General features: G+C 49.9%; 1 protein-coding gene across 4 annotated transcripts; it reads right to left on the bottom strand.

The window, feature by feature from the left end:
• Positions 1-1954: 1954 nt before the first annotated feature.
• Positions 1955-73733, bottom strand: JAKMIP1 (janus kinase and microtubule interacting protein 1; the record flags this gene model as incomplete). 4 transcript variants are annotated; one of them, XM_079717258.1, is made up of 20 exons in its annotated part: positions 1955-2005; positions 4645-4710; positions 14832-15035; positions 17861-17950; positions 19354-19422; positions 25533-25598; positions 26108-26161; positions 26909-27010; positions 29615-29713; positions 31550-31612; positions 34668-34751; positions 36129-36257; positions 37436-37564; positions 49397-49456; positions 51328-51468; positions 52400-52546; positions 55607-55726; positions 56750-56959; positions 65394-65888; positions 73605-73733. In XM_079717258.1, the coding sequence occupies 20 exons, from the start codon at positions 73731-73733 to the stop codon at positions 1955-1957; spliced, it is 2508 nt and encodes an 835-aa protein (XP_079573384.1). The 4 variants fall into 4 exon arrangements, with proteins under 4 accessions (XP_079573384.1, XP_079573385.1, XP_079573386.1 ...); XM_079717259.1 differs by having other exon boundaries at positions 17873-17950; XM_079717260.1 differs by lacking the exons at positions 1955-2005; positions 4645-4710; positions 14832-15035; ... (3 more) ...; positions 26108-26161; positions 26909-27010 and having other exon boundaries at positions 29540-29713; positions 49397-49453.
• Positions 73734-121896: the final 48163 nt, after the last annotated feature.

Raw genomic sequence — 121896 nt, 5'->3', positions numbered from 1 at the left:
AATTACCACCCAGATGTGAGACAGCCCGAGAGTGGTCTAGGCGGGGACACTGTCCACCTCTCAATCCTTGTTCTACAATGGCCCAGGTGCAGTCAAGCTCTGGGACTTTCACCCTCAAGAGTGATGGAGGCTGTGCCTTCCCCCTTGTAAATCCGAGGTCCTGGGGTCCACCATCCACAGTGGGCGAGGCTCCAGTCTTCTCTCTCTGGCCAACAGCTGCTGAATTCAGCTGCACACAGATCTGGAGGGTTTTGTTGACTGGGGCTTGACTTTGGGTTCAGATCACAGGGACATTTGCAAGTCACTCTGGCTGATAGACTCCAGGATGCACACGGCACAGTTCATGGAGACATATGTACACAGTCAGTGTCTAGCCGGGCATACACACCACAGCTAGGGGAGGCATGCTGTGCAGGGACAAGGATGCAGTCTGTCCCCAGACAGTGCAGCGGCTCTCCAATCAATCCATTTCTAGTAATTGCACTTAGTTTCCTGGTATTCAGGCCTCTGCCCCTCGGGCTCTTGAAGGTGCCACAGTGGGGACTTGGATGTGGCCCTGAGCTTGACAAATTCCCCATCATCCTTGCAGAGCTCCTACAGCTCGGCCCAGCCAGGACCCAGCCATAGATCCTAAATGCCTCCCGTTCAAGCTGTCGTGTAGTATCTGTGAATTCTGGTATCAGTTTCTGGGCTTGGAATAGCTTGTTTTGCTGTTGAATTTTTGTTTGAGTGGGGTTGGGTTTGCCATAGGACTCAGTTTATTCCATAAGCTCTTTTTCTATCCTGGAAAATTAAAAAATAATTTGACATGACATAAGAACAAAGGGTGAGAATGGCTGGGGAAGCCCCTGGCTTATCTGCCCTCACCTGTTCCCATCACTGTCCTGAACTCTCCAGCTGAGCCCACTGAGGGACCTTCCCCAACAATCCAGGGAGTGAGGAAATAGGGTTCAGATGGCCTATCTACCAGTACCCACCCCCAACCCACTATGGCAACCCCCACTCCCAGTCTGATCAGACCTGGGATCATTCCTTTATTTGCTGCACAAGCACGGAATGAGCATCAACCATGTGCCAAGCGCTGTCCTAGGACCAGGGCACAGAGGATCCAAGGAAGAGCCCTGTGTGCAGGGATTGGGCTCAGGGTACCCACAAGGACATCAGGCAGGGACAAGTGTCAGAGCTCAGCCTGGGGGTCCAGGCGGCTAGTAGGCTGTGGGCATCCTCAGAATTCACAGGGCCCTCACCTGGGCTGGATTCAGCAGCAGAATTCTAGACTCTAGGGGCCCTGGCAGACCCCAGTCCATGGTGTGCACTCAGAACAGGGAGAATAGGGGAGGCCTGGGTGCCAAAGAAGGAACTCAGGATGAGACACGCAGGGTCCAATGATCAGAGAAGGACCAGCTGCCGGGGTGGCATCAAAACCAGGCCTGGGGTCCAGGGCAGGTGGTGGGGGAGAGGCAAGGAGCTTGGGCTCTTTACCCAGACTTCCTGAGCATTTTGTATGCAGGTCATGGACTTGCCCATCAGCCTCCTACTCCTGCAGACCCCTGATCCCAGAAGCCCACCCTGGTCTGGACCCTACGGTGAAGTTACTGTCCCACAGGCAATAGAGAGCACCCAAAACCGAAGCCAAAATAGAAAGAACCTTTGGGAAAAGCCACAACCGCCTTCTCAAGATAAAATACGACAGGGGGACAACCAGGTCCCCATTGTCCAATCTTATTCACAGAGAGCTCCCTGATCTTCCCCTCAGGGGTGGAACTCGCCAGTGACCCCCGGATGCCCCGGGGCCAGTGAGCCTGACGAGGAGCAATCTACCACAAGGCCACCTTCCATGGCACCTAAAGGAATGTTACAGTCAGAGCTGGGAGGAAGTCTCCTTTTTAGAAAAATCATTTTTATCAGTGAAAATGAAAGGATACCAACCCGAGTTCTTGGCTCACTGAAGTCATCAAGGCCACAGAATGAATGCTAGTGAGAAAAACAAAAAAAGGAACAAAAACTATAAAATAAGACCAAAAGAAAATGAGGGGGAAAAAAAGAAAAGAAAAAAAGATGTAAGATATGTAGTATGGAACTCAATGACAGCATTTCACAAGAACTACACCACTGGGGTTGGGTTTGGAAAGAGAAACAGGAAGTCAGTGGGCTTTAGGAGCTGATTTCACCTGAGAAACCCATCCTGTGGGATGTGTCACCCAGGCTGGGTTGTCCCTACACAGTCCCCAAACATCTGGCTAATTTAGACAGGGGAGATGTGCACCATGGACCAGGGCTTTTTGGTGCAGAGGTGTGACTTTCTTGAAGAACCTGGCAGGACAGTATATATAGAGGAAGAACTCTCTAATAGTCATAGTTGATGGTCCCACCAAAGGCCAGGCATGACATGCGTACAAGGATCAAGGAAGATTCCACCCAGGTCACAGGTCATCCAGTCCGACCTGCAGACTGGCCCCTATACCATCCCTGCCAGGGCCCACTCTCCCAAGAGATTCCACTGTTTAAAATCTTTTGTGCCATTTGATTAGTTTCCTTTAAAAAGAAAAAAAAATGCAGAAAAAATTGGCTTTAAAAGAATGAAAAATTACACAGGTCAGTTTGAGAGTAGAGTTTTTTCCCTTAGTTTATTTATTACTTGCTATATTCAAAAGAAATTGCTGGTGATTAGGTGAAACATGTCTGAACATTAACCAGGGCTTTTGAAAATAATTCATTATTTTTTTTCCAAATCAAGGTAATAGCTCCCCTAAATTGTTATTGAAAAAATGAAAATCCAAACAGACAGCCACCAAACTTTAAACAAAATTTAGAATCATTGGAAGTTAGAGCTAGAAGGGGCATTTAGAATCACCTAGCTCTTCATATTCTACATGAGGAAACTGAGGCCCGGGGTAGGGGAGGTCCTTGCCAAGACCAGCCTGTGGAGTGTGGCAGGAACAGAGCTCCTGACCACTGACCATGGTGGCTGGAGTTATTTTTCTACCAGCCCAGGCCAATAGTGCCCACGGGGAAATCCTTGAAGTATCCTTGAGATCCCCTCAGCTCCTCAAAATAACCTTGGAAGCTGGGGAGGGGGGATGGCATGCAGCAGATGGGGACTCTAGGAATCTGCTTAAACCGAATTTCCATGGGATTTCCAGGGCGCCAACAGGAGAACTGGCCCAAATCCTCCAGCCATGGCCCTCTGCTGCCCCCTTGCTGGTTGTGCAGGCTGGGAGGCCCCAGGGCTCCAGGTGCAGATGGGAAGATGCCAGGAAGGTGAATTAACCTGTGTAATAGCTGACTCCCAGGAGAGAAAGCTGGTGTACCATCTGAGGAGCTGTTCTGTCTCTTCGGGCCATTGTATTTGATTCCCTCTAAACAGAGCGGGCTGTCAGCCCATTTGTAGATAGCCCTGAATCTGCTCTCTGGTGGCTTTCGGGACTTTGGCCTGACTCTGTGCATGGAATGAGACGGCTTCCTCTCTCCAAAGACCAGCCTCAGATACCTGAATCCCAGAAATGCCCTTTCTCCATCTGCTTCCCTGGGGTGATGGCACATCACCCTTCAAGCTTCCTGGGGCACATGGTCCCCAACGGACCACCCTGATGGGGTCAGAGCCCTTCACCTGTTCCCACATGGGAGCATACTGCTGCGATATAAAATGTGCAGTTGTAGGTTTTCTCTCTACTCATCTATAACTCATTCTGCAAACATCTGATGATGCCCTATTCTGTGGCAAGAACTCTCTTGGATAAAGAGATGAATAAAAGCTAGTGGATGGACAGGAAGTGGTAAGTGCCCTGACAAAGATGCCGCATGTGTGGACTCATTTGTCCATCTGGACCAACACCGTGTGGCAGGGGCACTGGTGTGACATCCCTGGAGACCCCCGGGTATCCCTTTCCAGCTCTGGGATCATGGACAAGTGTCTGAATCTTTCTCAGGCTCAGCGTTCTCACCCTTAAAATGGTGATAGCCATAGGAAGACAATGGGGCTGGGTGTCAGCCATACTTCCTGCTGGAGGGAGGAGACTTCTAAGAACACTCACTGGTTTTTGGCATATATGTCATTCAAGGTGAATGAGTCCAATGTCTGTGGCTGGTTTATGGCTCACAAAAGAAGGTGAGGTAGTGTCAGAGGGGTTCACCTGAAGGTCTTTTGTGGGAAAAAAAAAAAAAGACACCCTCCTCCTCGCTCACACAAAGTTGATCCCAGACTGTACTTTTCTTTTTTTTCTTTTCTTTTCTTTTTTTTTTTTTGCGGTACGCGGGCCTCTCACTGTTGTGGCCTCTCCCACTGTGGAGCACAGGCTCCGGACGTGCAGGCTCAGCGGCCATGGCTCACGGGTGCAACTGCTCCGCGGCATGTGGGATCTTCCTGGACCGGGGCATGAACCCGTGTCCCCTGCATCGGCAGGTGGACTCTCAACCACTGAGCCACCAGGGAAGCCCCCAGACTATGCTTTTCTTCCCTAGAAAAGTACTTGATGGGGCTACCTATTTCTTGGACTGCCAGTTTGGGGGACATGGGCAGAGAAGGGAGGGTTGGAGACAGAGGCCATTCCTTGGGTTTCATGAAACTGACAGGAGAAGAGAATATTCCATGTGAACGACTCATGGAGAGAAGCCCAGGGGGTGGTCTGAGCTCACACCACTCACCTTTTCCTCCAGCTCTTTCAGATGTCGCTTCTGGACCTCCAGTTTATCCTCCAATTCTCGGATTCTCTGCAACACATTAAGTTCTGTATCAGAAAAAGTAAAATTTCCAGGTTCAAACCTTACTCTTCGTTGTTTATCGTGGTGTGGCATATAAGCAGTGACACATACAAATACTAAGTGGGCAGCTTGACTAACTTTTATACGTGTGCAGGCCTGTCTCTCCACCCCCTGAATCAAGACTGAGGGCTTCTCCAGCACCCAGGAGGCTCCCTCAGGCCCCCATGTGACTCTATTCTGACCTCTGTCACTAAAAGTAGATTTTGCCTGTTCTTGAAATGCATGGTAATGGAATTACAGTGTGTACTCTTTTAAAAACATAAACATCAAGACTAGACCAAGACACGGAGGTGCCTTGGGCAGGTTAATAAAGATCATGGATTTGAAGTAGCACCAAATGACTTGTCCAAGATTTATTTAGCTGGAGCCTGGGAGCTGGTGCAGAGATGAGTGCCAGTGGTAGGCATGGCTGTAGCATCCACTCAGATTCTTAGAAGCCCACGTGGTGCTAGGTTTTAGGATGACAAACTGTCCGCATTTGCCTGGGACTTCCCTGGTTTTAGCACTGAAAGTCCAGAGTCCTGAGAAACTCATCAGTCCCGGGGAAACAGGGACAGCTGGTCACCTACCTGGCTCTGCTCCTGCCGAACGCCCCTAGGGGTGCACACCAAGCCTCGGTGGTTTATCAATCCGTTCCTCCGGTTCCACACAGCATCCCACCCAGGGGGTCTGGTAAGTACAACCTTTTCCAGTTTGTCACGTGTCCAGTAGCACTTCAACACCCCTTAAGGGCTGATACCCCCAGACAGCTGCTTAGCTGGCTACAGCCTTGCCCGTCCTGAATGTACATGGAGACCTCACTCCTCTGGAGAACGCTGTCGGGCTGAAGGGCGGCGACTCAGGTCAGCCCGAATTAAGCCTGTGGACCCATCATCAGCCCGGAGAAGCCTTCTGTCCAGATTCTCAAACTCGGGTCAGCATCACCTGGAGGCCCTGCGGATCCCAGGAGCCCTTCCCCAGAGTTTCTGACTCAGCGGTTCAGGGTGGGACCTGAGAAGCTGTATTCCCCACAGGTCCCCAGGTGATGCGGTTGCTGCTGGTCGGGGGGACCCCACTCTGAGAACCACCACTGTGGGCACATTCACCCACTCGGCAAATATGGCTCAATATGCCCAGGGCCTCGAGGAGTTTGTGGTCCCATCAGGTTCAGACAACGGTATTATGCAAATACATAGATGGTGCCCTGGATGAATACAGATGTCACGGAGAAAGTCGAGCAGGGGTAGGGAAGGAATGGGGTACTATTTCATATGGGTGCTCAGGGAAGATCACACTTGAGCAGAGGTGAGGTGGGTAAGGAGTTGAAGTGTGGGCTGGGGGGTCCAGAGGAAACACAAAACCCAGCCCACTGTGGTTTTCCAGACACCAAAGAGGGAAGGGAACTCCAGGCAGAAGGAATGGTGTGTGTGTGTGCAGGGAGCTGGGAGTGCAGGGTGGGCAGAGCTCAGAGGGTCTGGAATATCCCGATGAGGAGTTTGCAGATTTGGGGGTGTCATGGAGAACTCATGAAGGATTTCAAATAAGGAAATAATGAGATTTTGATTCTGGAAAGATCACACTGGCAGCAAAACAGAAGATGGATCGCACAGAAGAGAGATGAAAAATACTTCTGCTCTCAGATATGTGACCTTGGGCAAGTAGTTCAGCCTCTCTGGCCTTGGTTTCCTTATCTGTAAATTGGGGGTAATAGTGTTGCCCACATCTGAGGATTTAGCAAGTGAATCTGTGCAAAGTACTTATAGCAAAGTCGGCAGAGAGTACGTGCTCTATAAAGGACGAGAAACCCAGTATGTTTCTAATTCTCTTTCACCTGAGGGAGACTGTGACCGCCCTCCAGAGACCCCCTTGCAAGGTGGGCAGGCAGAGAGCATCTGAGAATGAGCACAGAACTTGGCTAGACCCTTGCTTGGATCCTGGGCCCCAAATATACCAGAGGGTGGACTTTGGAGAGTCATGTAATCAAATCATCTCTCTGTGTGGAATGCCTCTTCTGTAATAACTGCACAGTGACCCTGTAACCCTGGGGGTGAAATGGGGACCTGGAGGAAAGTGCCTTGTAAATCACAATGCCTCGTGGAGGGAGGACAATGCTTTACAGCTTTTGAAGGATTTGCAAAAATCTCCCAGGAGCAACTTCTGGGCTTTAAAAATCAGCCTGAGTCCATTTGTATCATTCTTTTTTAGATTCCAAATATAAGTGATATCATATGATATTTGTTTTTCTCTGACTTACTTAGTATGATAATCTCTAGGTCCGTCCTTGTTGCTGCAAATGGCATTATTTCATTCTTTTTTATGGCTGAGTAATATTCCATTGTATATATGTACCACATCTTCTTTATCCATTCATCAGTTGATGGACATTTAGGTTGCTTCCATGTCTTGGTTATTGTAAACAGTGCTTCTATGAACACTGGGGTGCATGTACCTTTTCAAAGTATGGTTTTCTCTGGATATATGCCCAGGAGTGGGATTGCTGGATCATATGGTGGCTCTATTTTTAGTTTTTCTGAGGAACCTCCATACTGTTCTCCACAGTGGCTGTAAAATTTACATTCCCACTAAAAGTGCAGGAGGGTTCCCTTTTCTCCACACCCTCTCCAGCATTTATTGTTTGTAGACTTTTTAATGATGGCCATTCTGACCAGTGTGAGGTGATACCTCATTGTAATTTTGATTTGCATTTCTCTAATAATTAGTGATGTTAGGCATCTTTTCGTGTGCTTTTTGACCTCTTTGGAGAAATATCTATCTAGATCTTCTGCCCATTTTTTGCACTTATTTACAAAACAGAAACAGACTCACAGACTTTGAAAACAGACTTACGGTTACCAAAAGGGAAAGATGGTTGGGGGAAGGGATAAATTAGGAGTTTGGGATTAACATATACACACTAATATATATAAAATAGATCATCAACAAGGATCTAGTGTATAGCACAGGGAACTCTACTCAATATTCTGTAATAACCTATATGGGAAAAGAATCTGAAAACAATGGATATATGTATATGTATAATTGAATCACTTTGCTGTACACCTGAAACTAATACAACATTGTAAATCAACTATGCCCCAATATAAAATTTTTAAAAAAGATTAAGTGAAAAAAATGTAAATAAATAATTTTATTTAAAAAAATCAGCCTGAGAAGCTGATTCTCATTCTAGTCTTTCCTGAATTTTTTTTTAATAACTGGGGTCAGTCTCTCATCCAGTCATGGGAGGCTGGAAGGGGCAGTGCTTAAGAGCTTTGTCATCTGATGACATGGGTTCACATCCCAGCTCCACCACTTCCTGGCTGTGTGACCCTGGGCAAGTTGCTTACCCTCTCTGAGAACTCACTCACCTCACCTGTGAAACTGCATCAATGGTTCCCACTCAGAGGGTTGGTGTGACCATCAGTGAACCAACATTTATGGAGCCCCTTCTATGCGCCATCACTGATCTGTCTCCCTGCACTGGAATATAAGCTTCACGAGAGCAAGTGCTGTATCCCCAGCACCTAGAACAGAGCCTGGTATGTAGATGTTAGAAAAATTGCAAATGAAAATGGTGTGACATGGAGCAGGAGAAGCTCGTGAGAGAGACAGCCAATGCATTTGTAGAGGTGAGCACAGGGCCCAGGGGGCTCAGGGTGTGAGGCTAAGCAACCTGGACTTCATCTTCTGGGCACGGGGGAGCCAGGGAGGGTCTTTGGGGAGGGGTGGTGCTATGCCGTGTTAGGAAGGCTTCTGCGGTGCAGTGGATGGATTGGCAGGGAGAGGGGCAGTGAGGGGTGAGGGTGGTACTGCAATTGCTTGTGGTCCCAGCAGATATCTGTGGTGCAGGCCAGCTGGTGCTGGGGAATAAAGCCTGGGGAGGGAGAGGACAAAGCAAGTTTATATGAGTGGATCGACTCCAATCTTCACTCTGGGAGAACATTTTGCAAATGTGCAGAATCAGTCTCTTGGGAAAGGTACCGTGGGCTGATTGATGTTTTTCCTGCACCCACTTTTCCCCTTACTTAATAGGGCTTGAAAACTGAAATGCCCGCTGGGGCCAGGCTGATGATGTCACGTCACTGCATCCCATGGGCCAAATGCAGGCAAAACGGACAGGGGCCATCCAGGGCAAACTGGGACACATTCTTCCCATCAACACAGGCAGCTGGTGCTCCAGGCCGGGTCAGATACAGCTGAGTGCCGCCAGAATGCCTGGCAGTGCTGTACTGTGCTGTGTTGTGTTGTGTGTGTGTTGTACTATGTTGTGTTGTGTGTGCTGTACTGTGTTGTGTTGTGTGTGTTGAGCTGTGTGTGCTGTGTTGTGTGTGCGGTGCTGTGTTCTGAAAGTTGTGTGTTGTGTTGTGTGTGCTGTGAGCTGTGTGTTATATGTATTGTGTTGTGCATTGTGTGTGCTGTGCCGTGTTGTGTTGCATATTCTGTGTTGTGTTGTGTGTGCTGTGTGTTATATGTATTGTATTGTGCATTGTGTGTGCCGTGCCGTGTTATGTTGCGTATGCTGTGTGCTTTGTGTTGTGTGTTATATGTATTGTGTTGTGCATTGTATGTGCTGTGCCGTGTTGTGTTGCGTATGCTGTGTTGTGTTGTGTGTGCTGTGTGTTATATGTATTGTGTTGTGCCTTGTGTGTGCTGTGCCGTGTTGTGTTGTGTGTGCTGTGTTGTGTGTGCTGTGTGTTGTGTGTGCTGTGTGCTGTGTTGTGCCTCTGTGCTGTGCTTGCACTCAGCATTGCTCTGGGCGCTGGGACACGGCAGCTCCCCTGCCCTCAGAGCCTTGTGGGGAGACAGTCAGTCAGCAAAGACCAGGTAGTGAGAAGTGACAGGAAAAGTAAATCAGGGGAGCAGCTGGTTAAGCAAGGCCATGGGGCAGCCGCTCTCGGGTGACATTTGAGGAATGTGTCCCCGGCAGGGGGACAGCAGATGCAAGGCTGGATCTGGGCACAAGGGCTGGGGTGACACGGGGCCGGAGCGCACGCACCTGGGATCTTCTTCCAAGAATGAAGGGAAGACTTGGGGGGTTTCGGGCAGGGCCCATTCCTTCCCACCCTCAGGTGTCCATGTCGAGGTCCCCCCACCAGCAGGGCTCTCCCTGGCTCCCAGCAACCCCCCCCCACCGTCACGGCCACCCCCTACCCAGGGCCTGCCTCTGTGTTCACTATACCAGGTATGAGCTCTACAAGGCCAAGGGCATCTCACTCTCCCTCTTCCCAGTCCTGGAGCACAGCCTGGACCACATTTGCCTGATCAACATGTGCTGGGGACTCCAGCAGGGGTCTTGTTACTGGGAGTGACAGAACCTGCAGCGGAGGCCAGGCTGGGTGGGAAAGGCCCAGGGCAGCGGGTAGGAGCTGACACCTGTCCAGGGCTTAATTCATGGTGGGTTCTCTTCCAAATGCTTCACAGAAGTTCTCCACTGATCTCAACCCTTGAGATGTGTGCTGGCAGTGTCCCCATTCTGCAGATGAGGACACCCACCCGAGGCTCACAGAGCTGAAGTACCTTGTCTCAGGTTACACTGGGCGGGGCCAGGGGGATTTGAATCCAGACCTGTCTGACCCAAGACCCTGTGCTACTAATGCCACATCGTAGCTCTTCATTCGTAGCTTTAAAATGCTGTTTTTTATGTTCCTGGAGGGGAAAAAAAATCACTGTGATGCACGTTTGAAATTCTCAGGCTCCTAACGCCCTTCTCCCATTGGAAATGTGGCTTCTTCAAAATTATTTTTTTTTTAATGCCAGATTTCTGGAGACTCTATCAAATTCAGGACAAACACTTGCCAAAAACAAATAGTAAACCTCAGGGAATTAGTATGACGTGAACTCAGAACTGGCCCCTAGTGGAATGGCCACTGCTTCCTAAAGGCGGGTTGGCCTTAGTCAAGTTGTTTTGGCCCCTGGGCCTCTGTTTCCCATCAATTAAACTGGGTCGAACACTTAGATAGCCAAGAGTTTTTACAAGTCATGTGATACTCTACAAACTGGGGTTTTAACAATGCTCATTACAACTATTGTTTCTGGTTGACGGTCTCTTTTAAAAATCCTGTATGTGGTGGGAACTGCTTTGAAAACTACAGCTGATGAACAATGTAAACATTTTCTCCAGCATAATAAGCCTGTTCCCACCTCAGGGCCTTTGTACTTGCTGTTCTCTCTTCAAATAGCTGAATGGCTCACCTCTCGCATCATTTTAGCCTCAAGTCTCACCGTTTCTGATATCTACATGCATGTTGCTTGTTTCCCCTCAGTGAGATATGAAAAGACACCCCCCAGGAAAGCAGGGACTTTGCCCACTGCTCCATCTCCAGCGGCCAGACCTGTGCCCAGCACATGATTGGTGCCCAGTGATAAGCTGTTGAATGAAAGCTTGAGACAGGAGGGTCTCTCTGTCCCCAGCATCATGCTGTCATGGGGCTTGTTGTAAGGAAAGTCTCTCTACCGAGGCATCACCTGGATGAGCCAAATCCAGCCCATTCCTTTAAAGGAAACACCCAGTAAAACAGATGAACTCTGAACTCTGAGCATCTTTTGCGAAGGCACTGAGATGCTGGCTGGGGCTCCTGCTTCCTGCTGCTGTTACACATGTGATGCTGGGCTGGGAGAGCGGGGAGCAAGAATCTGTGAACGTCATGGCATCATCGGTTACATCTGTGCCACACTGGGAGAGTTTGGCCAAGCATTTCTGCTTACAGGGTGACACAGGACCCTTAAGACAAAGCCTGGAGCTAGAGCTGCTCCGAACCACCCACAAAGAACAGGAGGCCAGGAGGGCGTAGCCTTGTTGACAGTTCCGGAGCTGAGCCCAGAGAAGGGAGGAGGTGGAACCTTTCCCCTGGATTCTGTGGCATGATGTGATGGAGGAGGGGCTCACCTGAGCTGAGTCAGGGAAGAAGGCATGAGAACTCATTTCCTTACAAAGCCAAAAATGTAACGGGAACCCTGCTATGGACTGAATTGTGACCCCTCTAAATTCTTATGTTGAAGCCCTAATAAGGTCATAGGTGGGGCCCTAATCTGGTAGGATGGGTGGTCTTATAAGAAAAGGACAATCTCTCTCCCTCCCATCTTTGCCCCAATCTGCCCCCTGCGTCCCCCTTGCCATGTGGGGTCACAGAGAGAAGGTGGCCGTCTGTAAACCAGGAAGAGAGCCTTCACCAGCAACCCAATCAGCCAGGCCTTGATTTTGGACATCCAGCCTCTGTTGTTTAAGCCATGCAGTCTGTAGTATTTTGTTATGGCAGCCCAAGTAAACTAATACAGACACTTACACCCCTTTCTAACTCACAGCCATGTATCTCTCAGATTAACTAGCATCTAACAACTTAACTTGCACAGAAATCCCCTGGGAATCTTGTAGACACAGAATCCTATTCAGTAGGTCTGGGGTGGGCCCTGAGAGTCTGCATTTCTAAGAGCTCCCAGGAGATGCTCCATGGACCACACTTTGAGTAGCCAGGGTGGACAGAACAGAACGCGGCCTCGGGTGTCAACATCCACATTTGTAATTATATAAAGAGAGTCCTCCTTTTACTAGACACCTCCCAGGCACCAGGCACTCACTAACTGATTTGCATGTCCTACCTCATTAATGCCTCAGAGTGATATATCATCTGTCATTGGTATTGGCTGACAGATGCATATCAGTGTATATGAGAGTGAGGGCATTTTCAGTGGGAGGAAGGGTATCTACCATTTACCCTCAGCAGAATTCTCAACTGATTTGAAAATGTTCCAGAGATAAAGGAAAAGCAGCTCCCAGCCCTGGGTCAAGCTCTTAGTCAACTTTCCCCATGCTTAGGTACATGCAATTTACTAGGTAGGCCAAGAGAAATGTAAAAGGAAGTGATTGATCCCATATGATCTTACACAAACACTCCAAAACACTTGTATTTTAAATGATTTTCTTCTTTAAGGGAACCTGGTCCTCAATTGGCCACACAGCCAGCATGGCTTGCTTTCTGCTTTTTTTTTTTTTTAATCACCTGAGTCCCTTTTTCTCTTAGTATGTGGGACATGGTGCTTTTCAGGGAGTCAGGCCACATGTGGCATTGCTCTTTGTCTTTAGGGTGTGCTCACTGGCCCATCCATCATACGTTCTGGACTTAGACTATAACCAGCACCTTCGTGAGATCTGGATCCTCAGGTGGATAATGACTTTTTGGTTCAAATGCACAAATGCTCTGCTTTGAGCTGGATTTGCTGAACACGAAATCAACCCCTTCATTCACACTCAGTTGGCAAGTCCTGCAAATGACACCCAGTGCTGGGCATTAGCTAATCCAGCACCCAGCTCTTAGCCTGGCCTGGTCCTGGTCTTGGTCCTGCTACACCTGCTCACAGCCTACACTTGGCAATAATAACGCTGCCTACGTTTACTGAGAGCACTTTCCATGTAACAGTTCACTTAAACTTTACAGCATCCCAGTGAGGAGGCATTATTACCATCTCAGGAAAGTGAGACCCAGAGAGGTTAAGTCACTTGTCCAAAGCCACACAGCCAGTAAGTGGGAAAACAGGGTTCAAAGCCAGGCTGTCTTGCCCCAGGGTCTGTTTTTTCAACCACTGCTACTCCAGCTAACCACCCCTGCTCTGCTGCTGTCTGAAACACTGCTCCCCCAGTGGCCACCTGGCTTCTTCCTATTTACCTTCAAAACCTGGCTCAGCTGGGCCCTCCATCGGGACCTTCACAGCTTGCCCTGGGAAGGGACCTCCCCGCACCCCCGGCACTTTGTGTGTACCGACTGAAGAGCCCCAGTCACGCTAGATGCTCGGGATCTGTCCCGCTGGGGTGCGGCCACCTCAGGGGACTTTTCACTAGTGATGTGACCACAACAGAGATGGTTCAGTGACAGTGTCCTTGTCACACCGCCTCCATGCTTTTCCCTTCTCTCCCCTCCATCTCCATCCTCTCCTTCCTGGTGTCCCCAGCATTCCTAGCATGTGCCAGACATCATACCAGCTCAGGAGCTATGCCCATCAGAGCCAGGTCACTCAGGAGCTGGCGAGCAGATCACACTGGCACAGAGGGGTCAGTGCGGGAGCCCAGGTGGAGGGTCGCGGGGGATGCCCGAAGTCCTTTCACCCAAATCAAGTGTGGAATGAAGAGTTCGCCGTCATAATCTTCAGTTACCCTTTCCCCCTTCATCACGGCCCTTTCAGTCCTCAACCGAATGCAGTCGGCTGTGACCCCCACACCCCTTCCTCAAACCCACCAGGGATCTTTGCTTCTCAGTCCTAATGGGGGCTGCTGCTGCTTCGGACACAGCTCTCTACCTGCACCTTCTTCCAATTCTCTCTGTCTCTCTCCTTCTGTGACATCGACCCCCACTGGTTATCTAGATCTTTCCTCACAGACAGGATTCCTTATGAGCTGTGTGACCTTTAGGCACACGCGTTAACCTTCCTGAGCCTCAGTTTTCTCATCAGGAAAATGGACATAATCATCCCACCCGCAGGAGTGCCATGAGGTAAAGGATCTAAAATAGTGAGCGTCCAAGGAATGCCAGAGCTACTGCTGCGTCCTCATCTTTGTCCCCCTCACGAGTCCTGGGAAGCTGGTCTCCGTGCGTTCAGTAGCACATGACGTTCACACAGGACCCCAGATACATTTAGGAATACATTTAGGTTTTCAGAAGTAACAACTAATACAGCTTCCAGGTCCAGTCCTCCAAGTAGCCGTCATCACGAGATCAGCCCCAAAGCAAACCGTCCAGCCCGCGCCTCCTGGTTACAAGAACCTGAGTTTAAACAGAACACAAATGCTGGAGGAAGAGGGTACACCTTGCTTTGGTTTGTGTTACCATTTAGCTGGGGTGGGGACTGTGTTGTTTAGAAACAGTTGGCGGTATAGTGGGCCCGAGAGCCCTGCATCTCCCCATCACTGAGGTTTCACCTGTGGGCTATGAGGGCTTCCACGGGAAGACCTCCCTGCTTCACGGAAACTTGATTTCCTGCCAGCTCTCCATCGAATGTGCCCGTCAGAGGGGTCAGTGTGCCGACAGGGAACAGGAGGGGTGGAGAAGCGGGGATGGTGGCCAATGGTGGCCAGTGGCGCCCAGTTGGGCCCCTGCCCCTACCTGCTGGGCCTGCTGCAGCAGCTCCATGCGTTCCCGCAGGATCTGGCTGTCAAACTCCCGGCTCTGCCGCAGGATCTGCCTGCGCAGCTTCTCCACGGCGGCCTGCAGGTCCTCCCGCTGGCCCTCGCTCAGCGCCTCGCTGGCCCGCCGCCCCGGCTCCTGCTGCAGCGCGTCGTACAGCGTGGCCTCCAGCTCCTGGATTTTCTGAGCGGCCCAAATCACACAGACAGTGGGAGGTCACAGGTGGGTGGACGGGAACCCCTAGGACACTGCAGCCGAGCGAGGCCCAGCTAGGGGATCTTGGGCAGGGAGCGGAGGCATGCAGGGGCCGAGCAGAGCGACCAGCGGTCTCGGGGGTGGGCATGGGGGTGAGGGAGCCCCTTTCAGCCCTGTGCACACGGTTTTGAGAACACTTCTTAACTCTGTTCAATCAAGACACCCTACTTTGTACAGGAGGGGACTAGGGCAATAAGAAGAAATAGTCATAACCGCCCCTTAAGATGTGTGATTCAAAGAGAGGTTTGACTCAACTGGTCTTTATTTTTGTCTTTGGCTTCCAATTTACCGCCCCCAGCTTGGGAACAAATCTCGTCTTTTATCTCGAGTAGCGTGGAAAATGTGCCCCAAATTGCATGCACTTGGCATTCAGCTGCCTAGTTAGAAAAGCAATTTCAACCCCAAGCAAATGGGGACAGTGTCCTCATTGCTCTCTCCTCCCCCTGAAAAGCAAGACAGCCCTGGTTAGCAAAGCATATGAGAGATTAGTAGCCAGGGGAGGAGATCCTTGTGAAAGCTCAGAGTTTTCACCATGAGAGGAAGTTATTTCTTCTCAGCCTCACGGCGAGACACTTAAATACATTTACCTTAGGGGAATATCTAGGGACAAAAGAGAGAAGTATCTCCTTCTCTGCCATCCTAAACCCCCACCCACGTCCCTTGCTAGGAACAGCTCTTTCTCTTCCAAAGATGCTATAGACCAATCACCCGTTTTAATGGAAATTGCTATGAAGACGCAGGAGGAGGTTTGAAGCAGTGGGTCAACACGGGTGGCCCTCTGTGCCTGTGGCCACCTGCTCCTGCAGCCTCCCCGGCTTCAGCATGGCTGTGCTAACCCCCCTCCCCCAAGGGAATTCCAGGCCCATCAGACCAATCATAGCCAGCAGGCATCAAATTCCCCTCTCCTGACCCTAGTCGTCGCCCCTGGGAAACTAGAAGGTGGGAATCTGTCCACTGACACAGCCAAGGGATCCACATGGAGCCGGAGCTTGCCTGTGACTGCTGGCTGCCCCCTCCCCCTGCAGCAGCTGGGCTCCTAGGAGATCCACATGTGGCCAGCTTCCAGCCAGGACCCCACCACCCAGTTCTGGAAGCTCCACTGTGGCCCTGCACCATCTCACTCAGCTCAACGACAAAGGAACACAGGTGTGACTTTGGCACCTGCTGTTCTCCCTTCTGCCCGTGGCCGTGGCACTGCCACCCTCTGGAGATTTTTCTTCCCTGACTGTTCAGGTCAGCCGAGTGCTGATCACAGCCCCAATCTCATCATGTGCCTGAAAGCCCACTTGAGGCTTTGGAATATTCTTTGGGTAAGAATGTCGTTTCTACCCAGTGACTGGATCAGCACGCCCAGGGGCCTCCTCTGTGGAACCTGGACTCAGGGTCCCCCAGGGCCTTTCTGCACATGGCACTTAGAGAGCCAAAGGCGGACACCAAGTTTTCCAAAGTGCATTGGGAAACACCAGTCTTGCAAGATGTCCCGTGAAAGAGGGCCCCAAGAGCCACTGAATTTGGACATGGCTTGCTCTGTTCCTCTTGAAGTCTCAGCCCATCCTTTAGGACCCAAGAAGTCCTCAGAGTTTTCCAAACTTACTCTCCTGCAGCCTCCCCCTCCTTTTTGGGCCATAAGTTTCTATGTTATCTCCTGAAATCGTTATCCTCAGAACTTTCTGGGGAAGGCCAGGGAAGGACAGAGGTGGTGTACAGTGCAGCGGCAAAGGGCGCTTGCAAAAGGACGGAGAATGGACAGAATCAAGGAAAACCCAAAAAAGTGAAAAAGGGAAGAAAAGGATGAGTATGTTTTCATTTCTAAATTGCCCTTAACAGCACGTGCCCAGAAGTAAGGACTGAATGGGAAAATGCCACTTCTTGATGAGGCTCAAACTGTCCTGACCTTCTCCATCTGCTGCCCCCTGCCCTGGGGATTCAAGCCTCAGAGCCTGGACACAAAGGGGTAAGGGTCACAGTGAGGTGGACCAGCCTTCAAGTCCAGAATCTTCCACCTGTGCTAAGCCCAGCATCTTACTCTCTGTCTTCATGGAGACAGAGATTTTTAGTTATTGATTCTGCATTTCTTAGGTACAAACCCACTTTGTAAAATGATTTTAGCTACAAATGATCTGAGCAAAGGCTTGCTCCAGACTCTATATACTCACTGCTTCTTCCTGCAAGAGCGGTGTTGAACTCCAAGTGCGCTCTGCTGTGGGGACATCCTGGAAATGCCCCCTCAAAGCCATATGAACCTGAGCATGGTCCCACCTCATGTTCATCACCAGTAAGTCCAGAACCAGTTCTGTGACCCAGGCACAATGTTGCACAGGACCTCACAACAAGTAATTCTTGTTCTGATGATCACCCACCCTCCACTCATTGCTTTACTTTTGCTCCTTTGTGACTGTCTCTTTTTGCTATTTATGGGAACACTTTCTCTGGGCTTTAAGCATAAAGAAATATTAATAAGAAATATTAATAAGCAGAAAGTTTCTTTTCCTTCATCTCAAATGATTACTAGAATTGGAATAAGTAGGCCCAAAGAAACTATCAAGCTAACTAAATGGTTTTGAAAAATCATGACTGATTTGGAAAAAGTGACAATTTATCTGTATGGTCATTCGGGTTGAAACCCGTCGAAATGTGGAGACGGCATTGGTATCATGCCACGCAGCATTTCAAGGACCCCAAATGTGCCGTCAGCCCCAAAAGGAAGAGCAGCCTGTAATGCTGAATCTAAAGAATCAGAACATGCAACCCACTTCCGGTCCTACCAGGTAAGCCTGGTCGAGGGCTTGCTTCCTGTAGTCTAGCTCCTCCTCCAGGTAGCCCTTCTGCCTGCTGAATAGGTCCTGAAAAAGAGGAGGTGCCCAAGGTCAAGATCAGTGTGAGAACCCATCACCGGGCAGCTCTTCAGAGCCAACCTACTCACACTTGCTGGAGAGTGACGGTCCCACTGAGTTGGGCACCTGTCAGGTGCTTGGGTGAGAAGGGATGTCAGGTCTGCCCTGCTTGCTCCTGCGTGAATCCCCAGCAGGAGCCTCGCTGGCCCAAGAGCCTTGATCAAGCCTGTCCCAACTCCTCCCAGCTTCCTTCCTCTCAGGTGTCTGACCTGGTTCCCACGCCCCGGGCTACGGGAATCCTTCTCGATTCCTCTTGTCACATCCCGGTGGACCCTGGATGCGGCTGGTTCTCAGATGTGGCTCTTCCTCCCCACACCAGTGGCATCACCCACCTCCTGATTACTCTCACTGCTGTACGCACCCTCCCCACTCTCCGGTCGCTCAGTCCCTGAAAGCATGATCTCTCCGAAACCCGAATCTCTTTTTTATTACTGATTGGAGGGTTTCAGGTTTAGAGCTCAGCAGTTGCAGCCACTTGATTTTATAGAGGAGGAAACAGAGGGCCAGAGAGGACCAGTGCCTTGTCCTAGATGCCACAGTTCACTGGTGACAGAAGTGGGACTAGACACCCAGGCCTGGTGATTCAGCCCAGGGCTCTTCCCACCCAATACGCTGTTTCCAGGCCTTAGGCTCTTCCTTGCTCCTCCCCCTCTCATTTCTACTTAGAAAACTTGATTTGGTCTTTGAAGGCTCAAGAACCATCTCTTCTGGGAAGCCTTCTCTGACATCCCCAGGCTGGGTAAGATGAATCCCGCTGTACACTCACGGCACCTGGTGAAGAGCTGGCATCGCTGTTTATCAAGTACCGTGTGTGCCAAGCACTGCGTGAAAACAGGCCATGTGTCCATTATCTCTCATCCCTATGGCCCAGTGAGGCGGAGATAGGAAACCCCATTAGCAATGAGGAAGCAAAGTCCAGTGTGTCTCTCCCAAACTCATGGCCAAGAAGGGGCAAGTAAAGCCTGGAGCTCCATCCTGATGTCCCTGAGCCCCTGGTCCAGGTGCCTCCATACCACCAAAGTGCCTCCCCTAATGTCCCCACACGACACTGCCACTGCCAGCTCCCACGCATACATCCCCAAGGGCTTGCAGGCTAGTCAAGGCAGGGACCCCGCTATTCATTACTGAACCCCTAATCCTGGCATAGTGTCCAGGATAGCAGAGGCTCCAAAAATATGTATCAAGTGAATAACTGAGTGAATGGATGATACTTACACAGAACAGCCATGAGAGCAAAAGCAAAATTTAGAAATGCATGCAAATCAATACAAAACACATGCAAGGCCTTCCTGGGAAGTGAATTATCTGAGCTCTGTCAACCCCCCTCCCTCCTAGGGGGTTGCATCTTTTACCTTCTCTTTCTCCAAGTCTAGCATCTTCTGGGTCAGGGCCGCCTCCGTTCCCTCTATTTGCTTCAGCCACTGGAAAACAGCAGGGACAGAGGGCGCAGCTAGTGAGAACGAGAGCTCAGTGGGGGCCGTCCTCCAAGAGGAGGCTCCTGGCCCGGAGAGGGTCCCCATCATGTCCCAAGGTGGTCCTCGAAATGGAATTTCAATGTCCATCCTGATGTTTCAGCTTCGACAGATGTTAGCTCAGGGATCATGGGTACACACACGTGCGTACGTGCATGCAGGTAGGTGTGGGGTGTGAGCCCAGGCAAGCCTGTAAGTAGGGGAGGTTGCAGGTGCGCGTGGTGGATACATGTGGATGGCTGCGAGTGTGTGCCCTGGGATCCCCGCAGCCGGGCAGGCGAGCCTCCCTGGGTTCTACCCTGCCGAGTGCTCTGCTGGCGGCTTCACGCCTGGGACCTCGTCCGGCCCCCTCATGACCACCCCGTGGAGAAGGCAGCATCTCCCCATTTTGCAGGTGAAGACATGGCAGCTGAGTTAAGTCACTTGTCCAAGGTCACACAGGTGAGAAGTGGGGATTTCGAACCCAGCCTGCGGGACTGCACCCCTGCAGCCACTGGGGCATGTCTGAGCAGCCAGGGGCACCGCGGGATGCAGGAGTGAAAGGGGGTCTGGCCGTGCAGGGTGTGAGGGTCTGAGAGCACGGGTGGGGGCACCTGCCAGGGGCTGGTGATGGGGGTCCGTCTGCCTGTTCTCAGGTCTGGGAGGGGGTGAGCAGGAGGCAGGCAGCTGTTCCTCAGGTGTAGGTACGTGGGTGTCTCTTTACGAGGAGCCCACCTGAGAGACAGGGGGAGGTCCACACACCTGGCTAACACCCTGTGGGGATGTTTTAGGTTTTAGGGGTGTCTGGGGGTGTCAGTTTAACAACATGTGTAAACGTGTACATTCAACCTCCTCGTTGCTAAAGCCAACAGATGACTTCCCTGCCGTAGGCCTGCCTGCCGCCCACCTGTGGACGCGCCCCTTCCCGATGGCCCAGACCCTTAGTCCTCCTCCTCTGGCTGCGGCTGCCCGTTCTGGACTCTTGGCGCCCTCAAAGGCCCCACCCTTGGCTGTCCCCTCTCCTCAGCACTCCCCCCGGGGTTCCACCCTCCCCTATGCTCTCTCCCTCTCTGAAATGTCCCCCTCCAGCCCAGATCTGCCCCCCACACCCCGATGCCTCAAGCTCCCTGAGGAAGGGCTTCCCTCGAATGGGAAGAGCCCCAGCTCACCTTGACTGGGAAACTGGGAGCAGCCACGGCTCCTCCCCCTTCACTTCCCAAACGTTGGTTCTACCCCCGTCCCGTTTCAAAACCCCACCCACCACACTCCACCACCACCACCCAGCGCAGGCCCCCTCTCAGCCCCCAGGCTCACGTCGGACCCCAAATCCCCTTCCGCCCACCAGCCAGCGTGTTCTCTCCAAACACTTAGCATCTCTCATGGACCTTCCCTGCTCCCACTGAAAGCCTCCCCAAGGAGATCCCGACACTCCTGACAATGGCTGGGGGACCAGCCACGCCTTCCCTCACCTCAGGGCCTCTGCACATGCTGCTCTCTCTGCCTGGAACATCGCCACCTCTCCCACCCCCAGCTTCAGCCCCAGGCCTTTTTACCTACTCAGCCTCTGGACCTGAGTTAGCTGTCGCCTCCTCCAGGAAGCCTGCCCTGCTTCCTGAGTCTGTGGGGCCTGGTGCCCTCCATGGATCCCTTGTCACAGCACTCACCTGACAGATTGCTGTTTCCCTTTTCCCACGACATGGGATGTGTTCTGTTAAATTTCCTTACCCTGCACAGGGCCTGGAGTGAGGCAAGCACCTAACAGACGTTTGCTTAGGGAAGGAGGATGCAGGGGTCTGGAGGTCTGTGGGGTGTGTGCTGGCTCCATAGTGGGAACAAGCCTAGATAAAGCTCCGCCCACAGAGCCTCCCCGCTAAAGTCCATGTTAGCATGGCCCCCAAGAGCGACCCCAGAGCCAGCCGCAGAAGCAGGCACCCAATGCAGCATTGCTTCAGACGGTGCTGAGCCAGTGTGCAATGTCTTAGAAACAGGTAAGCATATTTTTGATAAGGAATGAAAAATATTTCTCTTTTTACTATCCTAATGCAAGCAGTCATAAAATGAATAAAATAAAATGGAAAAAAATCCAGTTTTGAATCACTACAAGCTGCTCTTAGGTTTTGTAGAACATAATGTCCAGTTTTTTCTTATTGTTAAAAAACAAAGGTTTGGGCTTCCCTGGTGGCGCAGTGGTTGAGAGTCCGCCTGCCGATGCAGGGGACACGGGTTCGTGCCCCGGTCCGGGAAGATCCCACATGCTACAGAGCAGCTAAGCCCGTGAGCCATGGCCGCTGAGCCTGCGCATCCGGAGCCTGTGCTCCACAACGGGAGAGGCCACAACAGTGAGAGGCCCGCGTACCGTAAAAAAAAAAAAAAAAAAAAAAAAAAAAAAAACCAAAGATTTGACAGGCATATTATGCACATAAAGAAAAAACCTGACAGGTCCTCTTCAGCCACTGGGAGAATAAAGTGAGAACAGAAAATGCTGGCCCTCGGCCTCCTGGCGTGTGAGGGCACGGATTTCTTATCGGAGTCCGGCCAGATGTCTATGGGGCCTTGCTCCGGGGTGAGAACCTGGGGAGTGGGGACGGGGTGCCTGCCTGCCCCCCAAACCCTCAGGGAGAAGTGAGTCAGCCCACAGGGCGCGGGAAGAGGACTCTCGTGGGAGGTGTGGCTGGTGCACCTCCGCCCCAACCGGCACTTTGCCCACAGGTGCAGGACCCTGATCTCAGAGCTGGGGAATGGGGGACCTCCCCCGTCTAACACTCAACCCTCCCTTCAGAAAAGGGTCCCAAGGCCTTGACGCTGGGCCAACTATTAGAAAGCTTGCCTGTGGCCTAAGCTGCATTTTCTCATCTGTTGTTACCAGTGAGAGCGTGGATTTTTAAAAACTTCCACCTTTCTGATTGATTTTGAACTCGATGGAGAAGAGGCATGACTTGTGATCACTTGTAAGTCCCCCTGACGCCCCATGTTCTCTGCTCAGCATGTGTGGTGTGTGTTTGGGTTGAGGCAGCTAGGCGACGTCCCCAATCTTGGACTCTGCTGACCAGAGGCGGGTCTGGAGGGCGCTGAGATGGGCCTGCATGTGTTTCTCTGAACCAGACAGAGCAGGGCTTCCCCAGGTGGTGATGGGAGGAGGGCAAGCGCCCAGGGCAAGATGCCATCTGCAGCAAGAATGCCAAGGGACATGCAAACTAGCTTGAGTCGCACTTCGCTTATAGGCTACGAAAGGAGCCTTGTGCTCCTAAATAGAAAATTGAAGTGGACCTCAGTACTGCCAGTCAGATACCAGTACTGAATGGCAATTTTTTAAATGAGGTGTAACTTGGTTGAGGGGGCTTGACTGAGGACGTCGCAGGGACCTCTGAGCCCCACTGCGAGATTTTCTTCAGCATCCATCAGCCCCGGGGTGACCAACTCGTCCCCGTTTGCCTGGAACTGTCCCCGTTTCGGCACTGAAAGTCCCATGCATCCTGGGGAAACCGGACAGTCGGACACCCTGGCTGTCCTGTAGGTGCTCCCAGGGGAGTCCCGTTGACCCACTTTTCTTCCGGGGGTGAACTCAGCACAAAGTTCTCTCCACGGGGGAGACACGGCACCTCCAAAACTCTGGGCCTTCAATCACAGACACGCGGCAGAGCTAGTGTCCCTGAGGATATGAGGCAACACCAGTCTAAGTCCAGTCCCCACAGACTGTCCCAAATGGGGAACTGGGCCCTTCTCACCTGGTCCAGAGTCGGGCCTCTAAAAGCCAGCGCCGGGCACCGCCTCGGACCTGCCACCACCCTTGTGGGATTTCGGGAGGAGCTGGCAGGCCAGGGCAGCTGGCACAGCTCTCTGCGTTTAGGGTGCAGAGCGTAGCGCCAGCCAGCCGGCTTGGCAGGGCTCTGTGGTCATTGGCAGACAGGCAGCAGCCGGCGGGGGCTGGTACAGGTGGGCATGGGGTGGGCAACAGGGTGAAAGCAGACAGCAGCCGCATGCCAGGCAGGCCCCGTGTCCTCTGTGTCCAGGGACCCGTGCTGCTAACCTTGCACAGTTGTTGAGAAGAAGAGGAGCCCTGAAAGCCTGAGCTGGGGCCAAGGCCGTGGGTCTGGAACCTGGTGTGGGGAGGAGAGTGTCGGGAAGGGCCCGGGGCGGGAGAACTTGGTAACTGGCAGAGGGCTGGGGATTCCCGCCAGTCTGCCCCCCTCCAGGAGGCTCTGGCGGTAGGAGAGAGGGAGAGCCCCCTCCCCAGGCCCACTGCCCCAGCCCCATCCCGAGTCCCTGGCAGTTCCTGCTCTTTGCTCACTGTCCACAACCATCGATCAAACACCTCTCAGTCCCCAGCCTTGCCCCAGGCGCTTGGCAGCGAGGCTTGGTCCCATGTAAACGTGCCGTGTCCTGGAGTCCTGACACTAACTCTGCAAGGCTCGCGGCTCAGAGGGATGAAGGCGCTGGCCTGCAGCAGCCCCTGCAGTTGGCGGGTTGGGGGGGCTAAGAGACAGCCCAGGAGGGGCCTCCGGGGGATAAGGAAGGAGGCCTGGGTCTGGCATCGCCACGTCTTCCGGGCGTGCTGGGCGCTGGGTGCTCGGAGACTCATTCTCAGTGAACGTTGGAGTGAACGAGGAATAAACTGAAAGTGTCTGCTGGGCTCTCTGTGTGACCCCCTGGAGGCTACACTGTTGCGTTTGGCTCTCCTGGTGAGAGGGATGTTTACTGAATGCACACTTACCATCACCTGTACCTGAGGGGCCACCAGCCAGCCAGGTATGAGTCATCCTCATCTCCCGGCCCACCTGAGGACACAGACTCAGCCAGGTGACAGTAGCAGTGATGTGGGCATCGCCACTTAACCACCTGTGTGACCTCAGCAAGGGTTTGCCATAAGTCTGTTACCAACGTCTAGTGCCCTGTACACGGGGAAGGATGGACAGGTGCTCAGGGAAGAAAAGTATATTTTAAATGCCCTTCCAAAGATTCTGGAAGGAATCCTGATGAAGATCATTAAGACTTCATCATTATAAAAGTAGCACTTTAAAGTTTAACTCATGTGCTTTAAAAGAAAAAGATCTATAGACCAGACTACATTAACAAGTTGGGTATGCCTAAAACAGCCTAAATTAACGGAAAAGGCAAACAAGGATGTATTTTTAATAAATATGGCAGTAAGTTATTATATTTAGTATGTAAAGCACATAGATAAGTCAGTAAGAAAAACCATAGTTATGACCAAATACGTATTAAATAAGTGAATAGATGAATGCATGATTGAATTAATGTATGAATGAATAAGTAACAAACAAGGGCAATGGAATGTAATTACGATTCACAAGAAAGAAGAAAATGGATAATAGACAAAAATCCATGATCACTAGCACTCAAATAAATGAAAATTAAAATAATGACATCATATAATTTCTGCCTATCCTATCAGCAGAGTTCTTAGTGGTGACATATGCCTTGTTGAACAAGAAACCGGCAGCGGTAACACTCAGGTAGAGGGGAATTGGTACCACTTTTCTGGAAACCATTTGACAGCATGAAAGCTCTTTAAAACTCTCTTACCCATCAGCCCAGTGATTCCACCTCTAGAATCTATCCTGTAGAAGTGTTTTAAAATGTAGATAGAAACTTATGGGTAAAGACGCTCATCGCTGCATGATGGTAAATAGAAAAAAAAGCAGAAATGCCCTCAATATCTTAACAGTGAAAGAATCACTACTGAGGGTGTGGCTATAGGTGGAATGATGCAGGGCCGTTCATTCTCATGGTGGAAGCTTACGAAGCAGGATTAAAAACTCAAGTATGATCCTGACCAAGGTTTTTAAAAGGGCGTGGGAAAAAACTGGAAGGAAATAGACCAACTGTCGCAGATGGTTTCCTTGAAGGGGGTTTTGATTTCCTTCCACGGTCTCTAAGTTTTCTACCATAAGCATGAGTGATTTTCAATCAGAAAACAAAAAGGCATGCACGTGCGCATGCAGACACAGACGGACCAGAACCATGCTTCCAGAACAAAGCGAGACGCCAATGTACAGTTTCTTGTATGGTGCCGGGAAGCTCAGACAAGGTGTATGGACAGAAATGCCGCCGGGCTCTACCTTTTCACACAGGGCAAGCACAGTTCCAGCCTGGATTATTGCAACCTGTTCTTCATTTCTCAAATTCTAAAACACAAAAATGGGCAAAGGCATTTTACACTGATCTCACAGCACGTGCAGACAGTCAGCCCTACACAACTCCGACAGTGGCCTCCCCGGGGTCAGCCCCACTCACTGACGGGACCAGATGTGACATATCTGAGGACTGGCCCTCATGTAGCGGCACTGAGCCTTTTAGAAATAGGGCCTCGCTCAAGCTAATCTTTTAAGAAGGCAAAAGTCTCACTTTCTGATTTCAGAAACCTCGAGGGATTCCGCTTTCTTTCTGGACATTCATTTTTAGGCTTTCTTTCCCCTCATCACTCACGGGCTATCAGGATGATCTAACTTCAGAACCCCACTTCTGATGGACGTGGACCCAGCCACCCACGCAGGAATGTGGCCATACAAAAGCCTTACATTGTACTTAGTAGATCTCTTAGGAAGAAATTAAAACGAAACGAAACAAAAGCCACACAGAGTACACCCGAATCAAAACAAGAACACGAAACCGGAAACCGATCGCTCATAGTTACCCCATTATCGCCAAGGATATCTAATTTCTTCATAAGTTCAGAAATATTCACATCCTGGAAAAGATGTCCAACGTTCATTTTGTGTGAGCTACAAAGACCATCCACACCAATCTCTAGGGCCTCAGCCCTCAGTCCTTGATAAGACACCTCTCCATTTCTTGTCTCTTAGAGCCTAAGGCCGGGCAGAGAGTTACTCTTAGCAGTTCCTTCAGGGAGGGAGGGTGGGCTGGTCACTGCTGCGTATTGGCTGAGTTTTACACCAGCACAAACACCGCTTTCCAGAAAGGTTCACGGAATCCTGTGGTCAGGACCCCTCTGTGCCCGCGGGCCTAGCGGGACTCCAGGGTCACGGCAAACGCTGAGCTGCTAGAACGACCACAGCTACTGTCTCTAGAATACTCAGCATGCTCTGGGCACTGCACTGAGCCCTTCATGTTCACTATCTAATTTAACTGTCACACCCACTTCACGGTGTGGGTGTTGCCACTCAGCTCTCCTAGATGAAGAGACTGAGGGTCAGAGAGGTTACAGGCCAGAGCTGGGAAGTGGCCAAGCTGGGGTTTGCCTTCAAGGCTGCATCCCAAGGCTCTGCTCTTTTTTAACATGAGTACAAGTCGGGTAACATTTGGTGACCCGCTGGAATAATGAACTCTGACTTTCAAAATATAGTGGAGGGATTGGGGTATCTTGTTAAAATCATTTCTACCCCTGGCACCGGCACACGATCCCCTTTCCAGCTGAGCCTAGCATTTGAGCAGGCTGTGGCCGTAGTAGAGCGGGGGCACCCCCCAGGCACGCTACCTTAACTCCTTCCTGGTGACAGAACAGCTGGAGGGCGCTGCTGTTGTTCTCGGGGAAGGTGCTGATTTGGAGGTTAAATGCTGGCGACCTCCGCTCTCTCTCCTGGGGAAAAGATTTGGTTTAAAAACAGAACTTTATTGGATTATTTACCACTTGCCATTTTCCCACGTTACTCAGCAAAAACCAACGAATTCCAGTTGGCAAAGGTGTTACTAGAAAGCACGCATTCAGGCTACAATCTTGATGGAGACTCTGTGTCCTGTCTGCACCACAGTGGATCTCCTGTGGACATGGGTTTACTTCTTAACCTCATCAGCTGGGAAGAAGTGGTTAGCAGTGTGTCATGAGTTAACCTGCTGACGTGCTGATGGAAGCTCAGGAAGTCACACTACCATCATTAAATACTCGGTAAGAACCAGCGCGTGAAATTTCAACAGAAATCATCGTTATCTCATTTCATCCTCACACAACCCCACGAGGCAGCCATGACTGCTTCCGTTTTGTGGACAAAGAGAAGGAGGCTGGGGAGGCAGAGACCCCCCGAGGTCCCACATGAGTGAGTGGCAGGGCCAGGACCCTGACCCTGGCTTCACATCTTTTTCAATATAATCTGCTGACTTTGTTCACAATTTGTTTTTGAACCGCACTAACACTCCGATGAGCATTCTACCTCTGCCTTAGATTAATAGTCAAAGCTCAACTACTCAGGAAGGAGAGCAAGCATCTTCCCAGAAGCAGTACATTAATCATGTGTAAAGTGACAAGTTTTTAAAAAGGACAGGAGAAGCCCAATTACTTACAGAAATAAAGTACAGCAGCAGAACAGTACTCTGGTCTCAAATGTGTTTTCTACATAGAGCTGCCTTTAAACCCTGAGCAACGGACAGGTCAGCCAGCAGAGAAGACCTTTCCCAAATGATACCTTGAAATCAACCTGCTTTTATTTTCTCAAAATTATGGTAAGTAAGCTTGCTTTGGACCATGCCTGCAGAACCTAGCTACAGAACCAATGGGCTTCTTTAGCCATTCAACTAAGAAATGTAGCCAAGATGAGCACCAGATGGCAGGTCTTAAGCAGATGCTCTAAAGGAGAGAGGAAGGGTGGGGCCATTAATTCAATTAATTCCACGAAGCCCCAATCTGCCTAACCTGGTTTGAGTCAGTTTAGATAGAAAACCTTATTTCTCTTATTAGACCAGAACAACACAATTCACAATGGTTCCGTGCTACAGATGCCTTTTCTACCTGTAATGCTTACTTAAATGGGGTCTCCACAGAAAAGGTGACAAAAGAAAGCTCATGTTTTATATGAACAAAAGTCAAAAGACTGGTTTCCAAGGGCTCCAAAGAATGGTGGAGACACTCAAAGAAAGTTCTAGTAAAGTGACCGATGCTTATGGAATTCTCATGAGAAAGACACATAGCAAAGAGCCATGAAAGGTTTTCTAACAGTGGCAGTAGTATTAACCATGACCTTTCCTAACTTCTACTTCTGCCGCATGAACGAAGGAAGGACTCAGTTCAGGTTCAAGCAAGAGCTGAGTCGCACGGCAACACTTGGTTCTGAGGCATTCAGGCCATGGTCCATGTCAGCACAACAAAGAACAAGATGGGAAGTTCCAGTGCAAGCAGAATTTTAACTGAGGCCGGGAGGAGAAAACAAAATCAGAGAAACACCAACATTGCCAAGGAGCTCGCTTTTACTGAGGGTTCTGGACATGCAAAGGCTTCAGTGGAGGGAGAGCAGAGCCGTGTCACCACAGATGCTTAGAGAAAACCAGTCACAAACTCAGGTGATGTCTCACAGGTCGATGATTTTTAAATGGAAACAAACAAAAAAGGAGTATGAAGTGGTAGCAAGGCAATACAGTAACACACCCGAGGCAAGGCTCCAGTTGGAAGCAATAATCCCATGAATATCCCTCACACTGGATCCAACTCCATGTATTTGGGAAGTCACTGAAGATTTGGGACACGATTTCTACCTGTGAACAACATTCAACCTCCCTTCACGCTAAAGAGTCGTTCTGAGTTGCCGTTTGAGTTACAAACAACAATTGTGTTAGTCCAATACTGCTTGCAATGTCTGTATTCACTGCATCAAGGAGTTGGAACGTTACAAGCTTTCTCAACCGCCTATGCAAATACCTCCTCCTTTTACCCTGTTTACTTACCTTGTGTTTACCTTGGCAAACAGAAAATGGGCCAAACTAGCAGTAAACACATTATAGAGTCAGCTGCGGGCCAGGTCAGACCCCGCTCTCTCAAAAGGTGAGATTCATGCATGCAAGGTCACTTAAAAAGGTGTGTTATTAATTGCAACAGTGCTTCTGTCCGGGTTTGCAGAATGCATACCAGGTGACTATGCATGCAAGAAGGAAGTAGTTATGGAAATGAAACACAAATAAAAAAGGCAAAATATTGCAAAAACAAATTATTTTATTAAGTGCAAAAACAAGCCGTAGGCAATAAATATATTAGCTCTGGTACATGTCCAAAGACTTCGGTGAGCATTCTCTCCAGAAGATATTAAGGCAGTGAAATTATTCTGAACATACAGATTTAAAAAAAAAAAGAAAAGAAAACAAGTGTCACACGTCCCCTTACACATGCTTGAAAACATCTGGGACTTTACATGAATTTCAGTTTGGGCTCAAAGAGAATGTCTGCTCCGTTTGAGAGTTTACAACAGATAGAGTCTCTTACTTCGAGTTCTAGCACTCTGAATTCTAACAGCTCATTCTGATCCTTTGCGTCTTGCATTTCATTCTTCAGCTGGTTCTCTTCCATTTCCAGCCTGTAAATCTAGAGCAGAAACACCTGTGGATTAACAGGTGGGAGAACCACTGTCTCTCACCAGGGGCCATGAGAATGTGTCCCCCGATCACAGGCCCCCTTGGTGTTGGCCTGAGGACACAGGGGCTGTCACCAGGGGGAGGGTGGGAAGGGGAGGCTTTCAGCGAGTGGGTGAGGCTGGTCTTTTCTGCTCCGGGAGCTGGGGATGGCACAGACGGAAGCCGCGCCTGCTGCGCCCCTGCGGCCCCGAGCCTGGCCCAGCATGGGGGCCAGATGTTTGCTGAATACACGAATGGTGGGGAAACTGAGGCATGGAGCAATTAAGTCCCTTCCCCAAGGTCAGTCGTGGGGGAAGCAAGAGTGATCCCCGAGCTTGTCTGAGTTCCTTCCAACCTAGCCCCCCAGTCAGCCCACCTAGAGTCCGGCCAGTTGCAGCAAGAAGGCACCCTGTACTCCCCAGAGGGCTCCTATGAGGAGCCCGAATGGTAGCAGATCTCCCCAAAGCACAGTCTGGGAAGGGGATGGCCTAGGTCCCAACCCCCCGGGGAGACCCTGGGCCAGCTATGTAGCTGTCGGTACCTTAGAGGCAAACAGCAGCCCCCCCGCTAGGCTGCCTGTGGTGAGACTAAGGCAATGCATGGAAACGAGGGCCCTGGTGGGTCACGGTCACCTTTCCTCCCTCCTGTCTCTACTGGGGTGGTACCGCCCCACCCCTGGGAGACATTTGGAAACAGTGTGAGAGCTTTCCGTGCCTCCCAGAATATAGAGAGCAGGACCAAGGATACAAAATCTCTCCCAACTCACGGGGCTGCCTCGCAGGACAATGACCAGTCCTGTCCCAATGCCCCAGTTGTTGTGGAGAGACACGGGACAATGAATGGCCACACAGCAGGCCAGTGCAGAGCTGGGACAGGGCCGCGGCCCCCCACCCAAGGGGGCAAGGCTGGGCTCATACAGTTGGGGCATTCTAGGATGCTTAGAAGCTACGGCCTAACCCAGGTCCAATTCCACTAGTACGGGAGGTGCAGAACAAGCAAAGCTATAGGGACAGAAAGTAGGTTGCCAGGGACTGCAGGGTGAGAGATGGGGAGAGACTACAAATGAGCATGAGGGATCTTTACAGGAGGCTGAAAATGTTCTAAAAATTGCATGGTGGCAGGACTTCCCTGGCAGTCCAGTGGTTAAGAATCCACACTTCCACTACAGGGGGCATGGATTTGATCCCTGGTTGGGGAACTAAGATCCTGCATGCCGTGAAGCACAGCCAAAAATTTTTTAAAAAGATAAAAATGGCATTGTGGGATGGTTGCATGACTCAGTAAATTTACTTAAAAAAAATCACTAATTGTTCACAAATAAGAAAAAAATAAAGCTAAAGTCTTGTCCCAAAGCTATAGATCTACTCGCCAAGCTGACTCCTTGAGAGAGCTCTGGCAAGTTCCTTGACCAGAAAGTTCCATGACCAGAGAGGGAAGGCCAGGCTCAGCTCTGCCAGCACCACGGCCTCCGGTCCATGAACTGGACTATGACCGCCGAGGGCCTGCTTGCCAACCAGTGCCTCAGGCCCCTGCACAGGGAGCAGGCAGGGGAGGAGGTCTGGAACCCAAGGCAATGGCAGAGGTGGCCTGGAAGCCCAGCATCAGAAGAATGGGCAGCCCCCATCATGTCTGCAGGGTGCTCTAAACCAGCTCTGTGGACCCCGCCCCAGAGGACAGAACCAGGACCAGAGACCGGGAGCCCCCAGGAGGGGTGTGGGTCAGACTCCCATGGCCAGAGCAGGCCTCTGAAGTCCATGGGGGCTCCCTGATCCCCTGCAGCAGGGGTCAGGGTGTTTGTGGCACATACCTTTTCCAGCAAGTCTTGGTTTGTTCTGATGAGCAGCTGCTTCTCTTCAACCCATTTGGAATCCTAAGGAAAAGTACTAAATATGTTCACACTCATTGAAGCAAACAGACAGTTAAATAACAAATAAAGTGGCAGTGGGAAAGGTCACTTCGTATGAAACTTTCTATGAAAACGTCAGAGAAAAGGACAGCAGTTAGAACGATCGCATCATCCCTCAAACCCTGAAAAAGAGAACCAGCGGGTCTGTGGCACATCCCCCCTCCACCTCTCACATTCCTTAAAGCACAGGGAGCGCGTCTGTATCACTGACAGAAAAGCACCTGCACGGCGACTGAGCCGGCCCCAACAGACCCTCCCCTGGCTTGTTCTTTGAGGCCCACGGGCCAGCGTCCAGGCCGCACCCCAAGGGTCTGCCCACACTCAACACACCTGGAGTCGTTACAGTAACACATTTCTGCTCATCCTAGACCCTCTGCCTGTGACGCCCTAACCAAGTCTCTTTGCCTGGACAAGCCCTGTCCAGGAAAGTTCTAGGAGCACAAGGCACTAAGTCTGTCTTTACACCAGCATCCTGAGTGCCTAGCATGGTGCTTGGCACCCAGCCGGTGCTCAATAAACGCCAGGGGATGGATGAAGGAGTACACGAGGGAACTTTCTTCCTCCCTTCCTTCTACCCAACATTATCACCCTGCGCCGTCCCTGGGTTGACACACGTGTAGGTCCCACGGGGCTGAGTCCCTGTGAGGACAGAGCCGGTTCCATTCATCTTTTTTCCTGTGGGAGGTTGTTGGCAACGTCCCTCCCATCTCTGTGCCTCTTTGCAACGTGACTCTGCAGCTCCTTCCATGGAGAGATGCATCTCTTCCTGCAACCTCGAGGGTGGGCGTGCCTGCAGCATGATTTGGTGACTGGGATATTAGTGAATGTGACGCAGGCAGAGGCGTGGCATGTACTTGTGCCTTGGGGCCTGTCTTTTCTTCCTGCCCCCAGACCACCAGGTAAAGGAGCCAGGGTAGCTTCCTTAAGGATGAGAGACCATAAGAATCTGGCCAACAGCTGGCACCAATGCAAAGACAGGACAGAGAGGCCACTTGGGGCCATCTATCTCCAATCGATCTACCAACAATGAAGCCTCTAGAATGACCCCAGGTGAGACCAGCAGCAGAACCACCAGCTGAGCCCAACCCAAACTGCTGACCCATAAAACTGTAGCCAAATAAAATTTTTGTTATTGTAAACAGCTAAGTTTTGGGGTGATTTGTTAGGCGGCGATAGCTAACTGATACATTATCCCACACACCAAGCACAGAGCCTGGTGCAGGGCAAGGGCTCTGGTAAGTGCTCACCAAATGAATGGCCATGTGCTCTTCATTTAGCAGCAACTGAGGGCAGAGTGGGCCCACAAACAGGGCCTAGCACCCTCAAGTAGGAGGTTAATTTATTCGTAGACTATGGACGGGTAAGTTACAACCTGTGAGCTCAGCCTGGAAGAGGGAAGCTGAGGTCAACGGCAGGTTAGGACAGGAGTCTGAAAACAGCTTCATCTCTCACCTGGACTCCACCCGGCTGCTGCTGCTGCTGAGTCTCCCTACCCCCCTTCCCCTATGTGGTAAGTACTATTATTAGCCCCATTTTAAAGATGAGGAACCTGAGGCACAAGAGACCACATAACTTGCCCAAGGCTGTGCAACAGGTCAGTGGTGGGGCTGGAATGTGGCGGGTTTGCTGCAGCTTGTGCCCTGCACTGCACTCCTGCCTCCGCGGAGGATTCTGGACCATGGTTACGTGACAAGCTCCCAAGGGCTGGCTGCTACCCTGTGCCCAGTCAGTCCTGCATAAATGCTGCTGTGGTGAACTGCTCTGTGCAGGCTTGAGTTCTGGTTACTAGCCAGCTGCCTCCGTTTGAATCAGTCACAACCTGAGCCCTCATCCCACTGACTGGACACCAGAGTTAGTTCTAAGCCATCTGCTCTGTAGCTCTTCCTGAGCCCCCGTTAACCCTCCTGGAGCCTCTTACAACCCCTTCCCTTACACCCACCTCCCCGCTCCCTGTGTCCCACCGTAGGGCCTCTAGTAGCCCGTGCCAGACCTCCTCAGGTCACCCCCTGCCCTGGGGTTGGGGCAGTGGTGCCACCACACACTCCACCTGCCCACACACTCCTTGGCACCCTCACAAGGGGCAGGAAATGTGCCTGCTTAGGCTGAGGCATTGAACAGCCTCTCCTGGCCCCTGTCGAGGAGGATGTGCTGTGGATAGGCCAGTACAAGATGGCGCTGCCTCCAGTGCTGGATCCCTGAGTGACCACATGGAGTGGAGACCCTCTGCCTACAGGAGGACACGCAGTGCGTCTAGCAGGACAGAAACCTCGTGGTAAGCCACTGAGAAAGAAGTCCCAGTTATCTCTTTCCACAGAGAGTTCTGACTTGGAGAGCATGGCCCACCCGTACTGACCCCTGGGTTCGTGTTGCTTTTAGATGCTACCCTCTGAGAGGCCGGACCTCCACCCAGAGCCCCTCAGGGTCCCCCCACCCAGGGGACGGGTCTGGGCCCAGGTTTTGCCTCTCTACGGTGTCCTGCTGTCCACATATGCAATGAATTCAAGTTCAGAGAATTCCGGCCTAACCAAATTCAGAGAAAGCGCAAACGGAGGTGACTCTAATCTGAGAAGCTCGGGGCCCAGATCTTTACGTGGCAGTCACAGCATGGAATCCCGAGGCCGCCTCTGCCTGCCATCACTCAGAGCTAGCTGCAGGTACCAGTTCTTTTCCACAACTGAATCCTCATAGGCAATGCCAGCTTTTCTTCCAGATTCAAGTCAGAAAAGATTTTGGTGACCACTTTACTTTTGGAATTGTCTCCTATTCTTGTGCATTTGACAAACAAACAAAGAAAAAGCCAAGTCAGGATCTCATAACGTGTCTGATTTGTAAAAACTCGGTGAAGAGGCACGTGAGCTGGGATATTCCTGCCTGGTCTCTGCTAGTGTTTTTTTTCTCTTGTCTCTGCAATGAACGATGCAGATCCAAAGAATATTCCCCTTGGCACCAAGGCCCCGGGGACACCACCAAGGGAAAAGAAATGTAAACAGTCACAGAGCACGTGACCGTTTCTGCTCACCTGTCCCCTCTCAACCAGTAACTTCTCCAGATCTTCGATTTTGGCCTGACACCTCAGCAGATCAGCTTGGAGCTGTTCCCGAGTCTGAAATGAAGAAGACCAGGAAGTGAGCACGTCACCCTGGATGGTAACGGAGAGTGGAAAGGACCAGGCTGCAGGATACAGTCCTAAGAAACGGGTCCTTTTTTAGGAGCACACGTGCAAACTGGTCTGCCTGGTTCCTCTGTCACCTACAGGTGTGACGTGTTTAAGAACTGCAAGGCCTTGAGAGGCCGTCAGTGCTACCCCCTCAGTTTAGAAATAAGTCTTCAGACTGGAGAAGGGGCCAGTTTCTTCACTCACGTCAGATCCCAGCCCAGCTGACCAAGTGCAGTGGCTGCATCACGAATGCCAGCAACACTTTCATGCTTGCTTAGCCCATCTCGTGGGCCTTTGCCACCTAGAACAAGGGCTGAATTCCAAAATACCCCAAGGACCAGGCAGGTACTATAAAGAAGGGAGCCAACTGGGTGTGGGGTAATAGGGAGTGGTGGGGACTGTGGCAAACCAGAGGCACATGTCCCATGTCAGGGGGACTGCCACTCAGCGGTTGCGGCCAAATGGGACTATGTGGAACGGGAAGCCCCATTCTGCCAGGTGTTCTGAGCCTTCGAGAGAAGCCAGGATTCGGGATTTCTATGTGAAATCTCCTGACTTTTAAATGCTGCAAGTAGATGAAATTTTTAATGAAAACCACAATTCAGCCCAAACCACTTCCAGCATATACCTCCTCCAATCTATCGGTTATAGGCGGAACGCTCTTGTAGCACTAGAAGCTTCCTTCCCCCAGCCTTGCTCGCCACCTCCCACCTCACGGGGCTGTTGTGGGAATGAAACGGGGACATGCTGGGGTGAAACGTTGGCCCCCGCGGGTGTGCTCCCTGGGAGTCCCCCTCACCTTCAGAAGGAAGGGCCAGCAGACCCTGGTCTGTGTGACTCCTGAAAGTGGGGTGATGGCCAGTGAGTGGATGGTACTACAAGGCAGAGCTCAGCCCAGCACGAAGGCTGGCGTGGCCCAGACCTGGGTGTCCAGCAGAGCGCCGTGTGGGCTGGGACACCCCGACCGTCTCTGCCTGGGCTCCTTACGACATTCTTGAGGGCTCCTCAGCCAGGAGAGAGGGAAGTCTGTTTAACAGTGAGCCTGATTTCATCACTGAGTCTTAAATTCTGAAACCATTCTTGCCAATGGACGGTGCATACAACACGTGTGAGACGGCAGCGTTTCTTCTGCGAGTTCCACTGTCCCACTGAGGATGGGCAGATAGTTCCCGTCCGGTTTGCTAAACACTGGAATGTTGCCATGGTGGGGGCTGTTAGGCGTCCCCATCCCCGCTCAGCACCCCTACGGAATCCCGATGCCAGAAAGGGCACGAGCCACCCGGCCTCTGCCCAGATGCTCGCCACCCCGCCTGCCGCACCTACCCGGGCCTCTCGCTCGGCGTCCAGCGTCCCCCCAACCTGCTCCTGAAGTAGGGCGTAGGCTCGCTGCAGGGCCTGGTACTCCCTGGTCAGCTGGCAGAACCTCAGGTCAGCCTCTTCTCGGGTTGTAGTCTTAACGTCATGGAAAAGAAAAGCACGAGGAAGTGCGTGACTTGACATGAACTGCGGTGCCAGGGTCAAGTCAGGCAAAGCGCATGCCCAGATCTCACGACTGCTGCCAACAGTTACATGATGACCCGGTCACTGCCAGGACCTAACTGCAACTCTGGAGCGAAGGGCTCGGGGAGAAGACGCCTTCTCTGCCGTCAGTGCCCTTCCCAGGAGCTCCCTGAACCCCGGGAATCACTCAGTCACGTGCAGGCGAGCAAGGGCGAGCCTGCCCTGATTGCACAGGTGAGCATCTACGTTGTCAAGGGTGCTTCTCCCACCCAGCACGAGGAGCCCTCCTCATTCTGGGAGTTTCTCCTAAGGAAACAACCACTCAAAGGACATCGCCGCAGTTGTGAGAAACTGGAATCCATGTAACACCTCTCATCAGGGCCTGTTAGGTTAGATGCACGTGCAGATCCATGAGGATCTGCTCGTGACAGAGGGTGATGTGCAACACAGTGTTTGCTGCCAAAAGATGCCTGTTACACACTCTTGGTGAAAAGAGCAAATTTAAAAGCATGTGTCTGACGTGATCATGTTTCATGGGGTTTCCTGAGTGAATTCCACCAGGTGGGGGAGGTGGGGGAGAGTGAAGCTGCTCTTCCCTCCTTTGTGGCTCCAGCTCACCAGAGCCACGGTCATGGACGCGGGTGTGCACAGATGGAGAGTCAGGAAAGCGTGAGGGCGCTGAGCCACGATGAGAGGCTCCAGGTGGCTTTCACTCTGCTCTTTACCCTTCTCAGTGCTGCTTGGATTCTCTCCTACAATGATACGCCATCTTCATATACGTGGGTGGTGTGTGTGCCCGTGTGCATGTGCACGCATGTGCATGTGTAAGCACAGGGGGACGAGGAACAGACCGCCACTCAGCAGTTGTAATGACAAAGGGTAAGCAACAATGCAGTGGCCACAGATCTCCTGTGTGAAAGCCGTGCTGGGGAAGGAAGGGGTCCCCACGTGCTGCCAGCACCCCCATCACCATTCTCGGAACCTGTGAAAGTGGGGACCACCTTTCCTGGACACTGGACTGTGATCACACAGGTCCTGCAGGGTTCATGGCTCACAGTGAGGGAGCAATGCCTGCAGCGGCCAGAGGCGGGAGGCGCCCTACAAGCATCCCCAGGGTGAGGTCCGCTTACGTCGTCCAAGTCCTCCTCGGGCGTGGCCGGAGCCCTGTCCGTCCTGTCTGTGTTGCAGGACGTCTCTGACAATGTTTCCGAGTCCACAGACTCTTCGTCAAATCCAAAAAATGTCTCCACAACATGTTTCTGTAAAAGGCAATTTGCAAGACATGAGGAGGGGACTCAGAATCACCTGGATCCTCCATCCCGTCTTCCCCGGGGCGGAGGGGGCTACGATGGGCATCTGGGCCAGCAGGGCATCCCAGGAGGTGGGTGGTAGGGTCTGTCTGTGATTGCTGGGGGAGAAAGGGGGTGCCAAAGGTGGTCAGAGGGTGGGGGGTTGCCGCAGAGCGTGCTGGCCCAACCCTGGCTCCAGGCTCACGAGCTGATGACCTTTTGCAAGTCAGCCCCTTGGCCCTGCTGAGCGCCAGCTACTTTCTCCATCGGACAGTCATGGAACCCCCCACCTCACCTGTGGGCACAAAGTGAGGTCACCAAGCACCATGCCCAGGGCAGTAAGAGTGAGCAGCATCCTTGCTGCACTGAGGAGGGGGAGCCACGTGAGACGTGGTGTTCTAGACCAGGCACAGGGGAAGGTGGTGAGGCAGAGTGTCCACGGGTGGACCCTGGGACTCCGGCTGGACAAGTGTGGGTCCCAGGTCCTCACCAGACGCTCCCCGTAAGGCAATTTTAGTTTAAATGTTTGTCATGGAAAACTTGGAACACTTACAAAATGAGAAGGAAGAGTGTAACAGACCCACATACGCCCAGTATTCAGATTCAGAGGCAATTTTAAATGCTCTGTGTGCTGGCCTCCTGGTTACCCTGCCCAGCACTTCTCCCACCCCAAATATCACAGGAGATGGGGCTTCATTCACTCATTCATTCATTCATTCAGCAAACACCTGACTGAGCGCCTTCTATGGGTCAGACACTAGGTTGGGCCTGGGGGCTACAACTAGACCAAAACCAGGCCTGGTCCCTACCACAAAGAGCTTCTGTCCCCTGGGGCTGCAGATGTCAACTCACAATCACCAGATCAACATCCCTTGTCCGAGAAACACTGGTGCTTTTTTTCCCCAAAATAGCCCCAGAGAAGGATTTTTATTTGTTTTTACAATCAATGAATGCTCTTGACCATGAAGAAAGAACTATAACTAAATCCAGAGCCAAGCCCAGGCTCCCACCTGAACCGGCTCCTACCAGATCCCCCTCCCCCGACCCCCTGCAACACACAGAGGGAGGGGTCAGGGCGCTCCCCACATACGCACAGACGCAGGGCGCCTCCCACTCTGTTGGAACTAATGCTTGCGTACAATCTCATGTGCCCAGATGTAAGAAAAATGTGGCTGGTACCACAATCAATAACATGATTAGGAAATAATTCAGAATCAGGAAGGGAGAAGAAGGGGGGCTCCTTTGTCATCTTGTACAGTTAGTGTCTCTCATGAGGCTTTGCTGGAGGCACCTGACCACCGCTGTCACCCATAATGGCTTTGCATTTGGCGTTCGTGTTTCTGCAATCTGCTTTCACCCTGTGCTCCTTTTTGTTTATTTAATACAGGAGGGGCAGGTACTGCCCCCTGAACTCCCAAATAATCTCAACAGCTCCATGGGTGGCTAGTGGACACCCCCAGACCAACAGTTCCCACAGTCTAACGTGCTTGTCACCAGCAGCTCCATACTTTTAGTTCCTCAGGCCAAAAACCTAGGTTCCCCCCCCGCCCCGCCCCCCATGTTCCACGTCTCTGGGAGAAATCCTGTTGGCTGCATCTTCAGCCCAGAATCCAATCCTCCAGGAGCCAGTGCCTCCCTCCTGGCTCAAGCCACCAATATCTCGCACTGAAATTTAAAAAACTGCCTCCTACTGTCCTTCCGGCTCCTGCCCTTGTCCCATAACCTGGTGGTCAGATGAACTATTTTGAAACAACAGTCTGGTCGTGTTGGTCCTTTGCTCAAAGCCCACTGGCTCTGCACCATACCTCAGTAAAAGTCAATCCACACTGCAGTCCACAGGCCCTGCAGGACCTGCCTCCTACTCTGCTCTGGCCTCATCCCCTTCACCACTGGGCTCCAGCCACACTGCCAAGCACACCCCTGCACCTTCCACATGCCTGCTACGGGGCCTTTGCACTGCCTAGATGCTCTTCGCCAGAATGCACAAGGCTCTCTCCCTCCCTTCCCTCAAGTCTTTGCACAAATGTAACATTAAAAAAGACCTCCCTGACCTCCCACCACATCAAAGTCCTAACCTATCCCCACCTCAACCTCTGTTCTCCTTCCTTTATTTTTCTCCATAGTGGTCATCACTACCTAACATAAGACATATTTTGCTTATATGTCTATTAGCTGTCTTTCTCCTCTAGAATATAAGTCCTATGAGGACAGGGATTTTGCTCCATGAGAGCAAGGATTTGGGCTCTTCTGTTCCCCACTGTAGCCCAGGACCTGACACACTCAAGAAATATTGGTTGTTCAATGAGTATTTGCAATGAACTCAATGCCCAACAAACCTGTTTACCCACAAATAGTGTCAGGTTTGCACGTGACCTCCCTTCCCTCATTCATACAGCCAGCATCAGCTGGGCCTCCACCTGACTGCGCACCCCAGGTGAGTCCACCAGGTAGGAATGTGAGGCCCTATTAGGCTCCTTTCTGAGTGGAGGTTGGAGGAGACAATCCTACACTCAAATCCCCCCTGCCCCTGGGTTGAGAAACCCCACCTGAGTTCAAGTGTCAATGATGTTCCAGATGTTCCATCTCCAGGGAGCTGTGGCTGTGACATCTGATGGCGGATGCATTTACAGCGCTCAGCTCCTCTGCGCACACGCAGTTCACCTGAGCCTCAGGCTCCTTATTTTTCTGGGCAGCCACTCAGCTGACCTCATTTCTTGTAAACACTGCTAATTGCTAGGCCTCTGGGGACAGGCCTGTCGTGCTGAGTGGCAGTGAGCGGTGATGCGGGGAGGGCCCCGCCTGGCACACCGATGGAGCCCCAGGAAACATCAAGCCTCACAGTCTCCGCACGACCAGGACACTATGCTGAATGGTGGTCACTCACTGCAGGTGTCATGGACCATTCTGGGAGGTGATGACTCAGTGTTCCATTACCTAGGAAAACCCGCTTTTTGAAAACTTGCAGGACTGCGAGTTAAGTACTCAATTACTGAGCGCTAATACAGTGTATTAACTACAGGCACCGCAGCCGCGCATTTAAAGCAGACCTGCCCAGACCCAAGTGGAGCCCCCTGAAGTATCATGTGGCCCCAGAGACCAAGAACTCTAGGAAGCATGCTGCAGTGAGGGAAGGAGGAAGCAGCTCTGAGGGTGGGGATCAAACACAAAAGGACATTCAAATTATACCCCTATAATCAGAAAGGAGACGAATCCACAAATACACAGCACATACAATTTCCAGGGCAGCAGTGAGCTGACTATGACCTGCCCCCCACCTTGTATAACTTATGGGTGAGGTTAGTTTGTTTCCTCTGAGGGTTAGTTTTTTTAAGTGACTGTATCATATGGGAAGTCAGAATGTACTATATATATTTATGCCTTTATTAATAAAAAAACAAGATAGAAAAAGACATTTGAACGTTTCAAGTGAAAATCTGGTGGCTGTCTTCTTGGAGACTAAGCAACCCTGCCTTCCACTGCATTTTCATATACGCAAAAGAACACACCAGCCTCCAAGGAATGAGAGGAAAATCACCTGCAAATACTGTTTCCTCAAATGCTCGGCTCATCATGGGCTTTTAAAAAAAGTCAAGCACGAAAGAAACCGTCGATTTTTTGGAGCCTCCATTGTTCAAAAATTCTCTGGGAATTTCTTAAGAAAAGACACTGCAGGAACATAAAATTTCCATCTTTGCCCATTCCAAGTGCATTTTCTATATAAAAGGGGCGCACTCCTCCAGACTTCTATTTTCTTTACCACCAAGGTCTTGCCTTGCTGACAACTTTTTACTAACTAATCCAAATGCTTGAAATGCAGTTTGGACAAAAAATGACAGAAAAATAAACATTTCCTCTCCATTTACATGCTGAATAGACGCTCATTCTTAGCAGATCACATGGGATGGAGAGGAAAAGGGGAGGCACCCCCCAAATAAACAACCCCTCAACTGACTTCAGCCTCCTCTCTCCTCAGCTGTGTCATTCCCAACAATCGTGGTCACAGGAAGGAGCTCCCCAATCACAGCCACTTACTTTCACATGGCCACAACCAATCCCCCAAAGCTGGCCACTTACCGTCATGCTTATAGGTCATCTCCTGGCAGCCAGAAAAGTACAGGCACACCAGGGCGCAGAGACAGAGGAAAAAGGAGAAGTATAGCACAAAGAGGATATACTCCATGGCGGAGAGGGGCTGCAGGACCCGCTAGCCGTGTGTGTCGAGGGAGCCGAAAGCCATGTCATTGCCATCAATTTCCAGGCCTCTCTCAAGTCCTAGGAGGAAGCACCGATTCTTCCCCAGAGCATTCTCCTTCCCTCGACCACACAAGCCCACTGTCTTCCTTCTCTGCAGCAGAGTTCTGAGAATGAAGATACTCTGGAAGATGCACCTTTATTAAAAGGGATGCCAGCTCTGGGGCAGATCCGTGGGCTGAGAGGAGTCGGTTTCCAGGAGCCGGGCCTGGGCGTGTCAGTCACAGAGGACGGCCTCCAGGCTGGCTTATTCTCTGGGGGCTTTCCTCCCAGACCCCAGGTTCCCTGAGCCGCCCTGCTGTCGGGGCCATTCCATGGGCCCGGGTCCCTGGATGATCGCAAGGGCCCCCGGGAACAGCGCTAGCAACCATGAAGCTGAGAGAGGCTTCTTCACGACCAGAGCCCAAAACGGGGAGGCTTGGGGAATTTCTCTATTGATCCCCGTCCACCCTGTACACGCCCCGGACTAGTTAAACTCATGGGTTCTCAGCAATTCTTCTGTAAGTATTTGTTTTTATCATTTATATGAACCAAAACAAACCATCATCCAACAGAAAAACTGCAACTAGAGAGGTCTTCAGTTTCCCACCCATGTGGCACCTACGAGGGCCTTGTGTTTCTTGCAGAAGCTTCTCTAAGCATAAGATCAAAAGAAAAAAAACCCTCCTAATGGAGGGTTTAAAAAAGGGCATATTTTACCATTAAAAAGTAAAACTTCTGGGCTTCCCTGGTGGCGCAGTGGTTGAGAGTCCACCTGCCGATGCAGGGGACACGGGTTCGTGTCCCGGTCTGGGAAGATCCCACATGCCGCGGAGCGGCTGGGCCTGTGAGCCATGGCCGCTGAGACTGCGCGTCCGGAGCCTGTGCTCCGCAACGGGAGAGGCCACAACAGTGAGAGGCCCGCGTGACGCAAAAAAAAAAAAAAAAAAAAAAGTAAAACTTCTGTAATTTGAAAGGTAGTAAAGCAACATTAAAAGGTAGTAAAGCAACATTAATTCATAAAAGAAAAAATATACACAGCCAAGTTCATATATATTTTAACTTCAATAATGTTTGATACTCTGCTCCTGTCAAAGTAGCCATGATATGAGCTATGTAACCATGTCATACTATGCAACTTAGTGCTAAGTCTTTAAGTCATCTTTCCAAATGAGCTGCCACCCAGGCAGAGTTGGGACTGGTTCAGGCATGGGCCTGTGACCAGGCTGAGCTAAGGAGCACCAGCTCTGGGACTTTTGTTGGAACCACTAAGGAGAGACACCCTCTGACCACAAAGGTTGCTAGACAGGTATAATGCCAGCCTGAAGCTGCTAAAGCTGTTTGGGCCACCACATGGGAGAGCCTGCTTGAGAAAGAGGCCAGCCCAGAGGAAAGTACATTTGAAAGATGGAGATAGACAGGTACCTGGCAATATCGTGCGAGCATCTGGATCCAACTGTGCCTGAAGCCAGTCTAAACTTCTCAGTTATATAAATTGTTTTCTTTGTTTAAATGACTTTGAGTTTTTGATGCTAGCAACAGAAAAAATCTTGGCTAATGGGGAAGAGGGAGATAATCCTAGAAATCAAGTCATCTGCAAACTGTCGAGTTCTGCAATAAGCCTAAAGACTGATTTCTCTCTGAGCTGTTCTACACCTGAACCCTCAAGAAAAATGAAAGACAACCTTTGCCTTGCAAGCAGATTCCTGGCTCTGTGGACACCATGACACATGTCCAGTGGGGCTGCCTCCTCGACCTAGTTAGACCCACCTTTGCTGGAAGCTCCTCAAGAGTGAAGGCACCCCTCTGCACCCATCACTTGACGCTGTGCTGTGCCCAAGGCAGATGCTCCACGGATGATGGAGCAATGGCGAGAGAGATGGGGGGATGGGAAGGGCTGAGAGCTGCACCACCTTGGCCTTCACCACCTAGCCCACTGAGGACACGAGCCACCACAGGCCTTGGGCAGGAGGCAAGCGGGACCAGGTCCCAGAAGAAATGGGGAACCAGTGGAGGGTTTCTAAGAAGAAGGTGGCAGGGTCAGACTTGTGCCGTAAAAAGATCGTTCTGAACAGCTCTCGGGGGAGGAAGATGCTGGAAGCAGGGGAGCAGCCAGGGAGCTGTGGCAATAACCCCAGGACAGCTGATGAGGGCCCAAAGGAAGATGGTGGAGACAGATGAGGAAGCAGAGGCCTAGAGGGGAGGGTCTGGAATCAGGGAGCTTTGCCTCAAGCCCCTCAGCACTGGGTCTGGGATCCCCTCCTAACACCAGGCAGGAGGCCAGGAGCTGCAGACCCGCCTTTCAGCTGGCTCCTCTCCGAAGACTGAGGCTCACCCCCACGCTCACTCCCAGTGTTGGGGTTCCCTGCCCTGCTAGAATACATTGCCTAGAACCACCATCACTTCCTGTCTGTTCCAAAGTCTTCGGGTATGGCCTGGATGTCCCCATGGGCGTTGCTATGCGGGATGAGGTGCCCTGGACAGTCTCTGCAGCCAGGTCAGGCCCCCAGCTCTGCTTTCTCTCCTCCTTCCATTGCCCAGCGACCTGCAATGCTGCCCCAGGTCGGGACGGTGCAGACTGCGTGTGCGGGTAGCTACTCAGCTGCCCTGCAACTTCAAAATCGTCCCCATGTTTTATCTCCAGGACCCAAATCTTTTCCCGAGTCCTTTACCAAACAGCCCCCAAAACCCAGCAGGCGGCACCTGGAGCAGCTCCTGGGGGCCTCATGTACTACTGATGTAGAGCTCCGCCACCTGCCTGACCAGGTTATGGAGGAGGGAACAAGCGACAGTGGTGCTGCCCAGCCTGGAAGGGACAAGCCTTTGTCCCGTCCAGGGAATGAAACACCCAGAGAAAGCCCTCGGCTGCACGTTGCCACGCAGGGAGCCTCACAGACCAGCAGGACTGAAAGGAAGAATAGCTCCCTTAGTCAATGTGATCGAGCCCCACTGTGTGGGCCGGGTGCTGTGCTGGGAGCTGCTTAGAACTGGAGGAATGAGGCAGGATCCAGCCCTCTCCACACTCAAAGGCTGATGACAGAGCCACGGGGAAGGGTTGTACAGGAACAAAGTCAAGTGGAAACAACCGGAAAGGGGAAAAAAGGTTCCTTTGGCTACTTAAAAATGGGAAATGTATTCCCATGATGGAAAGTGCCTGGCATCCAGCTAGGCTAAGGTATGGCACCCTGGCTTCTGTGCCAGAGCAGCTGCTGGCACCCTGTCCTTCCCTCCACAAGGCCGCAGGCTTGGCCTTGGAGGCACAAGGTCAAGTATGCATAGGCCCTAGGTGTCCTATCAGAATGGATGCAGGAGCCACTGACCAGGAGTGACCTATCAGAAGCTCCCCAGGCGTGAACTGTGTCCTGGTGACAGCAGGACCCTGGTCCATTTGGGAGAGGGGACCACAGGACAGATGCTTGAACCCAAGGAAGGGCCTATTCTCAGGTGGTGCTTTGATGTTTCCCAACCTCCCCTCAAAGGATGGCTGCTGTCTACGGGGCATCGAGATGTCACCTCACTGCTACCTGAGACTGTCTCTATCTAAAAGATGGTGACGTGAATTAGAGTGGGGGGAGGGGAGGGGCAGGGCCTGGGAACCTGAATCTAAGAGGCCCCCCAAAAGAAAGCTACTGATTTAAGATGAAGGGAGAAAGAGAAATGATAATTTATTGATCCCTGATGACACAACAGGCATGGAGCCAGAAGCTTCATTTAATTTCATGGGTGTGATGTTCATTGTAAGAACCAGGAAACCGAGGTTCCCAGAGTTCAAGGCCACACAGCTAGGAGCCGGTGTGACCCCCACGCTGTTCCAGGCTACGGTTTCTGAGCCTCATCCAAGATCCCAGCCCCACTTTCAAGGTGCGTGAGCAAACTGTACTAATTTTAGCCATTCTTCACGCGCCCAGCTCTCTCCTAAGACACAGCTCTCCGCTGCCAGGCCGCACGGGCTGACCCCCTACCACCCGCCACTCCATGGCGGGGCTCTGATTCCAGTTATGCCCTGATCAGACCTTCCGCAGAGCAAGTCCCCCTCCCTGGCCAGGGCCCGAGGAACCGCTCAGGGTCCTTCTCCTGCAACCTCCACCCGGGGCTGAACTAGCAGGGTCCCCGGGCAGGGACAGCCAACACCAGTCTTGTCCCCAGAAGCCCCATGAGACAGGTCAGCAGCCCTCGGGGACAGGATGGCCCCCTGGAAGATGAGGGCTGGCATCACTGCTCTGCCCTCAGTACTTCTGCAGCAACTGGGCTGTGGGTGTGGAATTAGAGGAGCCCCTTTGGGGGAACTGCAGAGTCCAGGGAGGCTTGCAACAGCCAGAGAGCAGGGATGGCTGTCAGACTTCCAGAAAAGTCTGGAAACTTCAATGCGTTCACCGTGACACTGTGTCATGCAAGGACCCGGACAAAGTGGTAAAGCGCGTGGATGCATAAGGGACGGAGAGCGATGGAGGCATTTAAGGGAAGAAAAGAAAGTACTGAATCCCTGCGGCCTGTGGAGAGGAGGAAGGGAAGTTGCCCAGCTTGAGAGGCAGCCCTGCGGAATTAAAAACCTAACCGGGTCCCCGATGGACCCAGATATACATCCCATCCAGCCCCGGACAAGCTGGAATTGAGTAGTAGCATAAGGGAAACAGCTGTACGCTGAACCTTGAGAAAAAGAAAGATGCTGGTGGGTCATAGTAAGTGGGAAAGACCCTGAATCAGGTCAGGAAATTTCCCACAGAAGTTCCCAAACTCCGCCTTCCAGTGGCATAAAACTATTGCAATTACAGTGACCAAACATCCCCATCCTGAGAAGATCCAGTGTCAGACAAATGTATCATTCCAGTAAAAGCAATTTGTTTATTGAGTCAACAACTATTTAGGGTCACCCACTCTGTGCCAGGCAGCGACCAGGACATGGTGAGCAGGACACAGATGCTGCCCTCCTTGCCTGCTGTACATGCAAGCCTAGCAAATCCCAGGCCCATTCTAGGCCTTTGTAAAGTTCCTTCCCATAGACACATTCAGAAACAGGAAAAGGGGAAACATAATCTCTTATTCCTGGCATTCTGATAAGGTTTGAAAAATATAGTTACGGCCCCAAAGTGGGTTTCCTGAAAACCTTTCTGGGGTATATGAGGCCACAGCACACCCAGTTCATGCAACAAACTGAACACCTTTAGATTGTTGCTTTTTAAACATATGTCCTGTGGTGAAAATGGCATTGGTGTACATTACTGGCAACTGTGCAAAATGATGCAACCCTTCTATAAAGCAGGGGTGGGGGGCTGGGGGCGAATGTTCTTGACTGAAGCCTTCACGCCCTCTGACTCACATTTCGGCTTCTGGGAATCTACCCACGGGAACGATCCAGACTATGGACACAGTTTTCTGGACAAAAAGAGTTCGCTGTGGCGACATTTACAGAAGCAGGAAGTCCAGGAAGACGGAAAGGGTGGCCACCCAATGAGATGTTCAACACTCAGGGAATCCAGCAGAACTGGCCCGTGAAGAGTGGTCTTCTAAGCATAGATACATTTATTGCAGCATTATTCACAACCGTGAGGGGCTGGAAGCAAACATGCCCGGCAGACACAGGCCAGTAAACAAATCTATAGCCCATCCACTCCATGGATTATGTAGCCATGAACATTCATATTTATGATGACAGCCTCATAACATGGATAAATGCTTTATAGTATAGTAGTAAGTAAAAACCCAGGGTGCAAAAGTGTATTCTATAATTACAGTTACATTATTTAAAAAAATGGAAGCAGAATGAGGATGGGGGGAGCGGAGATTGCATTAAAATGCCAACATTGATTGCACTGGGGAGGTACTGCTGTGATGGACCACTTGTCTCCCAGATAGTCTACAATGTGGTTATACTACTTTCATAATAAAAAATATATATTTAAAAATAACCAAGTTCTGCTGAACCACTTCCCTTTTCTGGGTTTCTAATGTCAGTGCATAGAGATTTGCACCTCGTTCAACTTCACTTGGTGGCATGAGCTTGGGCCTTGGAGCCCAAGACTTGAGTCTGAAGGTCAGCCTTGTCAATTAATTTACCTCTGACTCATTTCTAAATTTTATATCTATATACTTCCTGTAACTTTAAAATGAAAAAAAAGTAACACCAATCTCACAGGGTTGCTATGAAGATTAAATGAGATGGTATAAATAACCACTTATCCATGTGTCCAAATTTGGTCCACAGATATATTTTATTTGGCCCACAGAGTATACTATAAACAATTTGCACCAATATTTACAACCCTTAGATTTTACATAAAGGTGTTATGGGTTGAACTGAGTCCCCCCAAAAAGATATGTTAAAGTCCTAACCCCCCAGTATTTCAGAATGTGACTTCACTTGGAAATAAGGTCATTGCAATAGTATGAGGGCACACTGTAGTGGCGTGGACCCCTATGTGACTGGTGTCCTTATAAGAAGATAGCCACGTGATACAGAGACATACAGGGAAAATGGCACATGACAACAAAAGTAGAGATTGTGGTTATGCAGCTTTAAGACAAGGGAAGCCAAAGATTGCCAGTAAATCACCAGAAGCTAAGACAAGGCAAGGAAGGATTCCCCTACAGGTTTCAGAGGGAGCATGGCACTACTAACACCTTGATTTTAGACTTTTAGACTCCAAAACCTTGAGATAACACATTTCTATTGTTCTAAGCTACCCAGTTTGTGGTACTTTGTTACAAAAGCCCTAGGAAACTAATGCATAAGAAGTCCCACTTCTCTTGAATGACTGGAATATCTGATACCACCTGGTTCACTTTCTTATAGCAGCTGATATTCTGGGCCCAGTTTTCCACAGTCCCCACCACTCCCTATTGTCACCCTGGCACCAAAGCCATATGTCTGTGATCATTCAGTGAGACATCTGCACTGCTGTTATCTTTATAGGAGAGAAATATTTCTCTACAACCATATCTCTACCAAAAGATAAACCATGAGGGGCATCTGGTTCAATAAAAAGGAGAACAGGCCCACATCTTCATGGAAGTGAAAAATGTTTACGGGTATTAATGCAAACTAAGTCCTTTTTAAATACCAATTTGCTCTTTTACTTTCCACCTTGGTCCCTGTGGGCATCTGAGTTTTCCAAACCCAGCTCTGCTCTCCTCACTGGACATTTGGACACCATCTCTATAAAATGGGCAAAACCACATTCTCCAAAAAGAACACATTCTGTATCATTCCAAAAAAACCCAAAGCTCCTGATTTTTTAAAACAGGATATAGATGTTATAAACCAAGACTAAGTATCTTTTAAATCCTTCAAAAGGTCTAAGTATTTAAGTTTTTAATTTTGGGTGAGCATCCCCTGAGGCCTAAATACAGAATTCATCTGTAAATTTTCCATGAATAAATTACAGTAAGCAGCCCCACGTTGCTTTGAGAGGTAGTTATAACAGGTTTTTCACCATCGAATATGCAGAGATGTGAGTGTGTCTGCTTTTAGGGCTCCTCTATGGATTGCTCGCTTCTCCCCCTATGCCTGGACCATCCGCCCTGCAGACCCTGACATGGAGCCAAAGCAGGGCAGCTGCGCCATCGCACGCTCACCTTGGGTGGCTTCAGGCCCTTCCCACGATGTCTTCTGGAGCGCAAGAGCCGTTCTCTCTCCTAGAAGGAAACACAACTGTTGGGATTTTCAGCCAGCCTCACATCACATCCACCAACCCAGCTGACTTCAGAGGGCATAACTTACAATGCTGCTGTACCTACCTGTCTGCACCAGGCCTGGGTCAGTCCAGGTTCTGAGCACCCAAGGCATGGCTGCTTCTCAGAACTGACAGCTACAGAGCCATGTCATTAACTGGACTTGGAACATCCCAGAAAAAATGGCAAGATTTGCCAGTACTGTAAAACTCCAGCCTGTCTGTCTCTGGGCCTGTAAGCTATAAAACTTTAGGCAGTGTTGACTAGACATCAGCTGTCAGTGATCCCAGCAGAAAATAAAAAAGCTTGCAGCTTTGATCTCAGAGCTGGGGCCAAATCCCCATGGGGCCTCCTCCTGGTCAGGTGACACACCTCATTTCTCTGATTCTCAGGTTCTTGCTTTGCTATATGGGCTGGAACCTGCCCTTCAGAGACTGTGAGTACCTGTGGTTCTTGTCAGTAGAAATGGCACCCATCGAGTAGTAGCAGGAGTAGCAGATAAAACCAGTAAATTCTCTCCTTCCTAATCAAATGTTCCTATTCTCTTTGGCTGCCAGGAAACACAGAGACAAATCTGGTGCTTGACTACAGCCCATATGGTCCACCCATGTGTCCCTCCTGATCTTAACTGATGCTGCTATCTTCATTTTCTCTAGTCTTATCTGTTAATCTTCCTCTTTCAACTCTATCATTGTTTTGTTGAGTGTGTTTTTTTCATCTTATGTGGCATAAAGACTTTCGTTTAATGAAGCAAAGGTGAATGGAAGGGTAAATGATTAGATGATGGTTGGAATGAAGGTGGGATGGAGGGAAGAAGGGGAGGATGGGAAGATGGATGGAGGGATGGGAGGGAGGATGGATGGGTGAGTGGAAAGAAAGAAGGAAGGAGTAGAGATAGAGAGATAGGAAAGCAAAATGAATCGGACAATTACAGTCAAAGCCTTTTCTAGAATTTTGATCACTGGCTTTTCTACTTTTTGTTTGTTTGTTTGTTTTTTGCGGTACGCGGGCCTCTCACTGTTGTGGCCTCTCCCGTTGCAGAGCACAGGCTCCGGACGCGCAGGTTCAGCGGCCATGGCTCACAGGCCCAGCTGCTCCGTGGCCTGTGGGATCTTCCCAGACTGGGGCATGAACCCATGTCCCCTGCATCGGCAGGCGGACTCTCAACCACTGCGCCACCAGGGAAGCCCAGGCTTTTCTACTTTTTGAAGATCCACTAATGGAAGCATCACATACCCCCTTGGGCAAGCAGAACACACTTTGCTTCTAAGATGCAACTAAAGCTCACTATAGCTGCTCCCTTCCTGGTTCCTAAGCTCCTTCCACAAAGAGATGCAGAATTCTCTGGATGTAACACTCCACCTACGTAAGACATACAACCCCCTTAATGATCCCCCCCACAACACACACACAGTCTTAACAAGTCCTTCAAATTCTGCTCTGATCATAAGGTTCCAGTTTTTAAGTTCACAGTCTGCAACAACTAGGCTAAAAGAAAAGAAAATAGATTTCTTGGGGACAGATCATGCCCACTCTGTAAAGGCCAGAAGGCTCGTTTTTAAAAACTGATGCTGCTTCTCAATGGCAGCAAACTAGGGATAAGATTTGAGAAAAAGAGTAGCCATGAAAACCGCTCCCAGATACCAGTGATGTCGTATAAATGAAGTGGAGGCTGCTTTCTGGAAGAACAAAGCGGGAAGGTGCCCATCACCAGGAGGAGCTCTGTGAGATCCCACCCCGCCAGCAGCATCGCCCTGCAGCCCTGATGCCATTCCCGGGGCCTGGGTCTCATGGCGCCCCATGGAGGGCTGTCGCTCATGCTCATGCAGACATACCAGCGAGAGATCGTCGATGACATGCTGCTGCTCCAGCACCTGCAGCCGCAGGAACTCGATTTCCTGCTCGTCCCTTGTCAAACTGAGGTCATTCAAGGATGTGTGCCTCTTCAGGGACGCCTGTGCGGACAGCTTCTCTTTCTGCAGCCAAGGGAAGAGAGGGCACTGCAGGGCCACTCATCCACAACACTTGATAGGAACCCACCATACGCGTCAGGGCATGGAGCGTGGGCTTGGGGATATGGGATGGAAGAATGGAGGGAGGGATGAGAGCCCCCTGGTCGTCAAGCTGGAGGAGTGGACAGCTGCAGACCGGAGCCAGGCCCGAGGTGTGGCTGACCGTGCCCGATGCTGACAGGAAAGGCTGGGTGGGCACTGGGGCGGGGAGAGGTGGATATCTGCACCAAGCCTGGAAAGCTTGGTCACTGGGGAAAGAGAGCACGGAACACATGGTAACGACACACACTCACACCTGGACCTGCCAGGGCATGGGAGAAGGGTGTTCTGTCTCCTGGAGCCTCAGTCTTCTCAAGCTGTAAAATGGGCATGACTGACACTAGTTTAGACAATGAACTGCAGAGTATTCCTTAAACCATCAACTGCAAGACACCACCCTGACCACAAAGACCAATCATTCTTGTTGGAACAAATAAAAGGCCCAAATTCAAAGCACTTAGAGCAAAACTGTCATCATTCACATACTGAGCTTCCTCAGTGCACCAGGTTTTCTGTGAGAATGCTTTATGCCATCACTCTATCCTCTCCTTAAACCCACAGCACTGATATTTTCCTTCCCATTTCACAGATGAGGAAGCTGAGAGAATGAGGGCTGGGCCTAAGGACCCTGGGTGGAGACCCACTGCCTGACTGCCCCGGGCTCTCCGTCAGGCACAGACGCCCACGGTGCTGTGAACTGTGGAGAACAGAGGCAGGAGGGACGGGTGCAGACTGAGACCACTCGGCAGGCTTCCTGGGGGAGGCGGGTAGGAGGTGGCCCCAGAGAATGTGTACGGTGAGGGCCAGGAGCTGGAGGAGCCCGGGCAGAGACGAGGACTCCGAGACGATGACTTACCATCTCCACATTTTCCCGCGTGAGATTCTTTATCTTCTCCTCCATCCTCTGGATGCTCTGCAGCAAGTCCTCATTCTTCTTGTTCATTCGCTTGTTCTTCTCCACCAAGGGCTTCAGTTGGACCTCCGTCTCACGGGAGCGTTTCAGCTGTGGTCAGAAAGAGAGGGCAGCAGCTGTAAGACCCAACTTCAGAGGCCAGTGGAGATCCCCCCTGGCCTGGAGCTGCCACTGCTTGGGACCACATCTCCTGGGTGGTGCAAACACCACGAAGAGCCCACAGACACCTGGCTTCCAAATGCAGGCTCCCACCTGAGCCTCAGAGGGCCTCGGGCAGGGCAACAGGAGGGGGTGCAGCCCAACACGAGGCCCAGAGACCTCCCTCAGGTCGTCCCCTCCGGCAAGTGGCCTGAGCCTCTTCCACACTTCCTTTACCTCCGGGCAAAACCCCCAGAGGTCATGGGTCACATGCATAAAGGTCATTCCAGCTACCTAGCTCCTCCTGGCCACCATTCCTCCCCAGGTAGAGACCTAGCTGAAAGCTCAACACTTTTCAGACAATAGACAATCCCTTGGCCCTGCTCCATGCCAGCCTCAATGCTTAGGGCTCCATCCAGCCCTGGAGCCACGCCCTGAGTCCTCTGAGCACAGTCCCTATGACTGATGGGGTGTCCTTCCAGTCTCTCTCATCCCATCAGCAGCTGGGGAGCCCCTCTTGGGCCTGGGCCCTGTGCTGGGAGCTGGGTCAAAGGGATGACACGATGGGGTGACCGTCCAACAGACGGGAGAAGAGGACAAAGACGGTAACAGAGGTAAGAACACAGTGAGACAGGCGCCGGTGGACACGCCAGGCCGGGGAACCACGCATCCAGGGGTTCAGAACGGACAAGAAGACGGCGCGTCACCGAGTGCAGCGGGAGCACGGAGTCTGGGGGGATGGGCAGAGAAGGGGCGGGCATGGTGAGGTCTGATTTAGGGAGCTGAGAGCTCTGCCATTTGTTTCCACCTGCAGCCACACTCCTGCCGCACCCAGGGCTTTGAGGCAGGAGCACTCTGTGGTCAGGACTGCCTTCTAGAATGATCCATCACTCTGACTGCTGTGTGGAGGCCAGTCCAGCGAGACAGAGACATGAGAAATGACAGGGGAGGGGGAGGGGGAGCTGGGACTGGGAGGCTGCTCCAGTAGAGGCACCCACTCTTTTTCCTTCTGAGTACAGTGTCCTCCGTGACACACACACTAGCTGCATGACCATGGCCGAGTTTTCAGCCTCAGTTCCCTCTTCTATAAGATGGGAATAATGGTAGTATCTGCCTCAGAGACTTGTTATGAGAACTAAATGCATAGTGATAGTCTTCGCAGGGTTATTTTAATGGATGAAAATTATAAACAATTTAAAATATTTATCAATATCACGACAATCACAAGAACCACTGCATCTATCAAGTACTCGCCATGTGTCCAAAATGATGTTCGGCCCTTGCAGGTATCCCCTCTCATTTAGCCCTCACCACCACCCTAGGAGGGGGCCCATCCCCAACCCCATTTCACAGACAAAGAACCTGGCTACAAAGAGGTGGGGTGATGTACCACACAGAAAGTGCCAGAACCAGGAACCAAACACAAGGGACTGACTGCAGACCCCTGCTTTTGGTTACCAGGCTGTGAAAGTTAAGATAAAACACTGATGGTAGCCATTAAAGTATAACATGTACCTTGACTCATACATTGTACCTCTAGAAATCTATCCTTCAGAAATAAAGGTTCAAGTCGGTAAAGTAAGAAATGTATCTTCTGTGAGGCATTGTTTACAACAGCAAAGAAACGTGAAACAGCCTAAATCTTCACCAGTAGAGGAATGGTTGAATAAACCATGGTTTGTCTACACAACAGAGTATGATGCAGCTGTTACAAAGACAAAGGTGGATCTTCACGCATTGCTGGGGAGCACTGTAATTGATACAGCAAGTGAAAAAAGCAAGTTGCAGAACAATATTACATAGGGAAAATATCCCATTTGTAACCACAAAACAATAAAAAAAGGCTCTTCGTGGGTGTCAAAATATTTGCATAAGCATAAACATGTAAGAATCACCTCAAACTGTTAACAGAAGTTACCTCATGATTTTAAGATCCCAGTGCTGGCCAGCTTATTGATTCTTACTTTAAACACTTCAGAAGGTCTGAATTGTTTCAAGCAAGCTATTTTTTTTTCTAATCCACTTAGTAAACTACTTTGCCTCTCATGAGGGATTTTTTTTTAAGCTCATGAATATGTAAGTGAAAAGTGGAGACATAATATTAGATGTACAGTCTGATGAAAACTACATAAAAATATGCCTTTAAAAATAGTGGAAGGAAATGAATTTATTCTGATCCTGTTAAAATTATGAAGAGGTGACACTTATTAACGCTTTTCATCTCCCATGTTTTTCAAATATATTGATACACTTACTTTCATAATAAAATTTAGAATAAAGAGAAATACTACGAGACATTTCTCAAGACATTTGTACGTGTTGACTACCATTACATAAAAATTAGGTTAATTGCTTATCCAGCAAATTTAAACATATTCAAGAAATTGCTATTTTTACTAGAGATTTATTTTTTTTAACCAGAAGTTCACATTCGCTACTTTAAAAATTAGAAATATGTGAACTTTTATGCAAAAGAAAGTAAATAGATAAGCAAAAGATAAAAATTATCCATAATCACACCACCTAAAACAACTTCCAATATCCAGGATGATGACAATGTATTTTTGTTCTGTAGACTGCTTTTATCATTTAATTCATTGTGAACAAATTTCTATGGCAAATAAATGTGACCTATAACATCATTCTTAATGACTGCACGCAATTCATTGCATAAATGTTCCATAATTATTTTGATCAATACTTAGGTGGGGCTTGGTTTTGTTTTGGTTCGGTTTTGGTTGCTACTATAAACAACGCTGCAATGAGAACCCTCTCCATACCCCTCACTGAACTTCTTTGATTGTTAGCTCAGGATAAATTCCTACAGAATCAAGGGCACTAACAAGTTTCTTCAACAAGCGTGTGTTAGATTTTTAATCAGGAAGAAATTAGAAGGAAAGTAGAGAAAACCAGATGGCCCGTGCATTAACTTCCTGTTTAGGGCGTGGTTTGTGGCCCCGGGGCTGCTTTCCTGCATCCCAAGGCACCATCTGCCTCTTGGGGGCTGATTACCAGTTCATTCCTCTCGTCTGCCAAGAGGGTATTTCTGTCTTCCAGCTTCCGTATCACCGAATTCAGTTCAGCAATTTTTAGCTGAAATCGCCGCACATCTCGCTCGTCCATATGCTGATCCTAAAAAGGAAGCAAGATACAAATATACTTTGAAAAAGCTTAACTGAGTCAAAGCGCTCTGGGGACCCTTTGTGGAAAACCCTGAGGGCAAAGGTGAGCTCCACACTAGGAGGACCATGCACCATGCTGGGGCTCCCCCAAGTCAAGCAACATGTGGAAAGACTTCATCTCAAGGCGACAAGACCTCAAACCCTCCAGAGGCTCCCTGACATCTGAACGTGGTATCTGGGGACCTTCCCGTCCGAGCCCCTGCCCGCCAAGCATCTCTGACAAAGGCACAATCACAGAGTTCCAGGACGCTCCTCAAGGGCAGGCGCTGTGCCCACCTCACTCACCACTGAGACGCCAGCACCTCATGTGGTGTCTGCACACAGCACGCTCAACAGACACTTGAGTATTTAGTGAATGAATGAACGAGTGAATGAATGAATGAATGCAGCTTTGGCCTCCTCTGTGCCTGTTAAGTACCAAGCTGTGGCCCCAGGTGCCCTCTCTGCTGGCTGAGTTCTCCTCATAGGCAGGGCTCTGCCTTTAAGTCATGTCCTGTCCTGACTGGGTCCCTTTCTGAGCTCTCACTGTATATATACTCGGCACTCATGTTTTCATTTCTTCTTTTTTTTTTTTTTTGCAGTACGCGGGCTTCTCACTGTTGTGGCCTCTCCCGTTGTGGAGCACAGGCTCCGGACGCACAGGCTCAGTGGCCATGGCTCACGGGCCCAGCCGCTCCGCAGCATGTGGGATCTTCCCGGACCGGGGTACGAACCTGTGTCCCCTGCATCGGCAGGCGGACTCTCAACCACTGCGCCACCAGGGAAGCCCCATGTTTTCATTTCTTTTCAACTGAGCTCCACATTTGGGGAGGAAGGGGTAAGGGAGGGAAGGAAGGATGCACAGATGGATGGGAGGGAAGGGGGAGGCGTGGGGGAAAGGCAGGCAGGCAAGTTCGCCAGAAGAATGACCAGTAGGAGGAAGGACAGGTAGGTGGTCAGCTCTGAGGCCCCAGTGCTTGCATGAGTCCCTCACCTGGACACCCATGAGCTCGGCCATGTCCCCTATGCCAGGTGGGAGCTCTCTCTTTGGACTACCGTGGTACCGCTCAGCCTCTCTGACCTGAACCAACTGCTCATCCAAAGCCTCTTTCTGAAGAAGCAGCTTCTGGGTCTGCCCAGTCTGCACGCCGAGTTCCTTCTCCAAGGCCAGAATCACACGATCTTTTCCCTTGATCTCATCCATCTGGAAAGAGAAAGAATAAGCATTCAATTGCAGGGGCTCGTGACCAGGGAAAGCTCTCTCTTGCTGGCCTCAGGCCCAGGGAAAGGTTCAGCAGGTCCATGGACCTGGGGCAGCTGAACTCAGCAACACAGGACAGAGAGACACCGTAGTGCACAGCCCAGGCCCTGCTCCGCCGTCACCGCCCCCAGCACAGAGGAGCACAGAGCTGTGGGTTCGACGACCCTATATGGTCAACCAGACACTTACCCTCGAAACGGATCAGTGCTCGTGTCTCTCTCACCTTAATGAAATAAAGTCAAGTCCTGACCCGCCAGGGCCCTCCAGCAGCTCAGCTTCTTCACAGAGTTGGTCGTCCTCTCTCCCACTCCTGTCTGGCCACGTCCCCACCCCTCCAGTAAACGGCTCTTGCTAACGTCTCCAACGCTCTCCTGGCCCGCAAACTCGCTGAACAATTTTCCATCCTCTCTCTTTCTCACCCCGTCTGACACTGCCGCCCACTCCAGCTATGTGAACTGCTCCCACCCTCCCGCCCTCTGTGGGACTTCACTGTCTCCATCTTCTTCTCGCCCTGCCCTGGTCACCATCGAAATCTGTAGTTTCCAAGGCTTGGCTCTCTTCCCAGTCTGTATCCTCCCCTCAGCCAGCCGCATCCTCACCCAAGATGTTAACTCCCCGTGTGCAGCTGACACTCCAACCTCCTCCCTCTGCCCTGACGTCTCTCAGGGTCCCACAGTCAGAGAGCCGACTGGATGCTTCTGGGGCCCCCAAAGCACCTCAGCCTCCCCACATTCGAGCCTCAGTGTGAGCCCCAGCTCCCCCAGCCCAGCCTCGTCCCACATTCCCTAGAGGAAACCAAGCAGAAAGAAGCTTACTGAGGAGGGAGCTTCTGCCACGGGCCATACACATCGATTGTTTCTGGACACAAAGCCAACAGCTGGGAAACTGCCCCAGTAAGAGTGCTATACTGGGGTGCCCCTCCCCTAAATCCATGTCCTTCCTACAACCTGAGAATGTGACCTCATTTGGAAATAGGGTCTTTGCGGATATAAGTAGTTAAGATGAGGTCACAGTGGAGTTGGGTGGGCCCTAACGACTGGTGTCCTTATAAGAGGAGAGACACACAGGGAGAAGATGGAGGCAGAGACTGGAGTGATGCGGTCACAAGCCAAGGAACGCCTGGAGCCTCCAGAAGCCGGAAGAAGCAGGAAGGATCCTCCCCTATAGCCTTCAGAAAACATGGTCCTCCGACACCTTGATTTCAGACCTCTAGCTTCCAAAACTGTGAGTGAATAAATTTCTGTTGTTTAAGCCACCCAGTTCATGGTACTTTGTATCAGCAGCGCTAGGAAACTAATACAGGTGTTAAAAGAGAACATTTCCCAAGTACTAGTGTTTCATTAATTGACAAAAATCATAAGAGTTTCAGCTACAGGGATTACTATCATCATGGGATTTAGGAATAAATTCTATTTGAGATAAGGCACAATTAAAAAGTTCTGAAAAGAATACTAATGCTTTAGTAAGGATGGTTTCAACGAAATCTGGATGAAATCTATATGATGTGGCTTTATTTAACACATACCTGTGAGTGCCCGCCACGAGCGGGCCTGTATGTAAGGCAATGTAACGTGGATACTACCTTGATTACCCAACGTAAAGGTTAAAGCCAACTGATATAAAACAACTTGGCACAGAGGAGAAAGCACTGTGCGTGGAGTACAAAAGTATGAACTGGAGGCTAATCCCCCACTGGCAAGCTGTGTGACCTCTGGCAAGTCACTCAACCTCTCTAAGCTTCAGGCTCCTCACCTGTAAAATGGGGGTGTAGGAACATCCACCTGGAAGGGGAGCTGTGAGGGCTGCAGGGGACAGCAGAGACAGGCAGGCTGCTTAGGAGCAAGGCCACTGGGCCCAGACTGCCTGGTTCTAGCCCTGATGCCACCACTTATTGGCCCTGTCACCTTGGTTTAGTTACTTGATTTCTTCCTAAGCCTCAGTTTTCCATCTGTGAAATGGGGATAATAATAGGGATGTTTTGAGGATGAAATACATTAACACATAAAAACTGCCTGGCATGCAGTAGGCATAAAATAAACATTAGCTCTAATTATAATTGTTGCATGCACACAGTAGGTCTCAATAAATAGTAGTTCCTGTCTTTCCTAGACTTTTGTTTCCATTAGGTGTGCAAATATTGAGGAAATGAATGAATGAATACTGCAGTGGTTTGAATTGTGGTTCCTAAAAAGCCATGTCCACATCCTAACTTCAGATACCTGTGAATGGGACCTTGTTTGGGAAAACGGTCTTTGCAGGTGTAATTAAGGATCTTAAGATGAGGAAATCGTCCTGGATTAACTGGGTGGGTCCTAAATCCAATGACAAGTGTCTTCATAGGACCAAGAGAAGACGCAGACCGAAGAAGAAAGACATAGAGGGGGGGCCATTGCTGACTTAAAAAAAAAAAAGCACAATGTGAGAGTTGCGAGTTAAGTTTTATTGGGGGCAAAATAAGGACCGCAGCCCAGGAGACAGCGTTTCAGGCAACTCTGAGAAACTGCTCGGAGGAGGTGAGGGGAGGAGCCCGGATATAGAGGAGTTTTTGGGACCGAGCCAAAGTAGTAGGGAGCGTCAAAAAAGGATTGTTAATTAAAGAAAACCGGATATCTCAAGTTAAGGAATTTAGTGCGTTCCTATGTATGGGAAGAGGCAAGACTCTGGGCCCACTGAAATCATTCCTTTGATATGCACCTCAGCTATCCGGGCCCAGTATCCTGTGTTTTCACACCCTGAGTTTCCTTAGGGCTCACCGCTGCAGGGAGTGGCTGCAGTCTGAGGGCTGCTAGATGGCAGGTATTCTTCTCAGCCCTGAGTTTCCTCAGGGCTCACGGGCTCACGTTGAAGGGCTGCAGTCGTTGATGACTGTGACATCCTTTGTTTATTGGTATGGCAGGAAATATTCCATTTATAAATATTCCATTTATCACCATGTAAGAGGAAGGCAGAGATTGGAGTGGTGCAGCCACAAGCTCAGGAACTCTTGGAGCCCTCAGAAGCTGGAAGAGCAAGGAAGGGCCTTCCCCGAGAGCCTTCAGTGGGGCACGGCCCTGCTGACACCTTGATTTTGGACTTCTGGAGTCCAGAGCAGTGAGAGAGTAAACTTCCGCTGTTTTAAGCCACTGAGTTTGTGGCCATTTGTTAAGGCAGCCCCAGGAAACAAATACAAATGCCCTTCCCACTCATCACACTCTCAGAGGGTAACAAACTAAAGCTGATTGTAACCTGAAACTCTTCTGAATCGTATGCCTCGTATTCAGACACAGATCGCTACAGCAGAGAATGCTAGTTAGGAGCCCTGCCCTGAGGGCGGACAGAAGCTAGCTCAAATCCCCGCCCCTACCTGCTGTGTGACTCTGGGCAGACTGGGCCACACCTCTTAGCCTCAGCCTCGGTAATGTGGGGACACGGAGAACACCCCGTCCAACCGGGGGGAGACTTCAACCACGGGAAGAATTTAGCACAGAGCCTGGCATCTTACAAGCACACAATCAGTGTTAGCGGCCACCATTAATCTACTTTAGCTCCTGCGTAACAGAAGGCTATCTGATTTAAACAGCAGACCATGAAAAACTTATAAAATACAGTTTACAGAAGGCAGCAAATGGTAGCCCCAACCTCCAGACTGAGGTTTTCAAGCAAAGTCCCAGAGCTCTGGCAAGCTCTTTGAGTGGCCTTTCTTTAGAAGAAAAAAAGGATACTCCCCTTCCTTCTGTATCCCCAGCCACCTCCCTATGACAGTTTCCTGCAACTCCAGACAAGGGTGTGCCCGGTGCAGCTTCTCCTGCAGCAGCTGCAGAACGTGCCTGCTACTCCCCCTGGTGGCGGTCACCCGCAGCTCCCCGCTCTTCAGAGCCGGAGGTGGGAGCACCTCCCCGCTGCAGGGAAGAACACTTGATGCAGAAAACACTGTTGCCACTGCAGAGTTCAATCCAGAAGCAACGTGAACCACGTGAAAGTTCGTTCATTGAAACCACTTAAACATGCTTTCATTAATTCAACAAATACTGAATTGAGTGCCATCAGCAGGTGCTGGGAAACACTGATAAGCAAAACAGATCAGAGCCCCCGCCCTCAGAGCTTCCATTCCAGAGGGGAGGGTAGCTGAAAACAGAATAAAAAAGTCAACATTGAGTAGATCAGAGCATGATTAATGCTAGGAGAAAAAGATAAATCGAGGGGAATCAGTGGTGCCAGTTGGGGAGGTGTTACAAGTTAACAGGTAGGGCTCCAGTCCATCCCCCTCAGCATCCCAACTGCACACTCCTGGCTTTGCACTGGAGCCCAGAAGCGCTGCCTCCATCACCGAGTTACACTAGTTCCTCCCACAAGAAAGAAGAGCATCTTAAGCAAGACATCTCTGGAAATCCAAATTCTCAGCCTGGAAGAGCACCGATTCCCCATGTATCCTAGAAAATGAGCAGAGGGCTTACACCCCATCATGTGGGAAAGGTTCCCAGAAAACAGTCTCCACTAGTGGAGATGGCATCCAGGAATGGATGGACAATGTGGAATAGATTCTGGAGCCAACATTTTCTAGGTTGTCACACTTCCCCAGCTAGAGTCCTGAGGCTCCAGAGGTCAGGAGACCTGCCAGCTCACAGCTACACAGGCACTGTCACTACTTGTCGACTCTGGTCTGGCCCCCAGGCTGGGCTCTTAGTGACCTTGCCCCCTGCCCTGAGGACCTGAGGAAGTGTAAACCTCTGACAGTGAGCTTCTCAAGCTTCCCCACACCCCAACACCTCAGTGTGCTGGACGTTCCTGGGTTGCCTCCCGGCATCCGTTTCCCCTTCTCCCACACTCCCACTCTCACCATGTGGTTCAGGAGAGGGGTGAGGCTGAAATCACTCCAAGTTCCCAGGGCAGGCCCTGATTGGCTCACATCACCTGCATGGCTCTGCCGCCTAACAGTAACTGGTTCAGGGATGGGTACATGACCCATCAGATCCAACAGGCCCAAAGAGGGTGTTGTTAGGACCCTCCTGTTTCTCCTTAGGAGCTAAGAAAGAGCTTCTCTCACACCCCAGTGTTCATTGCAGCACTATTTACAATAGCTAGGACATGGAAGCAACCTAAATGTCCTTTGACGGAGGTATGGATAAAGAAAATGTGGTACATATATACAATGGAATATTACTCAGCCATTAAAAGGAATGAAATAATGCCATTTGCAGTGACATGGATGGATCTAGAGATTGTCATACTGAGTGAAGTAAGTCAGACAGAGAAAGACAAATATATGATATCACTTATATGTGGAATCTAAAAAAAATGGTACAAATGATCTTATTTACAAAACAGAAATAGAGTCACAGATGTAGAAAACAAACTTATGGTTACCAAGGGGGAAGGTGGGGAGGGATAAATTGGGAGGTTTGGATTGACATACACACACTACTACATATAAAATAGATAACTAATAACAACCTACTGTATAGCAGAGAACTCTACTCAATACTCTGTAATGACCTATATAGGAAAAGAATCTAAAAAAGAGTGGATATATGTATATGTATAACAGCTTCACTTTGCTGTAGAGCAGAAACTAACACAACATTGTAAATCAACTGGGCTGTTTCCTGTGAGGATGTGGGGTCTGGCACAGTGGTGGCATCTCACCAGCACACTGAGAGCTCAGAGCCTGAGAATGATACATCAGGGGACACAGCAGAGCCTGAGAAACCTGGGTCCGGGGAGACATCATTAGTGCCACTGGAGCTATACCTGAGTCTAGTCCTGCTACTTCAGTCATGAGAGCCGACAGACTCATGGTTTAAGCTAGTCTGAGGTGGAATTTCTGTCAGTTGCAACCATAAGATTCTAGCTGACATAGAGTTAGGAAAAGAACAACAGTCTGGATGATGGCTCTCACTTTTTACTTACATGCTAGTGTGAGCTCAGGACTACATTTGTACTTAGGAGACACTCTCTCTCAGTCTTCAAAAGACCCTCAAAGTAGACATTATTTACTCCATCTTACAGATAAGCTTGAGGCCCTGAGAGGTGAATGTGCCCACACACTAGTCAGAAGCAGATCTATGATTCAGACTCAGGTCAGCCCCTGCAAAGCCCTCACTATGCCCTCTCTCAGCCCCAGAGGCACAGAATCTAATCATTTCCCAGCAGTCACATCCATCAGGACACTCGTCTCAGTGAAAACCTCAGTTTAGCCAGCTCCCAACAAACCCACCAATTTGTGAATAATTCTGTTAGTTCCACTTCATTTGCAAAGTTTGGAGCATCAAAGAATGAAAAAGAAGCTGCTACCCCAAGATCCATTCTCGTCTCCTCCTTGGTACCTGTAGTTGGGTGAATGGTGTCCCCCTCAAATTTCATGTCTATTAGGAAAATCAGAATGTGATCCTATTAGAAATAGGGTCTTTACAGATCTAACTAAGATGAAATCATAACAGATTGGGGTGGGCCCTAGATCCAGTAACTGGTGTCCTTATAAGAAGATGACAAGACACAGTCACGTGGGGAAGAGAAGGCCATGTGGAGGCAGAGGCTGGAGTAATGCAGCTGCAAGCCGAGGAATACCAAGGATTCCCGGCAACCCCCCAAGCCTGGAAGAGGCAAACAAAAGATTCTTCCCTGGAGCCTTCAGAGGGGCACAGCCCTGCTGACACCTTGTTTTCAGACTTCTAGACTCCAGAACTGTGAGAGAATAAATTCCTGTTGTTTTAAGCCATGGAGTTTGTTATAGCAGCCCTAGGAAATGAACAGAGTGCCATACCAGGATTTATTAGGAGCTGCCATGCATTTCCCAGCTCCCCTTGCAGCTGGGTGAGGCTAAGCAAGTAACTTCCAGCCAAAGAGATGGAAGTGGAGGTATATAGAACCTCCAGAAAGAAAAGTGCTTTTAAATGAAGACCATACCCTCCTTCATCTGCCCTCCTATTGCCAACCTGGGATGCAGATGTGATGGCTGGCACTCCATAGCATGAGGGACCATGAGGACCATGGCCACATCCCGGAGCCCCATCTGAGGGGAGAGGTAAGAGGCCCTGTGGCCTACACTACTCTGTGGAGCACTTTACAGACTTTGTGTGTGAAAGAGAAATAACTTCCAGATTTTAAGCCCCTGTGTATTGGGGGGAGCCTTCTCAGACCTAATCCTAACTGGTCTAAAGAATGTGTCCAATAGCCCCACGTTGACCATAATTGCCTTTTCTTCTTGACTGTTTCTTAAGAGGCATGTTAAATGTGTAAGTGGAAGCCTGGAAGCCTTCCTACATTTCTAATCCAATCCAACTGACAAAGAAACAAAACGCAGGCCACTTTCTGAACACGTTGCCAAGAGGCCTGTCTGACGAGGGACATTTATCAAATGCGTGGAGAACTGGACATTTATTCTTTTCACTCTATTCTCCTAAGTGGTCCCCACACACTGAGACTACCTGAGCTGGGGATATTTCTGTTTGGCACTGAAATGGAAACAGACACCAAGTCCTTGGTTCGTTTTAAATTAAGCTCAGTCTGTCTCTTGTGCAAATACTTGTTTTTTCCCAATTTTATTTACCTTAAATATACATTTCCTGTAACAGAGGAACATATTTTACATGTCTCCTATTACACAAACTATAAGCTGTTGATAGATGCTTTAGTTAACTTAATTCTCATAATGTTGTAACAGATACATGATTATTCCTCCTTTCGTAGGTGAGGCACCAGAGGCTTAGAGACCGTAAGCAACTTGATTGGGCTCACACAGCTAACAAGTGAGGGAGTCTGGATTCACACCCAGAAGAGACTTTCTCCAAAGCCTTCTCTTCCTATTATGTGATAACACCACCCCTACACACACAAAGGGAAAAGGGGCTGGGGAATACTTCTAAGAACTTAGTATCGGTATGTGCTTAGATTTTCTATACATTAGACATTTAAAATCAGTGCATCTCTTCTGCCATTCTTGGTACTGGCTTGTTAAGCTGTGAACTGATGCTCTGTCACTGACTGGTGACCAGTCTAGGGATGGACAGCTGGACCAGGCCTCCAAAAAGGACACCTGGTCCTTCTGCCTCCAGTCCTTAAATTTCTTAGGTGTCTTCCACAGACAGGAGAGACCTGCCAAAGCTTCCATTCCACACCCAGGATGGCAGGGGCTTTGTTGGAACCCCAGGGCCTAGAACCATGCCTGGAGCACAGTGGGTCCCCAAAACTCAGCATTTACTGCTCCGTGAGGGAGGACTGGGGCACTTGCTTGTGGAGAGGACACGGCGCATGCATCACGGAAGGATGGGCTGCGTGTGTGCAGAAGGAGGGCTTGCATGTGTGCAGGGAGAACAAGGTGCTTGTGCGTAAGAGCAGGGTGCATGTGAGGAAGGTCAGGTACGCACTCGAGCCGGTGGGGTGGAGAGGGCGGCGCACTTACCAGCCGGCGGATGTCGCGCTCACACTCGCGCTTGATGCGGTGCACCTCGTCCTGGTGCGCCTGGTACGCAGCGCGCAGGTCGGCCGCCTTGGCCTTGTCGGCCTGCATGCAGTTGCTGAGCGCCTCCTCCGCCTGCTTGCGTGCCGCCTTGAGCTCCAGGATCTCTTGCTGCAGCCGCAGGCGCTCGCCGTCGAAGGCCCTGCGCGCCTCTTCGCGCGCCTCGGCCAGCAGCGCCGTCTTGACCTTGTCGGCCGCACCGTCGCGCAGCACGTTCAGCGTGGCCTGCAGCCGCTGCAGCTCGCTCTCCTTGATCTTGGCCGTGCGCGCTGCCTCCTGCTCGTGCTGGCGGATGAGCACCTCGCGCAGCGCCTGCAGCTCCTTGGTCTTCTCCTCGTGCAGCTTGGCCCTGAGCTCCGAGATGTAGGCCGTGTGTCGCCGCTGCTCCTGCTCGCGCTCCAGCTTGGCCTCCTGCAGCCGTTCGCGCAGCTTGCCCACCTGCAGCCATGGGGGGAGAGTCAGTCAGGGTCAGGGCTGGGGGAGCCGGCCAGGCCCGCCGCCACCTCCCCGTGTCCCTTCGTGTGCGACAGGCCCCTGAGACCCTCCCCCGGTCCCCGCACTCCAATTCCCCCTCCCGCCACCTCCATCAGTCCCACGCAGAGTCTCCCCTACTATTTTGTTGAGATGTTCCCAGCCGTGGAAAAACATCTGAGGGTGCTGGAGAGGAGAGTAAGGCTGTGACATCCCTTGCAATTTGGAGATTTACGAGGAAGGGCAATTTATCAGTCACAAAATAATGCCGCGCAGAAATCATCTGTCTCATCAGAGCAGAACAGATTGTAAACCAGAAACACATTTCCAGTGCCCATGCCCTGAACTCTGGAGTTAGAGGAGGCCGAGCAGGTGGACGTAGAGAGGAGCAGGGGTGGAGGTGCCCTCACTGCTGAGTGGCTCTCCTGCCCGAGCTGGGGGCTTCTGTGCCCCTCCCCCCCCATGAAGCTCTCACAGCGGCAGGAAGGAGGTAACTGCTTAGCCACAAGGCAGCCGAGCATCAGAGATGCGCCGCTGGTGACCTGCCTGGGGTGAGGGGCTGCCAAGGGGCAGAGCCAGGCTTCACCCCCAGGTGCCTGGCCCCAGGGCCAGTGCTCTGCAGGTGCCAGGCTGCTAACCCCACCAGAAGGTATTCGTCTATTCAGCAAACAAAACATTATTTGTAAAATACGCCAAGGGAGTGTCTTCTTCAAACACTCCAAAAGGCTTTATTCGATCTTTTTTTTTTTTTTTTTGCGGTACACGGGCCTCTTACTGTTGTGGCCTCTCCCGTTGCGGAGCACAGGCTCCAGACACGCAGGCTCAGTGCCCATGGCTCACGGGCCCAGCCGCTCCGCGGCATGTAGGATCTTCCTAGACCAGGGCACGAACCTGTGTCCCCTGCATCGGCAGGCGGACTCTCAACCACTGCGCCACCAGGGAAGCCCATCGATCTTTTTATTTCAAATATCACACAATTACACACATTCCACAGGAACCCATTCGTTTTCTACATTACAGCAATCTCCGAAGAACAGAAACAAATGTGTCTCTCACGGATGAATTGCTTCCAAGGTGGCAACATTTCCCCCAGACCACAGTCTATAGAACACCAACATGCTGAAATTAATTTTAGGTGAGGAGTCTTACGATGTCACTCGTGTTGATAAATCCTTACTCATAACAGCAGGGAAAGGAGCAAATAAACCTGGCCAGGCAAAGATACAAGATCAATGTCTCCTTACATCAAACACGCATAATGACAGAAATAAAACAAGGACTGGACCTGTCAGAGGGCTCATCTCACCCAAGAGCTAGAATTGGCCTCTTCCTAAGGGATTGAGTGCCAGGAAGCCAGAACTTTAAATATTTAACATGATCTCCCCAGGGAGGAACTAAATGCTTCTGGCATTCTCCTTCTAAGGAGGCAACACTCTTCTAACTTTCTGGGATGCTGACGGTGATTTGAAGTCAAAGGGATGGGATCTTGTCGGAATCCGAATCTACACTGACGAGTGCATTTCCCTCTGCAAATTACTTAACCTCGAGATGGTTAATGTTACGTGTCAACTGGGCAGGGCTGTGGTACCAGGTCATTCGGCCAAACACCAGTCTAGATGTTGCTGTGAAGGAATTTTTAAGGATGTGATTAACATTTAAATCAGTAGACCTGGAGTAAAGCAGATGACCCTCTATAATGTGGGTGGGCCTCACCAAGTCAGTTGAAGGCCTTCAGAGAAAAGACTGAGGTCCCCCAATGAGGAAGGAATTCTGCCTCATTACTGTGAGATCAATGCTCCCTCACATTTCCAGCCTATCTGCCCTGCAGATTTCAGATTTGTCAGACTCCATGACCATGTGAGACACCTTCTTGAAAAAAAACCAAATCCCTCTCCATCTCTCTCTTCTACTGGTTCTTTTTCTCTCTGAAGAACCCTGACTATACAAACCTCCCAGAGCTTCCTGATCCTTCCCTGTGAAACAAGGCCATCAACGGCTGCCCCTTAAAGACTGTTGGGAGGAGGAAAGCTGAAAGCGGATGAGCGGATAAAGGGAAGTTTGGTCCCAGGAAGTAAAGGAAGGAGGAATGTGGCCAGTGTGAGCAGAGGTGTGTGCAGGGCAGCCTGGGGGTGGCCGGGCCTGCCCCTGGGAGGGGCAGAGGGGGCCAGCTGAGATGGGCCAGGTGACACCCGTGTGTAAGGCAGGGAGGCTAACAGTGGATGGGCTGCGGGAGAAGGCCCTGCTGGGTCCCACCAGCTCTGCCTAGAAAAGCTGAGGGCCGAGCCCAGGCGCCATGACCCAGGTGTGGCACGGTGAGGCGGGGTGGCCCCCGGTGGGCACAGAGCACCCCCTCCTTACTCCATTGAGTGGAGCAGGTCTACGAAAGTCATGTGCCACTTGACTCGCCAGATGCCTCCAAGCTGTGCCCCGCCCCCAAGTCCAGAGGTGCAGCAGGAGAAAGGGGCCCTTACCAGCCTTGCCTCAGCATCTGGGCTCTAAATGTGGCAAGAGCAAAGTGACCAAGAAAGGGCAGGCATCTGGGTGGGAGGGGCTGGCCTGGAGAACTCGGAGCCGGCACCGCCAGCGCCCCAGTGGGCACAGTGAAGTCAGCCTCCACTCGGCTGCTTCCCCCACTCCTCAGCCCATCTGTCAGTGCTGGGTCTCCACTTCCAGGCCTAGACCACTTTTCCCTGTTCCCTGCGACCACCCTGGTCCAAGCCAGCGGCAGCAGCCCTCTGCCAGACTGTGGCAGTCACCTTCTCACCCATCGCCCCGCCTCTGCCCCCGCACACTCGCCCTTTAGTCCTTCCCAGTGGCCAGCCCAGGCCTCTGAACACACACGTTAGAAGGTTTCCCTCTACTGCCCTCTGAATCCACGGGGTGCAGGTTAACCATTCTGAAACCACTAGAGTGCTGAATAACTAAGTAAATGGGTGGTGGGGTCAGGCCCTCCCTGCTGGAGGGAGGACAGATGAGCCAGGTGGTAGTGGATTAGACCGGGGACATCAGTAAGAACTCATGTTTAACTTAATGTACATATAGATGTTACATTTAGAAATAGTTTAGATATGTATACATACACGGTTAGTATATACGCATACACTTCCTTGCTCTGTCAGCTAAGCCTAGAAGCAACGACATGCCAGCAGCGGTGAGCACACCCAGTGCCCAGATCCTGGTTTCTCATGCCATTCTCTAATAAGTGGGACCAGGGCTCCTTGGAGAAATGAGTGGCTCTAGGACTGGGGCAGGGAATATACAAGATGAACCTGGAGCACCTTACAGGACTGGAAAGTAAGGGTGTACCCAAGAATACATTAAAAAATAAATGCCACAATGATGGGGTGCAAAGGAACACAGGGGTCCACTGAAAGAGATCCCCGTGGCCAAAGCTAGAACAGTTTGAGCAATGAAATAAAGTAGTATTGGATTATAAGCCAAAGTGTAAAATAGTGTTCATAGTGATAGAAATGACTGAATTGATACATGTAAAAATATGAAAGAAAACAAAAAAAAACCCTCGAGGGCTCTGTGGCATCCAGCATACAAGCCCAAGTCCTCCCCGGCTCACAGGACTGACCCCAGCTGATGGCTCTTCGGTCCTCCTCCCTGACCACCCAGCTCAAGCCGCGTCCCTGGCTGCTGCACCTCAGACATGCAGGCACGTTCCTGCCTGCGGCCTTTCCCCAAGCCGGCCCTTCTGCCTGGAATGCTCCCAACCAGGCCTCTGTAGGACCTGCCCTCCCACCCCCTGCAGCACCCCTTTGCTGACCACCTCCCAAAAGAGCCACCCCCACTGCAGCCCCACGACTCTCCACCTGCTTCTGCTGCTTTACTTTCTTGGCACTTTTCACTATGGAATAATATACATGTTAATCTCCTGGCCTTCGTTCCCTACCTCCCCCATTAGATACTAGCGCCAGGAGAGGATCTCCAGGGCAACCCAGCTTCTGGGACAGAGCATGGCACACAGTAGGTGCTCAATAACTAGCCACGGACTGAGCAAAGGAAAGAATGAAAGGATGATGGGCCTGGCCGTTTTGTAAATAATGAATGACAGCGTGCACTCCCTGGGGCATGAGGGTGGCAGCGGTTCTGGGGCACTGGACTTTCCCCACATGGGTGCTGGCTCCTAGGCTAGCTGGTCCCTCTGCCTGGTCCCTGTGCCTTCACCTTCCCTCCATTCTCCAGAAGAGCCAGAAGGCTTCCCCGACTGGGTCAGGGCCTCCCCTGGGCTCCCAGAGCCCTGTATTATTCCCTCCATCACCACACAAATCACACCCAAATTCCAACTCTCCCGGCCTACCCACTGCAGCCGGCAGCCCCTGGAGGGCAAGATGAAGGCCAATTCACTTCTGTAGCTGGACTAGTCCCTGGCCCAGTGTAGATCCAGACCAGGGTGGGCTGCTCACTGCAAGAACGAATGAATCACCAGCTGGTGAGCGGTGGTGGGCAGCAGCCAGAATCTTCATGGCCTGGCTTGGGCCCATGTGCTGACCACTGCCCTCTCTGCCCCCACCCACTCCAGGCCATGGGCCTCAACAAGTCAGGGACTCTGCCCCAGGGGCCTTGGCACCCTGATTGGCGCTGAGGATGCTCCCAGGTGACGCCGGACACTTGGGACGGTGTGAGCCTTGCTCCCTTTTGTGCCAGCCAGCAAAATCCTTCAGAGCCAGCTCCAGACCACCTCTGCAAAGCTTTCTCGGGCCACCCTGACCATTGCATGGCTTCCTAAAATCTCTGGTACGACATGCCAAGTACTGTCATCTGGCCAGCTCCCTGAGTATCTGAGCACCCAGCCTGCCTGAGGGCGGGCTGTTTCTGAGTCACTTCCAAACGCCCAGCCCAGGCCCAGAGCACAGGCACGGGGCGGGGGGCTGGGGGCTCGATGAATGTGTGGATGAACCAACAGGTACGTTCCGCACATGCCCTCGCCCTGCGGTGTTCAATGGGGACTCCTCTGCTAAAGTAACAACTGTAGAGTAACACTGTAACTGCTAAAGTAACTGCTAAAGTAACACTGTAAATACAACGTCAGCAACAGTTATCATGAGATCATATAGAAACAGCAGTTAAACTCAATCACAAAGTTTATACTTATGTTTCTCATAGCAGCCAGTAAGCACAGTGCTGAGTTCTCTGAGAACAGAAACTCTCCCAGTGACGGCCTGGATAAGCCCCCCGGCAGGGCCACGGGGTGGCTGGACTGAGCAAACGGGCAGCCAGGGCACGTAGAGGCAGGAGGTGCCTGGGGAGGCACAGACTGGGTTTCTTGTAGGCCTGGCTTCCAACCCAGTGCCAACATCTGTGTGACCTGTGACTGTGCGGACCTGCTGTGATGGGCTGAACTGTGTCCTCCCAGATTCCTGAGTGGCCGTCCTAACCCCCAGACCCTCAGAATGTGACTGGACTGTATTTGGAGACAGTCTTAAAAGAGGTTACTAAGTTAAATGAGGTCATGGGGGTGGGTCCTGATTCAACACAACTGGTGCCCTGACAAGAAGAGATTAGGACACAGACGCACACAGAGAAGAGCATGTGAGGACACAAAGAGAGGGCGGCCGTCTACAAGCCAAGGAAAGAGGCCTCAGGAAAAACCAACCCTGCCCACACCTTGATCTCAGACTCCCAGCCTCCAAGACTGTGAGGACATAAATCTCTGTTGTTGAACCCCTACCCCGGTCTGTGGTACTTTGTTACGGCAGCCCAGCCACCTCTCCTCTCCAACCCTCAGTTTGCCCACCTATAAAGTGGGGAAAGCCACATCTGACCTCACAGGTTACTATGAGTGTCAGGAGGCCCTCTAAGGTACCTGGTGTGGCCTGTGTAGCAGACACATAAGTGTCTGCCAACCACTGAGTAACTACATGTGACAGGCAGTGCCCAGGCCCCGGATATGACTCTCTCATTCATTCCTTAAACAACCCAGGGAAGCAGACACATCAGATGTCCCCATTTAACAGATAGGGAAACTGAGGCATAAGGCAGCTACCTGGCTTGCCCCAAGGCCTCAAGGCAAGTTAGGTGGTGGAGGTGGGACGGAGACCTGGCCGAATGACATTGGCTGTGCGGCTTTCCCCATAACCACAGCTGCTGTTGCTGCTACTGCCTGGTTAGCCCCTCCAGGCCCAGCTGTGCAGCTGACAACCCAGGGGATCCTGGCAGGCAAATCCTTCCTGAGCTGGACAGGATGTGGACAGGCTGGCACCACCAGCAACTGTGCTGAAAGACCTTGGCTGCACTGGCCCTGGAACTCTGAGTGTCTGGGGATGGGAGGCAGCACATGTGTCCCCAAGCTCCAGGAGCCCGGTCTTCATCGCCCCAGGTTGGGGACTCTGCCTCTGCTCTCCATGTAGCTGTCTTGAGCTGGGGTCAGAGCCAAGGACCAAGCCCCAGCCCCCTCCCCACCCAGGAGCTGGACCCCGCTCAGCACTGCAGCTGTTGCCAGAGTCCCAGCTCTCAACCAGACACCTGCTGCCATTCCCCCAAGCAGTCCCTCCCCTCCCTCAGGTGCTATGGGCGGGGCCAGAGGGTACCTTCACGGCTTGGGGTATAAGGCCAGCCAGCCCCTCAGTCGGGCCCCCCAGGAGCAAGCCCAAACCCCATCCTCCTTCTCTTCTCACACGAATGGCGGCTCCACTCTGCTAGGAGAGCACCTCCACCCCACCTGCTTTTGCCCTCAAACCACCCAGGTCAGAACCACACCAACAAAGAGGACTGGGGCAGCGCCCAGGCACTGGATGGGCTTTTCTTGCTTACATTACCTAAGATCTTTAAGACAACCTTAAACTGGGTGGTTATCATGATGCCACGTTACACATGAGAAAATGGAGGTTCAGAGGCTTTATGTCACTTGTCTAAGATTGTGAAGCCAGTCAGGGGTCAAGGTGAGGTCTGAAGCCAGGTCTGCATGATTAGAAAGACTGGGTTCCTCCCACAGTGACTGGCTGCCCATCACGCCAACACTTTGATTGGCACCCAACAGGGCATCGTACTGACTGGCTCCAAAGCTCATACCTGCCTCACGAGAGCAAAACAGCTCCCATCACAGAGCCAGGCTCCAAATCAAGCCCTTTATGTCAGGGGTCCCCAACCCCCAGGCCATGGACCGGTACCGGTCTGCAGCCTGTTAGGAACTGGGCCGCACAGCAGGAGGTGAGCGGCGGGCGTGTGAGCGAAGCTTCACCTGGCGCTCCCCGTGGCTCCCCACCGCTCACGTTACCGCCTGTACCCTCCCCCCGACCCTGTCCATGCAAAAACCGTCTTCCACGAAACCAGTCCCTGGTGCCAGAAAGGTTGGGGACCACTGCTTTACGTATTGATATACGTATTTACGTCCTTACTCCTGCCCACCGGCCCATCAGGTGGTACTGTTATGATCCCATCTTGCAGGTGAGGGAAATTACGGTGTGGAGAGTGAAGTAACTTGTCCGAGATCAGAGCCAAATGTCGGGGAGGGTCGGGGCGGGGGTAGCGGACAGGATTCGCATCCAGGTGGTCTCTGTACCACCACTGATGTTATACCCATTTTAAAGAGAGGCAAGCTGAGGCTCAGAGAGGTGGAGTGCCCAACCCCACCCCAGCCCTGGGACACACCCTTCACACTTACCTCAGGGGCAATTTGTCCACCGGGAATTCACAGCCCACCCCTCACTTGAGCCAGGAGGCCCTTGTCTCTCCCACCTTGCTCTTTTCCTGCTGGAACTCGATCTGAATGCTGGTCAACTTGGCCCGCAGCTCCTCGTTGGCCATCTGCACCGCGTCCATCTCCATCTCAGGCTTCTCGCCCTTGCTCCGGCCTTTCTTAGACATGCTTCCTCTCAGGTTGAGATGCCGAGATCCTGTGTTCACTCCCGCCAGCCAGCAGGCGCCGCTCGCAGCTCCGCCGTGCTAATCAGTCTCACAGGGCTCAGCTCCCCCTCTGCGTAAACCACCATCACTTGGGATCCTGGGGGAGGAAGGAAGCCAGGTCAGCAGAGAGAGAGAGGGGCTGGTGCCCCCTTGCCTGGGGCACTCAAACAGGATGGCAGGCAGCGTTTGCCGATGCCTCCCTCCCTGATCCGGGCACCTGCTCACCCCGAAGATGCCCCACCATTCACAACACTGACCTAGGGCTTCTCCAACAGGGGCTGCATCAGAATCACTTGGAAGCTTGTTAAGACGGAGTCCTGGGCCCACCCCCAGGAATCTGACTTGCATGTCTCCCAAGCTCCCAGGTGAGGCTCCCAGGTGACCACCCCTCATTGAGTAGCTCTGTCTGGTCCAGTCCTGGCCTCATCAAGATGAGACTGTGACATCTAAGCAACTATAGACCTCGATCTGCAAGTGTGACTGAGCCTCAGTCACCCTGGTGCTTGATTCAAAAGCAGGATTCTGGGGGAGCACAGAGCTCAAAGCTTGAGGCCTGTGGGGAGGGGGCCAGGGGACCTGGATGTCTCATCCACACACCCAGGTGATTCAGGAGCACAGTCTAAGGACCGCACTCTGAAAACTGGGCTTTTAGACTCCCTAAAGGTTAGTGGTTCCCTCCCCACCCCAAGGACTAGCACAGCACTGGTTGCCCAGAACTGCTAGCTCTGGGCCCAGTTTTGGTGCCCAAGCCAGCCTGGGGGAGTAGCACAGCACCTGGAGGAGGTGACAGCCAAGCATGGTGCCCTGCGGTCCTCCAGGCCTCTGTGCCTGCCTGGCCAGGTCTGAGCTGGTCAGGCGGCCAACGGGATGCCCTGATAAGCTAACGGCCCCTCCAGCACTCACATTTCCCTGGGGGACCCCAGACCTTCCATTTGGTAGGGCTGCCCTCACAGCCCACACGGTGTCAAAGCCAAAGCCATTAAAATCAGGCCCTAGTGACAGCTAGTAGCACTGTGTATTGGATGCTACACCCCTGTCACCCCACAGAACACGGCACAGCACAGTGTTGACAAAGAAGCCCAAGAGTCTCAGCAAGGAGATGTGACTGCTCAATGCCACACCACGGGGAGAGAAGAGCGGAGAAGGTGCATTCCAGAAGTCACACTCAGCACTGGCCCTGCGCTAGCCCTGGGATGCGATGGAGGGCCAGACAGGGTCCCAGCCATCATAGAACTTTCTAGCCAGGGAGACAACAATGGAAATGAATACATAAAATAACTCTGGATTGTGATTGGCATTGGAAAGAAATAGTAAACAGGGTATTTGAGACCTCTATCAAATATTACCCAAGTCACTGGCAGAGGGAGACAAGGGGAGTAAACTGCCAGACCACATGGGGCCTAGAGACCATGGACAGAGTCAAGGCCAGGTACAGAATGTGCAGCCCAGTGCAAAATGGAAATGCAAGGGTCTTGTTTCAAAAACTATTCAGCTTTTCATGACCATGACACTGAGCATTAAACCAAGAGTGAAGCCCTCTGACTGCCTCTACAACCACACCATGCACCGGTGATGCTGGCCCTGGACAGAATTTAAGTGCAACCCTGAGGATGCTTGGCTGGGCAGCCGGTCCCAAGCAACAGGAGTCAGCTTTTGGCTGATGAGGACTACAGTGGGCTGAATGATGGTCCCCAAAAGACACGTTCACATCCTATTCCCCAGAACCTGGGAATATGCCCTTATTTGGAAAAAGGGTCTTTGCAGATGTCATCAAGTTAAAGATCCCAAGATGAGACCATCCACGATGAGGGTGAGTCTTAAATTCAATGACATGTGCCCTTGAAAGAGACACGGAGCAGAGAACACGCAGAAGGGAAGGCCGTGTGAAGAGAGAGGGGGGAGTGGAGTGATGCAGCTGGAGGAGGTCGGCGGGGGGGTCCTCTCCTAGAGCCTCCAGAGTGAGCAGCACCCCGCTGACACCACTGACACCGCCAGATTTTGGACTCTGGCCTCCAAAACTGTAAGAAAGTAAATTTCCGTTGTTTTAAGCTACTCCATTTGTGGAAATTCTTTATGGCAGACACCGGAAAGGAATACACTGGGCATGAAGGGAAAAATGCTCGTGGGACACATTCAGCACTTTGTTTAATGACTTAAGATAGCCAGCTTCCCAGCACTGAGCCCCGCTTCTTTCCCTGCTTCCTTTCACATCAGTAATAAGCCAGCTCACACCACACCACAGGCAAATCCCCTGTCCCTCACTCAGAGCCTACTATCTCATGATTTACACACAGTGCTAGCAAGCTGCGCTGTCTGTTCTCCCAGCCCAGAGCAGAAGGGAAACTAAAAAGTGGCAGACGGTGTTCTGCAAAAGGCAAACATGCAGATAGGAGAATGAAAAGAGAGAGCAAAGATATTTCTACCATACCTTCGCCCTCAAAAAATAAGAGAGTAAAATAATAATTACTTTTATTACCTTCAGTATTACCTTTAATACTTAAAAAGCCTGCAAGGCCTAAAATATTAACATTCTTAGGACACCTCATTCTCCAATTACAGCAAATTAATAAGGTGCTCACTGTCCAGACTCTTCTTATACAGTGTTGGTGCAAGATAGTCAGCGGGAGTTAAAAAAAAGAGTTCATGAGATGTAATAAATAAAGTCAACTGAGTCGGGTTTTCCTAACACACATTCCAGGCCCCGGGGCTCAGGGCTATAGAGGACCCAGAAGGAGCAGCAGGGCTCAGTCGCTCAGCCCAGCTCCGCCACCAACCTCTGTACTCTCTTCACCCAGGACTTTCGAGCCATGAAGTGGAGCGGGCCGCGCAGGAGTGGTGTGGGCTCCAGGGCTGGCACCACGGCTAACCCCAGAGCAGGCTGCCTGCAGCCACGGTGCCGGGGCCTCTGCATCCCGCGACAGACCCCAGCAGCCCGGAGCTGGCACGTCTTAGAAATGATGACAGAACAGCACATCTGGCAGCGCTCAGCTCCCTGGGCCCTGTTCCAAGCTCTCTGTGTGGTGGCTCGGTCCTCACCTTGACCCTGGGGCTCCTGGCCATCAGTGTCCGGCCACCAAGCCTCGTTCCCACCAGTTCTCAGAGGTGTCCCCTCCTCCCAAGGCTCCGGCCGTCCCGCTGGCCTGACTGTGGCCTCCCCTGTCTCCTGGCCTGCACACTGTCTGCCCCACCAAGCTCCAGGGGCGGTGGGATGACCCTCCCCGCCACTCCCTGCTGACAACCTGCAGGGGACAGTGCTCATGGCCACAGAAAGCAGCCTTCTGTTCTGGGCCCCGATTCACTGCCCAGCCTGAGACAGTGGTGGCCCCCGTGGGCCACACCTGCCATCCCCTGAAGTCCTCAGCCCATGCCCCTCCCTGCCTGACAGGGTCACCTCCTAACTGTGCCCAGCCCTCGACTCCGGCCACACCTCCTCCGGCAGCCCTCTCCGCCCCACAGGCAGGGTCAGGGTGTCCTTGCATCCCAAGCCTCACCAGATTGACTCTCAGCCACCATCCAGGACCACGAGTCCAGCAGGGTTGGGGCTGCCACAGGAGACAGAATCATTTTACCGATGGGGAAACTGAGGCCCAGACATATCAGAGAGCTGCCTGTGGTCATAGGGAGGGGGGGCCCAGTAGGGAGAGGAGAACTCACCTCCCCCCTGAGCCCACCTGGCAGTCGGCAGAGCTTGCCTTGAGCTGCAGAGGCTGTGGGGTGAGCACCACCCCACACGGACCCCATGGGCCCGGCCCCAGCTCACTGGGGTGCCCTCGGCTCCCGTGGCCCCCACTGCCGGGCCAATGATGTCATTCATTACAGCAGCTGGGCTCCCCCGCCTGGGCTGGCTGACCCCTCACCTAGGACCCTCTCATCCCAGGGGCCACCGGAGCCAAGACCCTGCCAAGCTCCTCCCTACACCGAGGGCCACCTGTTCCCACTGAGCTGGGACTCGAGCCCCTTGCTGCCAAGTCTCCCAGCCGCAGACTCTGCAACCACGGGCCCTGCACTGTGCTGACCTCCTTTTCTAGTTCAGGTTATACATTTTGCACCCAACAAACATCTGCGGGTCCCTCTAGTGACAGGGAGGGGTGGCTTCTGTTAATGTTCTACATACACCACACACCACACAAACGCACACACACCACAATGCACACATCATACAGAAGCACACCACAATGCACACATCACACAGAAGCACACACACAATGCACACACCACACATATACACCACAGAGAAGCGAGCACACATACGCACTGCTAAGGACTGAATGTCTCTCTCCAAAATCATGTTGAAATTCTAATGTCCGATGCGATGGTATTAGGAGGTTTGCCTTTGGGAAAAAGTTAGATCGTGAGGGTGGAGTCCTCGTGAATGGGATTAGTGCCTTTATAGTCTCTGCCTTGTGAGGACTCAGCAAGAAGGCGGCTGTCTACAAGCCAGGAAGAGGGCTGAGGAACCTGAGCATCCTGGCACCGTGATCTTGGACTCTAGCCTCTACAACTGTGAGAAATAAATGCCTGTTGTTTAAGCCATGCAGTCTATGGAGTTCAGTTATAGCAGCCCAAGCTGACGAAGACACATACACACCACACCACAGGCATCAAACACCACGCACTCACACCACACACACAGATGCACACCAAACACCACAAACTCACCACACACATACCCTCCAAACACAACACACGTCCCATACACACCACACGCACTAGTTCAGCATTTCCAACGAGGATGGGGAGACCCCGAATGTCCAAGGAAAGCATTTCTGAGATGCGCAGACCTGCCTCTCCAGCCTCCATGTTGGAATTCCCAAAAAGGGGTCCTGAGCATCTTGTGAAGTCTCCTTGGAGCCTCCGATGACTCGGGAAGGCCTGGGTGCTTCAGAATTCCTGTTATCAACAACAAGGGAAGCACAGAATCGGCAGGCTGTGAGCAGATGCGCTCACAGCAGGCCCACAGGCTGACGGGATCATCATTCTCATCGTTCCACCGAGGGAACTGGGCTCAGAGGGGTTCAGAACCTCCCAAGGCACTGCACGTGAGCCCCATCTGAGTCTGGTTTACCAGCTGCCCGCCATGACCCACCTCACTGCGGCCAAACCACAGAGTGACCCCAGGGGCAGGCAGCGCAAAGGTTGTCCTCCCGATTAAGAGATGAGGAAATTGAGGCTCACACACACACACACACACACACACTAAAAAGCTACACATCTGGGTTTGCTGAAAAGCTGGTTGTTCTGGAAGGAAGGGGGTAAGCAGAGGAGAAAGGGGGTGTGGGCTGTGCCCTGGGGGTGACAGGGCAGAGACTGCGGGCCCTGGCAGGGGAAGCTTGGCGGCCAGCCTCAGACTCCCACTGGTCAGGTCACTAGCACGACCCCACTGGCACACTGGTCAGGGCCAACGGGGACAATGGCTATGACAGTATTTGGAAGGCCATGAAGTGGCCCAGAAACAGGGCTTTTCACTGTGTGATGAAAAAATAACGCAAACAAAGACAAGGTCAGTGAGCAGGGACCCTGGGACCCAGAGGCCCCACAGGTCACCTCCTCCCAGCCATTCCCCTGAGGGAGCTGCCACACGTGGCCTTCCAGCCTCTCTTGAAAGTCCTTCCAGGGACAGGAAGACATCACCACAATGGGAACGTCTGCTCTCCAGGGCACCCCTACTTTAGAAAGCACTTCCTATTTCAAGCCAAAAACACGCAGACACACAAATAAAAAGGGCCTCCTTAGGACTTCTGCTGTTAGTGCCTTCCAGCACCTGGAAGCTGCCCCAAACAAGCCCACTCCCCCACCACACAGAAGGCCCTTTAGAGACTGAAGATGCCCATCACACTCCCCCACCTTCCTCTCCTCCGGGGGACGAGGCATAAGAAGAGCGAGGCACATGCTCCTCATCAGGCACCACAGTCAGCCTTTTACAGGACAAATGCATCTAAGCCTCCCAATGACTATGACGCAGGTGCTATTGTTACCCCCATCTTGTGGATGGAGGAATCGAGGCCCAAAACAGTAAGTAAGTTGCCTGCGGTCATGGAGTTAGAAAAGAGGCAGGAAGACATGGATGCAAATCCCAGTCAGTCACTCTGGTCTGCGGTCTGTGATCTGAGTTCCCTGGGCCTCGGTCTTCCCATCTGTGAAGTGGAGCTGTCACTGTTGAGAAGGTCCTAGACAGTAGGTACTCAGCAAGGGACATCTCTCCATGTGGACAGGGCCAGCCAGCACCGGTTTCCTGTGGGTGTGTTTTTCCAAACGTATGGACATAGCACTCTACACCCCGGAGCCAGGCACTGCGGCTGGTGTGGTGGATGGAGCTCAGAGGGACAGAGAAAGAGGAGGGGGTGAAGGGAAGCCTGAGGCCTGGGAGTTCGTCCCCACAGTGGGGAACCCGGCTGGTGGCAAACTTGCTTCCTCAAGTGGAGAGAAAAGAATGGACTCATCTACTGGACAAACCCCAGCTCAGGGGGACACACAGGCATGGGCCGCTCCTCCCACCATTGACTTTGCTGCCTACCCTTCACGGGCAACACCCAAACCCATGGTGCCACCTGTCAGATTCCCTCTAGCGTCCTTCCCTTTCCCCGCACCTGCCACCTGCAGCCTGGCGGACTACCAAGCAGTCTCCCTGGACCCCTACTCCAGTCACCCACCTACAGCCACCAAGAGGACGCCTCCTGAAGCAGAAGTCAGCCCACATTGCACCCCTGCCTAGACAATAATCAAAACAACAACAGTAATAATCAAACAACATGTCAACCTGCTGTGGTCCCACTGCCTCAGGGGAAAGCCCGCACATCACCGAGGATGCCTTGCGAGGCCCCTGCCATCTCACCCCATTGCCGCGTCTCCTTGTCTGCTTGCCCTGCCAGATTCTCAGCTACTTTGAAACCATCTTACTCACTTGACTCTCCAGTATCAAGCAGAGTGCCTGCCCAGAGTGGGTGCTTGGTGACATCAGGACCCCTCCTGGATGTCTGCTGATCTGTAAGAACATCACATACACTTCTTTCATACCCCGCCCGTGGGTGTCTTTCCAATTACAAAGTTCAGGCAGAAGGACACAAGAGATCCTTCAAGGGATGCAGGATGCCTGAGTCCTTGGTAAAAATAATCCCCCAACCAGGAAGCCAAGCATCACTACGTAAGAACTGACTTCTGTGTGGACAGAGATGCGAGTGCCCGGGATAGTGGGTCTGGCTCACTTGCAAGCTGGCCCCCTTGCTGTGCCAGATGGGTACCCCCCATAGTCAAATATGGCCCTCAGCAAAATGACAAGATATGAACATCAAAGACTTTGGCCTTGCCCTTGGGTAGTTGGTTGCAGAGAGGAGCTCAGCCAAATGAACACGTCATTCCCTCATTTGTTCAGCGCAAGCGCACCGCTCACTTCCTGTATGCAGGCACTGCGCTGGGCACTGGACCACGGCACCGAGTAGCCCTGCCCCACCCCGCCCCCACCTCGGGATGCTGACGGCCTCTCCAGCCTAACGCTCCCTCCTCTCAGACCCCTGCTCCCTTGCTCTTTTCAGTATCTCCACACGCAGCTGCGGAGGAGACCTGCCCTTTGCACCTTAAAACTGCTGTAAGAAGGGTGTAGTGAGATTTCTCCAAGGACCACCACCCTTCAATCCCTAGAAAAGTATTAGGAGGTCAGAACACCTCCTCCTTTTGATGGCAGCATCACCTGCCACTGTCCCCTGCCATTGTCACCCCAGTCACAGAATCAGCATGGTCACCTCTGAGGTCAAGACCATGTGAATGGCTGGAGCTGACATAAGCAACAGCTGGACACTGAGGACACCCCTTCAACAAGAGCAGGAGAGCCCAGGGATCTTTGGACGGCCTCCATCACCTGGTCCTAGCATGTCCCTCTTGATATGTCCCAAAGAAGTAGCCAAGTTCAGGGACAGGAGGCCTCTCTGAATTTGCAGACTCTGAAACACCAGGACTCATGGTCAAGGACCCACAGAGGCCACACCTGAACTCATGGATGCCAGCTCCCCTCCCCTGCCAAAAAAACCAGAGAAACCCAAATAGGGCAATACTGTGCAGTTACCTGCCCTGTGGCCACTTTGGCAAAGTTCCGCCCAGCGAAAAGGAGGGGACCCCTACACAGGAGGAAGGAAGGAAGGAAAAATGGAAGAAAAAAACAAGGGAGGGAGGGAAGGAAACAGGGAAGGAAGGAGGGAGGGAGGGAGGGAGGGAGAACACAGAAAGAATGGAATCAAACTTCTAGTTTCTGGTCTGGTGTGTAAGGAACTTGGGAGTCATCACTCTCATTCATACAAGACAAGAGCTGAACAAACTGAAAATCAGTAACTTTTCTTATATCCGTCAGAGAACCGAGGTCATGAGGCAAACCACTGCAGACAGGCAGATACAGAGAACAACATACCACAGCAGAAACCCAGGAGTAGAAACCTCTGTAGGAACCGGCTCAGATTCCTTTTACCAAATACTTCCTGGCCAGCTTTCAACAACAACAAGTTACAAGGTATACTAAAAGGCAAAAACAAACAAACAAACAAAAAACAAACAAACAGAAAAAGTTTTAAAAGACAGAACAAGCATCAGAATCAGACTAAGATATAGCAGTGATACTGGAATTATAAGACTGAAACCTTAAATAACTCTGATCAATACGCTAAGGGCACTAATGGAAAAAGTAGACAACATGCAAGAATAGATGGCTAATGTCAGCGGACATGGAAATTCTAAGAAAGGAGCAAAAAATGCTGGAGATCAAAAACACTGTAACAGAAATGAAGAATGCCTTTGATGGGCTCATTAGTAGACTGGACATGGCTGAAGAATCAGTGAGTTTGAAGATACATCAGTACAAGCTTTCCAAAGTAAACAGCAAATTAAAAAAAAAAAACTCTGAGATAAACAGAATAGAATATCCCAGAACTGTGGGATAATTACAAAAGCTGTAACATATGCATAATGAGAGGAGAAGAGAGAAGAAACAGAGAAAGGAATGCAAGAAATATTTGAAGCAATAATTGAATGTTTGAAGTCCTACCCCGGCCTGGACTTGAACCCAAAATTTTGAAAGCCCAGTCCAGTGGTTCCTTCCCAAAGCACTGCCCAGTAGAACTGCTAGCTCTCACAGAAATTCTTAGAAACGTTTTCAAATCATCACTTAACACCGTGATAGAGACTGGTGTCCTGGGAATTAAGAAATAGTGGGAGGGGGAAAATTACACAGTGAATGGACCATTCCTTCAATGCTTATGTAAGTGCTCTGGTTTCCTGCAGGCATCTATGAATCCATATTGTGGTCTGTTTAAACCCAAATAACCATGAGAATATTTAAGCACTTTTGGAAAGATCCTATTTCAGCACCCCAGTGATAATATCTCCCTCCAGGAGCAGGAATGAGGGAAGCACCAATTAGGGACCTATTAGAACGTGCTAAGTGTCTGCATAGAGTCACCTCGCTAACCCTCTCGAGCTCCTGACGGGGAGGCTCATCTGGCACACTTTGCACATTAGACAACTGAGGCACAGAGAGGCTGAGCCACTGCCCATGCTCACACAGCCAGAAAGGGCCCCTGCCGTCCCCACCCCACCCCTACTCTTAGCCCTTTCTTGCTTGCTTTTCTTACTTTTGATGAACCTTAGTAGTAGTTAAGAGCCAAACTAAGGTAAAGAATCTAGATTTCTAAGAAATGGCCGGCCCAGGAAAAAACTAACAAATCAGGTCTGCTCCCCCTCCACTCTGGTCAGCTGACCAGAACCCACATGGCAGCAGGTCCTCTGCACCCAGAAAGCTCTGCTCTGTGAACAGCCTGCAGAAACCAAACAACAGGGACAAACCATGTAGCCACTCAGCATTTAAACAGTTTTGTATTGAAACTCCATAACAAGCTCATGGAATTCAGTTGACTACCCATTTTACAGCTGTGGAAACTGAGGCTCAAGGAGGTGAAATGGGAGCCTCGATCCCACCGGGCCTGCCTCTGCAGCCTGCCCCCTCCGGCCTCCTCTGCTCCACTCTGTGGCCCTTCTCCTCTCCCAAGGGAGGGATAACTGCTTCTCCCCCCACCTCCCACCCGACTCCACACTTTCAGAGAAAGGGGCTGCTTGTCACCTTGCCTGGTGGCACTCCCCATTTTATGCCCCAGAACACAGCCCGTGCAGCCCCGCCTCTTCCATGCTCCTCCACGTGAACAGACAGGTGCTTTGTATGTGTTCTCAGTGCCTGTCCCGCGGGTTCACCCATCTCTGCTGAGAGACAGCGTGTTGTCGCGGTTCTCCTAACAGGGCCCAGAGCAGCTTTAGGCTGCACTTCTTGTGTCTTCCCTGGGATTCAGGAAATGCACAAGGCTCTGCCCTGTGGAGCCATCACTGCCACACACCTGCTCCAGTTCCTGCAAAGTTGACTCACACTCCGGGAAATAGCACATGCTGCATGTCAAGTACCAACCCTTCAAGTCCTTTGCTCCAGGACATCAGTGATTCATTCAAAGATTAGAGGCAGGAGCTCTTCAAAACTCTCTTTAGAGGTCTGGCCATACTCTCTCATGCCCTGAGGAAATGACCCCACAGGGGGACAAACGTGCCACCGTGGACTGAGGAGGCTGGCAAGCTGAAATCTACACTTCTCAGCTCCATCGGGGCTAGCGTTTCACATGGGACTCACACTCCATCCTTCATTCAATTCATTCAATCATTCATAAACACAAGGTTTGACTCCAGGATAAATGGGCAACCAGGTGCTGGTGCCACGTGCCCATCTGCTGGTGTGGGCCTGGAGGACATGGGATGCTCTGGTGCTCCTGGGGTCTGGCCACCTCTCTGCTTGCAGCTGTAGCCCTGGGACAGTGGCTTCCAACCCCCCAGCTCCCCAGAGGGCAACTCTGGGGTAGTGCCCTAAGGCCCAGCCCAAACCCCACTCCTCCGCCTTCCAAGCATGCTGTCAACACCGGCTTCCCTGTGCGACATCTCTCTGTTTAAAGGAACCCACAAGAGTGGCTTCTGTTGTCTGCAACTGAACTCAGATTAAAATGGGGCTGCCCCAGAAACCTGAGTTGAAATGAAAGGGGGACACACAATGTTAAATCACACAGCACAAAACCCAATACTTTGTTCGTGCTCAGCACAAACGGGCCCTGCCTCACCTACACTCCACTGATGGAATTTCTCATTCCAGAAGCTCAGAAATGGCAGTGGAGTGGAGGGTTCTCAGGGGCTGACTCTGGCATCAGACTGAGCTAGCTACCCCTCATTAGCTGTGTGTCTCTGGGCAGGTTACCTGTCCTCTCTGGCCTTCAGTTTCTCCACCTGGGAAAATGACGAAAGTAATAACACCTACCTCACAGGGCTGGGCTGTTGTGAGTACAGCATGAGTTGCATTAACTTGTTAAGTCATAATTTAATTATTAATTAATGTTATTAATATTAATGAGTACATATAATTAACTAATAAGTATTACATGTTCATTATGGAAAATGTGAACGAGACAGATAAAGATGAAATTAAAAATCACTTATTTCCCCACCCCTCTGGGAACAGTGGGGATAATTATTAACTATTAACCATCCCATTAGTTAATATTAATAATTAATATTCATTGACACATACCCACACATACATGCACAGGCAGGCACACACACACACAACAGCAGAGGCCAGCCCTGCTCTCCTCTGGACTCCTCTAAAGCCTGGGCACCACTCTCCCTCCCCAACTTTAACCTGCACTTGAGGGTTTCACATGCACTTCAAGATTTCATTTGTTAAAAGGATTCCACACCAGCTGAAAAACATTTGAAAGCCACAATGTCAGAAGAAAATTTCAATGATATTGAAAAATGTTCTTGATATATGTTATAGGTTAAATTCCTCACCCTCCTATAAAAACCTACATGTTGAAGTCTCAACCCCCAGTACCTCAGAATGTGACCTTATTTGGAGATAAGGTCTTTACCAAAGTAATAAGGTTAAAGTGAGGCCATCAGGATGGGCCCTAATCCAACATGACTGGTGTCCTTATAAAAAGGGGACATTTGGAGACAGACATGCGCACAGGGAGAACACTGTGTGAAGATGAAGGCAGAGATCAGAGGGATGCAGCTAGAAGCCAAGGAACCCTAAGGAGGGCCAGCAAACCCCCAGGAGCTGGGGGAGAGGCCTCAAACAGATCCCCCTTCACAGCCTTAGGAGGAACCAACCCTGCCTCAGACTTCCACCCTCCAGAACTGGGAGAGAATAAGTTTCTGTCATTTCAGCCCCCCAGTCTGTGGTCCCTTCATCCAGCAGCCATAGAAAATTAATGCAGTATATTTACTAAGTAATGGGAACGGCATAAAAAATATTGTCCCAATTTTTTTTGTGTGTGTGTGTGGTACGCGGGCCTCTCACTGTTGTGGCCTCTCCTGTTGCGGAGCACAGGCTCCAGACGCACAGGCTCAGAGGCCATGGCTCACGGGCCCAGCCGCTCCGCGGCATGTGGGATCTTCCCGGACCGGGGCACGAACCCGTGTCCCCTGCATTGGCAGGCGGACTCTCAACCACTGCACCACCAGGGAAGCCCTGTGAGTTTTACAAGTCCTCCAGCTGATCCTAATGCATGCTGCTCTGGAGCACAGTTTTTATTTAAATGGAGAAGAAAAAGAATAGTCTCACAGTGACTCTCTCTGGTCATCAGGGGACAACAGAAGGCCTGCGGGGCCTGGGGCCAGGCTAGCCCACTCCCCCGCTACTTACTGGCTAATGGCTCTGGGTGAGCACCTTCCCTTCTCCCCAGTCTCCTCATCTGGAACAGGGGACCACAGAATCACCTCACAGCATCCATGAGATTAAAGGGGAGATGCTGACCCAGGCTCAGCACAAAGGCTGGTGTGGGTAGACAGGTTAGAAAGGAAGGAGTTTTGTTATGATGCCGCCAAAGGTCTGATTTTGGGGAGAAAAAAAAATCTACCATTCCTGCCTATGCATCCTTATATCAAAAGGGTGCAGGGGCTTCCCTGGTGGCGCGGTGGTTGAGAGTCCACCTGCCAACGCAGGGCACACGGGTTCATGCCCCGGTCCGGGAAGATCCCACATGCCGCGGAGTGGCTGGGCCCGTGAGCCATGGCCGCTGAGCCTGCGCGTCCGGAGCCTGTGCTCCGCAACGGGAGAGGCCACAACAGTGAGAGGCCCGCGTACTGCAAAAAAAAAAAAAAAAAAGGGTGCAAATCTGATGTAAATTTATCCTTTAAAAGCCCTGGCCCTGTTAGCCATTCCTTTCCAATTCAGGTAAAAGTGTAATGCCATAACAGAGATGAAAACTGTTATGTATTAAACAAACTTTACAGCTAGATGCAAAGAAAGCCCAGGCCTAGATGGCTTCATGGGCGAATTCTACCCAACTTTAAAGAAGAATCAATGCTAAACTCTTCCAAAAAAGTAGAAGAGGAGTGAATACTTCCCAGTTCATTATATGAGGACAGCATTACCCTGATACCAAAACCAGGCAAAGACATTATAAGAAAACTACAAACTAATATCCTTTATGAATATAGATGCAAAAATCCTCAACAAAATACTAGAAAAACAAACAAGCAACATATAAGAAGAACTGTACACCGTGACCAAGTGGGATTAATCCTAGGAATGCAAAGTTGATTTAACATCCAAAATGAATTTGTTTAATATACTATATTAATAGAACGAAGTACAAAATCCTCAGGACCATCTCAGTGCAGAAAAGACATGTTACAAAATATATCATCCTACCATGGTTAAAACACTCAACAAACCAGGAACAGAAGGGAACTTCCTCAACCAAATAAAAAGCACCTACCAAAAACCCACAGCTAAATCACACTCAATGGTAAAAGACTGAAAGCTTTCCCTCTAAGTTCAGGAACAAGTCAAGGATGTCTATTCTCATCACTTCTACTCAACATTATACTATAGATTTATCCAGGGCAATAAGGCCAGAAGAAAGAAATAAAAGGCATCCATATTGGAAAAGAAGAGGTAAAACTACCCCTACTTGCAGATGACATGAACTTTTGTATAGAAAACACTAAGGAATCAACGCCCCCCCCCCAAAAAAAACCCCCACAGAACTATTAGAACTAATAAACAAGTTCAGCAAGGTGGCAGGATACAAGATTAGTATACAACAATTGATTGCATTTCTATCCACTAGGAATGAACAATGAGAAAACACAATTAAGAAAACACCCAGCTACAGTCCAGAAGACACAGGTGTATTTGTGCATCTCACTGGACTGGCATGATTGCTAACAACGTGGGTTCTGCCTCCTTGCCTCCCTCTGACCAGAGGCCCTGTTCTCAGTCTGGACACAGTCTTCTTCTCAGCTCACAAGTCTCCTCCCCCAGAAGCTTCCATAATCTGCTTCAGGGTACCCACAACTCCCGTACTTCCTCCTGACAGGGCTACCCTGGCTATGCTGGGCTGGCATTGCCTACTGACTTGTTCCCACACAATCATTCATCCCGTTGACAAAGGCTTATTGAGCCTCCACTCTGAAGAACACAGCTCTCAGCACTGGGACCACCCAACAGACAGAAGTCCTTGCCCTCCCAGAGCTGACCTCCTCTGAACATTCACTCCTTAGGTGCCAGGACCTGGTCAGGTCAGCTTTGTGCTCCGGAATCTACCACAGTGCCTGGGGCTGAGTAGGTGCTCAGAGAACAGTGAGTGACAGAATGAAAATCAAGCAGGATTTCCATCACAGAATGGCTTTCTGGAACTGTTGCGGGTTGGGTAACAGTACATGCTAACTGAACTCTGGCATATTCCAAGTTGAATGCCAGCTGGAGTGCAATGACGTGATGGCTACGGTGCATCAATTTCAGACCAAGAGCAAGGCAGGTGCATTTCCTGATGAGATGCTCCATGCAGCTGATTGACTTACAGTCCCCAATGCTGGCTCACACCTAGCAGATTTTCTGCAGCAGAGGACTGGTGACATTTTGCATTTGTTTCTTCTTAAGCAAATGAGGATTTCAAGCTTCAGCTTCTGGACTGCAGGAAATGCATATGAGCATGTAAGCGAATGGTTTTGCAAATGTACCAGGGTCCAAGTATCTCCCTTTCTCTGGCTGCCTGGGAAGTTTCAAAGCTTTGGAGCAGCACATTGGCATCCACCCACCACGGGCATGGGGCTCCTGAGCCCCACACCTGCCGCCAGTGGGCACAAGGCCAGTCTGCAGAGGCAAAGACCCAACTGAGCAGATTGCTTGTTGGGGCTTTTCTTTATAAGTCGTATTCTTAATTATAAAAGTAAAATCATGCTAAGCAAAGAAAAAATTTGAGGGGTTCAGAAAAGAAAACAAAATTAATTTACAATCCCACACCCCACACCCAACACATGGCGTCTTTGCAACCTTTCTTCCCAGAAGGAAAGGCCCAGCAGTGAGCAGGCACTTAGTCCAGGCCCAGCTCCGTGAGACCATCCCAGTCAACCCTCAAGTCTTATGTTTGAAGAAGGACACTCACACTTTATAGACACAAAAAGAGAGTTTCTGTGAAATCAAGTGACATGGCCCAAGGCCACCCAGGTAAGAAATACTGAGTCCAGGATCTGAAACCAGATCTGACTGCAAATCACACTTTGTGCCATATGTGCTCAAGATGGAAGGAAAGTCATTTCATCTCTCCTCCAAAGATTAAAAAAATAGTGCAAAAAATTACCTAACTTAAAATTCAGTATTTTTTTAATATCTTTATTGGAGTATAATAGCTTTACAATGCTGTGTTAGTTTCTGCTGTACGTCAATATTTATATCTGCTCACAAAGTCCAAATTATATCAAGTTCTCATTCCACCTGCGGCGTCTTTTTCTCTTGAGCAGGCTGTAAGCTCCAAGAGCGGGGAGGGCTGTACCTCTCAGCTCCCGAACAGGACAGAGCAGGCCTCCATTTGCCACCAGGCTGGAGAAGACGAGGCCAAACATCTCTTACCCACACCCAGAAGACAGCCTCAGAACCTCAGTGACAGCACCCGGCTGGCGGTCAGGATCTGCAGCGCAGCCCTGCTGACCTCTCCCATCCCACTGCCAACTCTTCCTACAGAAACCCATCCTCCAGCCGGGCCGTTCTCCTCACCCCTGCCCAGGCCTCTGGCCTCCCCTCCTCTGCACCTTCTGTGCCCCTTGCTTGCCCAGAGCACTGACCCGCCTTCCCAGGTCTCCACTTGCCTAAACTCCAAATTCCCCAAGGCCATTGTCACATTCATTCTTCCAACAAACATGCCACGAAGTTTGCTGTATGCCAAGCTCTGTGGGTGAAAGGTGAATGAGACAGGTAGTGTCCCCACCCTGCTCCTACAGCACAGAAAATTCTAGACAGAGAGAGAGGATCAGCTCTCAAGAGCAGACTCATGCTGTGTGCTCGGTGATTGTCATGCTTCTTTGAAGGAGATGCTGTCACCCTCCCCACTCCACCCCCATTTCAGAGAAGGGAAAACCATGACCCAGAGAAATTAAGTGACCTACCCAAGATCATGGGCTGGGAAGCGGCACCCACCCATCAGGGTTCAATCTACCTAAACCTTGACTATTGTGCCCTGAACTTCAAGGGCAGTGTCTGCAGCTCAGCCACCTCTGCATGCCCAGGGCCCTGTCCCCGGCCTGACACAGCAGGGACACGGCCCCGCTTGCTGAACTGAGTGGTTTCCGCGTCCAGGAATAGACTCATGCTTCCACTCTCGGCTTCTGAGCAGTGTTCTCCGAAACGGCCTCTCCATCGTGATGAATAGCCCAGGGAGCCGGCAGCATCTGCATCAGTGTCTGCCTGGCTTCCTCCCTGAAACCTGACAGACTCCATCTGGGCCCCCAAAAATGGCCCTGATGCTGCTGATAGGAAGCAAAATCTTTGAAAAGCACCTTTGAAAATACAGGTCTCTAAAATCACCTTCCTAGACCATGACGGTTAAAGAACGGGTATGATTCATCTACACCCCTGTCTGGGGTTCCTCCGTTTTAGCAGGACAGTCATGTCTCCAGACAGAAGACACCCACTTCTACACCTGAAGCAGGTGGTCCGCTAGCGAGCTCAGGGGACACACAACTGGAAAATGGGATTATTAAATAACCATACCTAACTCACAGTGTTGTTGCGAGAAGTAAATGAGATAATATAAGTAAAAGCTTAACGTGGTGCTGGGCACCGGATATACACTCACTAAACATTAGCTGATGTTCCTGTGTTGGCTCGGTAGCGACTACAGTCCTTACCACTCTTCCTGATACACTGTAAGCCACTTAAGGGAGGGAGGAAGGGAAGGAGGAAGAAAGAAAAAGGCCAATGAATCTACCTGGAATAAAACTGCATAACCAACAGACAATGCCCTAAATGGGAGCAAAAAAGCCAAATTTCTTCGAATTCTGGCCATGACCCCCCACAGTGGCTTTGATGAACTATCCTAACTTACCCAAGCCTGACTTTCATCTTCTTTGGCGGAAGCTGCATTACCTGAGCCTGGAGCCTCTGCTCCCAGCGCCCCACCCCCTGACCCCCACCAACCTGCTGAGGAATCTTGCAGCTTCTCTGCATGCCGTGAACATAAAGGCAAGACCAGGCATCAGAGGAGCTGGGTCAGCCCTCAAAACGCAGGCAGTCAACAAGAGAGAACCATACATCTGATACCTAGGAGTGTTTACATGATGCTTTAACCCCTAAATTAACCTAAACTCTCCTTCTTTGATCCTGAAACTTCTAAACCCTCACTCTTGCCATGGGGATGTCTTCAGAATATTCTCCCAGGAGTAGGTATTCCTTAGCAACTCTAATAACCCATACCACCGACCTGCTAATCTGAGGACCATCTGTTTTGCTGTAACAAGCCACAACCAGGCACGTCCACCACTCCCACCTTCCTTGACAACTCAGCAGGCAAATCCAGCCACAAGGTCTCAAAATCAAGCCCCGGGCTTCCCTGGTGGCACAGTGGTTGAGAGTCCGCCTGCCGATGCAGGGGACACGGGTTCATGCCACAGTCCAGGAAGATCCCACGTGCCGCGGAGCGGCTGGGCCCGTGAGCCATGGCCGCTGAGCCTGTGCGTCCGGAGCCTGTGCTCTGCAACGGGAGAGGCCACAACCGTGAGAGGCCCACGTACCGCAAAAAAAAAAAAAAAAAAAAATCAAGCCCCACCCAGACCTTCGTGCACCCGGCCCGAACACCTGTTGCACGTCACCAGCACTCAGATTCCCCCGCCATGGCCGCCTCAGCTCCAGACCTTGCGGCACCCCGGCCTTCTGTTAACGCAGGCCTTGGTTGCAGGATGGATCTGGGGTGCATCTTGAGCTGAGCACCGCCAGCCCTGGGTTGTGATCCCCATTCTTCCCTCAGTGCACTGTGTGACCTCGGGCCACGTCTCGCCTCTCTCTGGGCCTCGGTTTCATCCTTTGAAAAATGCACATTTGGGCTGGACAGTGTTTCAGTCGTCCGGTTGCAGCTGCTGTAATTTCTGCATAAAATACATATAACAAGTACTACTTTTTAAAAATCAACTTTAAGTGGAAGCTCAAAGGGTTTCGGCAATTGAGATAGAAAACATTTTGGGGAACCCCCAAAAGTTCCCTCACACCCCTTTGCAACTTACCTTTATTTGCTTAATATTTTTCTTTAAAATGACTGACTTTTTAAAAACATACACTGCTTCAGCTTTATTCTAAGCAATGATATCCACAAAATGACAGGCTTAATGGGCTAGGTATACTTTCTCCAATACATGTGAAAATAATTCCTATTAAAATAAAATGTCCAAGTGCCACCCAAAATCTTCTCACATACCTACAAAGCCATGCATGCCCCATGGAGAAATACTCAATGAAATGACCACTCCCTCCCAAGGCCCCTTTAGCTCTGAAAGTCTGGATTCCACATCTTACTTGTTACTGAGTCTAGCCTGGTGCCCTGTATACAGCAAGCACTTACTACGTACTGGCTGCTGAACACGAGGGACAATCCACGGCCCATCTCCTTTCCACCTCTGACCAACCTGACTGAGTTCCACCACCTGCAGGGGGAAGCAGCCAGCTTACGTTCCTCGGAGCTGATAAATGCTGCATTCAGAGAAACGGCCACCCCAGAGAGAGAGGGGACCAGAAGCAGAACCAAGCAGGAAACCAGGTGGATGCAGAAGAGAAACAAAGCGGTGAAAGTGCAAAGGCTACGTTTGGGAGAGCTACTCCTAATTCTCCGTCCTCTGTCTGCATTTTTTTAGCCCACTAAGTTATTTTAATAACTCGGTCCCTTTCACATCAAAATCTTTTGCAAGAAAAGCCCTCCAAGATGTCGCATCTGCATTCCCAGAAGGGATTTACCACAAAGAGTGCAAAGAGGGACTGGTAGCCTTCCAAGTCCCAGTATTGCGACGAGCTAAATAACTGAAGGGAAGCCTTCTGTGCCCTTAGCAACTAGGCAAGGAGTTTGTCAGATATTTACAGTCCTCTAACAAATAGAAATAGAAAATGAATGGGGAGGTGGATTGCAGCCTAGAAAAAGGCACTATTGAAAAGGTAGACGGGGAACCTTAGCATGACTTCAAGAGCCCTGCCATGCCGGGTCCATCGCGTGCAGGAACCACTGCCTGACTCTGCAGCCCGGCAACTGGAGCCCCTTCCAACCCAGCCCCCAGCTGCCTCTTTCTCAATTAAGATTATGAGCCCCATCCCAATACCCCATACCCAGCCGCAATGATCTACTGACATCACCCCAAAATTCAGCTACACCTTTGCACGTGCCAGTTCATCAGCCAGGACAGCCCTTCCTTCTTTCCCCACCTGGAAAACTCCTATTCATTCCTCAAAGGCCCAGGAATGATGGCCAAGTTCAACCATCACCTCCCACAGGAAGACTCCCCTCATAGAATCTCTCCCTCCACAGAGCAGCACAGAGCACACGGGGCAGGGCAGGGTGGGGGGCTGTTCCATGGGGCTGGGGCCAAGTCCTAAAGGGCCTTCCTTCCTTGTCCAGTGTGTAAGGAATTTACAGTTCATCTTCAGGCAGTGTGGGAAGTCAGGGAGGAGACACGAGCAGAGAAACACTTCCAGACGAGCGTGGTAGAAAATTTCTGGTGACAATGTGGGAGACAGGCTGAAACTGGATCCGTGATGACGAAGTGAGTCTCCAGCATCAAATCGTATATGCTTGACTGCTTGTACCCAGAGCTTCCTCCCAGAGTCACTGCTGTGCCCAGACACCATGAAGAGAAATCAGGGCCCTTCCTCTACCTGCCAGGCAGTATCACAACCAGCATCACAGCTAATATGCACATAACACAGCCTGGTCACCATTTATCAGTCCCGCTCTAAGCACCTACATCGAATCCCTACAATAGCCCTAAAATGTAGGTACTATTATTGTCCCGTTTTAGGGATGAGAAAATATGGCAAGGTTCAGGAAGTTGCTCAAAAGCGCCCAGCTAGCAAGTGGCAAAGGAACCCAGGTGGGCAGGCTGGGAGAACTATGGCAGACCCATACCTCACCCTTAGAAAGTCAGCCCAAGTACCGCTGCCCAATTTACCCTAAAGAAACCATGGGAGAGTTACGCAAGGATTTAGCGGCAGGGATATTCATGGATGTGTTGTTTATAACAGGAAAACAAGAAACGACTAAGTATTTGCTAAACATCCAAATATTAGCAAACGTCCTGAACTACTGTGGAGCATTTACGCAGTGGGATGCTATGAAGTCATTAACATGCTAATAGAGTCGTAAACTCTATTTCTCACATTTCGGTTTGAAGTCCTCCTGCCCCTGGAGCTCCCAGGGTGTGTGTGAAAATGTGGATTACTGGGTCCCTCCTAGACCTCATGAAAGACAATGTCTGGAAGTGGGACCTGGCAATCAGAATCTTTACATGTAGAGTTTTCTGCACGGTAATGTTTGAGAACCACTGCTGGGGATGAATATTTATGCCATGGAAAGGGTCAGCTCCGCGAGTAGTTCTGTGCGCCACCGGGTCCCCAGTGCCTAGAACAGTGCCTGGCACATGGCAGGTGCTCAAGAAATATTTGGTGACTGAATGAACACATCAATCAACAAACTATTCTGCAATGTTCTGTTGGCAGGTCTAAATAACTGACCAATCTGTGTGCCTCTGGGGAGCAGGGCCTGTGAACATCTTGTTACCCTGTTGTTCCCAGCACAGAACCAGCCCTCGGACACGGTCCACTAGCACATGAACACATAAACACAAGAACACTGCCGTTTGCATTGATTCTGAGCTGCACGTTTTTTCACTTTTTAACATTTCTGAAATCAGAATGTGTCTTACAACCTAACCCTGTCATGGTTTAGCTGGCAGCTAAAGTTGTTTCTTCCCTTTCCTTAGTGGTACAAAGATAATGATGCCATCTCTCAATTGCTGTCATCTTAGATTTCTTAAAATACGGGAACTGAGGACATAATTCTGATTTAAAAAAATTAAAATCAGATGCCAACACAGCTAACAGATTGCTGTGCATCCCCTTTCTCATGATTTGCAAAAATTAATCCAATACCATCTGTCCTAAGCTTTTGGTTGCAGCCCCCACTACTCCTGGTCATCCAACCCTTTGCTGCTGAGAGGCAAAACCAAGATCTGATGCAAATGACAGGCTTTTTCACCTGTCTTCACCTGGGAAACTTCTGACAGCATCGGCTGGAGGGTTTCTCTACATTCTTGGAGGCCGCAGGATGTGCCAGAGGGTGCTTCTGGCCCAGACTCGGGTTCATCCCAGCCCCATTGCCCCTGGATGTTTGGCCTGGCACGTGGTCTGTCCACAACAGCTGTTGGTCCTCTTGTGACTTCTCAGCACTCAGAGGACCGGCACCCTTTGGCCAATGCTCTACAGCCCTGCATTTCCTTTAACAGGTCCCATGGCTAGGTGAAAGTCGGACACCCTAGGCAGGCTACTCTCATCTGCAAGAAGGGCTTGGGGATGGGAATCCGGCCCACTACACAGGGTTGTTCGGAGAACCAAATGAGATTCATTTGAAAATTCTCTGAATAGCAGCAACTTCTATACAAGGTAATTCGTGACATTTAGGAGACACAAATGAGTAGAAATCCTCAAACTTTCAGGAAAACTTCAGCACCTACTTTCCATCGTAACACTTGCCTTTTTTAAAAATTAAAATCCATCATTGCCCAGACCTTTTCGTGAGTCAGTGGCACAAACCATCACAGCAGCTAAGAGCCAGGAACTGGGGCCAGAATCCCAGCACCATCTCCCTGTGCTGCCTTGGATGCGTCACCTAAGCTCTCTGAGCCTCCATCTCCTCATGTGTAAACTGGGGCTAACTGTCTAGTTTTCCCATTCCCTGTACAGTTAGATCCACCTCTCTGTAAAGCACCAGGCACAGAGCCTCCTCCTGCAGTGCCTCTGGTGAGGAGAGCTACTCCCATGACGTCTTCATTTAGGGCAACAGCACTGGGTTAGCTCAGCTTTCTTTCTATGGAGCATTTTATTCCCCCAAAAGAGCAAGAGCTAACTAAGCTTCCACAACTTCAGAAGAGTTATTTGGGCCACATTTCCAGGGCTAGAGGAACGGAGAACAGTGCAACACGGCAGAGCCCCAGTTGTAGGCTGGCTCCGCCCCTTCCCCTGTGTGGGACCCTGGCCAGGTTATTCTGCCCTCTTCTCACTGTCTCCAAGCCTCAACAGAGTGAGGATGATGAGAATGGACCACCTCACAGGGATGCTGTCAGAACTGCGGATAGATAAAGGCCAGCACAGAGCGAGTGCTCCAGACATCCCAGCTCTCCCCATGCACGTTCCAGCTTCCCACAGGCTCGAACATGAAGCACTTGAAGGCCAAGAGCCTTCCAGCATAGGGACAGCAGCGGGGTGATGGTGTCTGTCTGCCCGCCTGCTTCCAAGTAGGAATGTCAGAGATGCCACGAATGAACACAGGTCCACAAAGGCTTCGTGGTGGGTGAAGAAAGCCACCAGGGGTCATGGTTTCTGAAGCCCCTGCTTAACTCGAGTGGCTGCCCCGGCACAGGGCCTGGCAGAGGAGGTGGCAAGCAGATGTCTGTAGGTTAAGTAAAGGTTTAGTGTTGGAGCCCCGGGTGAGATATGGTTAGGGAGAAAGAAGGTGTAAGAACATTCCAGAGGGGCTGGGGTATACGGGTGATCACCCACAGAGGATCTTTTGGGCTCCTTCAGGTAATAGTCGTCATTCTCAGACAGGAAGTCCATCTTTTTCAGTTAGCAAAGAAAAATCTGGTTTGAAAACTTCAAGCTGGGAGTTTGTGTCTCTCTCCTTAGGGGTAAAATGCGGGCTGCTCAACAGATCAGTGAGATGAGAGAGACAGTCCAAAAACAGATCCAAGAACGGACACAGGAACTTAACACACAAAAATGGGGACAGAGAACAGCTCATGCACAATAATTGGATTGGCATAAAGGACTAGCTATTTGGGAACAAATAAAACTGGATATCTACCTAGATCCTTACAGTAAAACAACTTTCAAGTGGATTACAAATTGAAATAAAGACAAAGATCCGTTGACAGATGAATGATAAAGAAGATGTGGTATATATATATATATATATATATACACACACACACACACACACAATGGAATACTACTCAGCCTTAAAAAAGAATGAAATAATGTCACTTGCAGCAAGATGGACCTAGAGATGATGGACCTAGAGATTATCATACTAAGTGAAGTAAGTTGGACAGAGAAAGACAAATACATATGATATCACTTATATGTGGAATCTAAAACAATAATACAAACGAGCTTATTTACAAAACAGGAACAGACTTAGAAAACAAACTTATGGTTACCAAAGCGGAAAGGGGGGTATAAATTAGGAATTTTGGATTCACAGATACACACTACTAAATATAAAACAGATAAACAGCAAGGTCCTACTGTACAGCAGAGGAAACTATATTCAGTATCTTGTAATAACCTATAATGGTAAAGAATCTGAAAGAATAGGTATGTGTGTGTGTATATATATATATATATATACACGTATATATATACATATACGTATGTAACTGAATCACTTTGCTGTACACCTGAAACATTGTAAATCACCTATACTTCAATTTAAAAATACATTTGTTTAAAAAAAACAAAGAAACACAAAACAAAGAAATCTCCTAAAAACAAGTATTAAAGGAGGCAAACAGTCTAAGCATCCACGGAAGGCACCAATGTTAAACTTCTGGAGGGGAAAAGCATCACAGAGTGAAAACATCAGACCAAAAGTTGGGAAAAAATATTTGTAACATATTAAAGACCACAGGTTAATATCCCTTTTAGTGAAGAGACTTTACAAATCAAAAACTTTACAAATCAAAATTGCTTTAAGCAACATATCAATAGAAAAATTAGTATAAATAATGAAGAAGCAATTCTCCAAAGAAGAAAAGCACATGGCCAGTACACAGACCGCAAGATGCTCAGCCTCACTGTAATCAGAGGAATGAGAATAGGGCTGAGAACTCTCATTTATCACGCTGGCAAAGACTTGCAATATCCATTGTTGGCAAGGTTCTGGGAAACTGCTATTCTCATTCATCCCTGGTGGGTGCAAATTGACGCAACTCTTCTGGAGTGCCATTTGGCAATTTCTGTCAAAATTTTAAGTATGGATTGCTTTCACTCAGTAGCTTCACTTCTAGAATCTTTCCTAAGGGAACAATCAGACAAGGGGATAATCCATAAAGATGGGAATAATAAGGGATTTGTTAAATAAATCATAATACGTCCAAGCCGCAGAGGCCATGGCAAGATTTCTGTATACCCGTGTATGTGTGAAAAGCTGGTCACAAACGGGGTGATCCCATTTCTCAGGGGAAAAACCCCACAATGAGACACTCGCTGACATCACAGCCCTAACGAGTAGGATAAGCCAAGAAAGTATTTCCATTTAGGGGCAGGGGAAGGAGGCTGTGTGAACAAAGAGGATTCTTAGAAAGAGAAGGTGGAAGGCTCCTATCAGGGGCGGGGAGGGAGAAAAAAACCAGGAAACGGAGTGGGGGTGGGCTAGGTTTAGGCCAAGAAAAAGAGAGGGAGAAGAAATTAGGCTGGAGAGAAGCCACAATGGCACTGAGAAGATGAAAGTCAAACGTCCAGTCTGAAATATACTAATGGGACTTCTAGAAATCCCCAAAGCAGTTGGATAGGGCTAAGTGACCAAAAAAATAGCCTTCTTTCCTATATACCAGCAATAACCAATTCGTGGATAAAACTGGAAGATGATTCCATTTATAACTGAAACAAAAGGAGTTAGGAATGAACAGCACAGACTGTTCAGGAGAGAGAAGAAAACGCTATTTTTCTATAAAGGAGAGGGCAAGCTGAACTGAGAATCAGACAGGGTCACCCTCAAGCCCACGCCCCCAAATCAACACCCCCTTCTTCTCTGGCCCTGGACACCTTATCATCCCCATCTTTTCCCAAACCTCCCTCCTTTCTCCCAGCTGCTGCAGTATCACCTCCCTCCAGGGCACCTCACTGTCAGCTTTATATACTTGGGTCATTCCCATTAAAATAAACAGACTTCCCTCTGTCCCCAGCACCCCTAACCTCTGCCTCTCTCTGCTTTGCCACAGTCATTGAGGCTGTCCTCTGGATTGCCTCCTCACTTCCTGCAGACTGTCAGCTTCTTGAGGGCAGGGACTGGGTCTAAGTCATCTTAGTCTCTACCCCCCTCAGCACAGGGTGCACGTGGGATACCCCGGTGGCGGGGTTAAAGGGGTGGGAGAGTGGATGGATGCATGGATGCATGCATGCATGGATGCATGGATAAACAGAGGGATAAAGAAAAACTGCTCAGTTCAACTCAGAACTTCAATAGAGGATTTAGAGCCCAAGCAGAGTTTGGTCCAGGGGGTCCATAAGATTCCTTCCAACCTGAGCTTCTAGGACTTTATGCAACAGTCCCCTGATGCCTGGGGCTGGCCTCAATTCTTGGGCTCGGCTTAGAAGGAAAATTCTCAGAAGAAACACCACCCAAAGGAGGGAAACAATCATTTCTCAAACTGGAGGAGTCTTTTCCACTGAGGAATTTTGCTTTTAGGACAACTTTTAAAAATAAACAAGATGTAAAAGAATAAAATGCTCAGGAATAAACTTAGCAAAAGAAGTAAAAAACTGAAAAATACAAAATATTGTTGAAAGAAATTAAAGATGACCTTAATAAATGGAAAGGCATCCTATGTTCATGGATCAGAAGACTTAATATGGTTAAGACCAAATTTACCTACTGATACGACACAACTCTTAACAAAATCCCAGCTGACTTCTTTAAGAAGCTGATCCTAAAATTCATATTGAAATTCACATTTCAACATGAACAACCCTGAAAACAAACAAACAAAAAGTTTGAGGACACAGACTTCCTGATTTCAAAACTCACCACAAAGCCTCAGTGATTAAGATAATATGATACTGGCATAGGGACAGACGTATAAATAAATGGAATAGCACTGAGAATTCAAAAATAAATGTTTACATTGTGGTCATTTGATTTTTAACAAGAGTACCAAGGCAAGTTGATAAAGAAAGAAAGAATAGTCTTTTCAGCTAATGGTTCTTGGGCAATTAGATATCCACAAGCAAAAGAATGAAACTGGACACCTACTTCACACCATATACAAAAATTAACTCAAAATGGATCAAAAACCTAAATGCAATAACTAAAACTATAAAACTCTTAGAAGAAAACATAGGAATAAATCTTCATGACCTTGGATCAGGCAATGGTTTCTTAGATAAGATACCCAAAGCATAAATGGCAAAGAAAAAATAGATAAATTGGAGTTGACCAAAATTTTTAAATTCAAAGGATACTGTAGTGGTTTGAATAGTGTCCTTCAAAAATTCATGTCCACCAGAACCTCAGAGTGTGCCCTTATTTGGTAATAGCGTATGTGCAGACATAATTAGTTAAGGATCTCGAGATGAGATCATTCTGGATCTGGTGTCTTTATAAGAAGAGAAGAGGACGCCAGAAAGGCACACAGGGAAGAAGGCCATGTGAAAACAGTGGTAGAGATTGGATTGATGTGGCCACAAGCCAAGGAATGCCTGGGGCCACCAGAAGCTGGAAAAGCCAGGACGAGATTTCAGAGGGAACATGACCCTGCTGACACCTTGATTTCAGACTTCTGGCCTCCAGAACTGTGAGAGGATAGATTTCTGTTGTTTTAAGAAAATACCACCCAGTTTGTGGTTATACAGCAGCCCCAGGAAACTAATACAGATAGCACGAAGAAAATACCACAGTAGAAAATATTTGCAAGTCATATATCCAATAAGGGGCCTATATCCAGAATATATAAAGAACTCTTATAATTCAACAATGAAAAGACAAACAACCTCATTTTTAAATAGGCAAAAGATTTAAATAGATATTTTTCCAAAGAAAATATATACAAATGGCCAATACGCAGATGAAAAGATGCACAATATCACTAGTCATTAAGGAAAATCAAAACCACAATGAGACAGCACTTTAAACCCACTAGAGAATAAATATCTGTTTTAAGCTACCCAGCTTGTGGTACTTGGTTACAGCAGCCCTGGGAAACTCTGTGTATGTGTGCATACATATATACATGATGTTTTCCTTTTTTTTTTAATTGAAGTATAGTTGATTTACAATATTGTGTTAGTTTCAGGTGTACAGAAAAGCGATTCAGTTTTATATATATATATATATATATATATATATTTCAGATTCTTTTCCATTACAGGCTATTACAAGATATTGAACATAGTTCCCTGTGCTATACAGTAAATCCTGCTGTTTTATATATAGTAGTGTGTATCTATTAACTCCATACTCCTAACTCATCCCTCCCTGTTTTCTCCTTTGGTAACCATAAATTTATTTTCTATGTCTGTGAGTCTATTTCTGTTTTGTAAGTAAATTCATTTGTATTCTTTTTTAGATTCCACATACAAGTGATACCATGATATCTGCCTTTCTTGGTCTGACTTACTTCACTCAGTATGACAATCTCTAGGTCCTTCCACATTGCTGCAAATGGCAATATTCATTCTTTTTTATGGCTGAGTAATATTCCATTGTATATATGTACCACATCTTCTTTATCCATTCATCTGTTGATGGACATTTAGGTTGCTTCCATGTCTTGGCTACTGTAAATAGTGCTGCAATAAGCATTGGGGTGCATGTGTCTTTTTGAATTATGGTTTTCTCCGGATATATGCCCAGGAGTGGGATTGCTGGATCATATGGTAACTCTATTTTCAGTTTTTTAAGGAACCTCCATACTGTTCTCCATAGTGGCAGCACCAATTTACATTCCCACCAACAGTGTAGGAGGGTCTCCTTTTCTCCATACCTTCTCCAGCATTTATTTGTAGATTTTTTTTTTTTTTTTTTTTTTTGGCCATGCCGCACAGCATATGGGATCTTAATTCCCTGACCAGGGATTGAACCCATGCCCCCTACATCGGAAGCTTGGAGTCTTAACCACTGGACCACCAGGGAAGTCCCTATTTGTAGACTTTTTAATGATGGCCATTCTGACCGGTGTGAGGTGGTACCTCATTGTAGTTTTGATTTGCACTTTAACAATTAGCATTGTTGAGCATATAAGATTTATTTTTAAACTGACTTTTAACCATTAGGCAAGTGAACCAAACAAAACTCTCAAGGCTGAGAGGAGCCATGTCGATGCCCAGAGCATGCAAAGGACAGCTGTGACCAGATCTGACCAGAGACATTAAACCATTAACCATGGCCTCAGAGAGGCAGCCTCAGAGGGGGTGTCAGGGGAGGAATGGCAAAGAAAGTGAGGCCAGGGGTTGACAAAGCACATGGGAGGCAGTGGCCAGAGTGCTGAGAGCCACAGCCTGAGGGACAAAGCAGACAGTGAGCGAGACCCAGAGCCAGTTCAAGGCATACAGCATCCCCATAGATCCCGCAAATGGATCTCGCTTGTATGGCCAACTACTAATGTCACAGTGCAATACAAGAAGCTCTAGGTCCTGAAGAAACAAAGCCTTTCCTCAGAGATGGTAGGAATACAGCATAGGACTGTCTCATGCATTTCAGACCCATGTCCCCAACTGCCATCTGTACCTCACCTGGCTGACCCCCAGATGCCTCATACTAAGCAGCCCAGAACTGGGCTCCGCATCTCCCTCCTTCACATCTGTGCTTCTACCATGTTCCTCAGCCCAGAGAAGACCCCACCAGCCTCCCAGGCCAGAAATCTGGGTGTGCTTCTTAGCTACTAGCTAATAATAGCCACCAGATTATTATAACATCAGTGGTTTTCAAACTGCTGTGCACCAAAAGCCCTGGAGGGCTAATGAAGGTCACAGAGGCCCAGCTCCTAAAGTCCCCCTGTGATTCTCCTGCCCCCACGCTGGAGAGCTGCTGTACTTGATAAACAGTACTACCCACATATATGCAGCTACTGATTTTGAGGGGGACTCCCGGGTGTCGGGTGCTGTGCAAGCTGCTTATAAACATTATTTCTCAGGCAACTCTTTGGAGCAAATAATTTATTTCCCCCATTTTATAGATGAAGACAGAGTTCAAGAGAGGTTAAGTAAGTTCCCGGAGGTCACACAGCCCAGCGGGGAGCAGGAGAAGCAGAGTCTCTGCGTTGGTCTCTTACTTCAAGGTGCTTCACCTCACCAAGGTCAGGAATTAGAGGCTAGGAACGCAAGGCTGGCCCTCAGGACCTATTGCCGGCAGCACAGGAGCCTCGAGGGGCCAGGCACAAGCTCTAGGTCCGGGGCAGCTGTTCTCAGCCACACTGCCCACCGGAAAAGTCTGGAGAATTTATTGTTCATGCCCCGGCCTGGCTCCACCTGGCCACAGAATCAGAACTCTCCAGGGGCAAGATGGTATTATATTCTCACCTCCCCAGGCAACTAGGGTAAAAAAACCCAAAAAAACACAAAAGGCTTGAGCAGTGGTTCTCAACATTGGCTGAGAATTCCCAGTGCCCAGGCCCCTCTCAGTCCCAGTGACTCAGCGTCTTGGAGTGGGGTTTCTTAAGTCCTCAGTGGTTTTTTTAAGGTCCTCAGGTAATTCCAACGTGCAGTCCAAGTTGAAGTCGCTGGCTTCGGGCCCTGCCTGCTCCAGGTGTGGCTTCCAGGTCCAGAGCACTGGCTCTACCAGGTAGCTTGTTAGAAATGCAAGATTTCAGGCCCACCCCAGACCTGCTGAATCTGAAACTTGGGGGTGAGTTTAGCTAGTCCTCCAGGTGCCGTTGATGCTAGTTCAAGTGTGAGAATCTCTTGCCTAGGGCCTTGCAACTCAAAGTCGGTCCACAGGCTGGCAGCGTCAGCATCACTGGATCTTGCGAGAGATACAGTCTCAGCTCTCCCTGCCCCCCGCCAGACCCACTGAATCAGAACCTGCATTTTAACAAGATGCCCAGGTGATTTAAGCACATGGTAAAGAGTGAGAAGACCCTCCCTTCTTCTCCTCTCCCTGCCCCTCCCCCCACTTTGGACTAGAAGCTCTCATCTCGCCAGGGGTGAGGCCCAGGTCCTGTTTAAGTTGATACTGCACTGCACGCAGGCTACTCTAAGTAACAAGGTCAGAGTCACATGAGCCTGGTTACAAGCTGACTCAGCCACTGAGAGCAGGACTGGGTGAGTTTATTGCAGTGCTTCTCAAACTTTAACGTGCGTGAGAATGACAAGCTCCTTGAATGTCCCTTAGCTGGCCCCTCCCCAGAGATGCTGATCCCATGAGTTGGGGCCCATGAGTCAGCATTTCCACAGAGCTCCCGGGTGATGTGATGCTGGAGATCCAGGATCATACTTGGGTAACCCTGATTTAGTGTGAGCTCTGAAGCCAATCTATCAGGGTTTGAATCCAACTTTAGCATGCACTAACTGAGTGGCCCTGTGCCTCAATTGTCTCACCTGGCAAATGGGCCTAGCAATGGTTACAGCCTCATAGATTGTCATGAGCAGGCAACAGATTCAGACAACTAAAGTGCTTACAAGAGTGCCTAGTATGGACAGGCCCATAATTTTAAGTTTTACTACACCATCACCACAGCCACTACCATCCCTGCCATCGGCCCCTCCACCACCATCCCCACTGCCACATCAGCTTCACCACCACCATCACCTTCCCCACCACCACCATCCTCACCACCACCACCATCAATACCATCACCACTGCCGCCACCACCATCACCATCACGATCGTTCACACCACCAACACAACACCACCATCACCCTCAACACCACCACCATCACCAATACCATCACCATCACCACCCTCCCCACCGCCAATACCGTCACCATTGCCACCACCAGCACCATCATCACTGTTACCATCCTCACCACCACCACCTCCATCACCATCACCACAATTACCACCAACACCATTATCAGTACCACCACTGCCACCGCCACCACCAATACCGTCACCATCACCACCCTCCCCCCCACCAATACCGTCACCATCGCCACCACCAGCACCATCATCACTGTTACCATCCTCACCACCACCACCTCCATCACCATCACAATTACCACCAACACCATTATCAGTACCACCACTGCCACCGCCACCCCAATACCATCACCATCGCCACCCTCCCCACCGCCATTACCGTCACCATCGCCACCACCAGCACCATCATCACCGTCACCACCCTCCCCACCACCCCACCAGCACCACCACTGGGTATTCACAGTACAGTCCCAGCCATCAAAGAATGTCAGCCTATGTGGACGGGCAGACAAGAAACTGAGAGAGAGAGAAGGATATAGAACCTGCTGTCATGTAGACCAACTCAATTCACTTCAGCACTTGTTCAGAACTAAATGCCATGGGAATGAATACAAAATAGTGACGGGTGTGGGAAGACAGAAGAGGACGTTGGTGGATAAACCTAAAAAACCACCTAGACTAGGTGAGGTTAGGACTGTGCTTCTTTCATCTCCAACTGTCGACTCTCGGTCCGGGGCCTGGCATGGCATCAGGAATGAGTCCACAAGACCTGACTTTCCAAAGTCACTTTCCCACTCAGCTTATGCCTCCATTAAATAGGAAAAATGCTAATTTCAAAGCTGCTGAAGTATATATTCCTACAAAGCTATGAAGACATTTAATAGTCAAGCACTATTAATATTGAATAACTATTTAATAATTTAATAATCAAAACTAACAGAAAAACCGAATTTCTCATTTCTAACAGGCTCCCCAATTGACACTGACCATGACCACTCTTCCCAGGACACATCCCCACACCATTCCATGAGGGAATTCACAGCGCACTCTCTTCCAGTAACCTAAATCGTCTAAAATCTTGGTCCAGTGCTCTAATGTCTACAGTCCCGCCATCAGATGAGCCAGGGCCCCTCCAGCCTGAACTGGCGGGCAAGCTTGGGACAGCTGCCCAGAGCAAGGGATGCTCTTCTCTGCACTGCCCAAGCACACTGGCTGAGAAGCCAGCCCCTCAGCTTTACATCCTGCTGAAATTTTTAACTTCCTCCAGCTTGCAGTGACCTGGTCCCTTGGCACCAATCGGACGATCTGCAGATAAGATTAATAAATCCCAGCTGCAGAAAGCAGTGCCTCTAATGAGGAAGCAGTCGGGATCATGGCAAGATAACAAGACTAGGCCAGGCTCACGTCTAAATCCTGTGCTGCTCCAGCCCTGGCCTGGGCTTCTTCCTGTCGCCCCTGAGACTCCCAGTGGGCCAAGCCTGTACGGGGTTTGGGATGGAAGAGAGGAACCCAGCCCTGGTCCCGCCCTTGGTTGCTCATGGCCATTTCACCAGCCTGGCCCACATAGGGCATTAGTGACAGGACAGAATCAGCCAGGGCATGGGAGCCTCAGGGCGACAGTGACCATGTTCCCCAAAGTGACTTTCCAACCCCAGATGCCCAGGGGCCTGGGACTCTCTTCCCAGGGGCTAGGAGTGTTTGAACGAGAAGGCTTCTCTTACCTGCAAGGCTCTGCTCATGTGGCTTCCTCGCCCAGGATGCCTGCCCTGCCCATCTGTTCACTGTACAAACACTGACTGTACATCTCCTGGGCTCCTGACTCGAGTGCAGACGATGAAATGGAAACAGCTGCTGCCTTTGCATTACCCACGATCTGGCAGGGGAGGCGGCATGTAATCAGTTGACTGCAATGAAGTAAGGTCAGTGTTCAGCGTCTGGGGGGCTTTCTGGAGGAGGTGGCCCCTAAGTCATGTCTTCAAGGAGAGGCAGGAAGCCCAGGTTAACAAAGGATAAAAAATGAAAAGAAGGCACCAAGCCCTACTAGATGTGTGTGCGTGTTTCTATGTGCTCCCACGAGCACGGGAGAAAGTTCTGGGGGCTCCACCTACCACTGGTTACCCCACACTGGATGGAGAAAAATAGAGTCTATTCATTTCTTTATTCTCTTCTCTGTTTGAATAATTAAAATAACAAATACTACTTTAGTAATTTTGGAAGGCAACACAACTTTAAAAAAAATGTAAGGGAAGGAGGGAAATGAAAATTTTAGGGGAAGTTGACCCCAAAGCAAAGAATCTAAAAATCTAATGAATTCTCTGTAGAGGGAAGAATGAATTTTGTCAAAAGGCTGTGCCTCTATTTCAAGACTGGCCCCCAAGGGGTTGATCAGACTCGAACTGTGGGGTGAGCAGTTCTCTCCAGCTAGAGGCAACTGAGACACAGAAGAGGCCAGAGACACCAGGGTGGACAGGTGGACACAGCCGAGCCTCACCACACCTCTTCCGCTAGGAGTATTTTTCACAAACTTTTCAATCTGCAAAGTTTCGAAACTACAGAAAAGTCCCAAGAATAGTATAATGAACTCCTTATACCTTCACCTAGACTCATCAATTGTTCACATTTTCCCACAGCTACTTTATAAAGATACATTTCTATATATAAATGTCTATTTTTATGAATCATTTGAAAGTATATTGCAGACATCATGACATCTCACGCTCAATGCTGTGGCTTTCATCCCTTACTGCCAAAGATATCATGAAATCATAACACAATTATCAAAACCAGGAAATTTTATCATTGATACATTTCATATTCCAATGTCACCAACTGTTGCAATGATGCCCTATGTAGCAAAATGATTACTTTTCTTCACCCAGCACTTATTAAAGAGCAGTTGTTTGCAGGATGCAGCTGTGTCTCTGTCAGAGGTACTCCAACTACAAACAAACTTTCCCAAATAATCAAGTGGAAAAGTTAAACATAACAATCAAGAATAATAAACATCATTAGGTATAGAATAATCTTTGACAACAGGGCAGGGCAGCTGGAAGGGGTTCTGAGCACAGCGATAAACGAGGATCAGTCTCAAATCACCCCTCAGCTGATGCCAGCCCTGGTCTTTAGCTCTGTGTCTAAGAAAACACAAACCACATGCTCTCAGGCAGGACAGTGGGGTCCTTCTGTCCTTGGGCTCTGGCAGCGTGGGCCAGGTGGGCCATGGCGCAGAAAAGCAGGGGATCTGGGCTCCTACCTCTCAACTGCTGAGTCACTCTGGAGAAGTCACACAGCCACTGTGGGCCTCAGTTTCCCCATCTGTAGGGATGGGATCTGGCCACTTCCTCACCCCCTGCCCCACTCCATGCAGCCTCAACTGCCCCCACGTCCATGGCCACCCTGAGTGCCGCAGAGTTCTGATCCAGGGCCTCTCGATCCGGGTGTCTACCACTACTTTTCTGAGAGTCAGAAATAGTAAAATATATTCGTAGACTGCCCTTGGATCTCTACTGGGCTCAGGAGGAAAACCAAACTCCTTGGCTTGGATAAAGTCCTTCCTCATCTGTTCCCCACCTCCCCCTTACCACAGATCCCCTCGGACTCCCATCACCCGCCATCCCAACCAACGTCAGAAAGCAGCAGCCCTGACCAGCAATGGCATTCTCTAGGGGATGGACTGCTAAGGCCATGGAGTCCCAGAGAGGTTGACAAACTTGCCCTAGTTCAACAGCTCAGGAGTGATAGAACCAAGGCACAAAGAAGTGAGCTCCAGGCCAGATCCCTTCATCTCACATTAAAGGCAAAATGTTTCATCGATACAGGTCTCTGTATCGATGCAGATATACATGCACGCTGCCTCTGGACAATGCTGGAAAGGACATTAAAACAGTGGTTCAGAGGGTGCTAGGAATATAGGTGGATGCTGGTGTATTTTTTCTTTATGCAATACTTCCATGAATTTTGTATAGTTTAAAATTTTCACAGTGGAAAAATAAAAGTGACTAGAAATTGGCAGGCACTAAGTGATGAAGAATTCCACAAGCATCTCACTGTCACTATCGCTGATATGCTATGCACAAGAGATAAAACTGGTGGCCTGATTTCAGCTGGGAACTCACCCCAGTGTGGCTGGCACAGGTAGGATTTCCCCCTGAGCTCTGCCCAGGCAGGTGGACGCTGCCCTGGCCCATGACCCTACCCACGTCTGCAGCATGCCTGCCTATCCTGGGCTCTCTCTGCACCTGGAAAAGACTTCAGGTTTTTTTTTTTTTTTTTCCCAATTGAAGTAATAGATGCCTCATGGCACCCTTGAAAGAGCTTAAGAGAGTAACCATGTATTTATTTAATGATCATTTTGAATCCCATCAAGACCCATTATCCTCTCTGAACTTCAGCTTCTTCATCCATGTAAGATAATAATACTGGCATCCACAGGGCTGTAACAGTGGAGGAGGTACCCTGCTCAGTAGACAGGCAGCATCATTACCACTTACTGAGAATCTACTAAGTGCCAGATACTTTCCCAGGCACTAAAGGTATAGAGATGAACAAGACACAGTGCTGCCCTGGAGTGATTACAGGCCTTTCGTGTAGGAGGGAGCACTATAAATCCCTAAAGGGCTAGTACTTGACCTTGAGCACAGCAGGGAGCCACTGGTTAAGGGTTATGGCTGGGAGGACAAGGTCAGACACCCATGCACTTCAGACCACTTGCTCAGGGTCAACACAGAGGGCTGCCTGGAGGGGGCCCCCAGAGGCACAGAGCTGAGGTTGTGTCCTCACCTGGTAGGGGACGAAGAAGCCTGAGGTGAGCCACGAATGTGAATATTTCAGGAGGCAAAACCGAAAGGACTTACAGTCCAAGTGAATGGGGACAAAGTAGACTCCCTAAAGCTTGAATTAAGCTGTATTTTACATTTTAATCTATTTTTAAATCTCTTCAAACGTTTACCAAGCTCCTTGTCATTCCTACCACAGGGCTGCTTTTCTGCAGAAATGTGAAGCAGCCCTGCTTCACCTCACCCTTGGCTCCCCACTGCCCTCAGGGTGAAAACCAAGGGTGGGGGAATGGGGGAGGGAGGTCAGGAGACCAAGGGAGATAATACCTCCATGTTTACAAATAGGGAAATGGAGGCTCTCAGAAGCAGAGGGACTGGCCTAAGGTTCTACCGAATATGCAAGAAGACTGGGATTTGAACACAGGTCTGTCAGGCCCCAGGGCCTGCTTCATGGCATCACCCAGCAGATGAACGTCCTAGCAGCGCAGATAGCTTAGGTGGCCAGAAAGAGTTGGAGTCTTTCGAAATGGTGGGCAGGGCACAGCCCTTGTTGTTGTGAACAGGGACACCTCTACCTGGACACCCACTGGCATCCTGGAACCAGGAAGGGAGCTCAGGAAGAGAGACAGTGTTGGTAGTCAGATGTCAGGCTTCCCCAAGAGAAAAATATTTAGCAAACGTTGTTGTAGAGAAGGAGTGAGCCCGAGACTCAGAAGGGATGTTGAGAAAGGCCATCTGGTCCCACCTCCCCATTGTACAGATGGGACATGGAACCCAGAGATGCTGTGTCTAATGCACATGTACACAGGGAGGCGGGATTTGAACCCAGTCCTTTGCTCTCCTTACCCTGACCTCATACTTAGCCTGGTAAAGGTGTATAAGCCACATCACCACCTGCTCCAGGAAGTCCTCCATGACTGCCAAGGCTCCTGCCCCTGAAAACCTGGGCCTCCCAAAAAAGCCTGGACTTCACTGTCAGACCCAGAGTCGAATCCTGGCTCCATCCCTTATTTCCTGCCTCCTGAGAAAACCCTGAAAACCCTGCCTCCTGAGAATGTTGTAAGGATTACATGAATTAAGAAGACCCCTGCAGAGTCTAGACTTCCATGGATGGGCCCAGAGAACAGCCATACAATAACAGCTGCGTTCCCTTTAACGTCAGCGCCACAGGCTCTGACTACTCTGCCACTACCTATGTCAGAGCCACCATCTTCTCCCTCCTACCTTCTTACATGGTGGTTGAGGGGCCCAGAGAGAAGCAGAAAGCACCTGCCCAGGGGGCACTCAGTAAATACCACTGCTGAGAGGCAGACTGGATAGAGCTGCACAGGAAGGCAGAAGCCAAGGGGGGGCGGTGGTCGCTGGCCGTGCTCTCCTGGGAGACCCTGCCCCATCTACCACCACTTGCTTCCTCCACCTTCCAGAAACCCTCAGGTGCCATCAATGGGATAATGCCGCAAACCCACAGGAAACCAGGCCTCTCACCCACACACACAGACACCTCCTCTGCAAAAGGTGACCCTACCCATTCTGCCAGCCAGAGAACAAGAGAAAGGAAGTGGCCCAGGGTGGCCCCGAGTCAGGCTGCATGGGACTCTTGGGGCAGGACTCCTTCCTCTGGGCCCTAAAAGCAGCAGTTAAACCAAGAGCTGCCACTCATAAGAGCCTACTCTATGCCAGGCAATGTGCTGGGCCTACCCATCTCAATCCATCCTCAGTCCATCTGTCCTTGTGAAACAAGTAACAGTATTATCCCCATTTGACAGATAAGGAAACTGAGGCTCAAAAACGTGAAGTCACCTGCCCAAGGTCCGTGGCTTGTAAGTGTCAAAGCCAGAACTGAACCCAGGTATGTCTGACTCTAAGGCCACTTCCCAGGTGCCCAAAGAACTGTCAATTTTGTTTTCTATCCTCAGGACCCAGCACCATGCCTGGAATGCTCTTAGAAGGCACCCAAGAACATTTTTAGGAATGAACAGCCAGGCTCCTTCCTGCACATCATGCCATCACCTTCCAAGAACTAGGCATATTGACAGCAAGTCAAATGTCATTGAATGAGTGACATATATAAAACAGTAAAACTTTTATAAAACAGTAAGACTTATATAAAACAGTAAAACTTTTTCAATCATGAAAAACTTCCAATATCATCAGAAAACCACCTACTTCAATTCCCCACCAAACACACCCACAAACACAATCTGATAAAATTGCTACTCGTATGCAGGACCCACATAACAAAATTCTCATCAAATAAAGGAATGATAGTTGTTTATCAACAGTTACAAGAACATGATGAAACTTCCTTTGGAATATTCTGTGCATGTGAAGTCTTCTTTTTTCTTTAGCTTTTCACTGTAAAATCTTACCAGGTACTGAACAGGAGAGAAACTTTGAGGTGGGGATGAGCAATGGGAACAATAACTGTGCTGCAAGAAAAACAAAGCATCGTGGCAGCACCCATACTCCTCTTCCATCAGACAGAATTCAATACAATCCAACAAACATGCACCAAGTTAAAAGTAATAACAGTCCCTGCTTATATAGCAGTCTCTCTGTACTAGAAACTGTTCCAAACTTTTCAGATTCTCCATTATTCCACAGCCCTATGACATGGGTATCATTAGTGCCCCATTTTAGTGTTCAGGCAGGAAAGAGTACCTTGGCCAAGGTGACCCAGATAGCAAGTAGGGGTGGGAGGTTGTCTGGCTCCCACCAGGTGGTCTGGCTTCAATGTCCATGTTCTTACCTGCTCTGCTATGTAGCTTCCAGGTGCCAGCTATTATGCTAGGATGTGAAGATAGAGCCACTAGGGTGGCCCAGGCACTGCCTCATCCACAAAATGCCAAAGTAAATACATTTATAAGACTAACTAAGCCTCAGCCATTCTGCATACCTGGGGGTAGATGGCTGCTACACCTTAGGCAGCCAAAACGCATCAGGTCCTTACACACATAATCCTGGTGCTCACGAGGTCCTGGAGAGGCACGTTATTTTCCTCATTTTATAGGGACAAAATTTCAGCTGAAAGTAAGTAAAGGACTTGCTCGAGTCCCCACCTGCATACAAAGCCTTTGCTTTCTGCTACTACGTGCTAACTCTTCGCAAACCCCCTGTACCATTTTGTAATCTCCCCTTTATTGATGTGCAAGGGCCCCTTTAAGAAGTCCCAGAAAAGGTCTCAGCCATTAGGTTGTTTCTGTCCCACCTCTCCTGAAATGAGTCACATTATCACACCACTGAGAACAAGCAGTGTGACTCGTGACTTTCAAGCCAAGAGCAACTTCTTTTGTGGTTTCCACATCCTTTCTCCACCAGCCACTCAATGTCGTCCGATATGCCTAGGGCACTCCTCAACAGACACTTACGAATGACTCCAGAACTGGAGGACAGGGGAAAGGGTGGCAAGGCTGAAGCAAGCAGGGAGAGACAAGGGGCTCAAATCGGAACACTGATTACAGGGCTCAGGTGCTCGGACCAAGATGAACTTACTGCCAGGTTATTTACTACCAGGTTACTACCACCATCGGGAAGGAAGATGGTTAAGGATGACTTCATCAGGTGCAGACATTTGCCAAATCCCTTGAATGTGCTGGACCAGGGCTGGGTGTCCCAATGGTTCCCCCACATGCGTGAGGAGTTCCCGTCAAGTCAGGGAGGCAGGCAAGGAAACAAAGCGCAGCAAACCCAGATGATAAGTGCAGACCAGGGCTGTGGGTCCCAGTAGGGTGTGAAAAAAGAGACATCTGAAGTGGGCCCTGGCAGGGGTGAAATGTGGACATGCAGACAAGGGAATAGGGGTCTAAGGAAGGTTGAATGGCATTTAGGCAGGGTGAGCAGCAGAGAAGCACATTCAATCAACATCCCGGTGCCTGCCCGTACCAGGCCCTGTGCTGTGCACAGGGCCTTCGGACACGAATCCCAGCCAGGCCCCGAGCTCCAGCCAGTGGGGAAGAAAAACTGTGAAAGACAACAGCCCCACAGTATGGCCAAACCTGGGACAGAAAGATGTGCAAGGCCTGGGGAGTCAGGGAGGTACCCGAGGATATGAGCCTAAGCCACCTCTAGAGGCGGCAGAAAGGGCGTGCTAGAGAGAGGGTACAGATGTGCAAAGACAGGCGCAATGGAGGGCAAGTTCAAGGAAGGCAGACTCTTCCATACGGTAGGGGACAGTGTTATGGACTGAATGTCTGTGTCCACCCCACCCCCCCAAATTCATATGTTGAAACCCCAATCCCCAATGTGATGGTATCTGGAGATGAGGCTTTCGGGAGGTGATTACGCCCTCATGACCGGGTTAGCATCCTTATAAGAAGACACACAAGACAGCTTACTTCCTCTCTCTGTCCACCGCACGAGCACACAGTGAGAAGGCAGCCATCTGCAAGCCAGGAAGAGAACTCTCACCAGAAACAGAATCAGCCACCACCTTGATTTTATACTTCCCAGCTCTAGAACTGTGAGAAAGAAATTTCTGTTATGTAAGCTGCCCAGTCTATGGTATTTTTTTGTTATGGCAGCCAAAGCAGACTAAGATAATTGGTAAAAGCAAGAGCATCGAGAGATGAGGTCACAGATGTGGTGACAAGGAGTGTGTGCTTCATCCCAGGACAGGAGGAGCCCATCGAGCAGAGGGGTGACACAGCCAGGTGTGGTTTCTGAAAGATATCAGCCGTTCTTGGTATGACTGTTTGTCTTCCCAAATACTCCCAATAACTCAAGAGCCATTGTGAGGAAGGAGTGGGTGGGCAGAACCTTCAGACTGTCCTCGGAGAGCACTGGACCCTCAAGGTCTGTTCACAGAGACCTGGGGTGAAGCAAGTGCTGGTCCTAATGCAGCTCTTTCTCCAGCCCAGCTCAGCTCAGTCAGTGACAGTCCTGGAGGCTCCTCCTTCCCAAGGCCCAGTCTTAGGAACATGACACTTGGAGGTTGAGACAGAACCAATGTGATACTGATGGGCAGATGACAACACAGAGGCACAGGTGTCTGCGAAGGGATGGTGGCCAGTACCTAAAACAGAGCAGAACCATCAGAACTTTGGGACACTGGGAGATGGTGACCAGGCTTGGATTTCAAACCACCTTCCATGGAGCCCTGGTCCTCCCTGAAGGTGCTCAGGGGTATCAGAGACCAGGATTCTGGAGCAACAAATGTTTGGTTCTATTTTTTATAGGTAGAATCATTTTAAATTACAAACATGGCATACAAGCTCAAATGAGCTGCACATCAAATGTCAACCCTCTGTAGACGTCACTGCATGGACCTGGGCTGCCAGGTGAATACTCAGCTTTATACAGGTCTTGGGGTTGAGACTCTCCTGTCATCTCCAGCAAAATGGATCCTGAAACTAGAAGACAAGTTGTTGACAAAAACTTAACCGATTGCAAATGTGGTAGGTAAAGATTCTCAGAACAGAATATTTTCACAACCACAACAAAGCCCAATTAACACTCAGGGTGCCATGGCTGTTAGAAATACTACTGTCACCCCAAACTCTTCATTTTGAAAGTTACATTCATCAAGGCAACCTCACTGTTCTCATGGACTGACATGACATGAAGCATTATAAGTTTAGAGTCATAAAATAAATGTGACAATAAACTATTGCCAGACTGCTACAACCTGACCCAGTATTTCTGACTCAGCAGCTCAGGGTGGGGCCTGAGAATGTGCACTACTAAAATGTTCCCAGGTGATGTTGATGCTGCTGGTCCAGGACCCTACTTGGAGAACCACTGCTCTAATCTGCTCGTTACAAACTCTGCTTATTGTGACTCATTAGGGCAGGTGGTCTCATAAGCCCGGATAGGTAGGTCCTCCTAAGACAGCAAGGATGGGGAAGGCAGAGGAACAGGCATTCCAGGGAGTGGGGCAGCATACGCAAACACACGGAATCTGGAAACAGTGGGTAAGGAAGTCAGTAGTTCACTGGGGTCAAAGGGGTGGCTAGGAGTAATGAGGTGCAGGATGAGGTGGGAGGAAAAAGCGGGGGCTGTAGATATCAGGCTTACAAGGGTGGAACTGAACATCCGCTATAGACCAGGCCCTGTCTTTGCTGCTATTGATTTCTCATTTCATTGCACTGTGGTCAGAGAACATACTTTGTATTATTTCTATCCTTTCAAGTTTATCGAGGTTGTTTTATGGCTGAGCATATGGTCTATCCTGGAGAACAATCCACGTGCCCTTGAGAAGAATATATATTCTTGGTGAGGACATGGAGAAAAGGGAACCTCTGTGCACTGTTGGGTGGGAATGTAAATTGGTGTAGCCACTATGGAAAATAGTATGGAGGTTCCTCAAAAAATTTAAAATAGATCTACCACATGATCCAGCACTTCTGGGTATTTACCCAGAGAAAATGAAAACACTAACTTGAAAAGATAAACACACCCCCGTGTCCATTGCAGCATTATTTACAATGGCCAAGAAATTAAAAGAACCTAAGTGTCCATCAGTGGATGAATGGATAAAGAAAATATGAAATAGATAGATATAAAATGGAGTATTATTCAGCCACAAAAAAAGAATGAAATCTTGCTATGCGTGAAACATGGATGGACCTTGAGGGCATTATGCCAAGTGAAATAAATCAGACAGAGAAAGAAAAATACCACATGATCTCACATATATGTGGAATCCTAAAAAACAACAACAAAAACCAAACTCATAGATACAGAGAACAGATTGGTGGCTGTCAGAGGTGGGGGACAGGAGAGTGGGCAAAATGGGTTAAGGAGGTCATCAAGCGCAAACTTCCAGTTATAAAATACACAATTCATGGGGATGCAATATACAGCATGGTGACTATAGTTAATAATACCATATTGTATAGTTGAAACTTGCTAAGAGAGTAGATCTTAAAAGTTTTCATCACAAGAAAAAATTTTTGGTGACTATATGTGGCAATGGATGTTAACTAGACTTATTTTGGTGATCATTTCACAATGTATACAAATATCAAATTATTACGTATACACCTGAAACTAATATAATGGTTTATATCAATTATACCTCAATTCTACACACACACACACACATATATATATATATATATATATATATATATATTCTTATGTTGGTGGAGTATTCTATAGGTGTCTGTTAAGTCTGGTTGGTTTATAGTGTCCTTCAAGTTTTCTATTTCCTTGCTGATCTTCTGTCTAGTTGTTCTATCCATTATTGAAAGTAGGGTATTGAAGTATCCAAATATTATTGCTGAATTATTTACTTCTCCCTTCCTTTAGATCAGTTTTTGCTTCAAATATTGATATTTTGGTGTTCTGTTGTTAGATGCATGTGTGTTTATAATTGTTATATCTTCCTAATGGATTGACCCTTTTATCACTGTAAAATGTTATTAAATGTCATTATAAAATGTCCTTCTTTATCTCTATTTTTTATTTTAAATCTATCTGGTATGATATCAGTATAGTCACTCTAGCTTTCTTATGGCTGCTCTTTGCATGATGTATCTTTTTCCATCCTTTTACTTTCAATCTATTTGTATCTTTGAGCCTAAAGAAGTATGTCACCTGTAGACAGCATATAGTTAGATCATTTTTAACATACTCTAACAATCTCTGCCTTTTGATTGGGTTGGGGTTTTTAAAAATATTTATTTATTTATTTTTGGCTGCATTGTGTCTTAGTTGCGGTAGGCGGGATCTTCGTTGCGGCACGCAGGCTTCTCTTTAGTTGTAGCACACGGGCTCCAGAGTACGTGGGCTCTGTAGTTGCAGTGTGCAGGCTCAGTAGTTGCAGCATGCAGGTTTAGTTGCCCCGTGGCATGTGGGATCTCAGTTCCCCGTCCAGGGGTCGAACCTGCATCCCCTGCATTGGAAGGCAGGTTCTTAACCACTGGACGACCAGGGAAGTCCCTGATTGGGTTGTTTAATCCATTCACATTTAATGTTATTATTTATATAGTTGAGTTTACATCTGCCATTTTACTTTTTGTTTTCTACATGCCTCATGTCAGTTTACTTCCTCTATTCCTCCTTTACTGTGTTCTTTTGCATTAAATGAATCAGGCGTATGTCACAGCAAAAACTTCAAAGAGCTTATTCTTTTTAATTCAGATAATAAAATCACCTCTCCAGCAATTTTTAGTTTCTTAAATGGTTCATTTTCTAATCAACCATGATTTTTTTCTCTCTGGTTCCAGTAAACAGGAGCAAATGAATTATTCACCCAATAGTCATAGAACATCATCTATAATAATGTCCATTACCAGATTCCTGGGTTGGAGAATTTGAGGCTAGAATTTGACCTTCCCACAAAAAGGAGGCATGGGGCCACTCACGGTGTTTTGAGGATCATCTTCATGACATGTGATGATACGAAGTGTCATAACAGTTCAGTACTTCAGACCAAGGTGGGAAAGGATGGTTGGAATTCACAACAGAGTCCATGGCATGGATATTTTCAAGTGCTATGGCACTGCTTTCACAGACACCTGGCACAGATGCTAACAAAGATGGTGAGTGGAGGGCCTTTCTATACCAGCTGCGATGAACAGGTGAGACACCACAAACTGATCAGCCCACATCCCTTCCAGGGAGTGATTTAATACCCGCCCCCAAACTCCTTGTCACTTGACCTCTTAGTTTACCTACAAAGCCCTCTGTTCATCAACAAATATGAAGGGAAACTACAATCCGGGAGCTTGTGAATTGTGAAATCCCAAATTCACAATTTATGTTGTGAAGACCTGAGGTTTGGGTCAACCAGCACCCCTCCCCCATCTTCTGACTGGAGCACTCCCAATTTCCGATATCTTATCCAGCAACAGGACTTGTTTGCGTATTTGGTATGAAGTGTCTTGCATTCACCTTTAGCCATGCCTATAGAAAACTCAGGGGATCTGTAACGCCCAGGCGCTCATAAACTGGGCTCATCCTGGGTATCTGGTACACTTCCAGGGAGAGATAGATACTAAAAGTAAAGTGCCCAATTGCCCAATTGTTTAAACAGATTAGGCACAATTTGGGGGCATCCGGGCCCTTGTTTAAAATAAGGTGTCTGGTTGGCAAAAGAACCTCTTCCAGCCCTGATCCTGAAAGGCTCCAAGACTTGCCGCAGAAACTCAATTACCGCCAGGCTTAATGAGCTCACTCACCCAGCTGCCCTGGCCCACAAAGCAGCCCCGCCAACTTCCAAAAAGAGGATGTGTCTTCCAAAGCTTATTCTGAGGTGCGGCTTGGGAGAAATGGAAACGTCAGACCACTTTAACAAGAAATATGACCTGTGAACACAAGAACATGGCTTGGATTCTGAAGAACAGCTGTCTAACATATATATATATATTTTTTTTTTCTTTTTTTTTCCCCTTAACTAAAAGCAGGCTGCACTGCAAGGCCATGAAATCCCCGTGTGCAGGGGAAGGGTAGCTTTACTGAGTTCTACAGAAACTTCACAAATGTCATCTCTGGCCTGACAGAACCACCAGGGGAGTTTCAACCACGAGTACTGAGGGGTCGGAGGTTTGGAGAATTGATGTCACTAGAGGAGGCTGCTACAGAGAAAGGCATGGGGCTTATTGAGGGCAGAGTGGACCTGATACAAACAACAGAGAGAAGAACCTACGGCACCCGGTTACGGCCCCTCCCAACACTAACATTATAGGATTATGAAACATATTCATTTTTCCTTTCTTGGCCCAGAAGTGAAAACAATTCAGTCCTAATACTACAAACAGCAAATCTTAAGGCTAAAGGCCAAAAGCGATTGACCACCTACTGTGCCCCTCACTGTGCTGGGTTCTGGGAATCCCACTGTGAACCAGGCAGCATCCCTGCTTTCCCCCAACCTTCTGTCTAGTGGGAGAGTCGGACAAGTCACCGGCAGCTGGAATACAGAATCCGGGACAGTGACAGAGGGATGCTCGGAGCAACGGGAAAACCTGGGGACATAGCTGACCTGGCCTGCAGATGCGGAAGGACTGTCAAGGAAGGTTTTCTGGAGGAAATAAGGCTGATGATGGATCTTAAGCACACGTGGAGGATGTTCAGCTGGGTGAATGGGGGCAGGAAAGGCTAATGGGCAGATCTGCCAGAGGGAACAGCATGTGCAAAGGCCTGGCTCAGTCAGGAATGGCAGGCAGATGGTACAGCTGGAAGCATGCTCTACCGAAGGCCTGGGAGGAGAGAGGCAGGGGCAGGCCACGCCACCCTGGCCAGATCAGGAGAGCACCGGAAGCCTCTTTAGTCCGCCTCTCTGCCTCCGGGCTGTTCCTATCTGAATCCAGCCCTGGTGACTTCATCCACTGTATCTTCACTTGTAGAGTAAGCAAACAGGTCTCTCCTAGGGCTCCACCATCCAAGCCGGGCCATGGAACCTGCAGGGTTTCACAGGTGGGGTGTGAGGGAGGGAGGTATTCCAGGCAGAGGGAGCTGGCAAGCAAGGGTCTGGAAGAAGGGACAGTGCTTAGGAGGGGGGTACAATTCACTAAGGGAAACATGGGAATTGAGTTGGGAGCAGGCCATGGGGGCCCTGAACACAGGCGAAGCTGGCTGCACTCTTTTCATAAGTAATCAGCAACTGGAGTAGCCAGAGGTCTGACCCCCATCACTACCATTTCTACCTGGGCAATCTCAGGTAAGTCACTCATTCTTCACCAGTAAGGTGGTACCGGCCCAACAGGGGCTGGAGAGGAAGACTCGCTGTTGCCCTCAATAACCCATTTCCACTTACATGTCAGCACGATCCACTCCTCAGTCCCCACCCGAGCAGCAGCAGAAGGCCAGCAACTCGCAGGCAGGTGTGCATGGGGAAGATGAGGAGGACAACATTCGCTGACCCCTGCAAAACCTGGACAAAGCCCTTCACGGGCATCTCTCCACATGGAACACACGGCACCCTGGGTTGGGGAGAGGCGTGTGACCCCTCCCCAGGACACCAGAACTCCCAGGGGTGATGTGCTTTGTCTCCCTCGAGGCTCCTGGCTGGGTGGGGAGTGGAGTGCAACCCAGACTCCCTCCCAGGTCTGGCAGAAAGCAGTGGGGATATGGTCTAGAGCAGAGGAGATGCGCAAAACAGGGAGGTGGCCTTGCCACGCCCTGAGAATCAGCTTCCCTCGACCAATCAGCTCTGGCCATTGGGCAGCCCTGCCCACTGCTCTGAGAAGCATGGAGAGATCTCCGGCTTCAGAGACCATGGGAAATGAACATGCAAACTCTTCAGAGGACAGAAAAATTCTGGTGCGGTTATTCTATGCAGAGGGAGTAAAAAGGCTAGAGCCACTGAGTGGAGGCGACTCAGAAGAGTGTCCCATCGCTCTTCATCCTAATCATGTTGCCGCCAGAGAGCCTACCACGCACCAGGCTGTATGTGGATCCACGCCTGTTCCCCTCACAAGGTCTGCCCTCAGGGCTCCCAGCTAGAGACCCAGCTCTCATCGCCCTGTGATTGTTTACCAAGTCTCTTTACTCATATTCTCCAGGTAACAGTCACAGTCTTAGTGATGGGGTTTGTGTTTTATTTGTGGGTCTCCCCTCTCAGAATGAAAGCTGCCATGGGCAGGGACCTTGCCACGCCTCGTCTTCCTGGGGCTCTAGTTCCTTCCGGGGGCACACAGGAGGCCCTCAAATGTGCACTGTCACTCTTTGTTATCAGACTGAGCACCTTGTTTACAGAGGAGGAAACTGAAGCATGGAAAAATGTAACTCACTTGCCCAGGGCCACATACTTCACAGAAGGCAGAGCCACCATCCTCTGGGCCTGGTCCCTGCCCCTGAGGAGCATAGTATCTAGAGCAGCACTGACCCCCAAAATAAAATGTGAATCCCAGGTAAAATTTTAAATTTTCTAGCAGCCACATTAAAAAAAAAGTAAAAAGAAACCAGCGAAACTAATTTCAATGATAAATTTCATTTAGCCCGACATATCCAAAACAGTTTTGTTTCAACAAGTCATCAATGTTAAAGTTATTACTGAGATCTTTCTCATTCTCTTTTTCCTACAAAGTCTTTGAAATCCAGTGCGTGTTTTCCATTCCCCAGGGCAAGTGAGCATATGACTTAGGAGGCCCATTCACAATCATTATGACCAGTACTTCTGGAACCACTAGTGTCAGCAACACCAGCTGACAAATACCTACAGTACACCAACATGCTCTGGGACATCTGCACAGTTATTTCTGACCTTCACACCAACCCCAAAAGCTAGGGACACTG

The sequence above is a fragment of the Hyperoodon ampullatus genome, assembly GCF_949752795.1.
Source record: "Hyperoodon ampullatus genome assembly, chromosome: 1".
NCBI lineage: Eukaryota > Metazoa > Chordata > Mammalia > Artiodactyla > Ziphiidae > Hyperoodon > Hyperoodon ampullatus.
This window is presented reverse-complemented; position numbering and strand designations above follow the sequence as displayed.